This window comes from Convolutriloba macropyga, chromosome 10, assembly GCF_964194025.1.
Source record: "Convolutriloba macropyga chromosome 10, txConMacr16.3, whole genome shotgun sequence".
NCBI classification, from domain to species: domain Eukaryota; kingdom Metazoa; phylum Xenacoelomorpha; order Acoela; family Convolutidae; genus Convolutriloba; species Convolutriloba macropyga.
In genome coordinates, this window is record NC_134477.1 from 21108297 (window position 1) to 21252475 (window position 144179).

Sequence of the window (144179 nt, forward strand, 5' to 3'; positions counted from 1 at the left end):
ACCATGGATGGATAAGCATCCATTACATTTTATTTCACATACCACGTGAGATCTCAGTTTTTGCGTTCTGAATACGATTTGAAAGTCAGATAAATTCAAAAATCTGATTAATAATTAATCTGGTTGCTCACGCATTGTAGAAAAATTGATGGTTTTCATTCCCGGTATGTCTTTTGACCCTTCTTTTGTTGCCTTTTCCACCACTTGTTGATTGCCCTCTTTCGAACGAAAACAAACGACGTCCTGCATATTGATATATTCTTTCTTTTGAAGTTTTCTTGCATTCGGCCAGTTTTTGCATATCTGACATTCTTTTCTTTTATCACGGAAAATCACTCTGCCTTTGCAGTAATTGCAGTTCCCAATTTGATCAGATTTAGTGGGATTTTCACTGAGCTGAGGTTTTTGCCGTGATGCATCAAACGATTGCGACCTGTAGTTTCTGGTAAAACGGTGCCAAAATTTATTCCAATTTTATAACTGCTAACAGGTATCAAACAGGCCAGAGATGTGTATTTTTTGTGTACTTCAGCTAAACTATAAAACTTGGCTGATTGTGAACCGTTTGATCTGAGACTTCAATAGTTTTTGTCAATGATTTTTTCCTGCTTCTTCAACTGTTGCAGATTTTTTTAATCAGTTCTTCAGTTTCATAAAAAATTCTTTATCTACTGGGAAACTTCAAAGCCGTGCCCCATATTACTACGGCATACCAACTTCTTCTGAGCAAAATCTGTACCGAATTGTGTTTTCTTGACCTTAGAGTTTGTCCATGTTGCTATTCATTCAATTTGATTTTAACCCAATTCTAGCGAGGAGCTAATTTGTTCATACAACCCACTTTATCTCAATTCAATCTTCTCACTTGAATCCTAGAAGTTATTTGCTCTCTCAAAAATTTTTCTTTTGAGCCAAGTCAACCAAATACGTGGAAACGTAACGGGTTTCCATATAATTTTATACCCGTTTGGAATCGCAACGGCTTTCCACTTAATTCTAAATTATGATAAATGCAATTCAAACTAGTGATATTGGAATCGCAGCACGATTCCATTGTCTCATAATGCCAGGTAATTGCCTTACAAAAACTCAGTTGCCCCAACTGAGTATCACACACGGCATATTCCAAATATTCAGGAACTCACAAAAAGAAGCGCCACGATTTGTCCTATCGAGTCCGTAATTGTAGTATTCGATTTTTGTCATACATATGTTGGCGCGTCCCAGGTTGAGGTGCCATCCGGAAGTGACCTCTGATCAGACCGTGTCAGACCAAAGTAACCTCTGATCAGACCCTCCCAGACGAAAGTAACCTCTGATCAGACTAATGTGCGCACAAAACACCGTGTGCGCTAAATGTGCGCTCAAAACTGTCTCTGATCGTACCATTCCCATCCGGAAGTGACCTCTGATCAGACTCAAATCAGACCATGGCCAGACGATTGTGCGACCATGGCCCAGACGATTGTGCGCGTCAGATGACCTCTGATCAGACTATCCCCAGACCCAAATGCCACTGATCAGACCATCTTCTGGACATCTTCCGACCCCCTCCAGACCATCGTCCAGACAATTGTTTGCGTCAGATGAGCTCTGATCAGACTATCCCGAAAGTGACCCCTGATCAGACCATTCCCATCCGGAAGCGGCCTCTGATCAGACCTTTCCCATCCGGAAGTGACCTATGATCAGAGTATTCCCATCCGGACCAAAACCCAGACCCTGTAATTATGGTCTGGGAACACACCGTGTGCGTTGGACATCGGATGATCAGAGGTCACTTTCGGATGGCACCTCAACCTGGGGTCGGTTAATTGTTGATTAATTATTCCAATTTAATTATTGAATTTCCAAGTTAATTATTCAAGTAATTTCTTGAAATTTGAAATAATTACGAGCTGCGATAAATATGATGCCATTATCTTCTAACAATACTGCTATAAAAAACTTGTTCTGTGATAACACTCTGCAGGTGGCTTTTATGTATTTACTGGGCGCGGCTGATATACGAATTTGAGGACCGTCCCGTCTGCTATGCTTGGCTAATATTCTGAAACACGGAAATCTTTGCATGTCCACAGTTTTGGTTCCGAAGGTTTGAATCAAGAGTAGGATATCTTGTGTCAAAGCTTTGGAGAGACTTGATTCAAAAAAATGTTCGTGAATCTTCAACATTTCAGAGACCTACGCTTTACCATAGTGACATTCTTTGAAATATTTGTTGATCTATCCTTTTGTTTTGATTCTTCTGTTTGATTTTTTCTGCACTTTTAAGTTCTGCTGTCAATTAGCGTCAGTTCTCCCGTTCAGACAATGTGAGATCTGGTTGCGTGTACACTGATTGCAGAGATTCTGCAGAGATTCTGCTTCTCAATGAAGCCCGTTTTATTCAACCCTTTTCGCACTGAATGCGTCCCGGGTCGAATACTTACGCCCAAAATGATGTAAGAGTGTGGCTGCAATGGGAGGAACTTTTAGGCAAATGCAGCTCCAAACTCTTATGTCTTTTTGGACTGCATTAGGTTTCCAACGGGTGTAAAATGGTGTAGAAGTGAGGGGTAAAAACAAATTATGCCCCAATCTTGCATCTTTATGGTCTGTCAAGGGGGGTTAAATTATGTAAAAGTTCGGGGGTAATTTCTCCGTTACCCCCGAACTCTTACATTTTACCCCCCTTGACAGACCTAAAAGATGTAATAGTGGGAGGTTAACATGTACTTTAACCCCGCACTCTTACACCATTTTACCCCCAATGGAGGCCTTATGCGGCCCAAAAAGACTTGAGTTTTCAGCTGCATTCTCCTTAAAAATCCTTCCCATTGCAGCCCCACTCTTACATCATTTTACCCCTCTGAAAAATTACCCCCTCACTCTTACTCCATTGTGCCCCCTGGGCAGCTCAACTCTTACATCATGTTACCCCCTCAATCTTACTTTGTTTTTGCCCCCATACTTGAAGACTGCCAGTCTTGAACCCACAACCTCTGTACCCTCAGCTGGTTATCTTTAACCTCCAGACCATCAAAGCTTGTCCAATTCGTGACAGTCTATATATATATATATATATATATATATATATATATTATATATATATATATATATATATATATATATATATATGAAAAATACTTGTTAGAATTGCCCCCTCTCAACAAATTACCCCCTCATTCTTACATCATTTTACCCCCTCAGAACAAATTACGGGCGCCCAGCTCTTAGATCATTTCACCCCCTCTGAACAAATAACCCCAACTTTTACACCACTTTACCACCCTTTGGAGCTCAGAAATTGCCTCATTTTAACCCTCTGAAGAAATTACCCCCCCCCATCAATAATCCCCACTCTTACAACAAAATGAGAGGATTTTAGGGAAAACATTCGACCCGGGGTAGCACCTTCTACCTTTCTAGGTTGGTTTCACTGATTTCTTAGCATTCGAATTTTATAAGAACATTAAAGGAATTTGAGACACCAGTAGCTTTTCTCGTGCATCTAATTTGGGAAAACCATGCTCTGTAACAAAGGTTGTTAGTTTTTCAGACAGATTCTACTGCTCTAGTTGTTTGAGATTGTTTTCTTGTGACAGCTTCAACTATACTTAACTTCTATGTTCTAACGGATTGGACCACAGAGGTTGACTGTCCAACTCAGAGAAAAAAGAGTTGTTCAGACGTTTAGACAACTGTCGGCCATTTTTTTAGTTTGATCGTAAATGGTGATAACTTGCACCAGATAATTTTTTGGTAGTTGCCTGAAGTTGATATAATTATACAATTAAGAGATGGAGTGCCGAAGAAATCGCTGTTCAAGCCTAAATTGTTGCGCCTGGCGTCTGTATACTCTTTAAGTTTTTTGTGTTTGATTATGATTATTTTTGTTCTCAATTTCCAGTTTAGTTTTCGTTCCTACGAAAAAACTAAATTTAAAAAGTATTATGAATTAACAAACCCGAGTAGCCTACATCAGATAGCACTGTTGAATTCAATAACGTTTCCGAAGTCTTTGGAGAGCTTTATCTCTAGTATTTTTTATGATTTTGAATCCAAATAAGTTTTTGAAATAGTTTATTCTTACTCTAGCTAGATTCATACAAACGTTTATGATCTAAAATTATGCCAAGGTATTTGCATTTTTCATTTATTTCAATGATAATTACTTTTATAATCTTCTTTAGTTCCAAAGCCGACGCTTTTTCAAATCCCAACAGGCCTGATATGTGATCTGTTTTCTTTCTTCCAGCGTTTAAATTCAGTTCAATTCTTTTCAGAAATGAAATCGCGTTAGAAATATTTTCGCTGAAATCTTTTTTTACTTTCATAATCATAAATAATGGAATTGAAAAAGCTGCCACAATTGCCATATTGTATCAATTTTGTATTAAGATTGAGCAAAATTTTGAGATCGTTATTGTACATATTAAACGGTAGACGACCAAGCAGAGTTCTTTTATCAATTGTAACTAATTAGGGAAAATGGTCGAAAGTTCCGCTTTATTCAAGGCTGAGGGGATAAAACCAACTGTTTTCTCTGTAAAAATTTTTTAATGAGAAATAGAAAGGAAACCTTTAGGAAGGCAGTCTGAACAAATCTTGCGTCTACCTCTTTAAAATTTGATTCCGCAAGCAACAGTAAAGAACCATTAGTTGAAAATGTTTTCCTGAGTCCAAAAGGTTCAAGTCATGATATGTTATGCTCCGAAACATGAGCCGCTATTTGCTTAATTCAGAACATAAGGTTAGTTAATGATGTAGGTCTGTAGTTGATTACATTGAGTGGATCAACTTTTTGAATCTGGGACTGACTATTGAATTTTATTTGGTTGGGGTGTCGTAGGTTTTCATTGAACATTTAATATAGATTGAAAGTAGGAAGATAAATTGCAAATACTGCATCTTTAATTACAAACAACATCAAAAACTCCCATATTGCTCAGAGCATTCACCCACCATCATATTTTTGAAAAGCAAACGCCCGCGAAGTATATAAATCAGAGTTACAATTTTTTTCCGAACAAATTGTTGATGATACATCAATTCAAGATGGCCGAAGCCAGTATTAGAAAAGTTGAAATTCTGCCCACCAAAAAAGGGAACTTGATTTTGTCCGAATAACACGTGTAAAACCGTAACAAAAACCGTCTCCGATAAAAGAGACTGAACATAACTTTATCTTACTGAATTTACAGTACTAGAAACGTGTTCTCTACACATAGAGACACATAGAGTACATAGTTCTTCTGATGATTTTCTGTGCTATTTTTTTTGCAATCCTTCTGATAAACTTTTTTTTCTTGCTCAGAAGCACCTCACTTTTTCCGCCCGCTCTGTTGAATATAATTTGAGTTTATTGATGAAAGTTTGATGGTTGAATTCAAATTTGCAGTTACTGGCATTCTAAAAGATTTACTTTTTGGCGGAATTCTGTCATGATGGTGTTCTATGACAACATGTATTCTATGACAAAGGTACAAAAGTAGTAATTTTTTTACTATACCGAGAAAAAATCAAAATCTAAATTGTGACATTTTTTGGAAAATATAGATTTCAGTAGTCACCTAGATGATCAAACTAGGTCTCAGACGTCGGCTAAGAAGTCCAGTTACCACTTTAAAAAGAATTGACTCAAAAATTTGAATTTTTCTTAGAGTAGCTTGTGAAAAGAAGCAACCTTTAGATGTCTGAAATTTCTGGCAATATTTCAAACTTTAGGACAAAAAATTACTGATTGTTCTGCAAAGGTTCGCTGAAAAAAGAGTTAACAGCCGTTAAAACTCAGGCGCATCAAAAACAAATGTCAAGTGTCGTTTTATCTTGTTAGAAAAGGACACGCTTGCTGACAAAAAAGCTGCAAATTGCAAGTTTTAAGCTGAATCAATAAATTCAATAAGCAAAACAAAAAGGATTATTGCTGCTTCTGCTAAATCATTGAAAAGTGAAAGCTACATGAGCCAGAGTATTTACAAACAACTGATCAGAAAAACAAGCTGGTAAGCAAGATCATTTTGTACGCTCCTTGCAAATTTCCAACTCAGATAGCAAAACCTTGATTAATACTTATGGGAACATAGCTTCTACAAAGCTCATATTTTTCTTTTAATTTGTCCTCTGTCTCAGCAGCTACAGTTGAAGTCACTTTTTCCCTGGTTAAAGACGTTACCAAGTGTATAAAGGAAGTTTTCTTTCCGAATGTCACAGCAGTCACCAACTGGTAAAACTGGTTTCAGACGTCACGTAAAAGAATATGAAGATCGATGATTTAAAAATATTTTCATATGTTACTTTTTAAATAAATATTCTCTAGTTTGGTGTTTAAAACAGCAAAGATAAAAGAAACTGTTCAACAAAAAAGATCTTATTACAAAAAATTTTTTGCAAGCTACCTAATTTGTGTTCAATAGCTCGTGCTGCCTGAACGCATCGCCTTTTTCTAATTACAAATTAGGTGAAACTTTTTTTTTATTCCTTGCCTCAAAAACACAACTGGTTAGGGTATCGTTCACTTGAAGTATCAAAAACTCAGCAATTGAATTGTGAGTAACAAACAAAAGCAAAGTCTTTGGTCTATTGTAACAGTTTTTTAGTCACCGTAAATTATTGGTCAAAACTTCATAAACAAAACTAGCAATTATTTGAGTCTGTTGACAAAAAACGGTTTACGTTCACGCGTTCGAGACGTTTCCTTTTTCTCAAACGATGAATTATAAAAATAGACTTAGTTTTAATAATAAAGTGTAACTGTTTTGGAGATAATTGCTTCGGGTAAAAATAACAAACCAAAAACTCATTAATTGGTCTAATCGTTGAATCGGTGTTGGGCATATCAACGCCCAAACCCGTAAATTTTGCGCCGCGAAGAAATTTTTACCTATCTTTTATTCAGGAAGAACTTGAAAAAGACAGAGAGTTCAAAACAACAAGATGAAAAGGGAAAACAGTCAAAGCTGCCAAATTGCATTGAACATTTTCAGGATGTCAGAATGTAATTTTAAGAATCAAATCAATCTTCTGCACACTGCTATTTTACAGAGAAAGAGTTTTAGAACGCTGACTCTTCTAATCAATAACATCAAAGAAACAAAAGAGGAACTGAGAAAAGCCGCTGAAGAACTTTTCCTCGACAGCGCTCATCCAAGCCCAGTTTCATCCGAAAATTCCCAACCGCCTGGTCCAACAGTTGCAAATTTTAATGATAACAGCAACCCAAACTCTTCTCATTTTGCTCAATTACCGCAATTTTTTCCACCAACAGTACCTTGGCTCACAATGAGATTGAGAAAACCATGTAACTGAGTCATTTTGTACAACCTTACAGCAGCAAAACAATTAAGGATTGTAGTTCTTCATCGAGGATCTAGCTGGGACTGGCAAAGTCAAACAAAAATTGCACAGCTGATCAATTACAATGAAATCAGGGAATTCCCCTGCCACAACAATTTATAACAACAAAAATAACTACCAAATGAGACTTTCCCATTGCGTGGTCCAACTGTTTCGAATTTTCCAACTGTTTCGCAATTTTTTCCACCATCAGTACCTTGGCTCACAATGAGATTGAGAAAACCATGTACCTGAGTCATTTTGTACAACCTTACAGCAGCAAAACAATTAAGGATTGTAGTTCTTCATCGAGGATCTAGCTGGGACTGGCAAAGTCAAACAAAAATTGCACAGCTGATCATTTACAATGAAATCAGGGAATTCCCCTGCCACAACAATTTATCACAACAGAAATAACTACCAAATGAGACTTTCCCATTGCGTGGTCCAACTGTTTCGAATTTTCCAACTGTTTTGCAATTTTTTCCACCATCAGTACCTTGGCTCACAATGAGTTTGAGAAAACCATGTAACTGATTCATTTTGTACAACTTTACAGCAGCAAAACAATTAAGGATTGTAGTTCTTCATCGAAGATCTAGCTGGGACTGGCAAAGTCAAACAAAAATTGCACAAATGATCAATTACAATGAAATCAGGGAATTCCCCTGCCACAACAATTTATAACAACAGAAATAACAACCAAATGAGACCTTCCCATTGCGTGGTCCAACTGTTTCGAATTTTCCAACTGTTTCGCAATTTTTTCCACCATCAGTACCTTGGCTCACAATGAGATTGAGAAAACCATGTAACTGAGTCATTTTGTACAACTTTACAGCAGCAAAACAATTAAGGATTGTAGTTCTTCATCGAAGATCCAGCTGGGACTGGCAAAGTCAAACAAAAATTGCACAGCTGATCAATTACAATGAAATCAGGGAATTCCCCTGCCACAACAATTTATAACAACAGAAATAACTACCAAATGAGACTTTCCCATTGCGTGGTCCAACTGTTTCGAATTTTCCAACTGTTTCGCAATTTTTTCCACCATCAGTACCTTGGCTCACAATGAGATTGAGAAAACCATGTAACTGAGTCATTTTGTACAACTTTACAACAGCAAAACAATTAAGGATTGTAGTTCTTCATCGAAGATCTAGCTGGGACTGGCAAAGTCAAACAAAAATTGCATAAATGATCAATTACAATGAAATCAGGGAATTCCCCTGCCACAACAATTTATAACAACAGAAATAACTACCAAATGAGACTTTCCCATTGCGTGGTCCAACTGTTTCGAATTTTCCAACTGTTTCGCAATTCTTTCCACCATCAGTATCTTGGCTCACAATGAGATTGAGAAAACCATGTAACTGAGTCATTTTGTACAACTTTACAGCAGCAAAACAATTAAGGATTGTAGTTCTTCATCGAAGATCTAGCTGGGACTGGCAAAGTCAAACAAAAATTGCACAAATGATCAATTGCAATGAAATCAGGGAATTCCCCTGCCACAACAATTTATAACAACAGAAATAACAACCAAATGAGACTTTCCCATTGCGTGGTCCAACTGTTTCGAATTTTTATCATAACAATCATATACATTCCAAGCAATTCCAGAAAACTTAGGCAAAAACTAAATTACCAACAACGTTATAAATAACAAGCAATCCATCAAACTTCCACCATTGTCACTGCCGCACTTCAATGGCAACCCTCTGCGATAACATGCATGGATTAACAATTTCTTTCCCATGGTTCATAATAATAATGGTATAACGGACACACACCCGATCACGTATCTCCAAAACTCAGTCTCTGGAAAAGCAAAACAAATAATTGAGTCGTACTCCTGTAACCCAGCGTATTATGAAACAGCTCTAATTGATCTGAAAAACCATTCTGGAACACCAAGTGTTGTAGTAAGTGGCTTTATTAATCAACTCGAGTCATTGCACGCCCCTGATTCAAATGATATAAAATCATTCGTCGCTTTTTCAATTTTTCTAATGTGCTCAGTTCAAACATTTGAATACTTTGGTTTTCAGGCAGACCTTCAGATTGCTTTTTTAAGCAATGCTTTTTTAAGCAATGCTCCACATTGCTTAAAAAAGCGGAAGAGAAAGTGCCTTAAAATATTTGATGAAGTGGATTAAACATAGTCAAAACAAACAACAACACTGTCGCAATGGACAATGTTTTGGTAAAACGAAACCAAATATTCGGAGCAGTAACCCCGATTCTCCTTTCAACAACCAAAGCTTCTGATTAAATCAAAAGATCTCTTCTCCGAGCGATGGGCTTGGAGAACTACAGCTGATGCAGCACAACATCAACTACAACGAATACGTGAATACCCAGAACGAAATGCCATTCTCCAAGATAACATCGCCAATCCTTATCTTTCCATATAAATCATTGAGACAAAGCTTTGAGATATCTCGTGCAAGCAGCACGCCAGAAAAGAACGCCACAGCAGCCAACATAATTGAGTTGAATCAAATATGTGACCCATTTAATAATCTCCGCCATATCCATTTCCCTCAGGTTGCTGGTGGCAAAATTGCCGCCCTCTTAGATGTAAATATCTCTACTTACACTCATCCAATCGAAGTAATACCCAAAAACTTAAATGAACCGTTTGGTGTGAAAACCAAACTCGTATGGACATTTGCTGGGGAGTATGAGACTTCTCTCAAGCCTTCAGAATCTACATTTAACCAGCATGCAACAACAACCAAACCATTTGTTTGTCATGTTTCAATACAGAAGACGGAAGAACAACATTTAACTGTACTAGTTGAGCAATTCTGGAAAATTGAAAGTGAAGGAACCCAAGAAAACAGATCTGTTCTTTCAGATGAAAACAATGATGCCGTAAAAGTTTTCGCAACACTATCGAACATAACTCTGAAAGATATGAAATTGATTTTTACTGGAAAACGCTTTGCCTTTTGGAGAACAATTATTACTGCGCCCTTAATCAGCTGCAGTGTTTGGGGAAAAGACTAGGTAAAAATCCCACGCTGAAAGAGAAACACGGTCAAACGCTTTCAACAGCCTTAAGCAAAAATTACATAAAACCAGTCAAAATGACAGAACCTGAACCTGAAAAAATATGGTAACTGCCTCATCATCCGTTTCAAGAACCAAACCAACCGCGAAAAATTCAACGAGTGGCAAATGCTTTTTCAAAGCATCAAGGACAGTCATTGAACAGCAACCTCCTAACAGGACCAGATCTCTAAAAGAGCTTACTTGGCATACTACTATGTTTTCGTGAACATTCATTCGCAATACTTGCCGATATTGAAAGTATTGCTTTCAAAATTGCTGTCAAACAAGATGATCAATCAGCACTTCGCTTTCTGTGGTCGAAAAACGATTTTATAATGTAATATCAGTTCAATCGCTTGACTTTTGGGGCAACTTGTTTGCCCTCAATGGCCATCTTTGTCCTAGACCAGTGTGCCAAAGATAATGCGGAAAAAATTCCCAAAGCTTTTGCAGCAATAACAAAACAATTTTACATGGACGACTACGTTCATTCGCTGTCCACTATCACTGAAGCCAAAGAGGCAAGTCAAAGAATGCCTCCAACCAGGATGTTTCAGATTGACCAAATTCTTATCAAAATGTCCTGAAGTGCTGAAAAGAATTCCATGTGAAGACTTAGACAAGTCAAAAGATATCACTCGCGTATTAAGACAAAAAAGAAATTTTATTGATAATAAACTTTTCATAAAAACAATGGAAGAATTTCCAAAGAAGGCAGCAAGGTATACCCGAAGAAATCTCTTCAGTCTTGTTGCGTCGATTTTCGACCCAATCGATATTGCGTCACCAGTGACTATAAGCTTCGAGGTTGTAGTGCAACAAATTTGGCAACTTTGCAATCCTTGTAAAAAAACAAATTTGGAGAGTTTAAAATGGGTCACATCGCAACCTTAGAAATTACATAAACCACAGCAAAAAACACTAAACAATTATTTCGGATCATTCCCAATTGAACTGAACACTAGCTAGCAGTCAATTTTCCTGCAAGTCCACAAGAAATCAAACATCAATTGACGTTTTCGTTGATGCGTCTACTTGGGCTATGGCAGCAATAATTTATCTTCGGAGTTATGACAATTATACCAAACAAATAGAAACCACTTTTATAATCAGTAAGTGCAAAGTAACTTGTTTAAAAGCGTTGAGCGCTTCAAAACTTGAGCTTGAAGCCGCCATAAATGGGATAAGACATAACGGTTCAAAGAGAGACAACACTCAATATACACGATACACATTTTTGAACAGACAGTGAAATTGTTCTCGATTGGATTGCCTCTAAGAACAAACAGAAACTGTTTGCCGCCAAACGGCTCCAAGAAAAACACAAATCTTCAAAACCCAGTCAATGGCAATATATAACAACAAATAAAAATCCTGCAGACCATGGCACACGTGGCCTAGAACCAGAAGAATTATCTACTAAATGGCTAAAGGCTCCTAATTTCCTACAGAAACATAACTCGGACTGGAACTCAGCTCGCAACAAATTAGTTTTTTTCACACAACGTGTACATCAAAACCAATTGAACCAGTCATTGACGCAACACTTTTTCGATCTTGGACAAAACTGCTGTTAAGAGTCGCAACTATTTAGAACCTTCTATTAAGAATTAAAAAAGAACGAAATAACAAAGAGCAGTATACTGCAGACAATATCAACCAAGCACACACTCATTTAATCCGAGTTTCACAGGAAAAAAAATTCCATTCAGCTATTCACTCGCTAAGAAGAGGACGTAAACTAGACTCTAAAAGCAAGATTCGATCCTTAAATCCGTACTTAGACAAAAACGGAATACTTAGATCACAATGTCGACTAAAATTTGCTCCTGAAGAGTTACAATTAGCTGAACTCTCAATAATTCCTCATGCCAAAGACTCAATAACACACCTGTATCTTAAGCATGCGCATCGAATATGTGTAAACCAAGGTACGGAAGCAGTCAAAGCTGTTGTTCAACAGCAATACGTTGTTTTCAGCCTCATGAAAACATTGTTGAGCATCCTATTTCGATGTTTTTTGCCGCCGTTTTGTAGCCCAAAATATCGAGCCGTTAATGGCTCCACCAGTGTGCAGGTTTCCCGATACCCAATAGCAATTCACATTCCCTAATACATGAATTGACTTTTTCGGACCTTTTTTTATATCGAAGACACCAAGGACAAACTAACCAAGTACTACGGCCTCATTCACATGCATGGTCACATGTGCCGCATATCTTGAGACATGCCCTGATTTCAACACGGACACTTTCCCACCGACGTTTCGCTTCTTGAAGCTGTCAACCAAAACTTATTCTGAGTGACAACGGCAAAATATTTGCTGGAGAAAACGAAGAATTAAAGTGATGCGTCCGTAGTCTCGACAATCAACGGACTGCCTCTGAACTTCTTTAAAAAAACACATTTTGAAAATTAAGCCCACCGTACGGACCGCATTTTGGCGGTGCGTGGGAACGGTTGATCAAAAATGTTAAACGGATCATTTCAATCATTCTAGGAAGCAAGAGGCTTACATCAGATGTCTTCCACACTATCATGGCTGAGAACGAAAGCATGCTGAACTCTCGATCCCTTAGACATGTGTTTGACGTACCAAACAATGAAGAACCCATCACCCAAAACCAATTTCTGGTGCAGAGACTTTACAATTCACTGCCACCAGGAGACTTTTCATCAAACAGGCTAGCATCCTTCAAGTCGTGGAGAACCGTACAGCAGCTTATGTATCACGTCTGGAGACTCTTAATTAAATAGTACCTTCCCATCTTAGCGAAGCGAAGCAAATCGTCGAAACTGAGTGATTCGTTGAAAATCATTGATCTGGCGTGGATTCGACGTGCGAGCTTTGGCTGATTATTTGTTTTTTGCTCACTCTTTTCTCGGAACGGAAATCTAGGCGATGCCAGCTACCCTCTGGTCTCTTGATTACATCTTTCGCCCCTTCTTTGGTTCAGGTGGTGGGTTTCCTGTCCCCGGAGCCTGTTGATGACACATCAATTCAAGATGGCCGAAGCCAATATTAGAAAATATGAAACGCTTCCCGCCAAAAAAGTTGGAACTCTGTACAAATAACACGTGTAAAACAGTAACTCTCCAATAAAAGACACTGAACATAACTTCCTCATACTGAATTTGTGAACATAACTTCATCATGACTGAATTTGTACAGAACACTACTAGAAACGTGTTCTGTACACACAGAGTGCACAAATGATCTTGTTTTTTTGGAAAAAAAATGGAAAGTATTTCTCCTTTATAATCTAAAGTTTTTCAAAATTATCTAGCAGCCTGGCCGATTTTCTCTTTGTTCAGTATTTTAGAGAAATTTCTTATATCTCATTAACATTAGATCTGGTTTTTATTTGTACAATTGTTTTACCTCCACAGCTGAAATGCATTCAAGTTCAAACCATTTTCTCTGCAAAGTGTGAATTGATTTTTTTTCGTGTTCAGGGTTATTCTTGTATTTATGGGTGCATGCTGTTCAATTGTGAAAGTAATGATATTATTGAAAAAGTGACCTTTATCTGCAACACTCAGATAAGAGTATCAGTACGAAAAGTGCCATTATTGAGAAATTTGTAGTTGATTGAATTACTTGTTCTAGATCTTTTGACAATTGATACCAATTGACCCCAAAGCAATCCATTTGCCAATGTTTCGGGAAGAATGTTGATCAAATTTTTTTAGGTGAATAAGCAGTTTAAAATTAACACTCCTGCTTTCTGTTAAATAATTTCTAACATCCAAACCAAATTGATTCATAAACATCTGAAGCAAACAAATTGCACATCGTTTTTACTTCTTGTGGCAAGATCTTTCGGCATGAAAATTGCAATACTACCTCCATTCGTTTTCTTTTGGTTTGACATACAATCTTTTTTACACCTGCATTACATGTCTCCCATTCAAAACGTTCCGTCCCGCAGAGTTGTTGTTTTTTTTGCTAGTCATGTTTCAGTAAGAGCATAAAATAGGATGGTTCTCTAAGGTTTCGAAAATTAGTAAAGAAATCGCAACAAAAAAGAATAGAAGATCAAACTCACCTGAAAACGTTGAATTCGGATATTAATGCTAACCTAGGCAGGGTGCTAGGAAAATTGGCCGACTGGGCGTTTAGCCGACAAGGAAAAAATGAGAAATTTAGCCGACAGTTTTATCATAATTCGTCATAAAAGTCTCATTGGTCCATAAATTCGTCCATAAAAGTCTCAGTAGTTCGGTTGTGATAGATTCATATCAAGTCACACGGGCCACTGAGGCATGGCCACGGCCCGGGAGGCATGGCCAGATGCGGTAAAATACGGTCCGACCACGGATAGACCTTCGTTACACAAGTTGATGAAAGAACTGCGGTATAATTGTCCGCTTACGAAATAGTGTTTTAAATTGACCAATCACAGCTTTAGAATAAGCTTTATTGCTCATTTTACTTAAATTGTCGGTTAAATTTCTCATTTTTTGGTTGTCGGCTGAACGCCCTGTCGGCCAATACGGCGGCCACCCCTAGGCAGCAGTATGACAGAAATAAGGACAACTTATTTTGAGGTAATGAAGCACGTCAGTGCGGTTGCTGTTGTTAGGTCCCCGTTATGCTGTTTTGTGAATATGATTTCCATGTTACTGATGGGAAAGGAGGTCTCATCACACGTTACTGGAATTGTTTCCACCACTTCTTTTTCTTAAAAAGTTGTCGCAAATTTTTCAACTAAGTAGGATTTAACTAGAAAAAGGATGAGAACGAGAAGGCTGTAACCCAATGAGAACGAACAAGCAGTGGCACCCACATTACAGTGCAGAGGTATACCTAAATCGTCATGGGCAGATATGCCCGATGTGTGTATCTCGTGTTCGTTTTTACTATGTTAATACATTGAAAGTGGTACAATATTGCGGAAAATAGCTACTTTAGCATAAACCGGCAAAATGGAAGGGAATATCGTATCCCGTGTTCGCAAAAGTGTCCTAATTTTAGCCACGGAATACAAGTACAAACTTAATAACCTATTTTTTGCGCGAGTTGTATCACGCATCCGCTCAATTTACGTATCAATTTTTCGCACACAATTATTATTATTATTATTATTAAATTGACTTGGTACCCGCGATGCGGGAATCACTTTGTTAACTAATTAGAAACAGGACCAATTAACAGGATACTGATAGTATTTAAAGTTCAAAGCCTTTAATTTCAACAGCGAGTTCAGCTGTTTCCGAAATAACACTGTTGGACATGTCCAGTCAAAAGTTGAGATGTCATTTCGCTGAGAGAGAACATTTGCATATTTCACAACTCTCAAGACAAAATACTCTTCGAATTTGACTGATTTCGTCCAATTAAAATTGGTCTTCAAAAATTGTTTTGCTGCAGAACGGTCACTGCGTGGTCCCTTGAAAACTTTCCAATAATCATCAAACTTAAGGGCAGTATCACAGTTGTAAATTTTGTTCAGCATAAGAAGATCATTTCGAACCAAAAGAAAACTGATCGGCAACAAATTGTTGTAAATGAGGCTCTGATTGTAGTCACTATCTGTAAAAAATTTCTTATTCAAAGCCCACTTGAGCGCTCGTCTTTGCATCTTTTCGAGTTTTCTGCAATTTGGCCAATTCGAGAACCATACATTTGACGCGTACAGGAGAATTGATAAAATGTAACTTTTGTATAAACTTACTTTTACTTTCGTATTTGTAGAAAAGGGAACGTTTCTCTTCAAGAAAAAAAGCTTTTGTTGTGCCTTTGACAGCCGCTGATTGATATGACTGTCCCATTTCAAGTTATTAGTAATTACTACACCAAGATCATTCACCGAAGATTTGCATGTAATTTCTGTATCGTCTGCATACAAGTGGACACTACACTGATCTAACTTTTTTACATCAAAACATATAGCTTCAAACTTTGCATTGTTGAATTGCATTCTGTTTTCTTTTGACCATTTAATTGCTTTGTTTAAATCATTTTGTAGTGAAAATAAATTCATTTGACTTCCAATAATTTTTGTGTCATCGGCGAAAAGATATGTGCTGTTCTCCATTAGAGATGGAAGGTCATTAATGTACACAGCAAACATAAAAACCGCAAACACTGAACCCTGTGGACCACCACTCGTAACAGCTAACTCTGACGAATAATCATCTTTAACAAACACGCACTGCGTTCTATTTGACAAATAATCTGCAAAAAACTTGAGAAATTGGTTATCAAATCCAAAATGCGTAAGCTTCAACAAAATTGCATTGTGATTAATTGTATCGAACGCTTTTGCAATATCGAGATAAACGCTTAAAGCAGACTCTTTAGCATTCAAACAACGAAAAATTTTTTCACAATACTGGATCATTTGAGTGATAGTAGAATGCTTGGTCCTGAAACCGTGCTGGCGATTGTCTAAATTTTTCCATAAACGATCCCTAAATTTTCTATACAGTAATTTCTCGAAAATTAGGGAAAGCGCGCACAACATTGACACTGGTCTGTAATTTTCTATGTCAATTCTCGACTCTTTTTTATGCAGGGGTTTAATTATTGCTTTCTTCCAGCTCTTTGGAAATTCTTGCTGAATTATAATTTTGTTAAATATCTCAGTAACAACTGGGACAATGGCAGGTGAAAACGTTTTCAATAAGATTGGCTGCAATTTATCGTAGGACTCAGAACCCGAATGACAACTAAAGATCATTGATTTTACTTCACTGTTAGTGAAATATATATCTTCTAGACAAATTGTGGGGTCTGCTGAAGCGAGTGGCACTGAAAGAGGGCTCGTATCCTCTCTGAAAACAGATGCAAAATGTTGATTGAAAGCATTGGCAATTTTCAACGGTCCAGAAATACTGTTTCCAGCAAACTTCATCTTAGTGGGCAGATCAGGAATACGACGAAAGCTCTTAAGATTTTGAAAAACTTCTGTCAGAGTTAAACCTGCGAAAGAGTTCAGATATACTGTCTTATCTAGTTCAAGTGAATCAGCTAAATTCTTTTCAAGCCTATCAATTATGTTCTTATCTTTTTGACGTCGTCGAGCTGTATTTAGAACATTTTCTGCGTGAATGGAATGAGACGAAAAGTAGTAAGGAGCTTCCCTTCGCCTTCTCGTTTTCCGAGGAATAAAAGCCATACAGCAAAAGTTGATTTCATCATAAAAATGTTGAAGTGTGTGGTTTATATCTCCAGCTGAGGCATCAAAGTAACTGAATCTTTCAGCAATTTTGGGAAGATTCGCTTTTCGGAAAGAATAAACTGATTTTGATTTCTCAACCTGGCTGCTAGAAAAATTTACTTCAGCGCTAATCATTGGGTGATCGGAAAACGTTGCATGGATATGAGCAAAAGAAATAGTGTCAGGGAAAACCGCAAGAAAGCAATCATTGTTAACGTTTTTGTCCTCTATGAGAGAGCAAAATCCGTATTTCCGAAAAACCTGGCAAAATGTTTTTTCATAGGCATTATTACTGCTCAGGAGACTCCAATCAATTCCAGGAAGGTTTACATCACCTACTATGAGCACATTGATGAGATCTAAATTGTTTTTAAGAACTTTTTCATGAGCCGAACTAATAATTTCGTGTAAGTAAGTATCAAACAATTTTACTTCTAAGCGATAAGGCGATTCATGAGGTGGATTGTAAACATTTATAACAATTATTGCCTGCTCTAAATTGCAAAAGAGAGCCGAAGTTGCAAAGTCAACAGGAGATTTAGCTTGGATTGTTTCACTGTGAACATTAATTTCTGTTTTCATACCAATAACAACTCCTCCATGGCTACCATTACATCGATCAATTCTACTAACTACGCTATAAAAGTTTGAAATGAAGACACATGTGTCATCAACTCTCGAATCAAACCACGTTTCACTCAGACAGATAATATCGGGTTTATGAACTTTGAGATGAATATCAAGGCTAATTCTTCGATTAATATTCAGCAAGGATCTACAGTTTAAGGACGAGATTTTGATGGCTGGTAGTCAGGACGTATGGACGTTTTGATCTGTAGAGGATTGCATACTATTCGGGTTAAAATTTTCAGCGATAACTTTTCCCTTATAAAATAACTCTTGACCTTTAATGGAGAAACTGTGTTTTTCGTAGCCAAAATTGTTTATCAGATTTGTCTTCCGCTGATATAGTGTTTTTTCCTTTTTGTAGTCCTCAACGGAGAGAAATTTTTTTATGACAAATCCCGAACCTTTTAACTTTGAAACAGATAAGAAGATCGTTCTGAAAGTCCACGCATTATCAATTTTCACTACAACAGGCCTGTTCTTCTCGTTAACGAGTTTCCCTAATCTGAAGCAGTCATGAATTACGACATCTTTCAGTCCCATTATTTGTTCGAAAATAGATACTACTTGTTTTTTGTCTGTATTCATTGCTTCAATTCTCGAAATCTGGTCTTGATTCTCCTGTATTCCAAAAATTATTAATTTGTCGCTCATGTGGTTTTCCGATTGTTGATTATATTGAGGTTTTGGTTGGCTATTTTGCTTCAGAGAACCCACGCTGCTCTTTAAGTCTTTGATTTCATTTTGAAGCTGCTCAATTTTAGCTTCGCAAGAGTTTTGTTTCAATTGGTAAATATCATTTCTGATTTCAGACAATTCTTGTTGAATTTGTGTATTAAGTGAATGAATATTATCCGACAAAGAATCAATATCGGCTTTTGTTACTGGAAGTTGACCTTTTTGCTCGCAATTTTCACAAGACCAACTTATGCCCTTAATTTTTCCCAAAACTGCCAAAATGCTGTTTGGTAAATTTGAGCACGAATCATGAAACCACGTTTTGCAGTTTGAACACTGTACACAAAAGCTATCACAATTTTTCTGAAAGGATCCGCAGGGAAAATCTAATAAACTGATATGCGCATTAGGTTTCGCTTTTTTGTTTTTTGTCATCTTGAGAATTGCATAAAAATGGGCGTCGGGGAATAGTTTCAGTTGTTTTCACAGGCAAACCGCCCCAGAACAATGTAGCTCGATGTAGCTCAATGTAGCTCGATTTCGCATATAATCCGCAATTAAGCCTAATTTAATGCGCTTTGAGCATCAAAGTCATTATTAAAGCTTTAACTACTTTTGTTAAAAAGAACCATTAATTGAGCTGGCGTGTTAAAATAGGTTCGACCAGTGAAAATAGATGTGGCCAATGAAAATAGATTTGACCAGTGAAAATAGATTCGGCCACTCCCACATTGACAAACAAAGCTTTTTTTCAGAGGGATTTTTCGGAAAAAAATCAATTTTTGTGGCACAATTCATCAAACGTTAACACTTAATTAATATTAAAAGTGAATATCAAAAGTGATTATTAAAAGTGAACACCAGTTCAAAAGGTATTCAGTAAAAGTTCAATGGGTTCAAGTGAAAAATTAATGGCATTAATTTTTCACTTAAACCCAGTGAACTTTTACTGAATACCTTTTGAACTGGTATTCACTTTTAATAATCACTTTTGATATTCACTTTTAATATTAATTAAGTGTTAACATTCATTTTTTAAGCCATAATTTTGATGAATTCATTTTTAGCCTTCCTTGAGTTTTTTGCCAAGTTCCGGTAGATAATGATAGAGATAGTTCTTTCATACTGTTCAGTCCAATCACAGCCCAAAAATTCATGATGTTCATAGTATTCGCATAGTTGGACTTCATTATAATGTCCATAAAAAATCAGAATTTTACTATTAATTCTACTATGAAATGTCTATAAAATGCCATGATCAGAACTCTGACCATAGTAAAAATCATAAGGACAATTTTATGATTCAGTACTGAAACATGAGACTCAGGTCCGGGTTAGTCACATTAGTGTTGATGTTTATGGAATGCATCTATTGGTATAAGTGCACGTAGAGCTATGACTTCTTCCGGACTGAATTTATTCAAAACTGTTCATATCAACATTTCGTAGTTGACCTGTAATCTCTTTCAGTTCGAACCCAATTTACAACGTTGACTCTCACGAAAATATACATTTGCTTTACTTTACGTGGCTTTCTATTCGTAGTCCTATCTATTAAAGTTTTGACTGTGTGCCCGCCAAAAACCCTTGCGATGACTTTCTGACGAATCTGTTGGCCAATCGAGTGTTTCGTAATTGGAGTCCCATTGATTATGGCAATAAATTTTCTTTTTTCACGGAGAAAAAGGTGACATGGCCTTGCAAAATTGTCCTTATTTACATTAAAACCTTGGGCATAATGACAGGGGCCATATAAAATTTAGTCCCTTTAATTGCGGCTCATTTGGCTCGTTTCTATTATTTCTCATCTGTATTTCTGAAAATTTTGAATTCGCTCGATGCTCAAATTTGTATAAGGAATTTTGCTTCTGTGTTATAAATTTTTATGCGGTTGGATAAATGATGAAATATTTCAAACCAAAACATGGTATCTCTTGTTCCCACTTATGAAGTTCAATTGATTTGTCGTCTTTCATAGTAAAATAACTCTCTGAGCTCCACAAGCTTCATATTTTTATTGGAACAACAGAGGTCAAAACAACCGGCTGTTTTCTAGACCAATTAATGCTTTCAAATTGAGATCAAATAAGATAGTCTTTTTTAATTCTCTGGTAATAGTGATGGTAATAGTACACAATGCAATATAAGGCAGCATAACCAAAACAAGACCAAAGAAAAAGAAGCAAAAACCCGTAAATTTATTGCTAGAACTGCAACAATAGAAGCAGTCGTGGTTAATTAAAGTAATTGATTTTTTCTTAACTACCATCTTCTAATATATTAAATGTAAGTCCCACTTGAACGCAATGTTTTGCAGCGCTCCTTTGTTCACGTTTTAAAGATCCTTAAACATGCAGACTAAACAACCATGCTTAAGTGCCTGATCTGCAAATGTTTTTTGCTCTTTAAGCATACAGCTTAGCAAAAATTAGCGAGACAAAAAAGTCATTGACCTATTGATAACGCATTTTGATAACAGCAATAGGCGTCGGTAGCGCAGGGGATTAGACCTGTGGCTGTGAAGCGTGGGACAAGGGTTAGTGGACTCCAAAGATACGCGTAGGTAGCCTAAGAGGCAAGAGCTGTGGCTTTTGGACGGGGGGCATATGTTCGAACCCGAGTTGGCACGAAAAAAATACCAAATTCTTTTAAACCTGTTCGGATATGATTTTGAGATGCTTTTGGGGGCTTGCTAGTATATATTAAAAGCATGATAGTTTATAAGGCACCGCGTTTAACGAAAAGCGAAAATGCATGTTAAAGAGGCCTCTGAAAAGCATGTTTACGAGTTATCGAAGAGCATGTTTAAGAGCTCTCGAGTAGCATGTTTAAGAGAGCTGATTGCGAGAAGTCAATGACCAAAAAAATTGCTCTCGTAAAAGTTCAGTGTCCGCGAAAGCGGACACTGCAACAGAGTCATTGACCTAATAGCTGCCAAAAAGTTTACGCGCGCAAAAAAAAACAGGGATGACAGAAAACTCATTCACCAAAACATGTAATTAAAAATAGATGCAAAAAGAGGGTATTGCTATTTTTGGCCATTAATTGATTTCTTTTTATTTCGCTGAAAATATGTTGGTTGAAACATATGAGGTTAAACTACTCTATTTAATTGCTCTCAAACAATTCTCAATTGCACAAGAAGAAATAATATTCTCAAAACCTATGAAATTGATATCGATCTCACATTCAAGACTACGCATTATAAAAGGAGCCACCGCTCTGAATATTTATTGTTGCATTACAAAGAAGCAAAAGCTTCGCACGCCATATGAACATTACGATTTCAATTTTATGTTACTTATATCTATTAACATCTTTCTTTGCTCAAGATAAGATGAAGACCATAGCAGTAAAACTCGGCAATCGCTGACTGTCAGACGGTTGCACTATTGCCAAATTCAAAGTATGGTCATCGAAAATATGATGAATTAAGTACGTATTACTATTGAACTTTGAGATTTTACACTGCAGTCTAAAAACTGAGGCGCTAACATCTTTGGTCTGCTCTGATACCTTTTTGCAAAAACATAGTCTACACCTAAGGAACTATTCGGAAAGAGGACATCACTATTGCCCATTTTCTTTTATCATGGATTGGGGGCCTAAATTCTCTTTTTGCCAAATATACCACGAAATTACGACGCAGAAGTATACCCCAAAATTTCCGCCTTAGTAAAATTGGCTAGAAAATTAGATACATGCAAAGTACGAAATTAGGAGACATCCTTTGTAGCTTAATTTCCGCAAAAGGGGTTCCACAAATTTTGCGAAATGAAAGAACATTCGGAACAAAAAGTAGGTCTTGTAGCATGTTTCCGCTCAATTTAGTTATCTATTATTCGCAAGCATTTTGAGCATGCAATAAGCACTTTAATAAAGATTTAATGAAACTTTCAAAGCTTTGAAGTGATTTAAATACATGCAACCACAAAAACTGATTTTTTTCCGAAAATCAAGGTATGGTCATCGAAAGTATGATGAATTAAGTACGTATTACTATTGAACTTCGAGATTTCAAACTGCAGTCTAAAAACTGAGAAGCTAACATCTTTGGTATGCTCTGATACATTTTTGCAAAAACATAGTCTACATCTCAGGAACTATTCGGAAAAAGACATCACTGTTGCCCATTGTCTTTCATCACGGATTGGGGGCCAAAAATATCTTATTGCCAAATACTCGACGACATTACGACCCAGAGGTATTCCCCAAAATTTCCGCCTGAGTAAAATTGGCTCGAAAATTAGATACATGCAATGAGCGAAATTAGGAGATATCCTTTGTATCTCACTTTCCGCAAAAGGAGTTCCGACAATTTTGCGAAATAAAAGAACATTCGGAACAAAAAGTAGGTTACAAGTCTTGTAGCACGTTTCCGCTCAATTTAGGTATATATTTTTCGCGAGCAATTTGAGCATACAATAAGCACTTTAATAAAGATTTAATTAAAGCTTTCAAAGCTTAAAAGTGCTTTAAGTACCTGCAACCACAAAAACTGATTTTTTTCCAAAAAATCTCTCGCATATCAAGGGGTTTGTATATCAATGTGGGACTGGCCGATTTAAATAAGTAGCTATAAATAGTACTAATAAATAGTAATAAGTTACTATAATTAATAATAAAGTTGTAATAGGTTATAAGTTAGTAGTAATAACTAGTAGTAATAAGTTAGGTTTAATTAAATAAGTAGTGATTAAGTTAGGCTTAGTTGCGGATTATATGCGAAATTCAGCTACATTGCGTGCAAAACATCGATACATAAATGGAGCGGATGCGTGATACAAGCCATGCAAAAAATTATAAAGTTTGTACTTGTATTTCGCGGCTAGGATTAGGACACTTTTGCGAACAAATGTTGCAAATTTCCCTTCCATTTTGCCGATTTGTGCTAAAGTAGCTCTTTTCCGCAATATTGTTCCATTTTCAATGTATTAACATAGTAAAAACAAACACGAGATACACGCATCAGGCATATCTGCCCGTGACGATTTGGGTATAGGCCTGCGTCGTAATGGAGAGACCAAATCGGAAATATAAGCAATAAGAATCAACTCAGATTAAAGGGAAGGCAAACGAAACTCAAACATTTACAATTGACTGCGTAACTCCATCAAAAACCTCACTCTCAAAGGCTCAATAACTGTCAGAGCTGAGCAATGGAGTGTCTCTTGTTAACGAAAACATGGTTTTATATAAATCCAAGAATGAAAAACCAGTAACATAAGGTGGTGTAACTTTCCATGTATATAACATTATTTGCTATCAAAAAAGAACATTCTTCTTTCAACTGACTTCGGGAAAATAAGAACAGAACTACGTAAACAATCCATAACAATTATTTGTTTATACAGTCCGCTTTCTATTGAATGCTTCTGAACGAACTCAAAAATTTTTGAGAAGATTGAATCGACGCTGGAGTACAGTTTTTATAGTAGGTGATAAGAAGACCAATGGTTAGAATACAAAAACAGTAACAGTAATAGTGGTTGTTCCCTTTTAATCAAAAACCCTGATCAATGTTATGGGCAACTCATTTACTACAATTGACAATGTCCTTCATAATGGTTTTATCAAATCATTCGAAGCAGGAGTTATCAAATGTACTATAGCTGTTCTATAACTCATACAATTGCTGTTCAAGCAAACACCTTCATAAAAAGCCAAAAATTTAATTCAAAGGAAAAATGCGGTCAATCGAAAAACGTTTTGACCTAAAGGAATGTCTTATTTAGATGGTGATTGCCAGGCAGTGTTCATCATTTTAAAAAAGTTTTCAGGACGACATCATGTTGCTAAGACAATTAGTGAACCATCTGATTGCCGACGCTAACTGCCAGACACTCAATTAAACTGTCACAAATACGGCCAATTTTGCCAATTTGCGCGTTTATGCAGAATTTTTCGGCACCTATTGAAGAATTGTTTCACTTGAATGGAGTCCTATGTGGTGAAATGAACTAATGTTCAGTAAGAAGTGTTTATAATTCCTGCCATCTGAATAGAATTATTATTAGAACAATAAAAATTATAAACAAAGAACTCCATGGAAGGTACCACTACCACCAGGTGGTTCTTTGGAAATATAGCCGACCAACGTCGGATGACTTGCTCTCGAACGATTAGTGGGAGTTCAAATCTTTTGCAGCCTGCTTAAGTCCGCGGGGAGCAGCACAATTCATTTTGGGGTCTTCAAATGAAATCATTATAGTTTATTACATGCCACCGAAATAACTAAAACAAAAAATTAAAATAGAAAAATTAAACGCATTTAGTCGCACTTTTTAATTGCATTTTTGTAGTAAACTATTACCACTTGAAATCAGCTGCTGGCACTTGTGAACAAGAGAGAAATTTCACGAGTTGCTTTTACTTCCTTTACCTTTTGTTTCCCGCTCCGTGACCAGATATGTCTGATCAAACCTTCACGCTTTGTTGATAAGCACTTTAGTTATAATTTTATTTCATTCAACTCAAATTCAGTTGCTCTTCTTTCTTCCCGAATTTGCGCCGCAAGTTAAGTGAAAAGAACAAGTTCCGATTTTGCACCAAGAAACTCAAGTCTAGTAGAATAATACACACGCGCCTTGCGAGAGCCTATCAAACACAAAAGCGTACGAAATGGCGCAGCCAGCAAACAGACGAACACATCTCGGAATAGATGCATTTTGGGACAAGCCGACACCCGATCCTCCTCTACAATGGGAAAAGTGGAAAATCCGATATAGGCTGGCACAACTCGCAAAAGAGAATATCATTCTTGATACCCTCCTCGGACCGAAACATGAGATGGTGCATCTCCCTTTGGAACCCATCTATGAGGAGACAATTGTTGTTTCGTCGGCACAATCTGAGAGTGAAAGAAATGCCCGCAATGCACAACAGAAAATGATTTGGCAGAACAAATGTCAAGGGTTGATCGAAACTGGCATCATGTGCAGAGATAAGCCGTGGCCACTCGTGGACCGGAAATCGGTCTCTTTACACTACTTGAGCATCGGGGTGGAAGGAAGGATCCTGTATTGCATAAATCCGCATAAAATGATTGATACGTTGTCCACAGCGCAATTCTGGAAAGATTGTAGAGGCTGCCTTCTCCCCCGGAACATCACCTTCGATCGTCATGTTTTCTTGATCACGAAACAACTTTGAGGTGAAACTGTCAACAATTCCTATGGAAAGCTTAATGAATAAGCAGAAAATTGAGATTTTGAAAATAAGGAGAGAGCCTTAATACGTTATAAGATCATCATTACTTTGATTGATCCCGAGATTCAAAAACAACTCTTTAAACAAACAGTCGGGCAGAGACAAGCGTCGGAACTGGTGATAAATAAGAAACTCGGGATTCGAAATCAAATCAAATATAACAACACAATAAGACCTTCATCCCGGCAAACGTGAAAGTAATTCAACTTGCCACCAGTTCGCGATCATTGAATTGATTACTCTCAAACAACTTTCACAAACAAAGTAACCGCCAACCCCTATATTGTTCGAATTGTGGCGGAAACTGGCTCCTAAGTTATTGTGATGAGTGTATCGCTGAGAGCAAAACATATGATAAATGCGGTTTGTTGAATCACTTTGCTAAAGTTAGTCGGAGACAAAAAAAATCGAAGACCCAAAATCCTAGGGAAAGAACTGTAAATACGGTGGACGAAGAATCACACCCCGAAGACTCTGTAAACTTTCTTCAATCCTCAAAACCATATTGCAAAAACAGAACCCCTAAATATGCCTATCAAAATTGGCAATATCTCGACTACTCTTCTTGTGGACTCCGGGAGCGCATGTAGCATTCTCAATCGGTCTCTTGCGTCGCATGCAGTAAGAAGCAGCTCACACGCTTTCTGGATTCACGACAACGCAAATCCTTAACTACTGATCTTTTCTAATGAACCAATTCGCATTGAAGGTAAAGTACAAGCTCCGGCATCGAGCAACGGTTGAACATCACATTCGGCTACGTTCACGATCGTCACCGATGGCCTGAAATCAGTAATCGCTCGAGACTTCTTCGACTAAATAGAACTAGCAGTAACGCAATCATCCTCGTCCCCAGGTAATCGTAATCAAATCAACACTCTTTCACACTCTTCGGAATTAAAAGAATAGATTGCATTAACATTTCCTAACCTGTTTTCCCGTATCGAAAGATCAAAAATTCACGTGGCTAAATCAAAACTTTATAAACACTTACAACCTAGACACCAAAAGGGTAGACGCATACCCTTTAATCTACAGGATAAAGTTAACAATGAACTCAAAAAATTATTAGCTGAAAAACACATTATAAAACTCACTAATTGTCCCGATAAATATTTTATCTCCCCTATTGTAGTCACTGTTGAAAAAGACCAGACAATTAAACTTGCACTGAATTCAAAAAACAAATAAGTAAAACCGTTCACAAAAATAAACACTAAATTCCTAACTTTGGTACGTTTATGGAATCTATATTTCAACATATTAGTGCTCCGCATTGCAGAATACCACTTATTTCTCTACACAAGACCTAAATTACGCGTACAGTCTATTGAATTTAGATCCTAGTACAGCGAACTGCAACTTTAAAATAACCACTACGTCCTCTATTGAAAAATCCATCAAATTTATCTGGACTGATGTGCATGAAAATTGTTTTTCTGAAAGAATGAATCGCATTGCGAATGCCTCTGAAAATAGTCATTACAACCCGCAGCTCAAAACACGCGTAAAATATGGCGCATCTCGCTCTGGTCTTGGGGCGGCACTTGAACAGTTAACAGCTGACGGATGGAAACTAGTTGGGCTTACATCTCGATTTCTAAATTCCAGTGAAGAGAGATATAGTGTTAATGAATCAGAACTTCTTGGGGTAGTTTGGTCTATTGAATTTTCAAAAATTACCTATACGGCAAACATTTTACCATAATTACAGACCACAGAGCTCTCCTTTCTATATTGAAAGAAGACCGTTCAAATAAGTCGTACAATAGTCGTTTAACCCGTCGGATAGATAGACTTCTACCTTTTCAATTTGATATCGAACACATGCCAGGGGCAAAAATGGGATTGGTGGACTACATTTCAAGACACACAAACAAAAAAGCTAAAAAATTCTCGCATGTTTTGAGGAATTTATCGTGGCCAAATTAAAGCTCATCTCTGCATCCGTCAATTCATTAAATTTACAACCTATTCAATTGGAACCTCATTTACACACTCTATTACAAACACATGATCTCGCGCCTCAAATCAAACCTAAAAGTGAACCTACAACAAAAGTAATAAATTTAATTAGGACACTTGCCACTCAAGTACATAAACATGATTCTTATTTATTCCCCGCGCTGCGAAATCAATTTACAAATAGTAGCTGTAATTCAAATAATTTAACATATGCATACCCCGCGTCGCAAATACCAATTAACCCTCCAATCTTTAAGCGAATTTCAACTCAATTCAAACAACTTTTCCAAAATCGGAACCAAAATATTTCGCGAGGTCTGATACTTATTTCTCTGAGCCTGAATTCCCGCCAATTGAGAGATAATCCAAAAAAAATTCTGAAAGTCTTTAACCAAAAACAAAATCAGTGCTTTTTGCCCGAAATCACTCTAGATTTAAGTCGTATAAATTTCAATCTACATCTCCTTCGTATTTTGCGAAAATTCTGACATCAATTACATCAATTCAAATCAAACTAAAATGTCTTCTAAAAAGCGCATACCAGGAGTCCGATTCAATGACCCCTCCCGCACCGTGAATTCACCTTACACTCCCCGATTTAATCTTCCACGGCAAATCAGCCTTCAATTCCCCGAAGCTCTTCGCGCACCGCGAATCCCCCTCCTACTCCAACTACTCCAATTTCTCCAGCATTCTCATCAGGTGTCCGCACTCCCCTAACTCCCAGCCCCATATCCCCTCGTTTGAAAACATTGTAAATAAAATATTTAGCAAATTATTAATCGCAGTACTCACCAGCAAAGACGCAGTCCCTAAAGAGGTACGTAACTGTATTTTGATTAACAACGAAACCCGACTTGACGAAATTAACCCTTACATACACTCTTATTGGACTCCATGTTTGTTCTGGCGGCGTCTGTGTTGATGAGAAAGTAGTCATCCCCAACGTCCTCCGCGAAGCCTTTACATAGCACATTCATGCTAGCCACCCAGGTACCTGGGAAATTTGTACGGCCACGCACTGCTGGTGGCCATACATGAATCGAGACTTAATAGTTAAAGCCACGGAATGCAAACCCTGCACAGCAATTGATAAAAATCTTAAATCTGTTATTCTTTCTAATCAATTCCGACCTCATGTACCTTGCATTGAACCGAACCAGGAATTTCAAATTGACTTTGGAGGACAAATTTTTAATGAAGAGGGGAATGAAGTATATTTTTTTTAGCTGCAATAGATCGCTTTTCTAAATATCCCACCTCATGTATTTATGAAAAAGCAAATGGACCAAATGTGCTAAAATTGTTGGATTTGAATATTGAAAACCATAGAATCCGCCGTTCTATTCGATTGGATCATGCAAAATGTTTGCTTGGAAATCAAGTAAACACCTTCTGCAATAAAAATAACAATATTGTAGCTAAAATTATTGAAGCTTCTGTTAGCGATCATCGGGCTATTGGTTTGGTAGAAAGACTAATTCAAACGATGAAGAAGAGACTGGCATGTATCAAGGAAGAAAAATTGGCTAATAAGACATTCCATGTAAAGCATGCAATAAAGATCATTACTCACCAGCAGCGAATATGTAAAAAGAAAACAACAAAGACTTCGCCCTTCGAACAGCATTTTGGCAGGACACCTAGTACCCCGCTGAACGTAATCTCCACAAAACCCATACTACCTAATCTCTCATATGATAACATTATAAAACAATATTTAAATGAAGACAGTTACTCCTGAGTACATCTTACCAGAGGACAATTGGCTCAACGCTTACAGGAGTGATATCGAGGTTGAAATAGGTATGACTCGTGAAACGCGGGATGAGAATGAACTGGAAGACAGACCACGGATTGGGAGTCCAGATGTCTCCGCTATGGTACCTGCAGGCCAATTCCCCTCACAAAATTGGCCCAAAAAATCCATGGGAAAAGACGCTCTAAAAAGAATTTTGAGGGTCTTTATGAAGTTCTAGTCACAGGCTCAAATATCATTAAAGTGATCCCCACATCATAAACAAAAAAAGAACAAGGAAAGGCCGTATTAACAGTACGGAACACTGACATTGCCAAATGTGGCACACTACAGGAAAGGCACACACCGCTGAAAGTCTATGCAGACCGGCGTGGGACGCACACATGTGAAAAGTTGGTGGACGAACAAAACCAGAGCCACGTGAAACAATTCACCCAGAAACTAAAGTGCTAAAAGATGATGAAACACCGCAGGCGAGAACCCTGTAGCGGAGTTTCATCTTACCGATGTAACATATCACGCGAGATGCGAGGGCGGGTACCCAAAATTCCGAAATCTCCCGCGATACAAAATCAGCGTAACAATGATCAAGCAGTCTCGCGCTGGTATTACCTCAACATTCAGCTTCTTCGTCAGCCCTTCAATAGGTCGCACCCGCAGCCCCTGCTACGCAAGGCAAACGCTCCTCTGATAGAAACCACCGTAGCCCCTCGTACTACAGTTTTGATAATTCCTCATCTGATTCAACAATAGCAGCACCGCCAAAACGACCACGCCGGGCGGGAGAAGTCGCAAATTTTCAACCCCGATCTGTTTCGGTGATTGAAAAAAAATCAAAAACCGCAATTCAGCTACCTGAGGCGACAAACATCTCCCCAGTCATTGGAGAAGCACCCGCGATCCGCATGTTGGGCTTCTAAATGACCAGCAGACTCCGACTCTGGATAAAGACGTCAGGTCAAGGTCAGTATATGAAGCAGAAAATCAGGAAAACTTTGATTGAAACGCATGACTAATCAACAAAACTGTGGAAAAAAAACTCTTTATTTAGTATTGTTCTATTATTAGATATGATAACTAGCACATATATTGGCATTATTTATTTAACCGGTGAACACGTGCTAATTTATAAATATTGTTATCATTGTTATATACAAAAAATTTTTTCCTGTAAGAACAATTTTTCTATTTTGCAACAAGAGGTAGGTGATACCTGAGTATATTCACGTTTGTTTGTTTATTTGGTGCAGTAAAACTTAATGATGTTTTATTTAGTTCAATTCATTTGCCCTTCATTTTTTATTTCATTCTCGTTCAAACTTCTTGTCACGGGTTGCTTTTGTTCATTTACCTTTTATTTGCCGCTCTGTGATCAGACATGTCTTATCGCACGTTAATGCCTTGTTGATAAGCATTTGAGTTATAATTTCATTTCATTCAATTCAAATTCGGTTGCTCTTTTTTTTCTTTGCGAACTTGCGCCGCAATTTAGGTGAAAAGACTAAATTCCGATTTCTCACCGCGAAACTCAAGTCTAGTAGAAAAATACGCACGCACCCTGTGAGAGCCTATCAAAACACAAAAGCGTACGACAATTATGAAAGAAATGGAATTCTTTTGAGAAGAATGAATCGACTTTGCATAAGTTTTTCGTAGTAGGTGATAGGAAGACTGATGGTTAAAATACCTTAACAAAATCACTCTTTGTGGTTTTGCCCATTTACTATAATTGACGGAGTCATTCATAATGTTTCTGTCAAATCATTCAAAGCAGGAGTTATCAAAAGTACAATAACTGTACTATAACTCATACAAATGCTGTTAATACAGACGCCTTCATAAAAAGCCAAAAATTTAATTCAAAGGAAAAAAGCTGTCAATCGAAAAACGTTTTGACCTAAAGGAATGTCTATTTAGATGGTGATTGCCAGGCAGTGTTCATCATTTTAAAAAAGTTTTCAGGACTACATCATGTTGCTAAGACAAATAGTGAACCATCTGATTGCCGACGCACACTGCCAGACAATCCATTAAACTGTCACAAATGCCGCAATTTTTTCCAATTTGCGCGTTTATGAAGATTTTTTGGGCACATATTGAAGAATTATTTGACTTGTATGGTGTCCTATCTGGTGAATTGAACTAATGTTCTGTGATAAGTGTTTATAATTTCTGCCATCTGAATAGTATCAATATTACAACAAAAAAATTATAAACAAAGAACTCATGTGAAGGTACCATTATCGCTAAGTGGGTTTTCGAGTATATAACCAAGTAACGTTACAGGAATTGCTCTTGAACGACTAGTGGGAGTTTGAATCTATTGCAGCCTGCTTAAGTTGGTGGTTAGCGACACAATTAATTTGGAGGCTTCAAATGACCTCATTATAGTTTCTTACATGCCACCATTATAACTAAATCAAAAGAAATAAATTGAAATTTGCTTTAAGTTTTCATTTGCTTTTTTGTATAAACTGTCGCCACTTGAAATCAGCCGCTAAAATTTGTGAATAGGAGATAAATTCAGATCAAAATAGACAAAAAACAGCTGGTAGAATACCGGAAACGATATAAAAAAATTAAATTAGCCCTAGCAGTTTCAGAAATATCTTACGTATGAAGGACGTATACCCAAAGTATAGACAACGAGAGACCAAAATTCGAATTATGAGCAATAAAAAGTTACTCAGCTTAACCAAGAAGGCCAGCGAGTTTCAAATCGTTTTAAATGGCGAGCGACGCATCCCCATTGAAGGCAAGAATGAAGAGCTCATTTACTGTCAGAGCTGAAATCAGAGGAATTTCTTCTGTTAACAAAAACAAAATGTTTTTAAACTTCAACAACAAACAGTAACTGAAGGTGGTGTAGCTTTCCAGTTATATAAACATATTTGCTAACAATAAAAAGGTCCTTTTTTCTTTCAACTGTCTGCGGGACAAGAGGAAAAGAGCTAGGTAAACTATCCATAACAATTATTTGTTTATACAGTCCGCCTTCTATCAAATGTTTCTTGTGGTACCTGAGTATATTCATGTTCATTTATTTAATTGGTGCAGTAAATCTTATATGATGTTTTTGGTTAGTTCTTTTTATTTGCCCGCCATTTCTTATTTAAATCTTGTTCACCATTTACCTTTTGTGTCCCGCTCAGTGATCAGATATATCTGATCACACCTTCACGCTTTGTTGATAAGCACTTGAGTTATATTTTCATTTCATTCAATTAAAATTCAGTGGCTCTTCTTTCTTCGCGAACTTGCGCCGTAAGTCAAGTGAAAGGAATAAGTTCCGATTTCGAAACGCGAAACTCAAATCTAGTAGACTAATACACACGCGCCCTGCGAGAGCCTATCAAACACAAAAGCGTACGACATGGCGCAGCCAGCAAACAGGCGAAGACCACTCGGAATAGATGCATTTTGGGTCAAACCGACACCTCATCCTCCTCTACGATGGGAAAAGTGGAGAATCCAATATAGGCTGGCACTTCTTGCAAAAGAGAATAACATTCTTGATATCCTCCTCGGACCGAAACATGAGATGGTGGATCTCCCTTTGGAACCCATCTATGAGGAGACAATTGTTGTTTCGTCGGCACAATCTGAGAGAGAAAGAAATGCCCGCAATCCACAACAGAAATCGAATTGGCAGAACAAATGTCAACGATTGATCGAAACTGGCATCATAAGCACAGATGAGCCCTGGCCACTTGTGGACTGGAAAACCGTCTCTTTACACTACTTGAGCATCGGGGTGGAAGGAAGGATCCTGTATTGCATAAATCCGCATAAACGGATCGATACGTTGTCCACAGCGGAATTCTGGAAAGATTGTAGCGGCTGCCTTCTCACAACCCCGGAACATCACCTTCGATCGTCATGTTTTCTTGATCACGAAACAACTTTGAGGTGAAAATGTCAAACATTTCTATGAAAAGCTTAAAGGATCAGCGGAAAATTGAGATTTTGAAAATAAGGAGGTAGTCTTGATAAGTTATTTGTTCATCACTAATTTGATTGATCCAGAGGATCGAAAACAACTCCTTAAACAAACAGTGGGCCAAACTGTAACAGTGTTAGTGGTTTGTCCCTTTTAATCAAAAATCCTGATCAATGTTAAGGGCAACTCATTTACTACGATTGACAATGTCCTTCATAATGGTTTTTTCAAATCATTCGAAGCAGCAGTTAAAAGTAATAAAGCTGTTCTATAACTCAAACAAATGCTGTTAAAGCAAAAACCTTCATATAGAGGCACAAATTTAATTCAAAGGAAAAATGCGGTCAATCAAAAAACGTTTTGACCTAAAGGAATGTTTTATTTAGATGGTGATCGCCAGGCAGTGTTCATCATTTTAAAAAAGTGTTCAAGACGCCATCATGTTGCTAAGACAATTAGTGAACCATCTGATTGCCGACGCTCACTGCCAGACACTCCATTAAACTGCCTTAAATACGGCCAATTTTGCCATTTTGCGCGTTTATGCAGAATTTTTCGGCACCTATTGAAGAATTGTTTCACTTGAATGGAGTCCTATCTGGTGAAATGAACTAATTTTCAGTAATAAGTGTTTAAAATTCCTGCCATCTGAATAGAATTATTATTAGAACAATAAAAACCAAAAACAAAGAACTCCATGGAAGGTACCACTACCACCATGTGGGTCATTGCAAATATAGCCGACCAACGTCGGATGACTTGCTCTCGAACGACTAGTGGGAGTTCGAATCTATTGCAGCCTGCTTAAGTCCGCGAGGAGCAGCACAATTCATTTTGGGGGCTTTAAATGACATCATTATAGTTTATTACATGCCACCGAAATAACTAAAACAACAAAAAAATTATTATAGAAAAATTAAAAGCAATTAGGCGCACTTTTCAATTGCATTTTTGTAGTTAACTGTCACCACTTGAAATCAGCTGCTGACACTTGTGAACAGGAGAGAAATTTAGATCAAAATAGAAAAAAACAGCCGGTATAAGTCCGGAAACGGTTTAGCAAAAAGTTTATATAGCCCTAGCAGTTTCAGAAACATCTGACGTATAAATGACCTGTATCTGAAATATATACGGCGAGCGACCAAAATCGTAATCACGCGCAATAAAAATTTTGCTCAGCTTAACCAGGAAAACCAGCGAATTTCAAATCGTTTTATATGGCGAGCGACATAACTCCATCGAAAGCAAGAGTGAAAAACTCATTTACTGTCAGATCTGATATCAGAGGGGTTTTTTTGTAAACAAAAACCAGATTTTTTAAAATCCAACAACAAAATAGTCTTCTAGAGTGGTGTAGGTTTTCAGGTATATAAAACTATTTACTTTAAAACAACTTGCTTTCTCTCAAATGAATGCGAGACAAGAGGAAAAGAGCTACGAAAACTATCCATAACAGTTATTTGTTCATACTGTCCGCCTTCCAATCAATACTTCTGAAAGAAACGAAATTCTTTCGAGAAGAATGAATCGACTCTGCAGATCAGTTTTTCATCGTAGGTGATAGGAAGACTATTGGTTAAAATACGTTATCAATATGAGTGTTTAAGGTTTAGTCAATATAATCGGAATCCGGTCTTTGTTATGGGCAACCCATTTATTATAATTGGCCGATTCTTTCATAATGTTTTCTTTCAAATCATCCGAAGCAGGAATAATAAAAAACCAATATTGGCTGGCACTTCTTGCAAAAGAGAATAAGTTATTTGTTCATTACTAATTTGATTGATCCAGAGGATCGAAAACAACTCCTTAAACAAACAGTCGAGCCAAACTGTAACAGTGTTAGTGGTTTTTCCCTTTTATTCAAAAACCCTGATCAATGTTATGGGCAACTCATTTACTACAATTGACAATGTCCTTCATAATGGTTTTTTCAAATCATTCGAAGCAGGAGTTATCAAAAGTAATATAGCTGTTCTATAACTCATACAAATGCTGTTAAAGCAAGCACCTTCATGAAAAGCCACAAATTTAATTCAAAGGAAAAATTCGGTCAATCGAAAAACGTTTTGACCTAAAGGAATGTCTTATTTAGATGGTGATCGCAAGGCAGTGTTCATCATTTTAAAAAAGTGTTCAAGACGCCATCATGTTGTTAAGACAATTAGTGAACCATCTGATTGCCGACGCTAACTGCCAGACACTCCATTAAACTGTCACAAATACGGCCAATTTTGCCAATTTGCGCGTTTATGCAGAATTTTTCGGCACCTATTGAAGAATTGTTTCACTTGAATGGAGTCCTATGTGGTGAAATGAACTAATGTTCAGTAAGAAGTGTTTATAATTCCTGCCATCTGAATAGAATTATTATTAGAACAATAAAAATTATAAACAAAGAGTTCCATGGAAGGTACCACTACCACCAGGTGGTTATTTGGAAATATAGCCGACCAACGTCGGATGACTTGCTCTCGAACGACTAGTGGGAGTTCGAATCTATTGCAGCCTGCTTAAGTCCGCGAGGAGCAGCACAAATCATTTTAGGGACTTTAAATAACATCATTATAGTTTATTACATGCCACCGAAATAACTAAAACAACAAAAAAATTAACATGGAAAAATTAAACGCATTTAGGCGCACTTTTCAATTGCATTTTTGTAGTTAACTGTCACCACTTGAAAACAGCTGCTGACACTTGTGAACAAGAGAGAAATTTAGATCAAAATAGAAAAAAACAGCCGGTATAAGACCGGAAACGGTTTAGCAAAAAGTTTATATAGCCCTAGCAGTTTCAGAAACATCTGACGTATAGAAAACGTGTATCTGAAGTATATACGGCGAGCGACCAAAATCGTAATCACGTGCAATAAAAATTTTCCTCGGCTTAACCAGGAAAACCAGCGAATTTCAAATCAATTTATATGGCGAGCGACGTAACTCCATCGAAAGCAAGAGTGAAAAACTCATTTACTGTCAGATCTGATATCAGAGGGATTATTTTTGTAAACAAAAACCAGATTTTTTAAAAACCAACAACAAACTAGTATTCTAGAGTGGTGTAGGTTTTCAGGTACATAAAACTATTTACTTTAAAAAAACTTGCTTTCTCTCAGTTGAATGCGAGACAAGAGGAAAAGAGCTACGTAAACTATCCATAACAGTTATTTGTTTATACTGTCCGCCTTCCAATCAATACTTCTGAAAGAAACGAAATTCTTTCGAGAAGAATGAATCGACTCTGCAGATCAGTTTTTCATAGTAGGTGATAGGAAGACTATTGGTTAAAATACGTTATCAATATGAGTGTTTAAGGTTTAGTCAATATAATCGGAACCCGGTCTTTGTTATGGGCAACCCATTTAATATAATTGGCCGATTCTTTCATAATGTTTTCTTTCAAATCATTTTCTTTCACCAATATAACTAAAACAACAAAAAATTAAAACAGAAAAATTAAACGCATTTAGGCGCACTTTTCAATTGCATTTTTGTAGTAATCTGTCGCCACTTGAAATCAGCTGGTGGCACTTGTGAACAAGAGAGAAAATAGATCAAAATAGAAAAAACAGCCGGTAGAAGACCGAAAACGATTTAACAAAAAAGTTTAACTAGCCCTAGCAGTTTCAGAAACATCTTACGTATTAATGACGTATATCTGAAGTATATACGGCGAGAGACCAATATCGGAATAATGAGGAATAAGAATTTACTCTGCTTAACCAGGAAGGCAAGCGAGTTTCAAATTAATTTAAATGGCGAGCGAAGTAACTCTATTGAAAGCCAGAGCGAAGAGCTCAATAACTGTCATAGCTGATAACAGAGGGGTTTCTTTTGTACACAAAAACTAGGTTTTTATAAATCTAACAGCAAATTGGTAAGCTAAGGTGATGTAGCTTTCCAGGTATATAAAACTATTTGCTATTAAAAAAACGTCCTTTCTTTCAACTGATTTCAGGACAAGAGGAGAAGAGCTACGTAAACGATACATAACAGTAATTTGTTTATACTGCCCTCCTTCTATTGAATCCTTCTGAAAGAAATGAGTTTCTTTTGAGAAGATTGAATCGACTCTGCAGAGCAGTTTTTCATAGTAGATGATAGGAAGACTAATGGTTAAAATACATTATCAATATCAGTGTTTGTTGTACTCATTCCTTATGATTGACAGAGTCATGCATGTTTTTTTTCAAATCATTTGAAGCAGGAGTAATAAAAATTACTATAACTGTACTATAACTCATACAAATGCTGTTAATGCAGACACCTTCAAAAAAGCCATATAATTATTTCAAAGGAAAAAATTCAGTCAATGGAAAAACTTTTTGACCTAAAGGAATGCGCTACTTAGATGGCGGTCACCAGGCAGCTTTGATCTTTTTTAAAAATGTTCAGGACGCTATGTTGCTCAGGCAAATATTGAACTATCTGATTGCCAGCGCTCATCGCCAGACAATCCATCAAACTGTAAAAATTACTTCAATTTTGCCAATTTGCGCGTTTATGAAGACTTTTTGGGCGCCCATTGAAGACTTAACCTACTTCTATTGTGCCTTATGCAGTGAATAGAACTAAGGTTCTGCAGTAAGTGTTCATAATTTCTTTCATCTGAATTACATTAATACTAGAACAAAAAAATTAAATAAAGGACACCATAGTATGTAACGCCTCCACCAGGTTGGTTTTTGAGAATACGATTGACTAACGTCAAGGGAACTGCTCTCGAACGACTAGTCGGAGTTCGAATCTTTTGCTGCAGGCTTAAGTCAGCGGTGAGCAACACAATTGACTTAGGGGCTTCAAGTGACGTAATTATAGGTTATTATATACCACTAAAACAACTCACATAAAAACAAATCAAATTGATAGAAATCACACGTGTTCCGGTGCACTTTTAAGTTGATTTTTAGTTGTAAAGTGCCGCCACTTAAGTTCAACTGCGGGCACTTCTTTATGAGAGAGCAATTTAGATCACGATAGAAAATAAAATGCAGCCGGTAGAAAACCGGAAACGACTTAAAAAAGGCCTAACTAGCCCTAGCAAATTCCGAAATATCAAAAAAGAATCAGAAACAGTCAATTATTAGGTTAGGTGTGTATGGGAGGTTAGGCAACAGGAAGTGGTAGGTCGCGGGGAGGGTGGTAAGGTAGTGGGGGGGGGGACTGTAGGCAGTTAGCAGACAGTACAGGGGGTTGGTACGGGTTCGTGCGTAGAGGGAGCGTTACGTAGATGTAGAGGGTTGATGGGGTCGGCTGGTAGATAGAAACAAGGGGTTCTTAGGGGGACAATGTTTAGGCAGGAGGTTTGATAGGTGGATGGTTTTTTTTAGCTCACATAGGCAGGAGGGACTTATAAGGGATGAGAATCCTAAATGATCTTTCAAATTGAGTAATAACAGCGGTTTCTAAAAACATTTTCACAAACAAAGCTACTGTTAAAATCCAATGATCGAAAACAGAAGCTACCTTTAAAAGTAGAGGTAAATTTTCGAAAAGAAGGAAGCCAAAAATCAAGACAGGAACAATCTTGCCTCAATTTAAAAATATAGGACAAGCCCTGAAAAAGAAATCAACGAATTGATTAAAAAACAAAATTGCTCTACCTGTATAGCAGACCATCTGAACAAACAGACAAACATTATTTTACAATCTAAAAGAAAAGCATAGTTAAAAGCTTACAAAGTTTATATAATTTTAAGGTTAGCGTGTTGAATAAAACTGTCTTCGTTGAAAAAATCAAAAGAACCAAAAATTTTGGAATTAGGAAAAACTTGCTTGATATGAGAAGCAATCAGAGACAGGCAAAACAACAAAGGAACTTGAAATTAGAAAAAAGGAAGATCACCCAGAATTTCTGGGTGTCACTATCTCCAAAACCAGAACTGTAGCGCCTAAACGTAAACATAAACGTAGCAAAGAAGATCTTAAAAGAATTTTCTGACGTTTTTTAGCTCCGACATTTGAAACTGACATCACATTCCGAGAACTTGAAAAAAATGAAATTTCTTCGCGAATTTCCAAATTTTACATAATTATGTCTTCAAAACAAAGTTTTTCTTCAAACTCAGCAGAAACTATGAAAATTTTCTCCAGATCTTGGAACTATTGTCCTCAAACACCAATTATTTCCTGTATTTCGGTATAAAATATTGCACAAGCTTTGAAAAAAATTCTTTGCTCCTACAAATAGAAAAATTTAAATAATGACAAAAATTTTCAAAACGATTAAGAAAGTTGCAAATTGTATCAAAAGGGCGCTAAGCCAAAGAGTAAACTTTTAAGAGTTTCATTGCTACCGAGGGATTGATGAACTCAAAAAGACCGTAACTTTGAAAACAACCAGGAAAAATAATAGCAAGTTTTGTTTCAAAATCGCAACAATTCGCATTCTTAATTTCTTGAAGACAACTGCATTTTTTTTTATAGAAAACATGCAGTAACCTATTCGCAAACACTTGACAAGTAAACACAATAAACAAGAAATTAAGTAGGATTTTCATCAGTAGCAAAAGATCTTGATATTTTTTCTAAAAAAATATCATTAGCTCTAAAGCTAACCAGGAATACATCCTCAATTCCGTAAAAAAATTATTAGCCCATAGGGATTGAACAAGTTGAAAACGAAGACCATTATTTTTAATGAAAGTTCTTAAAAAATTGTTTTAGAAAAATGTATTTTGAAATTGTTTCAGATGACGAACAACCAAAAAATGTCAAAAATTGGCTAAGCATTTGCAAGACTACAAATTGCAGCTAAGGTCATCTAACGAAACTAAATGTGCACAGGGCATGAGCTGTCTTTGCCGTTTTGAAAGCTCAAAGCCACGGAGAAAAGTGAAAACAACTGACAAAACAAAAGAGTCAAATTGAGACAAGTCCTGAACTACAATTCAAAGAAATGAACAAAATGATTACAATCAACATATATCCTCAAAATAAACATCTGATGAACATCTGTAAACAAATGTCAAAGCAAAACGTGCACGAAAAAAAGCAGAAAACTACAAATGTCTAAAAAAAACAAGACAACAAAAACGAAGTTAAACAAAAACCAACTAAAATTTGAATATCATAACATCTTTAGGGCTATCTATCAAAAGAAAGCTTGTAATAGCCGCAATGTCCCGACTGTTTTGATTTTGCTCAGCAACCCTGTTTTGGCTGAAATAGGAGAATCTGTTCTGAGAATACCATTAGCTGGCTTCCTTAAATTGAATGCCGTTCGTTTGTAGTTACCGCAAGCAATTAATGACAAACGAGAAATTGAAAAAATTCTTGTGCCAACCTGCAAAAGCTTATTACTCCTAATGCTACCCCATTTTGAGCTGAACTGATTTCAACGTGACTAAACTGGTTTCCTATTCCTAATTCTTAAGCTCCGGTCGAACTGTCAAACTAATGCGTCGCGACAAAAGTCACTCCAGTTTCACCCTTAAGAAATGACCCCTAAAATTGGAAAGTCCGTGGAAACCACAAATGCACAGTCAGGTGGAAGCTGCACTCATATGGGCACCAGTGTATTTGACCGATGCCGCCGTTTGGTTCATTAACCTATGGAGCTGATTTATGTCGCACTTCCTAATATACTTCTTAGTTCGGAGATATTCCTCAAGAATAGGAAATTTCAAGCTTCTATTCTTTTCAATTATTACATTTGTTCTGAAGTAAAGTTATAACAAACTTAAACATCACCAATTACACTAAAAAAATTCACCTTTTTAAGGCATCACAAATTTAATATTAACAAGTCAAAAGTGATGATTGGTGGCAAAAAAAGTGAAAAGCAAAAAATGCATATTTTTTGAAAAGTAGTCGGAGTAATAAAAACCGTAAAACATGAATACAAACCTGTAAATAGCTCCAAATATATCCCATAAGAGAGCCAATGATGCCTATCAAAAATAAGACAAAGTAACAGAGCAAAAAAAAAGAACTATAAAAGATGGAAAAATCTGAATCCCATTTTTTTTATAGTACAAGTCAATTAAGCCTATAGATATAATTGAAATTACTCAATTACGTTGATTTTGCCTTAGTAGAGGACAAATCACACCAGTCAATAATGATACTTAGCAACACAACAAAAAATTAAAAAAAACGGACAAAATCTGAAAAACCAATTATATTTCAAGAAAACAAAAAGCGTCAAATGTTTGAAAAACAATGGTTGCCTTTCGATGCGTTGAAAAATCACAAATATGCATTCTTAGAACACTCATGACGCTTTCTAAAAGTACTCGTTCAGAAAAAACGGGAAAATGGCAAACTGTCAAATTACCGCACGAGAAAAAAACTCGCACTCAAAATCAAAAAATCTGTTTAAGAACAATTTCTCACTTCACTTAAAAAGGAGCTTGTTAACTTCACGCCATAAAAATACTCTTTTTGCTCCTACTACTCCACCGTGTTTAAAATTGCCACACGAATTTGACATCTCATTGACGAGAAAAGGTTGAAAAAAGTGTACAGACCTTAAAAAAGGGCACAAATACAGTTCAAATTATTAGTTAAGTAATTTAATGATTTTATAAATTTACATAATGTTGGATTCTTAACTTTACATTACCTGGTTTACGATTTGCATTTTATTCTTATGTGCATCAGAGGAAATTAACAATGTTTTTGTTAAAATTATTTGAGATGTAATAGAAAGACAGAGGACCAATACTATCCAGTTTGCTGATTTTAAAAAACCTATGTAAAAGCAACACTGCAACTTTTAGGCGGTATCTCGTCTACCTTGAAGTAAACATAAGAACGGTCGTTACTATCAGACAACCGCAATTCGTTGTCTACCGTTATTGCTAGGGGGTTATCTTTTATGATTCGTGGTTCACACTAAAAAAAACACTGGCTGTTTGATTAATAGCTTGTTTTTGATGGCTCAATTGTTAAGTGTTGTTTGACTCCGGACAAGTCGTTTTGAAAAATTGTACTTAAATTTTCTGTGATCAAATTATAAGAGATGGAAAGACAAATTGCTTCGCTTGATTATCAATGATAAGATACTTCGAAAATCTACAATTAAAAGAGGATTACAAACCAAGTTAAATTTAACCACAGCAAAAATTTATTTAAATTATACCTTAAGGGTAAAAGCAACCGACAAACGTCGAGCAAATTGCTCTGAACTGGCTTTGCTTAAAGCTATCTTAAGCTATCAAGGAGGTATTTGGATCACACAAACCTCGAAAATTCGCAAAAGTAAGTCAGTGGAAAAGCCGAACATGGTGGAGCGAAACCTTTCCATACAAAGATTATTGCAACAATTGCTTTCAAATTCGTTCGAGAGCAATTAATAATTCCTTAAAACTCCAAATATTGTAGAAGACGAGTTCGAAAAAAAATAAATTCATAATTATAGTTCATAAATGTTTCTACTACCTGCTACTAAGCTATCAAAACACGCAAATAATGATTCTCAATTTATAATCTAAATGCAGCATTTTTCAAATATAAACAATTGACGTTTAAAACAGTTTATAAAAAAAAGATGGACAATTTTGTATTACAAGTTCAGCGAAGATGCAATTTCTGATTCTAGTTCAAATAGTAGCACCGGTATCGTCTCTTTATAAGTTACTATTGCACCTTTGTAGTTCCCAAATGGCTCCGTATGACCAAACTCCAAAAACGTGAACAAATTTTTCATCAAACCCTGATTGGCTGACCTTTCTTTCAATTTGTTCACTTTGAGGGTAACACATTTCGCCTCTTTTTCTGCCACACTGGGCGAGTTGGTTACCGATTTGCCGCCAATCTGTGAGACTTTCTTGGCCTTGGAAGGTGATACGGATTCTTTCCATTTGAGTTGAAACTTTTCCATATCAGCGTTGTTCATTACGGAAAAAGCGGCGCAATCACTGAATAATGTGGAAAGATAGCTTCTGTAAGCGTCGGCTGATGACACTGTTTCCAAGGGAAAATTCAAACCTAAGATAGTCACAAATAGGGATCTTCAAGACCATCTTCAAGTTTCTATAACGTCGGATATCGCACACTCGAATATAGTCCGCCCTCCCCTCATGCCCTTCACAGCCAATTTTTAAAGTGTAAAAACAGTTTGTGCCCCTATGTTTCGGGGGAATGTAATAGAACTAAAACATAACCGACTACTGTTTCAGTCGGGGGTGGGGGGGGAGGCGATGGGGCAACTAAAATTACTAAAGGGGCTTCAAGGGACGTCATCATATACCATTATAACAAATAAAACTAAGTGAAAAAATGACACCAATTTCGGCGCACTTCTCAGTTGACTTTTAGTTGTAAACTGCCACCACTTGAGTTCAGCTGCTCAAAATTGTGAAGGAGAGAGAATTTTAAATCACGCGAAACGCAAAAAGAAATAATTGCTTCAAACTTCGTCCGACAGCAATTAACAAATGAACAAATTACCTCGTGCGTTGAAGGGATGGAGCAAGATTAACAGTCATACCGGGCAGATTATCAAAAAAATGACCGCTGAAACCCCCTTGAAATTGAAAGAACCGAAAACTGATTGCACAGAAAACTTTTCCATTTTGATTGGATTTCGTAGTTAGATGTAATCCTGTTTCTTAAATAATGGTTAAGTGACTCTGCTTGAAGTCACTGAGAACATCTGGCTTTTATCGAGAACCACGAAGCGGTTCGATATATTAAGTCAGAATTTCGAAGTGATTTCTGCAGAGTCACTTAACCATGCTTAAAACACGCAACGCGCACGTTTTAAAATGACAAAAGTCAACGAAATTCAACTTCTGGCTAAATAGTAACTTAACGTCTGGCATTTTGAATTCTAGCACTGCAGACTTTCGGCATTTTAAAATGTGCACGTGAGAGTTTTAATGATAGGAAACGGATTCGTATTCATACCAAAAAACATTAGACTGCCCCTCTGTGCAACTGCCGTTTAGCAGCAAGCATTTCCAGCAGAAAGAGAACAGTCAAATTGGCCGAAAGAAACCAAAACATCAACCGACAAACGTCGGATGAATTGCTCTCGAACGACAAGGGGCAATTTAATTGAGTGGTGTAGCTTAGACTCGGACAGGATAGCAGTCAGACATCATAACCACAAAGCTACATCGGCTTTCAGAATCAAACGCTCACAATCGATTTCATATTAGCAACAAACTTCATTTCGGAATTCACTCAAAATGAATTACTGAAGCGATAAAAGGTCACTCCAAGAGTCAGGGAATGTTCAAAAACAAAAGCGCAAAAACTATCAAGCAAAAATTTTGCATGAAAAAGACTAAAACGTTTACAATAATTGCTTCAAAGTAAAAACAACATAGCCAGGATTCCGGAAACGACTCCAAGAACAAAAAAGCAATTTTTTTATAGTCAATTAACGAAAAATTTGTCCCCAAAATTTAACTCTATCATTTTATTTCTGTAATAGAACTGCACATATAAAAGAAAAACTTCAAATTCAGATCATAAAAAAGACTCACACAACAATAGGAAAGTACAAATAGTCTGTAACAAATCTGTAACTTTGAAAAAAAGATACAAAAAATGCAAGAAATTAACCAAAAAAACTCCCAATTTCTCACTGTTTCGCCCAATTTTTTAACAGAAATACTTTTACACCTTAAAATGCATGAAACTGATATCTAAAATTCCAGTAGACAAAATGGGCGAAAAATTATACAATTAACCTAAAAAACCGAATCGCAAAATGGCTTAAAAACGCCCAAATTAGCATAAAACCAACATTATTAACCCAAAAACTTGAAAACACTATCAATAAAAAAGTAGCCTATTTAAACCTCGTAACCAGAAAAAAAATTTGCCTGAAAAAACCGTGATGAAAATTTCGTTCACTACATAACTTTTTCCTACATCTATTTCTCGCTCTCTCGAAAACAGCGGTATGAACAAACATACCCGGCAGATTGCCGGAAAATAGCCGCCGTTGATTCCAATAAGCATGACTGGGATTGAAATAACAGAAGATATTGAAAAAAAAAAGATTTTCGTACAAAAACATTTTTTTAAGTCCGATTTATTTTGATGGCATTTCGTAGTTGAACATACTTCTGTTTCTTAGAGAGAGGCTACAGGGGCTACTATCAATAACAATCAGCATTAGAGAGAGGTAACTAATACTTATAGGACCGACGTTCAAATAGCGGGCATCTAAAATTGGGCTTTATGGGTTTATCCCGTTTCTATTTCTGACTTCAATTTTTTATACTGACTGTTCATTTTGAATTGCTTTGCTGAGCAACTGATGTTCAAAATCACTTTTAGCAGAATGAGAGAAGAGAGAAACTAGCCTAGAGAAGTCAAAAAGATTTCACGCAAAATGTTGAAAAGGCGGCAAAATGAGGTAAAGCGAAACATTTTTTTATTCGACGAAGTAAAAAAAAAAAAATAGGAGCGCTATAATAGCCGGCTGAGAAGATGAGGGCGGCTATTAAAAACCACACTATTTGCTTCACTCTCCAGTTCAACGATCAAATCACTCATCAACGATCCAATTTTTTCATGTATTTAATTTCCTGCTCAAAGTTCACTCCAAAAAATTGAAAAAAAAAGACACATATCCAATACTCCTCTTCGAGTCATGAAAAATTAGGAGCTCTATAATAGACGGCTGAGAAGATAAGGGCGGCTATTAATTACCATTAAATATAACGAGTTTCAACAAGAAATTTGTACAAATCTGGTTTATTCTTATTTGCATAAAAGAACTTCTGTTGACGGAAGCCTCCAAAATGGGCAAACTAACCAAAAGGATTCTGTATGACAGATGAATTGAGTCGGTTGTTCACGTACAACATCAACTTAATCGTGTGCAGATCATATGCATCTGGAACCTTTCCAAGAGATACTCTAGACAATCCAGGCACCACCACATAGCTTTCCTCTTTAGGCTTTGTCCACCCCTCATACCATTGTCGGTTAGAGCAACATGACTTGAACGTATCTTTCGTCTTGGTCAAAGTTTCGTATAATTCGCGTGTAAGGACCCAACCATAAAATGGAAATTCGCTAACCCGGATTAGAGAGTTGTTCGGGTAGTTAGTTCCGACGAACGAGTTTGGGTTCCATCCCGATATTGCAATAACATCTGTATTTAAGCTGTACAAAATAGGCGACACCGAAAAAATGTAATGCAAAAAGTCAGGCTCAAGAATAACTTCAGCTCCGACGACAATTGCTTGTTTGTACTGCTTGTTTTCAAAGAGACGCATAAAAGCGTCTCTATATGGAACTTCGAAGCACTGGATTTTGCGATAGTCGAATGTCATCAAGTTGAAGCCAAATATCTCCACAATTTCTGCGAACTCGAGGATAAAGTCATTTTTACACAATGCCACGTACACCATTTCGGGCCTAAAATAAAGAAAATTGGGCCTGCAATCCGAATACTTAAAAAATACTTAAAGATCGAAAAATTGCTTGAAAACCTAGAGTTCATAGATGATCCACAGTGCGCCTTATCTTGTGTTGTTATCTTGGGGCTCAAAAATGGCCTACTCGTTGCGGTACAATTTAGATATGTAAAAATATAAATTGAGTCGCTAAAAGGAACAGCTTTCGAAAACATTTTGGGATCAGTTGTAACAAACAATTCCATGGAACAAGACTGTCTTACAAAGTTTTCAACTGCAATTGGAACCAGGCAAGCAATTGATCAAATATTGTTGCCTATGTGGGTTATGTGACTCGGGCTATGGCAATGGTAGAACTCCTATCTGGAGAGACCCACTTTCATCGAATCTGTTGATGAATTGAAGAGCTTAGCAGTTCGGCAAATATCGCACCATAAAATTCTAGAAGCCCTCGAATGCACTGTTCCTCGATTGTAATCCTTATCAAGGTCATGCAGACTATTGATATGGCCGGGGCAATAACTGGCCGTCACGATAGATGGAGAGACAAGATAATATAAGCATGCACGTCTGCTAATATCTCACTTGTATGCAAACAAAAAAATGCTGCCCGAGAGCAACGATAGATCAGAAGACGTCGATCATGTTTCTGCAGGCCAACAAGCAGCATCGGACGTCACTATTACACTGACATCTAACTGCAATCAAGTTTTGCTCTATCTGCAGCGAAAGACAAAAAAATAAGGCGAACACCTCCTAACTGTACCGAAATCGGTATTCAGTTCACAACCATGACCTTGGAAACTTTCGACGGCCCATCTGTAGCCTTCGATAGACTAGCTCAAGTCGAGTCAATTTGTGCAAGGCTATACCCACTCAACAAAAAGATAGAAAATGAGTATTCGTTATCTCTGAATTAAATGATTGTCTCAGGAACTATGTGAATGAAAGTTTGAAAGAAAGAGTTGCTCTCCATCAACCTTCACTTAGAGGGATTATTTAGATTAACTGCTCTAGAACATTTTTTAAACAGTACTTACTTTAAATGGGGTTGTCTGGCAACTGATTCCAGAGTTCTAAATAGAGAGACATGAGACTCATATTTGGCAAGATCGGGTATCACCAACACTGGACTCGTATCGAAAAATGACTCCCAGGAATCAGGTGGAAGAGAACTCTAAAACATTATATCTACAGCTCTTAGACCTTCTGAGGAACAAATCGGCAGATGAATAGCTCAAAAATCAAGTTGAGTCATGAAACTCAATAGACAGATCACAGGAGATTTCGGGAGGGGGGTTGTTGTTTTGCAGTTATCTTAACTTTAAAAAAGCGGGGTTACAAAATTGGGGGATTTGGATTTTAGTACGAGGTAAAACGGAGTAAAATCTAAATGACGCTTTTCACGCCATGAAGTAATTCTTCCACAGTAGCTTCGGTGGACCGTACACTTAGAGCCTACTAAGACTAACAGACCTACAAATCAACTTCTCAATACCCTCGGGCATTAACACTTTATCCCGTTCCTTTTTTTTGACTAGTCAAATTCCTCAAGCGAGTGAAAAAAATTCTCGAGTAAATAAAGCCGAGGAAACCTTTTGCATCGGAAAAAAAGACACACAAGACAACAATAATTGCTTCAGAGTTCTTTCAAGACCAATTAAAAACGGCTGGCAGATAGCCAGAAAATAGCCGCGATAGCTTCGTGAAGCTTCAAGCCCAAACCTTTTAATACTAACCGCTAATTTGTAATTGAAGTACTGAAAAATAGAACTTAATTGCGCTATTTTATTAATTGCTTGAATTAAAGTCATTATGAAAGTCATTTTTGAGAGTGAGGTATGTTACGAGTGACCAAAAATCACGCCCATAAGAACACAAAAACTCGCTCCACTAAAGAGAGAAAAATATGACTGACTAACGTCGGGCGAATTGCTCTCACACAACCGGCGAGCGGTTGACTTCGTCAGTAGTAGCCAGCTGGGGCTTACGGATGCTAGTATAGGGGGGGGGGCTGGTGGGTGGCAGGGGCTTTGGGGGGAGGAGGGAGGGGACCAAGCGATGGGGGTAGGGTTACGATGAAGGCTAGATTGGGGGGGGGGGGGGTTTGAAATCCACAGGTGGGTGAGGGTTGACAGTGGGAGTGTTGAGGGTAATGGGGGCTGAATGCGGGGGGGGGTGGTAACAGGGTGGTCAAACTTTTAAGATTAAGAACCACACTTCACACAATGAAACTATTTCCTCAAAACAGTTTTCGCGAATCGCATTTTCAGAGTATAGTGACCCTTAGGGCTCTAAGAGAACTTAATGCCTTCCGAGCGCCACCTAGTTATTTCGTTTTTGAGGACGAAAAGTCAAATGGGTCAGACGAAAAATCCGCCAAGTGAATAATCGCATAAAAAAGACTAATATAATTGCTATAAACTTCGTAATAACGTAGACCTAAATCAGTCCCAGTCAGCACCAAAATATTAAACAAGAAGCAGATTTGAAGTGATCGTGGCGTCATAAGAAAATCTTGACGACAAAAACATCCCTGATCTACAATCCAGAAAACTACTGAACTACAATCCAAAGAATCAATAAGTTGAAACATAGCTGTCAGTTTTCATAGAAGAACAACTTCCAATAGTCAACATACCAGATACCAAAACAAACACAAAATTAAACAAAGTAGAGAACTCAATTAACACGTTTTGAAGTTTTCTTATAAAAATGTTGATGCAGTCATTGAAACCTTTAACAAAATAAAACGTATAGATCTACACAAAAAAAATTGGGACAATCACCACCACGTTTTTAGACTAAAAATAAGAGACAAAGTAAAAGGACCAAAGATAGCAACATCGGAGACATTAGAATTGCTCCAAACAACTTGAAAATTGACATAAAATTCATTGCAATACATAACAAAGACATCCAATCTTTAGACAATCAAACAAATACCAATTAAAGACCAAGAAGAAATTTAGAGGTAAAATCAGGGAATCATGTATTAAAACTAACAAATGCCGGCACGAAAAAACTAAAGGAACTGATTACAAAAATGTTTCAGTCCAACAATCAAATGCAAATTGGGACCAAGCACGGTAAAAACTCAACAAATAACTTCTATTTTTAAACGTTATTAAGGGAAGTATAACTATTGTCTACTAAATTAAGTCTTGTGCATTCTGTTTTGTGTTATTCAGAAAGCCTATACACTAAAAAGCAGCACAAAAAAACAACAAGCATGCAAACTAAAATAAATCACAAAACTGTGTAGAGGTGAGTAAGACTGCTACAAATAAAAAAAACTGGAGATAAATGTGCCTCACTATAGAGCAGAGGAGAGCTTTCATTTTTGAGACAAAGTCAGCGGACAACAAAAAACTACAAATACGGCCAAAAACTTTTCAAAAAAAACCTTGGCTATCACAAACCACCTCATCTTTTAATAAAAAAAATAACCCTTATATATGCAATTAAACAATCCCCAAAATATATTTCCGCCAAGGATTTGTCATCAACGAGGCTAAGTCAAAGGACAAAAAACTAATTAAGGATAAAACTAAAAAAATCACTGATATTTTTAAAAACATGTAAACCGAAACAGTTAAAAAAGCTTTAATTGTGCCTCATGAGAGGGTCAGAGAGACCTGCAATTAATGAGACTAAGTGACAGCACAAAAAAGCTGCAAAACTGTGATAATCAAAAAATAACATTTTCAAAAGGAAGTTGTGACAACGAAGGCTTTAGATTTCAATTGAAACTATTACATAGCTTCTATTCCGCCTCAACAGAGAGCCAACTAAACCTGTCTTTATTTAGATTGAGGGAAAACACAATAATGAACAACAAAAACGCGCAACACCCAAAAAGTATTAAAAATGATTTTGAAAAGAGCTAGGGTCAGACTCGTAACACCGTCTGATATGAATTGAACCAATAAACAGTCTAAATTATTCCCCATTGTGGAGCCAGTGACACTTGCCAGCAATGTGCAGCAGCAAAACAAAAAATTAAAAGAAACTGGGTAAAAAAAATCAGAAAACAAAATCAAAATTGGCGTTGTAAATCAAATTTTCTTTCAAATACCTCAATGGGACTAAGAAGTGCAAAAGTGGGCTTCAAATAACTATATTAGAGGTTAAGATATATCACTGATAAGATTTAAAGTGAAAAATGGCACCAGTTTCGGCGCACTTTTCATTTGACTTTTTGTATTAAATTGCCGCCAATTGTGTTCAGCTGCATGAAATTGTGATTGAGAGAGAATTTTAGATGACGCGAAACGCAAAAAGTCAAGGGCGTAAAAGTCACTCGCAAAGTCAAAACCGTCAAACAAAAATATTGCATAAAAAGACACACACGTTTACAATAATTGCTATGAACTTCGTTCAAGAGCAATTAATAATACAAGTAAATATAACGATAGGTTTTCCCCTTGTAGAATTAATAATAATTGCACAAACTATACTGTTGAAGCCTCCTTAGGCGCCAAAACGTCTGAAGAAATTAAGAAAAACTGCAAATATAGACAAAAACATTTTCCTTCTTCTTAATTAAAAAAAAATGCTTTGTACCTGCATAGCTGAAACCATTAGTACTTTTAAAAGCTTATGAGCAATAGTTGTCCATTTAGTTCTGAAAAAAGAAAACATTAGTGGTAGATTGCCGAAAAATAGCCGTCATTGATTCCCATAACCCTAATTAGGTTTGACAAGAACACAAGAAATGGATAGAAATTGATTGATGTACGGAAACATTTTCAAAGTGCGAAATATTTTGAGGTCATTACGTTGTTAGACATACTCCTGTTTCTTGTTGATGTGATACAAGGGCTAGTATCAAAACTAAAAAGCATTAAAGATGGTAACTACGACTTATAAGAACACAGTTCAAGTAGCTGGCATCTAAAATCGGGCTTTATGGTTTTATCCCATTTCTTTTTTGATTTCGTTTTTCAATACTCATTTTGCTCACACTAGATTGCTCCACCGAGCGATTACTGTTTAGAAAACTGCGCAGAAAGAGCGAATAATCTAGCTTAGAGAAGTCAAAAAGATTTCGTGCCAAAAAAGCGACAACATGAGGTAAAGCGAAACACATATTTGTTCGACGAAGTAACAAAAAATAGCAGCTCAAAAATAGTCGGCTGAGAAGATGAGGGCGGTTATTAATAAAAAAATCAGAATTCGCTCACACATTCTTAAAATTCGTAACAAATTAAAAAAAACCTACAAAATAGCTCAAAACTCATTAACATTATCAAAAGATATTCTATCAAAACAACCTGACTGCTACAACCATAGCATATTAAAACTTTTAAAGCAAAAAACCTATTTAAAAAAACGCTTGAAAAATCCGCACGTGAACTAAAAGTTTTGCTAGCTTAGAATAATTTTTTCACAACCTACTTTGTCGCTGTCTCCAAAACATCGGCGTGAAAAAAAATCTTTTCGCTCCACTCTGTTCAACATTCAAACTCTGCTAATTTTTCCACACGTTCCAGTTTCTTATAGAAGACAGCGCACCAATACAAATCAAATTCTTTTAACTGTTAAAAGCAAAAGAAGGACAATAATAGCCCCAGTTATCACTCTGAGGCTATTGAAAAACATAATTTGACTAACATCGGACAAATTGCTCTCGACCGACATGCGGGGCAATAAATTAAATTAAATTAATTTGTTCCTTCAGGCATCAAATGGTACCTGAAGAGGACAGCTGAAGAGCGGGAAAGCTCATCTAGCAGCTGCCCCAAGAAGTATGAAATCAAACAAAGACAAGGAAACAAATAAAGACACGATAAATACAATGAATTGCGGAGTTCAGATTCAATTTAAAACCGTCAAAAAAAATTTAAGTAGATACTACCTTATATAACTTATATATTGGTGCAACCCCCGACGGCATGCAGGGCGCCTCACAGCGCTGCCGACTTGAGAGTCTAAGTACATTCTGAAATGATTAGAATGACTTTCGAGTGCTCAATTAAGGCCACCTCGTGAAGAGAGGTTCAGTTCCACACCTTTGAGCACTGAAAGACACCCCGCACAAGCCAGAGGTTGCACCAACTCAAAAACAAAAGCAATACACTTTATGAGACTGTAGGGTTTATATTAAGGAAGCTACAAAAATTTTAAAACTATTTGAAAACTAAATCCACAAGTTGTGTATCGAAGAGTAGAATATTATCTTTAAAATTATGAACAAAAACGTCTATTTGCGATGTTGTCATAGGCTTATCTACATTTAAGCCAAAAGAGAGCAAAACGTTATACAACTTTCCACCTCTACACTTTAAAGAGTTTTTTTGGAGCGAGTTCTTAGCTCTGAAAGACTTTAAAACACCAGCTGCTGATGCGCGCGTATTTCTGTTTATGCTGCAGCAATTAAAGTAATCCTTAAAAATATATGGACAGTATCCATTTTTAGATCTTAGCACAAATTTAAGTAAATCATAAATATGAAGCTTGAAGAAATCGAGAACGCCTTCTTGGCAAAACAAATCCTCAGCGGAATCAAATTTCCTTTTGAAGTTTATCAGTCTCAAAAACTTCTTTTGCAAAAACTTAATTCTATTAAGTTTAACTTTGCTGCTGCAACCATATACCAGGCAGCCATATTGTATTTTTGGTTTAATATAGTAATCATGAAACTTTAGAAGAACGTGTTTCGGTAGAAAGTATCTCAGTCGGCTGACTAATCCTACTAGTTTTGAAACCTTTTTACATACAACGTCTATATGTTTTTCAAAAGTTAGGCTATTATCAATCTGAACTCCGAGGTATTTAGAACATTTAACTACATTCAACACTTCGCCATTGATACGTAGAGAACCTACTTTACTCTGCCTAAATAGTAACAATTCTGATTTGGAGCTGTTTATGGTTAACTTATTTTTTGCTAGCCAGCTTGAAACTGCATCAAGATCTTCTTGAAGGCAACTAGTTGCGGATGATGTTTCAGCTCGAAAGATATTGATGTATCATCTGCATAATGCAGAACTGAGCTATGCTTGCAAATTGAATGCATATCATTAATGTACAGCAAGAACAACAACGGACCCAAAACGGACCCTTGTGGCACTCCACATTCCAGGGTTTTATAGGATGACATGACACCGGTATGAGAAACACATTGTACTCTTTGACTTAGAAAACTTTCAAGGATCGCTTTAAAAGGACCTCGAATACCAAAAGTTGCAAGCTTTCTAACTAATATTTTGTGATCAACAGTGTCAAACGCTTTTTTAAATCTAGGAAAATACAAGCGAACAACTGCAAGCTGGATGAAGATTTTATATTCTCTGTTAATTCAGCAATAGCATCTACGCAAGAAAACTTAGGTCTAAAACCAAACTGTTTACTGTATAGCAAATCGTTCGTTATTAGATGATCCATTAGCCTAGCATAGATTATTTTCTCAAGCACTTTACTTAGACCAGTTAAAATCGATATCGGACTAAAATTGTCAATTTCGTCCGAACTTCCGCTTTTTGGCAGCGGAACAACTTTAGCTTTTTTCAGTGAGCTTGGAAAAAGACCATTCTTTAAACATCCATTGATCATTATGACTAAACGATCAAGGATAACAGGTAAGACGATTTTTAATGACTTATTATTAATGCCATCACAAACTACACCTTTGGAATCAGATAAACTCATAACGATCTGACTTATTTCTTCAGCATTCGTGGGGCGCAGCCAGGCAGAAAAGGATGGTTCTAAAACAGCATCTTGATCACAGTCACTGAAGTTAGCAGAAAGAGATGGTCCAATGCTCACAAAATACTCATTCAACACTTCAGAAACTTGAAGAGGATCGTCAACAAGCTTCCCATCTTTACAAAGTTTGACAGGATTGGAGGGCTTCACATTTTTACCGAGTAAGCTATTGAAGAGGGGAAATAATTTACTCGGACTATTAAGTGCTTGTGATACTCGTTTGGTGTAGAACTCTTTCTTTTTAGATCTCATTAAAGTAGTCACCTTATTCCTTATCTGGCAGTATTTAGTTCGAAGTTCTTCACTGGGAGACAGAATTAATTTCCTAAAAAACATATCGCGCTTTCGAATAGCATTTCTCAACTCCTTGGAGCGTACCCAGTTCTTTTTCTTTTTTGGCACTGACACCTGGCAGGGAGCGAACCTATCAAGCTGACAGTTGATCATGTTGATGAGGACATCAAAGGAACAATCGAGCGACACGTCTACGGTATTCTCGAGATCACTGTCAAGAGCTGATAGAAAAGTACTTACCACGTTTTGATTGGCAAAACATTTGAAATTCCGGGACATTTTTCTATTATAACTAGCAGCTAGCACAATAGAAAATGAAACGGATATAGGATAATGATCAGTGATTGTGGAATGGAAAATCAACGGGGAATGGTAATCGCAGAAATTGGTGACAATGTGATCCATGCACGACTTTGATGTCTCAGTTACCCGAGTATGTTGGTATATCAGTTGTGAGAACCCATTGGAGGAAATGGCGATAGAAAAAGCAGTTTGAGATGGTCCAGTTTTTAAGAGATCAAGATTGCTGTCACCCATAAGAAGCCACTTTCTGTCTCCCAGCTGCTCCAGCAACAAATCGAACTCGTCCACAAAAGACGGAACGCTAGTTTGAGGTGGTCGGTAGTAGGCACCAAAACCCACCGAAGTGCTCCCTGCCTTGCACTCAACTAGGAGGCATTCGAATGCCTGACTGGTCAAGTCCAGCTTCTTTACAATTGTGAGGTCATTCCTCAAGTATAGGCCTACGCCTCCGCCTCTGCCTTCCCTGTTTTCATTTATTAGCTTATGGTACCCATCAATGGCGAAGTGTTCAGTATCATCAACAACATCAGAGAGCCATGTCTCACTTAGAACAATTGCTAAAGGCGGATATTCACAATTCGTTACAAATAAACAAAGTTCATCATAATGTTTGCGAAGAGATCTTATATTAAAATGGACGGCAAACTCAGTCCTCTTCAATGATTGTCTCGCCTCTGTCAAATGAGTCACTTGTTTCTTCGATCCGAAATGTCTCATGTTCTCTTGACTGGTATTTAGCATTGGGGGTTTCCGATAGCAAACCTTTCACGTAGTCCACTAGCGCATCACTGTCACTTATCCGTGCCTTCATTTCTTGTAGTATGTCTCTAAGTTCTTCCCTTTCTTCAACGGGAGATAGGTTGGTCCGGTTTCTTTTCAGTGGCGGGATTCTCAGTGACAACGGGGTTCCGGGATGTATCAAAGCAGGTTTGACGAGAGAAGGCATTGGTGTTTCAATATCGTTAGTCGCAGTAGCAGGGTGTCGGTTTTGAATTGGGGTATGTGCTGACGGTGGTTTGGGAGCTTTTCTGGACTTCTCCGCAACATCTTTTAGCTCAAGGATATCCTGTGTTGAGTTGATGACTTGACTGACTCGTTTTCCGTCTTGAACAACATAAAGTAAAGGCTGCGAACTGTACGTTGTTACAAAGAGGTTGTGTTGCTCAGCAGCTTGCTTCAGTTCCACATCATACTTAGTCAAGCGTTCGGTAATGAAAACTGGCTTCAAGTTGGAAGGGTTTTGATACGAACGTAGAAGTCTCTTTCTTGCCCAAACCCGGTCTTTTTGACCATTGTAAATGAACTTAGCCACTATTTTCGGAGGATAGCTGCTTGTTCCTTTGCCCAGAGGATGGCAAGCCTTTAGATCTTCTTCGCAAATGTTGACTTGTAGGATGTTTCTCATGAACGCCACAGTATCCGACAGATAGGAGCCATGCTGGCCTATTGGAAGGTTATGAAAAATTAGACAATCTTTGGACTCATAACGCTCAAGCTCATTCACTTTGATGGTTACTCCTGTCATCTGGGACTCAAGCTGCTTTATTCTTTCTCCCTTCCTTTCATTTTCAGTCACGAGATATTGCATCAGGGTTTTGACTGATTCCTCAATATTTTCGGAGGCCATAACACGCTGGAGATGTTCGGGAATATTCATTTTTCGTAGGGGCATCAAGATGATACTGCTGATAAAGCCACCCAGTAAGGCTGTTTTATACACTATACAGAGCTCTGAAAAACTTTGATAAACTTACCAAATAGTGAGTCTATTTAATAAGTTTATCACAACAATTAGGCTTAATTTATTCAAGCCTAATTGTAAAATAAATGATTCAAACTTCGTTCGAGAGCAATTAAACATTCGAATTTCTAGAAGCTGTTTCCAAAACTAATAACTGGTCTAAACTGATAGTAGAAATTCCAAAATCAACTTACTCCCGAAAGGACAAAATGTAGGTAAAGGAAATTACAAAAAACTTTCTTTCCCACAATGTTCACAATTTACAATACCGCTCACAGTTTTTGACATTCCGTGTGTTTCCTCAATTTAAATTCAATAAATGACAGTAGAAGTTATTTCTGATGGGGATAAACCACTGATGGGGTTAACACGGTTAGTAGTCGAGTGTTGAAAACTTTGATTGAATGTCTGTTATAACCTTAATTCCAAGCACTACTGAAATTCAAGTAATAAAGCTCTATAGTTAATTTACTCAAATTGAATTTAAAAATGAAAGCAGTTCATTTTTGTCTTTAAGTGAGTCATTTATGATAAATGTTCTCTCACAATTAACCTCAAAGCCAGGAGTAAAAATGACATCAGGCACGACGTTTCGTTGCTGAAGGGTAGACTGTACGAAAAAAAGTTAATGTTTGTCTTCGTGATTTGTGCTCAAAAATGGTCGCAAAATTTTAGGCAGACAAATTTAACAAAAAAAACTACGATGAGACCAGTATTAGCATCAGCTATTCCCTGGAGTCTGTTAATAATGCTGCTACTTTGTATAACAATGAAATACACGATACATTTCCAAAATAGATCAGTGAACTAGATTTATGTGCCATAAACTAAACATAGATAACAGGTATTGAACTGAATTGAAGTGAGGCAAGCGTATGTAAAAAAACATAGCTGGGAGATTGCCAGAAAATAGCCGCAATAGCTTCGTAGATCTGCAGTCTCCAAAAAACAGTAAAAGAGACAGACCAAAAAATTAGCCTTTTCATTGAAGGCTGATATGTTATATTTTGATTTAAAATCTGTATAAGTTTTTGCCGCCTCTATTAGCTGCTCTCAAATAGCCTTCATTTAGGGTGACACATCCATTTGACCTTATCTCTTTGAATTAAAGTAAATAAAAGTCAATTTCAAAGTGAGGAAGTCATTTTTGTGAGTGAGGTAAGTCAAGTGTGACCAAAAATTTAATCACGCGAATGAACAAAAAACTCGCTCCACTAAGAGCAAAAAACGACGTCACACACGCACTTCAGTTGAAATTGCATGAACGAATGAACAAAAAGCAGATTTGAAGTGGTTGTGACGTCATATGGTCGTAACAAAAATCGCGACGACGAAATAAAAAAACATAGCCGGAAGAATTCCGGAAGCGACTCGAAGCCGCAAAACCTCACAAATAAAACCCTAATTGCAGCTGAAGCAATTACCATTTGAATTCAACCATTAACTCATTACCTCCCCTGGTCTGATCTAAAAATTGGTGAAACTTAAACCACTGTCACCAAGAAAAAAATGCAGCAAAACTTTATATTGTTGAAAATGTTTGATAACGTTAAAAAATCCGGAAAAGATAAGCAGGTCAAAATACTGATGGCCTAAAACAGCTGAAAGGGCTATCAATTGCCCTCAAATAATTCATGATTCTAATCTCAAAAAGATCACAAAAGCAAACGGCAGATAACAATCTTAGAAACTAAGTTAAATCTTTTTTAAAAAAAAAGAATACTCAAATTTAAGAATCAGAAAACCACTATAATTACAGTTCTAATCACTGCGATTAAAACAAAAAACGGCACATACTTCTCCCTTGTTCTGCATATGCTAGACAACATGATTTAAAACTAATTCAAAAATTAAAATAATCATAGAAAAGACAAGCGGCAGAAAAATGTTCAAAGGCAAAAAATCGTTTAAATTAACACCAAGGCCGGAAGGAAGTTGCAGTAGATAATATTAAGTAGAGCTTTTGGAAAAAGCTGGCTAGCAAACTCTCAGTACTGCCTTGTGTTGAATGAAACCAATTGCAAACAAAGAAATGACGAAAATCTAAGAAAATGCTGAAATCATTCAATTTTTTAACAACTGAAACAACCAAAAATAAATGTGCCATAAAAAGCTGCCAAGACAAAACTAAAATGATACTAACTAGAATGATAAGAACAAGGACAAAATATGAGGAACACCGTAATAAAAACACATTCTTGATTCTTAAAAGTCAAAAATAAAAAAAAACAAAATTCAAGAAAAACGAATACATTTCATTGTTCAGCATTAGAGACATAGAAAAGATAACTAGTCGTCCAATATAAAGATCTATCCTCCTGAAGTGAACAAAAAAATAAGAAAAACCAGATATCAAACATACGAAACATTAAATATTTTACAGAAAAAGGTCAAAAAACTTTTAATACTGCTTTCATGAAAAATGGAAGCTGAAAAAATCAATACACCAAAAATAAAAATAGGTGCCAGGACAAAGCTAGAATGATACTAACTAGAATTTTAAGAATATGGGCACAATGTAAGGAAGACCGTAACAAAAAGGCATTCTTGTTTTTTAAAAAGTTAAAAATCCAATTAAAAAATCAAGAAAAACAAATACAGTCCACTGCTCAACATTCGAGACCTAGAAAAGATAACTAGTCATCCGATTCAAAAATCTATCCTCCTGAAGAGAACAAAAAAATAGGAAAAAGCAGAACTCAAAAATATAAAACATTGAAACATTTTGCAAAAAAAAATTATCAAAAAACTTTTAAGACTGCTTTTACGAAAAAGCTTCAACTGTTTTTCAAAAACTGAACTCCAAAAAATGATTGAATTTTTATTAAAACGCAATTAAGGTCCCTCATGTTGCACAAAAAGACTATTTCTAGTAATTACAATAAAAATACAAACAAAAAACTGACAAAAATCGGGAGAAAACTACCAAAATCGGATTAGCATATGTACAATTTTATAAAACAAAAATAGACCGAGGTAGAGAGAGGCGTTAAGTATATGAACTATCAGAGAGAAGTTGCCAAATGAACTGATTTTTGACAAAAAGACGGTTAAAAGATCTAAGAATGAAGAAATTATTAGAAAAAAGTCAAAAATTAACTAAAAAATCAAAAAATATGTGCCAATTTTCAAATTGAAACCCATATTCGGGCTGTGCAAAACACTGTGGCATCAATCTCCGATGTTGGCATTTCAATATAGTATCGAATAAAAATTATTTTTACAAAAAACCAAATTACAAGCAAAAAAAATTGGCCACTTAGACGAAAAAATGGCTAAAAACGGTTATCTATATATGCCATTCAGTCAAAAACTACTTTTCAAAGTCAAAAAGTCATTAACTAAACGCAGCGCATGATCAAAAAACTTCTCTCGCTTAGCGAAAATTTGTTCACCAAGACAGCTTTTCTCACTTTCGCTTTTAGGTCAAAATGCCGCGTGAACAAATCTACTTCCTGTAAAAAAAAAACCGAGAGAAAACCAATACTCCTCTTCGAGTCGTAAAAACCAAGATAATAGCCCCAGCTATCGCTGTGCGGCTATTAATTATTAAACTACTGATCAAAAACACTGAATGCAGCAGAAAATGTGTGGATAAAAACTCAGCTGCTGAGTGGTGGAGGTCACCGCAAGACTCCTTGTTTTAAGATCAATTAGCTATACCAAAAAACGAAGAAGACGACGAATAGAAAATAGCACAAGTCCTGAATAACAATTCGAACTTTCATTGATAAAACCCATCAATTTGACTTCTCAATGAAACGGGATGGACTTTGTAAACATAAACCGACTAACTTCAGACAAATTACTCTCGAACGACAGTTGGGGCAATTTAATTCAGAGGGGCTGTATCATAGATAAATTCTAATTCTAATTTCCAAATAGTGAGGAGTTCGAGCGCGCGACCTCCGCTCTGCTAGAGTAAATGATTAACCACTAGGCTAGCAGGGCCTTGTAATGTCATATCTTACGATCACGTTGGTTTTAGCAACAGATTTATATTCCGATAAAAAAAGAGCAACACGCATGGATCACGCATGAACCAAGAAGAACTTCGTTTGAGAGCAAATAACCACCACTCAAACTTGACTTCAAAATCATTGAAATTACTGAATAGATCAGCTCCCAAAACTATAAACCAACTAACGTTGGACGAATTGATCTCAAACGACAGGCGTGGCAATTTAATTCAGAGGGGGATTGTATCCTAGATAACTTTTATGGGTGGAAAAATGACACGGGAGGGTTCGACCCCGTTACATCCAGGATGGTAATCTAAGATCATATCTATTAAGCCATACCTGCTCCGCTATTACCAAGCTTAAAATCGCCTTTATGTTAGCAATAGACTCAATTTCGGAATGAGCGCAATTTATATCACTCTAAAATCAAAACTCAAGAATGAAAAAGTCACTCGAGAGCAAAATAATGTTCCAGAACAAAAACCGCTCACCCAAAAAATTTTGCATAAAAAGACACGCCTTTACAGTAACTGCTACAAACTTTGAGACAGCGTCCCAACGCATTTCAAATTCTTTGACTTGCAATAAAAACGCTTAGACCAATGAAAGCCTCGTTATCACTTCTCGGCTATTAATCGTGCAAGTGAGCGAAACAAATGAGCGAAACATCACAAATGAGCGAAACAAAATACCACACAAACATAAAACCAGTCAAGTGCGGTATGAACATGTGATCAAAACCGACCTTTTGAACTCCGTGGCTTAAAAATGAAAAGTATGCTTCCTATTTTTCCTCTTCTCACCTTTGACTCGACAGGGAAAGTCATGTTGTGAGCGCACACTGACTCGTAACCCATCACCTGTTGCTCACAGAAGAGAGCCAAGTTGTCATTCAGAGTGTCCACCCACGCCTTCACTGGCAACACTTTTGGAACACATGTTTGGATTGCAGCCGACATGGCATAGGACTGGGTCAGTTTTTTGGGCACCAATTGTTCGAAGAGAGACTTGCCTTTCAAACCCTTCTGACCAATGAACACCCAACTGTCCCTACAGTAGAGATAAAGTGATTCCCAAACCAGATAAAGTTGAAGTTCTGATAGACAATACAAAAAAGTATTAGTTAGAAATTCACCATCGATGATTGAGAACAGAAGTTTTACTGGGTTGATCATACAGTCTCGTCTCTCACTTGAAACGCTCACTCGGACCGATTCGATTAACATATCACAAATTTGCTTTATTGACAGACAATGTCATCAACTTTGAGGCATCTAAAAGTCACAAGTGATAGTTCTTTTAGGTTAAGGTAACATCATAATCAATAATGCATCACACAATTTATCTTCCATGTTTCAATCTTTTTACATTGCTTAAGAAACCTTACCGATTTCTTTCTTGGTAATATTAAGTACTTCTATTACAAATATTAAGTAGATATTTTTGTATGGGGAGAGAAAACAGGCGGAAATCAAATACAGTTTAAATTAGGGAAAGTTTAAATTTGCAGAGAAATGAACCACATCCGTGTTATAAAATACAGAGAAACTGACTCCACCCGTTGCTTCCGAACCACCAATAATAACGTGTAATTTAGCAACTGTAGCTTGGCTGCTCCTTTTTCAAGCAAAATTCACTGACATGTTTCCTTTTCTCACTGTAATTTATATCTACCAACCTCTTACTAATTGCCATTTTCCAAACTTCATACCTTTTAGACAAAACGAACAATTTATATTCGAAGCCGTGAAATGGGGACAGTAGATCGAACATTCATTTAAATTCTAACTGGCTTTAATTTAACATTATTTGCGAGCTTGCACGAGATTAACGCAGCTGGCCATACCTCGCGAGCCATGGACATGTCTTAGCGGCCCTTGGGACTTGATAATCTATCAATACCGAACAAAATATCACGTTCGAACATACTATACGCCATATTATAAGAGTGCTTAAATCTGATTGGCCTATATGCAACTTTAGTAATTTCATTTCCAATCTATTCGCACAATTTTGCATTCGATCTTCTCTGTCTTTCGATCTACTGTCCTAGCACCACTAATATTTTCATGCATGCCTACGAAAAAAAAGTTTGTCAACGAAGAAAAGGAAACAGATCCAAATTGAGCTTCAATTGGCAAACCTTTAGATTGGTGGCGACGATGATGATGATGAACGTGATTATCTTCAACACAGAGGACATACTTCACCCCACATAACTTCACTCAAAAATATGATATAAGAGAGTTTTATCAATCACAGACATCTACAAAATATTGTGCTTTCAAGAGTCTCGTTGAAAAAATATGATTCTGCCGCAAAGTCGGGATACATCGCGAGCAACAAGGTTAATTATGATTATAAATTGTAACAATATAATTTGCGATGATGTATAACTGATATGAAAAATTTAATTGCTCGCAACTTCCCTAAAAGCAACAGACCCGTGTCATTTATTCTGTCGGATGAGAACAGACGCTGATCAAAGACTGACACGTTATCTAACGAAAGAGAAAAGAGGGATAAATAGTTTGGCACACAACTTGCCTGCTATCAATCGAAGCTCTGAATAAACAAAATTCAAATGAACTTACAACAATTAGGCTAACAAACATATAACATTCAAAGAACTATCTCCATCTACATAAAACTGGCGGTCTAGGGTCAAATCAGTCAGGCAAAAAATGAGTACCAGGCCAACCGTCTCAAATAGCAGCCATATCATTTATGAAAAACCTCCTCTTTATCTTATTATATATTAAAGAGCCATGGGGTGGGGTGGATATGGGCTAAGATATTACAAAACTCAATTATCGATTACCTTTCTAATAAAAGTTTTCAATGCGATGTTCGCTAAGTGCTATTCCCAGCGCAAGTCGGGTAAAAATATTTTGTTTTTTTTTCAAATCTCAAACATATAAATTCGAATAACCACAAGGTTAAAGTTACATGTTGTAATATTATAAATCAAACATACTACATTTTTCCTTTGAATAACTAAATATATTAAAAAACTAAAAATATTAAAAAAAACTAAATATTTTTAAAAAAACTAAAAAAAATTAAATATTAAAAAACCTAATAATATTTAAAAAACCAATATTAAAAAAACAAAATAATATTAAACTAAATTTTTTCCAACTATTTTTTGTGCAATAATTTTTCAAATTATTGCATTGTGAACGAACAATTTTAATAACCATTTTTTGAAGCAGCTGAGCTGCAGTGACCAGCGATAATAAGTTAACAATATACACCAGAAACATGAATTTTTCGACCAATTGACATTCATGGTCGTCAAATCATTTTCTCAACAGCACAAAAAATTTTGCACAGTAAAAAAACTCTTTGGTACACAAAACCGATAATTTTTCCAAAACAGCCCAAGATATCGTTTTAAATCTACCAATGTTAAATGAATAAACCAATAACAACTCATAAATCAGATAACGGTGGAAATAGCAAGAAGGCTCGGTAAGGTGCGTTCGCAGATAATAAAGGTCCGGTCCCGCTCATCCAAATTTTGACTTAATTGTCTACCAAACGAGCAAGAGATCGAAAACATTAAAAATTACACTGTTCGAACACAATTGGTGTAAAAAAGATTAGAAACTCAAAACACTAATTAAACACGAAAAAAACAACACATTAACTATGGACAAAATAAGCATTGAAAAAGCCATATGTAACAAAATCATAATAGTATTAGACAAAACCTAAAGTAAACAAATTAAATTGTAAAGTAAATGGGACCTGCCCTTAACATCACTGGGTACCAAGTCGACAAGAACAAAAAAGTGAAGTTCAAAGATCCACTGAAAATCTTGATACCAAAGAAATTCAGACGTCAAAACAACCATCAGCTTTCTATTTATGCAAATGCTTGAAAAACCAATATCACCTGTCTTTAGTCACACTAAGTCGTAGACTTTAAAACAATAAAAACGGCAAGGCTTAAAAAATCACAAATTACGAATACACCAAATTTTGAAGCCATTAAAAGCACAAATTAATAACAGACAAAAATCTGTGTGCCCCCCTTGGTCCTCATATAAACGACTGTCCAATTCGTAAAATACTTTGCTCTGTCCAATTCATAAAAGATCCTGTCCAATTCATAATATAGGATTGAAACACAAAACCAGCATACAAAAGTTTTTACTTCACAAGAGACAAGGACGTGACTCATCATGAATGAGACTATGTTGCAAGCTGACAAAAAAAAGAAACTTAACAGATCAAAATCAAATTACAATGATAGTTTTCAAAACAAATAAATTCAGACATTAAAACCATGAGAATTAACAAATTCAAATAAACTCATTCTATCAAATAAAATCATTCAATAGGAAGCCATTGAGACCCGTTAAGACTCAGAATATGCCAAATATCGAAAAAAAATGAGGCAGATATACAAAACCCGTGAAAAAAAATTCACATCAAAACTCTTAGTGTCAAAGTCATCAAAACCATTAGTTAAAAAATAAAACCACTAAGTGGTTTAAATTGATTAATACAAACGGTGAGACCAGCCATTAATAAGACTAAGATAAAAGATGACAGAAATAAGGCTAAATAGGTGGCAAATTCCAAAAATCACATTTTTTTCAAACAATTAAATTCAAAGTCTTAGGAGTTACTATTTTAAACAAAACCACAATTCAGCTTACTTTTTTTACTAGAAAGAACATTGGAACATTCACTAATGCGAAGAAGTTACATTTTGACGGAAATATGTTATAAATATGGTAAAGATAAAAAAAATCAATTTTTTGAAAAAGATATATTCAGACAAAAGCGTCATTACATATCAATTAAAAACATTGGATTGTTTTACTGGTAACTCATTAGATAGCGCAATGGACCTTTGATCAATGAAATTAAGTCATAAGACAGTAAAAAAAACAAAAATCACTGGCAAAACTCAAGAACAACGAAAAAACTTTCTTAGGAGCCATAAAACTATGACCACACTGCAAACAATAATATGTTCAAGGGGCATAATTGTATCGAAAATGAGCTCTCTTATTAGATGAACTTATATGGAAACAGACTAGTCTGTAATTGCCAAGGTTTTGACAAGGACAGCGGCCGAATGATAGCAAAAATCACGATGAGACGAAAACTGGATTTTTTTTGTCTTTTAACAGCCGCGCAGAGATAGAAAAGCCAGTTTTCGTCTCATAGTCGATTTTTGCAATCAAAAAACATTCGTATTACACTCGGCCGCTGTCCTTGTTAAAATATTGATAATTACAGACTAGTCTGTTTCCATATAATTTCATCTAATAAGAGAGCTCATTTTCGTAACAAATTATTAGGCCCCATGCACAAATAGTATTGTTTGCAGAGTAAAACTCATTGTTTTAAGGCTCCCAAGAAAATTTTTCGCTGTTCTTTAATTTTGCCAGCGATTTTTGTTCTTTTTGCTGTCTTATGACTGCATCTTATTGATCAAAGGTCCATTTCGCTATCTAAAGAGTTACCAGTAAAACCATCCAATGTTTTTAATTGATATGTATTGACTCTTTTGTCTCAATATCTCTTTTTCAAAAAAATATCATTGATATTTATCTTTACCATCTTTATAACATATTCCCGTCAAAATGTACCTTCTTATGTTCCAAAAATTTGCGCAATAAACATTTCAAATATCGAGATAAATTAGTCAAATTGTTAGTTCCACAACACTTTCCTAAGAACCCCAAATAAAAAAGCCCTCATCTGAATAAACAAAGATTCCCGAGTTTTTTGTCTGTACTCCCGATAAATTTGGACAACGTGGGCTAAACAAGAACATCTGATGAAATCTTTCATAAAATGAAAAAAAAACTGAATTTTCAAAATTTTGATCAAAAGAGTTGGTTCAAACAACTTAAATTTAAAAACTTTCCGTTTCTTTAAAGGTAAAATCAACTAACAAACAATTTTTGCATGACATTTTTAGCAATACTGTCAAAATTTGGGTAAAATTATGGAACATGAGAAAAAACAACGAAAATAAATCCATCCTGGAAAAAAAAGCGAAATTCAAAAAATATTTTTATATTTTACGATTGACAAGCTTTCCATTGCTACCCCCCCCCCCCCTCCACTCAATGTATGATGAATATATCGATCGGCGAAAATTTGCTGCACAAAAACCCGTTGAGAATATAGTTGCTCCCCCCCACTGAGGCGGGGTCGCAACAATAAGACACGCAAAGCAGCGGGCAGTCTAACTCATTAACTCAAAATTTCATGAAAAATCACATTAAAGACAACAAAAGTTGCTTGTTGCACGAATAAAATTTTATCATCATCTCTATTTACCGAAATTTTGAAATCTCTGTGAACCTGTAGCCTCAAAAAAGAAATAAAATTAACAAGGCCTCAAGGATGTAATGCCATGGAACTATTAACTTCAACATCAACTGCGATTAAAATGTGTGCAGTTGTGCGTTATTGTAAATATGTGCTCATATTATTTTTGTGTTTTTCGTTTCAATCACTTTTTGATGAATACTCTCTAGCACCGAGTATTAAAAGCCTAACTTTGAACAATTGACTACTTGAGTTTGACTTCCGTTCTTGTCAGCGTTCAGTCATTAAGTTTTTCCGATGATACATAGACTTTGAAGCACTGCAATACAGCTACACGCTAAAGAATTTTAAGCCAATGGCAGTATTCTTTTTAACTTCACAAAGGGCTAACTTCCATCAACCAGAGTAATGTTGAATAAGAGTGTGATATCCTTATTTGACACAAATACCACATTTGTCACGCTCATTGAAAATTTCACTTCAATAAGAATGAAAAATGACGTCCAGCGCACAGCTCGAAAAATTGATTCAATGAAATTTAAAAAAAAAATGTCAAACTTTCTTTCAAGCTTTGAAGCGAAAAAATGGACAAATATATATCTTTGCCTCGCAAAAAAAAAAACAACTCATAGCATGCTTCTGGCCTTGTGCTCCAAACTGGGTACTAGTTTCGTTTGGCCCTCAGATTAATGCTCAAACATCTACTATTGAGCATTAATTAGTTAAAATTGAGAAAGGAAAGTTTATTTAGTTAAATGTGTGTCCAAAGCTACTGCCATAACCCCTCTAAACCACGAGTTCATGCCCTCAATTTATCTGAACACTTAGAGATTAGCAAAGCTCTAAGAGCATTAAGAAGAAGCTACTTAAAGCCATCGGGAATTACGAAATTATTCTGTAAACAATCAAATGATAAATTGCATAAAAAAGACCAACAGGACCCTAATCGATAAAAACTTCGTTAACGACTCGTGTCTGTATGCTTTCTGAGATACAATAAATGGTTAACGCTGAAATTCTTGGATAGAAGCATCTCGCATCAAAACTTGCAGAAACAATCATTTCTAACTTTTCTACTGTTGGAACATGCTGGTTGAGATGCCCACATGACTCCCTCAAGTATTTAAAAGCGTTTAACAGTGAAGTCTGAACTTAGCCGCATTTACCCAACTTTCAACTAAACGATGAAGAAACTTTACTGGATTGTACTCTAAAGAAGAAGAATATTTTACCCCCCCCCCCCCCCCCCCCCCCCCACCCCTACTCTTAACAATCAAGGATAGGTCTGATCAAGGATACGGCACTAAGTCTCTCATACAATTAAGATATGTTCGAATCTTTCTATAGCTGTACGACAGCCCTTCAGACGAGACAACAAAACTAATTGTTTCAAATTATGTTTTAGAGCAAAAATAGGTGATATCTACCTGTACTTCATCCTAGCAACAGCAGCACTTCCCAATCTGAACAGGATGCCCTTGACATTCTCGCTCAGTTTGTTGGAAGCCTCGTCGTGAGTGGCCAGCATGAGGATACTGCCGGGCACAACAGACATCAAGGCCTTGTAAAGATGCTCTGAGTCGGATTTGCGCTCGTAAGTGTCATACACGTCGTATCTAAGCAATGGCTCTTAATCCTTTTTCTTCAATTGCTTTCACCTTTTCAAAAATGGTCGTTTTCAATTGGTTCAATAGGCTCAAATCTTAATCTTCTTGAAGAAAATGGGTTGCAACTTTGCATATTGCACAAAAGCATACCACCACACATGTCCGTTGGCAGTAATAAAAGACGTACATTTCATATCTGTTATAGTTTTATACAGATATTAAACCATTGACTGACACCTCGCTTTTAAAACTAAATCCAAACCGGTTTATAAAATGAGAAGACTATAGTTTTCCATACACTAAGTTCTCTTCTACTAAGTTATCTCGTGCCTTCTCTTCTAATAAGAATCGTGCCTTTAAAGCATCATAATGGAACTTAGCTGCGAAATCGAACTAACTTTATGAACTTCCAGTTGCTATTGAAAACCAATAAATGGAGTCCTCTGCTAATTTTCTTGTGTCCTCCGTTATAGGATATCAACTGTCCATCCACACAATATGTCGGGAAATTATCACCACTTGATGTTGAGAATAGATTGACTGGAACATGGTTAATATCACACTCGATTGTCTTTTCCAGATTACTTTCAGAGCCCAACACTTCGCATTTCCTAGATGACCCTGAGATCAAATTTTGTTCTTTCTTCTGAATCGGTGCAGGTTGCTCATTTATCTGCTTTTTAGGCAAAATTGACAAATCAGGGTGGGTTTTGGTGTAGTTTTCAAGACAGTATGTTCTGTGAAGTCTATCCAGGATATTGGTTGATTGTTCATAAACTAGAATTTTGGAAAGTTTGTCGAACAGACCAAAGTACAAATTTCCAGGTTTCAGTTTGGAGAAAATCTTGGATCCAAACAGTCGGTCGACTTCATCTGAAACGAATGAAGTACAGTTTGTGAAGAGAAAAACATTTCTTTATATCCGTTTAATACAAACAGATAAACGGATAGACTTGAAACGTGCATTTGTTCATAATATTCCGACCCCTCTCATCCAAAAATTTTTGAAGCCAACAAAAATTTGACGCAAACAGCGAATGGGCGACATTGATGAAAATTTTCATAACAAGCGCTCAGAAATGTTTTATCAACTTCTTCAAATAAACATGTTGTTTTAAAACGCCGAAGACTGCAATGCCAGAAGTTCCTTTATAAATAGCCAGAAGTTGACTTCCATCAACGTTCGGTCTTTTAAAAACAGCGAGTAGCGTGTTTTAAGCAAGGTTACCTGACTCAGTGGAAAACATTAAAATCGTGGCTTAGATTTCCCCACACTTCAGCATATACAATCCAATTTTGGCGCAGCTCTTCACAGACCGTCATGTCACAAATTTCTTGTAAGACGAACGACTCTAAGAGCCCTCAGTGCCTTCCAGGCGCTACCTGACTTTTTCTCGAAAAGACCTGACGAAAAGACAAAAGGGTCAGACGAAAAATCCGTCAAGCAAAAAATCGCGTAAAAATGACAGCAGGACTAATATAATTTCTCAAAAAAATTGAAGCTTACGGTTTTTCAGAGAGTGCAGTTGAATTATTTGCTTCATTTCTTAAAAACAGACAGCAGTGTGTTAAGATAAATGATGTTTACTCAGAATGGTTGGAAACAAATCATGGTGTTCCACAGGGAACGGTTTTAGGGCCACTAGTTTTTCTTCTCTATATTAATGATTTTCGAGAAAAGGTACAAGGAAACTTCGACATAATTCAATTTGCTGATGACACAAGTTTCCATTTTAGCAGAAACTATGTCAGCGAACTGGAAAAATGTGTTTCTGAAATACTGGAGAAAACAGATAATTATCTAAAGCAAAACAAATTAACCATGAATACCGGTAAAACTGAACTTCTTTGCGTCTCGAAGGAACATGAAAATTTTGATCCAATAGTTTTTCGGGGACAAGAAATTAAACCACAAAGTCACTGCAGATACTTGGGTATAATAATTGATTCTAAAATTTTCATGTACAACTCAACAAAGTCCTATCAAATATGGCCACAGCGATTAGACCCATATACCTTTTACGTTATCCGTTACCTCTGGAAGCACGATTGATGCTAATCCCTAGTCCTTTCTCATTTAACATTCAGTGCTCTATTTTTTCAAAACTTGAATTTCTCTGCAATGCAGCGAATTAACCGACAAATCAGTTGGGGTATTAAAGTTTGCTTTATGAGAAAAAAGTTTGAGAGATCTACAGATCTCTTAGTAAAATCTGACATTTTGCCTGCAGAACTTTTAATAAGCCAGATGAGTGTTTCAAAACTTAGGAATGATATTTCATTATTGAAAACACACGGCACTGAGAGTTTTTTTCTAAGTGGTAATGTCTTAGTAAGAAAAAACAACAGAACTGAACAGCTAATTCTCTTAAGGTCGAGCAGTCGATCAATACAAAAAAGAAGCATCCAAAAATGGAATAAACTTCCGCGTGAAGTCCGGACTATCAGATCACGCTCAAAGTTTAAACGCATGTTAAAACAGCATCTGCTCCAACAATTCAAACTTGTACCGTTGGAAAGGAACGTTGGTGGCTTCAAAAGTTATTTTTACCTTTAGAAAACGGAACCACTAATTTTGATGTTTAATATTGTACTAATTTTGTTTATATAATTTTAAACTTGTAATATTTAACCCCTGAGTTATATTTTCAATTTACTTGTTTAATCTATCTCTATCTCCAGGGATCAAAAGGTTTATTTCAACGTAATAGCTTTTTCGCTCGTATCTTTCAGCAAGTTCATATTAATTCCTGGTGACTTTTCGACGTTTTACATCTATTTTAAGGTTTTTCTTTCCCAACCAGCAACTGACTCTTGGTGCCAACTAATTGGTGAAACATTTTTTTTCTAATATAGTCTTTCCAAGTTTAGTTTTATTACTCATTAAAGCTCGGTTTCTGCCGAATGAAGTTTAACACGTTTACAATAATTGCTTCATACTTGATTCGGCAGCAATTGCTCATCGTACAAGTAATTCAGACTGGAATTTAATGAGTAAAAAACTAAACTTGAAGACTATATTAGAAAAAAATTGTTTCGCCAATTAGTTTGCACCGAGACAGTTGCTGGCTGGAAAAGAAAAACTTTAATATAGATGCAAAACGTCAAAAAGTCAACAGGAAACATTATGAAGAACCTGCTGAAAGATACGAGCGAAAAAGCTATTACGTTGAAATAAAGCTTTTGATCTCTGGAGACAGAATTTAATCAAAAATACTTGATTAAAATTGGTTTAGAAAAACATATTGCCAATTGGGGTAACAATGTCTTTAAAATAAAAACGTATTACTTCGAACTTTCATTTCTAATACCCAAACAGAAAAAACATGTAACGATCAGGGAGCAAACATTTCTTATTCTCCTCGAAGAGCCAATCAATCACAGAACAGAAAAGTGATATCAACAGCTCTATTCTTAATAATTCGAGAACTCCAGAGCAAAGGTTACCAAACATAGCCGGCAGAATAGCTGCTAATAAACCTACTGGCTTGAGAAAATCTATATAGCAACAAATACATAATTGAGTTGCTAGCGCTGCTGGTGCAACACAAAATACATATTAAACAGTAAAAATGTTTTTTTAACTTTTCCCGGAAAAACTCCAGATGCTTACATTTTGTCGTCATTGAACCTGAAAGCGTTTAGTGTAACCTTAACTGACTTAAATACAATTTTGTGTTATTTTCTCTCTGAAATCAGTTTAGTATTATATCTGCAAGACCTGAAAAATATTCATTGGCCCTTGAAGATCGATTAACTCAGAAAATGACAGAAAAATTCAAAAAATTGAAATCAATTGCAAATTTTAATGAAATGTTGCTGAAGATAGTGACATTATTATCTTCATAACCATTTCTCCGTCTGAAGAGGATATCCAGTAACCCAATTCCAAGCCTTAAAAAATCATTGGCTGAAAGACAAATAAACTTAAAAGAAATAACTTTCAGAAAAAAATTTCTAAATTTTATCAAAAAACTTCATTCTATTAAAACGTTGAAAACCATTCCATTTACCGTAATAACTATGTAATAACATACTATCAAACCCTGGAGGAGGTTACCTGGCTACCGAGGCAAGAAAAAACTGAAAATAAATGTTCTAAAAATTAAAAAAATTGTTTTATCAAAAAATTTCTAAAATTCGAAGAGTTGAAATTATTGGAAACATTTCTATTGACACTAACAACCATGCAGCAATTTTTTTTATCAGACCGTGCAATAGGTTTTCTGGCCCTTGAGGCTGGACAAAAATCAAAATGCCAAAAAAATTCAGGGAACTTTGAAATTTGCAAATTTAATTTAAAAAATGCTAAAATTCGAGACATTAAAATGTTTAAAAAAATGCCATAATTACTAAAAACTATGCAGTGCCCTATTATCAAACCCTAAAGGAGATTCCCTGACCCGGAGCCAGGAAAAAACCTGGACAAATTTGTGTTTGTAGTACCAAAACATATAGCTCATAAAATGGTCATAACAAGTAATTTCGTCTTGCAAAAGACCTTCATCGACTTTTAAAAAGTTCAACCTAAGACTAACCAAAAAACGTGAAAAAAATCAAAAACATGAAAAATTGCACTATTTCGAGCTCCAAAACTCCTAAAAATGTTCTTTTAACCACAAATTAGGGCCATCGAAGCAGCTGCACCACTCTAAGCACTTGAAGGACTACTAAAGCCAACTTTGGTCCTCTAATGAATCTTAATGCCAGCTGGGCTTTACCTGTTTATCCCGTTTTGAAATATCAAAGTCATTAAAAAAATGTGTGAAGACATCTTTAAAAAAGAAAGCGCTCCAATACAACTCAAATTCTTTGAATTGTAATAAAAAACCACGACGTCCTCAATAATAGCCGCTATTGCTTCGCGGCTATTAAACAGAACAATTCTCCCATTCAAATTTAAGCCCAAACAGTAGTTGTCGAAAAAGCGTTGTTGATTTGTAAAAAATCACGCGATTTATAATAGCCTAGGCTAAAGCTTCGAAGCTGTTAAACAAACTTGAAACGCGCTATGTGATGTCGATCAACGATATCGTATCTAACTGCGCCCCGTATGTTCACGAGAAAAATTAAATGTCTAACTTCTTCTAAATCAACAAGCGCAACTTACGGCTTAGCTCAGTGGCTGGTAACTCTATCCCTGTGTAGGCTAACACCACCAGATAGCTCGATTCTGGCACAGAGTCCAAGAAGTCAGATAGCTAAAAAAAATTTAAAAAATAGTTGCAGCCTAAGAATCGTACATTATTGCCCAATTGAGAACTAAATAACTCATAATTTCAGAACATAATTCGATCAGCTTTCAAAATAAACTCAGTCATTCCACATCAGCAATGTAACAATCCTTGACATAATTTAATCCATAATTGACAACCTTGAACAAGTTGTCAGCTCCGTAGCTCTTAATGAATGTTTTGAGACTGAGGAACTGTTCCTCCTTGTCAGAGTGTCTCGTCTGATCCACCAAATTGGACGAAGGGATCTCAATCACGTGCAGCAACGTCGACAGGTTCGGTATACTCACTACGCCAATGTTGTGTCCTGGCAACATTAAGAATTCATTAGGCTATCAGTAAGTTTAGGAAGCCAATTTACCTTAATAGGTACCATTTAATTACATGTTGTTGTTGTTGTAGCTGTCGCACAGAGCTGCAAGATGATCATTTAATTACATAAATCATAAAGTCGGCTTCTTACATTTTCAGTTTTACGGATATATTCATTTAAGCCCTCTCAACGTCTTGCGTGCCTATGCGATTGCTAATTTTGAAGTTTGAAGAAAATCTGACTGATCGATATCACCCCATTAGGCCCATAGATTTAGCAATTGCCAGAATAATGTTTAGACATTTTTCTCGCCAACCCCGGTATCTCAAAATGTTTGTTCTCATACTCAACAAGGGGCATGACCTACTGTTCCAATTCTTGGATGAGTAACATTTAAAATGTTGAAACGTACCGTCGGAGCAGAGTACAACAGACTTTGATGCGAACTCGCCCACAATGCCCAGACTAATCTGACTGCCCTTGTAGCACCAGTGGTCTACTTTATAACACTGTACAAAACCTACAACAATCAATTCCATTCAATCAACACCTGCAATCTCAACACCTGCAAATCTAAGTAACTTTTAGAACAGATTTTTTCCCCGGTTACTACAAACTTTAAAGTACTTCAGAAACTTTAATAAATTTTATTACTGTAAACTTAGATGACGTGAAGAGGATAAACTAGAGAACCTATATATCACTGCTGTGCTGTGGCTTAGTTCCCGAGTTTAACTTTGAAATTATTTTCCAAACTTAAAGCTGCTGATTTCGCGTAGACTATATAACCAAAAGTTGCAGAAAATCTTTCACTCAGTAAGAAACTTGAAATCTTACAAAACAAAATGTTCAATGCTAAAAATCCAAAAATGCCCTATTTAAATTTATAGCTCTAATTAACAGAGTCTACATAGATCAATTATAACCCAGCGTTTTGATCCCCTTTTTTCAGCTAGAAATGACCACCACACGTTTCCGCCCATGGGACGTGATATAACAGATCACAAAATCGCATTAACCACTCAAATAAGAAATATGCTTGTAATACAATCTGGTAGTTTATTGCTTTACTGTAGTAGTAGTAGTTGCTTCACAGATCTGTGATCAATTGTCAATGGTAACCCAGCTTACATTTTTTAAAATTAATAACAGGATATTTATTAGCAGCGTGATTGCATATTTACGAACTTCTTGTGACGAAACAACCTTTCCGCATCTACGACGAGGTGGAATGTCGCAATAAAAGACAGAACGGGTCAAGAGAGGCAGATTTCTCTGCAGTGCGGTCGTTCTGGACTGATGGTAACATTTAAACCAGTTAACCTCTGGTCATTTCTACCAAAGGCCAGTTTTGATGAGACCCCTTAATGTATTCGCATTATGAGGCATCTCTTCGCATTTTGACATCAGCCTTCAACATTTTTACAAATACGACTCAAAGTAGAGGTTTAGCAGGGGCAGTATACTGTTCCCAGTTGTGAAAATCGAATTCATGCAATACATGGCCAAGTAATTTCTTCCTCTGAAACTCTTGCTGTAGATGTATTGAGTCTTTTGCCGTCCTTAGTCACTCGCATGCCTACTGTATTGCTGCACATTCAAAGCACATCTGTGTATTCTTTCATGTTAATTCTTTCACTATTTTTTATGTATTTTCTTTTTCCTGGAAGCTCTAATTGCGTTCAGTCGATGTGACGGGAACTGGTCAACAAATTGGTTTCATGCTCTAGCAACTGATGCTCTAACAATTCAGTGTGAGGTTTGTCACGCAGCATTTCCGTTCATTGTACAACTCGCTGCTGTCAGACATTTTCAAAAGGCTAATTATGGTGCACACTAAAGCTAATAATGGAGAGGTGTTTCACTGTTTGAAGATGGCTGCAGTTCGCATTGCTGATTATAGGGGACGAATTGTGTGGACATTTTTAAAGACTCAGTGGCCGCTCACTTCGTAGTTCTCATGCTAGTTTGTAATCTGACTATTCAACGTTCAAAGGAAGTTAAATTGCGTTTTATGGCATTGGGTATTTTGTCATTGGGTAAATGCCATTTATTTATTTTCAAACAGGCCAATCAAAGATTCAACTAAGACTGGCTCAAAAGTTTCGGCAGAACAATAAAAATATAGCCGGCAGATTTCCGGAAAATAGCCGCGATAGATGCTTGTGGCCTTCCATGAATTGAAACAAATAAAGAAATAAGATAGACAGATTGCCCACCAATCCTTTAATAGACGACTAGACTTTTTGGTTAGATTCGAACTGTCATTTTTATGACACACACGCTCTATAAGGAAAAAGCCATATGGAACTTTTTCAAGACTAATATTCGAAATCCAAAAATCAAGACTTCAAATATCAAGAATTAGAGCATATGCTTTTGGCACTACTATGATGCACACTATTGATCTTTAACAAGTAAATGTTCATAAAATTTGAAGTTCATTAAACAAAACAAGAAGTCATTTTTTAGCGAGGTAAGTCACGCAATTGACCTAAAAGTAGAAGAAATGACGTTGTTACGCACACAACTTTTAACTGCAAAGCAGTAGAAATCACTGAAATTGAAAAGTCAATGCAAGGAGTCAGGTAGCAGGAATCATCGCTGGAGACGACGAATTAAAAAAACATAGCCGGACAGGTCCTGAAATACAATCCAAAGAATTGAATGAATAAATTAGAAGTACACTACTTGTGCAGCTGAACAATGCCAGCCAGAGCACGAATAAAATCATCTCACAAAATTGAGAAACTAAAACTATCAGACAAAATAAACAAAAATATACTCATTGCTAAAACTCTTGAAGCTTTTACCCCGAAGTCATAATTTGATCCCTTTAAATATGCTCAAAACCAATTTTTGTCTCCGAAATCGGTTCAGTATTATATCTGCAAGACCTGAAAATTCATTGACTCTTGAAGATTGATTAACCCAGAATATGACAAAAAAAATCAAAAAAACTGAGATAAACTAAAATTTTAAAGAAATACTGCTGAAAATTGTGAAATTAATATCCTCAGAACCATTTCTATGTCTCTAGAGGCTATCCAGTAACCTAATTCCAAGCCTTCAAAAATTAATTGGCTCAAAGATCGATAGCATAACTTCAAAAAATAGAAATTCATTCTACTAAAATGTTGAATACCAAATCATTGCCCCTAGCAACACTGTAATAACACACTATCAAACCCTGGAGGAGACTACTTGGTTACTGAGGCAAAAAAAACTGCATAAAAGATATACGTTTTCCAAAATTGAAAAAAAATACAAACCTTATCAAAAAATTTCTAAAAGCCGAAATGTTATATTGTTGGAAACAATTACATTGAGACTAACAACCATGCAGTAACTTTTTATCAGACCGTGGAATAGGTTTTCAGGCCCTTGAGGCAGGACAAAATCAAAAATAGACAAAAGTTTTAGGAAAACTTGAAATGCCGATTTTATCAAAAAAAAAGCTTAAATTCGAGACATAAAATGTTGAAATGCATTCTATTGTTACTAGAAACTATGCAGTGCCCTATTATCAAATCTTGAAGGAGATTCCCTGGCCCCGGAGCCTGGAAAAAAATCTGGACAGACTTGTGTTTGTAGTACCAAAACACATAACTCATAAAATGGTCATAACAAGTAATTGTCTCTCGCAAAAGACCATCATCATTTTTTTTTAACTTCAACATAAGACTAATCAAACAAACAATTCGAAATAATAAAAATCGCACCATTTTGAGTTCAAAAACTTTCAAAAATGACATTCTAACCTTAAATTAAGGCCACCCCAGCAGCTGCACCACTCTAAGCACTTGAAGGACTACCAAAGCCCACTTTGAGCCTCTAATGAAATTTAATGCCCGTTGTGCTTTACCTGTTTATCCCATTTTGAAAGATCAAATTCATTGAAAAATGTGTGAAAATATCTTGAAAAAAACAGCGCGTCAATACAATCGAATTTCTTGGGATTGTAAAAAAACCACGATGTCCCCAATGATAGCCGCTATCGCTTCGCGGCTATTAATTAGACCAATTGAATTCAAGTTTTCTTACCAAATTTCTCATTATTTACATCTACAATTAAGTTTAGAAAAAAATCGACAAAATTTTTAAGACATTGATAGAGATGGCATAATCCTAATTGAGCTGGAGAGTGATATCAAAAAGCTATAGCTTCAGAGTAATAGAAAGTTCAAGAACAAATTACCATGCTTTGCAGACTGCGCTCAGGGACAATTAATTTATTCAAAAAGCTTTAAATTAGTAAACGCCGTTGATCAATGATGAATTGAAATCAAGATTTGAAGCAATTAATTACCTTTGTTATCTCTGACATAAGTGCCCTTCTCAGTCTCGTTATGGGTGACTTCTATGTTCCTCTTCAGCACAACAGAGAGATACACGAAGAGTGCAAAGATGAGCAGAACCACAATTGATTTGCGTCTCAGTTTGATTAACATTTTGATATTAAGCAACTACATATACACATATATTCACACCACTGACGAAAGAGTGCCTTTCAATTTGGTTGCTAGTAGTTTTAGCTTAGAGCTCCAAGTTGTCGAGTTTCACCATCCTGTACTCTATGAATAAACAGTAATCACTAATCTATCTATCATTATTATCTGAAATACAGCACAATTTTGAACCCTTCACCACTAGTGTCATCGCAAACACAAAAACAATTGAACACAGGTGCCAACGAGGATTCATCTCCAAGTCTACCAAATTGGATCTAAACTCCCGTTTACAATAAATGTACTAGATCTTTTATTTGCTGTAAATTTCAGCGCTATATGTCAATAAAATTATCAACACAAGCTATACTTTCTTGTGATCAAATGTATATTAATTACATTAGCTACTTTTACAAACTATCATTCTTAAAACACTAGAGAATAGTAGGAAAACTTTCGAAAAATTAAGTAAATAGCAGAGTTAATCTACTTGATTGGAGCAAGTTGTTTGTAAAGTCACTAAAAACTCTTAGTTAACAAAAACTCGCAAAACTCACAATCAAGAAATCTCTTCTTCACTAGTCAATAAGAATCTCTCTAAGTCTTTAGTCTTTTTGTTGGTTTCTCTACTATTTTACATCAATCGACGCATATTCATGAGAAGTTAAGATATTAATACAGAAAAACTGACAAGCCTACTTACATAAAAAATCCCGATAGAAGTTGGCCAGTTTTTTGTAAGCAGCAGTGAGCTGAATTCCCCTGAAATCTGTTCAACGTGATCAGTAAGTTGTTGACTTCACAACGCAAATTTTGCTTGAACTGATGGAGGCATGATCATGTTGAACAGATTTTACGTGGAACTCAACTCACTGCTGCTTAGAAAACTGGCCAACTTCTGTCTGTATTCTTTCCGTAAGTAGTCTTGTCATGTTTTCCGAATTGAGATCTACTATACTTCTAATGAACATGCGTAGATTGATATAAATTAAAAGAAACCACAAAAATTATGTTGACTAAAATTGACTTGAAAACAGGCAGTTTTACAATGTAAAAAAGCATTTTGTGCGTTTTGTCAGCGAGTATAAACCAAACGGAAAAACTCACTCTTATACTCTTATTTCACAGATTCCCACATTGATAAGAAAAAGGAACGAGGAGGCTCGGTAATGTGCGTTCGCACAAAGTTCCGTCCCCATTCATCCACATTTTTGGAAAAATTGTCCACCAAATGAAGAATGAACAAAAAAAATCGCCTCAAACGCAAATAATTCAGTGGAGTAAAAAAATCCGCATTATTTTGAAGTGATCTGTCATTATTAAGAAAGCGAGGTAAAATGAATAACAAAATGAAATAACAACAACAAACATTAATTACATCCAAAACTTTATGTAATTTTTTTTAAAAAAAATTAATAACAAAGTCAAGATAGCGTCAGATAAAACTGAAAAAAATAACTTGTACTTTACTACAAAAGCTATGGGACCAGTCCATAATAAGGCTCGGTTACAATTAGACAAAAAAGAACCAAAACAGCAATGTTAATAAACTCGCTGATATTTTTAAAAACATTTAATTTCAATGTAAAGGAAACCATTAGATATCAACTGAAAACATCCAAATGTTTAATTATCACCACTGCCAAATATAGGATGGCATTAAGACCTGTCTTTATTCAATTTCTTACGCGGTTACAAAAAGAACAACAAATAGAGATAACAAACAAAAATTCAATTGAAACTTGCGAGAAAACGTTGTCGAAGCCGTAAAGCCATATTTAGCCCATGAAAACATGTTCAATCGCCCCTTCTGCGAATGCCAATAATGTATTATGTGACCTATCATAAGTGAAATTAGGTGAAAATTTGACAAAAAAATGAAAATGTGTAAGATTAAGAAAAACTTTTGCATTTTTCGAAAACAATTATTTTCAACGCCATGAAAGCCATTAGCTACAAAAAGAAAATAAGGTTCGTTTATTCAACCAAAAGAAGTCTTTGAGAACTGTAAGAGTTCAGACAACCTTCATTCTCCAAGAACTTTTATATGACTAAAAGACAAAGTGAAAACGACAGCTAAAGATAGTAAAAAAAACTCAATTAAATTCTTCGAGGAAGTGGAGTCGAAGCCGTTAAAACAATAATCTGTACGTTTGAAGATTTTGATATGTTCAATTGTACAATTTTTTGAACGCCAGTAATGTGTTATGTGGACTGCCAGTAATATAAAAAAACGAGAAAGCCAGAAAATGGGCAAATGCCTAAAACTAAAAAAAATGTGAAAACTGGTAGTATCAAAGCCAGAAAACCCTAGCTTGACGCGTAAAATCGCAATAAAAATTAAATTATAATTCAGTAGAAAGAAGAATTCTTTCTTTACTGACACTAAGCTACCAGTTGACCAAATTAAAAGAAAAATTGTGGCAAAGCTCAAAAAGCCATTGTTTATTTAAAAATCAAATAGTTTCCAAAGTCAAAACGACCACAAGCTTTCGATTAAAAAATTAGATACATTAATTTGTAATTCCTTAGTGAGCCAATTATACATGTAATCAGTGAGCTTTGATTTGAATTGTTCTGTTCTTTAATTAACATAAATGATCGAATTTTTCTTTAAGAAAGACCGACTGATTACAATCCGAACTATTTTTGGATTGTAACAGTCCAAATTTAGACCAAAACCAGCCTTGCTATTGCTGTTCTTCCATTAAGAACACATAATTGTTTCGAATGTTATGAATGTTATGGATATAGCTAATTTGTTCGTAAAAAATCAAAAATAAATGCTTCGTTTTTGATAATCATTGAGAAAGTTAGCAAAAACAGCAGAACTTTAATTCCAGAGCACTCTTAATGGAAGTGGACCAAGGACTTACCCCCTTTGGCGTTTACAAAGAGTGTGGTGGTGGTGTTTGGGTGTGTAATTCCAGCAAACTTAATCAAAGTGGACCAAAGATGATAATTTCGTGCAATTTTTGATGAAAAAAGCCTATTTTTGAAATATTAAGGCAAAATTTTAGCCAAAAAAGTAAATCAAAATAGTCAACAACAATTTTTGTCTTTGAAAATCAAATCACTAACACTATTGTAAACAAGTTTAACATATTTTAGCAAAATTGACTAAATTTCAGGCAAAACGTCTGGAAAATGTGAATAAAAATAATGCAAATCAGTGTCAATATTCAGAACAATTTAAAACCTTGATAACTCGCTCTAGAGAACGAAATTTAAAAAACCTTTTAATTCCATATTCTACATTGGATGGGTTTTTAATCATACCACTCACAATATATATCGATGAATATATCGATCGGTCAAAATTGACTGAGCACAAAAACCATTTGATTATATAGTTCTTCCCCCCTCAAGAGGGGTCGGAACAAATAGAAAAGGATAAAAAGCTTTTTCACCGACTCAGTACCAATACTCTGTGAGTTGCGATCTGGGCTACAAAGCACATCTGAATTGCGAAGGGCCTATCTGATTTGAGTATTAACAGGCTATCTGGCTACAATATACAAGGTGAAATAGACAATTGAGAGCATGCGAGAGTCTTAAATATTTCCCTTTTAACAAAGAGAAGGTATTCAAACACTTAATTATATTAATCCAGTAATATCGTTAAGTTTTTATCTTTCCAAAAATTAATTAAAAATGGAGTGTGTAGAAGTCATTTTTTCTAAGTTACGGATGATCGAAAACGCTATTGAACTACAAGCTTATGACAATTTCAAAAGGAAAGACATCAAGCGTACAAATTCATTGATGGAGTTGATGAACTAAAAACAGCCGAAAGATTCTGGAATTGACTAGAAGTTAAATTTGTCTTAGAGGAGAGACAGCTATCAACGTAAATAAACTATTTAATTCATTATACTGCTCATTTAATAAAAAGGAGGAAAATAAATTTGGAACAATAAAGCTATAACTGTACATTTTCATCAGACCTTGGAATGCCGTTTTTCAGCTTAATGACAGACAAAATAACAAAAAAAGGCATACCCAGAAAAAGAACTAATAACAGAAAATTCAAAACTTAATCAATTTTCTCTAGAACTTTCTACAAGCTGAGATGCTCCTGTTCGCTTAGTAATTATCCACTAGAAAACTGACACATGAAACACCAACAAAAACTGAAGGGTCAGCAGACCAAAGAAAAACTAGATTTCCATTAGATAAATCATGTCACCAAAAATAACCCACTAACGACGGGCAAATTGCTAGCAAGTGGTCAGGAAAAATGTGTATTTGATTTTTAAATATTGTGTCACATTGCCTATCTCTCAGACATTGTTAATTTGTATATTTTTGTTTTCGAATTATAGTGATTGTTATTTTATTTATACTCAACTCTGGGGCAGGCTGAAAAGTGCGTGTCTATAACAACGTTGTCTGTCCCCTCCAATGCAATATAATATTGTGCAGTATTTTGTAACTTTTTTATTGAAATTAACTTTCTTTCTCTTCTTTAGCTAGTTGCGGATAATAGAGCCCAGCTCAAGCTTAATTAAAAAAAACTATGAGACAAAAAGTGGGTCGTACAAAAAATTGCATGACCAGCAGGCCTAAGATAATTGCTACAAACTGCCTTTGAGAGCAATTAAAAAACTTTTCCGAAAAGCAGTGTGAAGAAAACACAAACACTGGGTTCTGGAAACACCTCAATAGTCTTGAATTATTGAATCATTTAGGCCAATTCAAATATAAAAGATAATTACGTCGCGTGATAAATTGAGTAGCGACCACTTAATATTTTTACACGCACGAGCACATAGCTGATAAAGGCAAAATAAATGCTGTCAAATAACCGCTGGATTTGATGATACAAGTTTAAATAAAAGACCAATACGTTTACAATAATTGCTACCAACTTCGTTCGAGAGCAATTAATACGGCTCAGAGGGGCAACTTCTAGATGCGGTTTTGAATAGCATTTAGGCCAGTTAGAACATAACCAACTAGAAAGAACTTAGAACATAACCAACGGACTGAATGAACAAAAGCAACAAATAAAAACTGCATTACAAGAGCATTTGACAATCGATAACACTTATCAACACATATAAACAAAAGTTGAAGAAAGAGCACTTTACCTTGAAAATTAAAATCTCAAATAAGAAAAATGCCGACAAAAGCTAAACTAAAAAATTCAATAACATCCCTCAAAAATTGGCGGCGATTTTGTTTGAAGAGATTAGCTTTACATCAAAATCATGAAAACAATTAAGCTGAAAAACAGTAATAAAAACTTGTCATTAGCAAGCATTCTAGGCCTACTAATAAGGCGATTAAAGGAAAAAAATGACAAAGGTTAACAACTACGATTAAAACTCAAAAATCCACTAGTATTATTTGATACACAAATGTTGTTGGAGTCATTCAAAAGATCAATTATCAACGAGAATAAGCTGCTAGATAAAAATTTACACCAAAAAGCACTGTATACCTTTCTTTAAAAGGAAATGAGGTTTGAGTACCGAAGAAAGAATGTAGAGATAAAAATCTTCAATTGAATTTCTCAATACACAATAGAATACGAACAACTAAAAAACTAATGAGCACTCTTAACAATGCTATGAAGGAATGGAGTCACAAATAAGAATTATTGCAGGCAATGCTCAAAAAGTCAACGCCATTATTGAAAAATAATGTGGTCAGTCATAAAGGCATAGACTCTATACAACATTCCCCCAAGAGATTGAACTACGTCTCATTAGAATACCACTGAGACCCCACATTAATGGGACTTGGTGACAAGGCAATAAAAAGCGTTAGGCACCTTCAAAACTCAAAAAGTCACAATTTTCTTTCCGTTAAAAACATTTTCTGCCGGTAAGCAACGCCACGAAAATAAATTATGAACGAATATCGCCTTTTGATAGCAGTCTTGAAATATCAAGCAAGAACGAACGTGAAAACAGGGGTCAAGTTGGTGTTCGCGATTAACACATTCGAAAACCAAAAACTCTATTTTAGGCTTCAGATTTGACAGCGCAGTCTCGTTTGCGCTCCTTTTGATGCTTCTTTGTGTCCGAAATAACCATTCGAATTTGATTTTAAATTGACTTCAAAAACAATCAAAACGTATAACCACATTTTGCGAAAAAGGCAGCGCACCAATATAATTCAGATATTTCTCATTCTTTCTAATTATATTTTTGAATAGTTTAAAAAATGGGGCCAATTGAGTTCAGCTGCTTGAAATTGTGAGTGAGAGACCATTTTGGATCAAGCAAAACTCTCAAGTCAATTGACAGGTTAGAAACGCTCAAGACACACGACAACAGTACTTGCTGCAAATTTTATTCGAAAGCAATTAATAAAAAAAGGAAACACTGAATTGCCTGGGTGCTTTCAGTCTTATATGTAGTTCCAGGCAGTGTATTTTACTAGTTTTAAAGAAGCAGAATAAATAACACAATTATTTCGAAAGGAGACATTGCACGTTCACAACCGTGAATGATAAAACAGACATTAAAACATTAATTATAATTATTACAATGAGTAAACAAACCAAATTTATTTATTGGGTCCATGGAAACTCATGAAAACTCGAAGTCACGCCATGAGAACTTGGCGTTCATGCCATTAAATATTCGACTTTTTTTTGCTTAATACTGTAAACTGCTGTCAAATAACGAGCAAGTTACTGCGGACGGGGCCATTAATACCACGAGAACATCAATATACAAAGTAACTCAATGAGAAGTCCATTGGATCGGACAACATTTACCCGAAAAAGACCGACATGGCCAATGTCAGTTCTACCTATTTGTTTGAGGCATTTAAAAAAATGGGTGAACAATATGGGGACTTAAAAATGTCCTAGCTATATAGCAAGTGCGCAACAGGCACCTGAACCCGAAAATAATGCCAAATTTGTTAAATGCAACCTGCATCAGCGATTTTTGATTAATTGAAACGTCAGGTTAAATTATTTGCCAGAAAAAATTAGAATACAGAAGTATATAGAAATACAAATTGATACACTTCATAGTTTTGATAAAATTTATAAATTTCAGTTATTGTGGAATTCGAATAAACGTAGGAAAATGGCCAACTTTGGCATCACAATAACCGAAGTAACCAACGACGTCACAAAATTCACTCCATTGTTGCTCAGTATCGGCATTCCCGAAATATGTACTGTATGTAAACTCGGCTGATTTTCAACTTTCATGGTACGTTGGTCGATACCGCTGTACTGGAACAGTGCACCCATAGCAGAGTCAATAGCTGATCCCAAAAATCCTGAGAGAGTAGAGAATATGATTATGTCCAGGGCTGTCGGAAAGTTCCAGAAAGAGGGTCCAAGGGTTATCAAGGCACAGATTCCAACAAAAAGTCCGCCAAGAGCTGAGCCCAACTGAAATTAACAAAAACATTTAATTAACTATAAGAAATGCCTCATAGAAAATGCCCATGACCCTCTTCTATTAGTAACTGCATGGTGCAAATTCTTAGAATTTAAAATGCCACGAGAAGCTTCGAAAAGATCAGAAGACTTATCCGTCACCTGCATAAAATTATTAAGCGTTAATTGTTCACAAGTTTGATTCTGTTGTACGCGCTTTTTAGTAATCAAAGGGTTCATTTCTTACCCACAAAGCACAATCACTATTTCAGCCCAAAGCTACCCAAAATTTAAAAGAAAAAGAAACCGTACTTTGAGGAATTTCATTCCACCATGTTCGATAAAATAATGCTACAATAATAATTTTGCTGTTAAAATTATATTGGATAATACCCTTGAATGTATTTTTCTTCCCACTTAAAATTTTTGAAATGATTGGAAAGTGTAAAAATCAGTCGTTCGAATAAAAAAAACTTAGTTAGCAACCAACTTAGTTAGCGCCATTAGCTAGCAACCATAGCTGTTTTTCCTATCATATCAAATACTTTGTTTTCAAACAAGGGCAATTTGAAAGAGAAGGTCCATAAAGCTCGCTATCTATCGCTATTGTATCATTGTCAGTCGAGCAACTAAGTAAATTCTTTCTGTCTTTTTTTACACCAAAATAGTTAATTTACCAGTCCCACGATAGACACTGCCCCATTTGTCCCAGCCGGTACTCTCTTCAGATTGATAATAAGTCTGGGTGTTTCGCTACCCACAGCCGTGCCCACCTCAGATGCCCAGGTATCTCCACAAGAACAGCAGATGGCAGCCAATCCCATCAAGTAGAACATCGTGCAGCTAAAAGAAGCTTTATAATCTACATTTTCTAGGAGGCCGAAAGGCCACAAAAAGTGAGCCCAGTTTGTTATGTTTTCCGGTTCCTCATTTGACTTCTTCTTCATTATATTTCATAAGAAAGCCGTTAAAAATAATATTATGTTAGATTTTATTATCCTTATCCTCAATTGTTATAGCGGAGGTTTTCTTTGTTTTTAAGTATAACATCCTTATCCTCAAATGTTATAGCTGAGGTTTTCTTTGTTTTTAAGTATAATATGTAAACAAATGGCTCAAATTTTTATTGGCTCGAACATAAATATAGTTTGCCCCGATGTCGAAAAAAGCCCCAACACTAAGGTACAGATAAAATTGGTCTGTTTCCAATTCGGGAACTTTTCGTTCCTCCCTATTTGCGTGAAAACTGTTAAGTCACGGTGTTGCGAAAAAGATTTATCAAAATTTTGTAGAGTATAGCGCTGTTAACCTTAAGAGCAGTTATAATGCAGTCAGCTTACCTTCAATATGCTTGTTCCGTAATTTTAATTTTCTTGAAACCAACAACGCAAATTCATTAAAAATTTATGCAAATAAGTTTAGCAAATGACCTCTAAACTTTAGCACCGCGTTTAAATTCACCTATGAATCAAAGAACAGAGCCACCTGAGAACCCAAAGAACTCAAAACCAAAGAACAGAGCCACCTGTAAAAGGCACTTAGGTATCACTGGGTAAACTTATATTAGAAAATTTACAAAAAATTGCAAATTTTGCACTTTTATCATGCAAAATTTGATATTTTTTGTATTACTTTTGACTGTGCTTATACTTCATTCCGATTGGAACATCTCTTTATTGCCGAGGAATTTTCAGGGGAAAATCATTTTTAACTTGACGAAAACGGGGTTAACAATAAACCAATTTTTTTGCTTCACGCTTAGAAAAAGCAGATTAAAACAAAGTGGGACCTAACTTTGAACAGTCATGTCAAAGCGTTTAATGTCATTTTAGCTTAAAAATTCATTAAGCATCTGTCCGTTGATGCATTTTTTTTCATCTTTCTCTATTTAGATCGTACGATCTACGTGGAAAAAAACTAAGCAAAACACATTTTGGTTTCAGAAGCCATTATTTTAATACAGACGCACTTCTTTATACTGTTGAAAACATTAGTTTACAGACAGATAAAAAATAATTTTGTTGCATCTTTTGTTCCTAAATTTATCGAAAGCTTTATCGAAACCGATTTTTTGCTTTTCGGCCGAACCCTATACCCCCTAACTTGTCATAAAGAATTTGTTTGCTGTTGGAGGCAAGTTAAGGGGTATAGGGTTCGGCCGAAAAGCAAAAAATCGGTTCGGGGTATAGGGTTCGGCCGATTATTGTTCGTCAAACAATAAAAATTGAGTCAGCGAGTACGTCGTAATTCATTTGAAACAAGACTGGATTCATTTGAAACAAGGGGTACCTCAGGGCACAAAACTTGGACCATTACAATCTCTAATCTACGCTAATGATGCCCAGCTTTACATTCGAGAGAATTGCAGAATAGTTCAGCATGCAGTAGACTTTTATTTTTGGCAGCAGTTCTAATTTAGACGTAGCCAAGAACAACTTAGGATCAGCAGCGAAAATTTTGGAAAAGTTTTTTTGGTCAAATTAAACTGAACTAAATGTCACCAAAACTGAAATCATGATCTTTTGTAAACCATCTCAAAGAAAAATTTTATCAAACCAACAAATAACTGTTGGCAACACAGCTCTCAAGGAGGCAACAGCCGTTAAAAACCTAGGTGTTAAATTTGATAGAATCTTCAAAGTTCAAGAGGAAGTCAAAAACATTCTTGATAAAATGACAGATGCTATTAGAACACTTTCAGTCATTGCTCAAAAGCTACCTCTTATGACTAGATCGACATTGCTGGAATGCATTGTCATTTCATATCTAAACCATTCAGCTTCTCTTTTTACATGACTGAGCGAAAAAAAGTATTCAATTCTCGAAAAACAACTTAATTGGGGATAACGAACTTGCATACGAATTGACGACCGATCATTTATAAACTGAAGCACAAGATATAACCAGTAAAGCTAAGACTCAGAAAGTTGGGCTTAAAATAGCTGAAAAAATTTTCTAAATAAGCAGCTGCCTGCCTTTCGCTCTTCAGCACTCACACACTTGAAGATTGGGCTCGATAAAAGAACACAAACTCTCAATTGGTCTGAATGTACAAATCACGTGTTGTGTTTGTTTTTAAAGATTTTGTGGCGTGATAGCCGAGAGGTATAGTGTGTGATTGACACACCAGTTATCGATAATTCCATCCCCTGCTTCGGTGAAACTCTGTGTGAAGATGAACTCTGACTTAACCATGGTTTTAGGTAGACCATTGCCTGCAATGATGGTACCACGACAAGTTGCAGACGCAGAGGTGGCCAATGTCACCAAAAAAGCATTCATGCTCATAAAATGAACAGTCTGAAATGTAGGCAATAATAGAAAAGAGCAGCTGAGAAAACGCTACTAATGATTCAATGCAGAATAAAAACCTATAAGCCATTCTTTGATCTTTTTAATCTTTAGAAACACAAACAAAAAGAAGGAAAAACTTTCAAGATCTGTCATAATTGATTAACTGTTCATGATATTGAGAATCAAGAAAATTCTGAAAATTGAGTTTTAAAAACAAATAAAACTTTGATGTTTCGAACATGAAAACACAAAAATGAACAGCATGACAGAAAGGCAAAATTGACCGCAAAGCTTCCAAAAATAAAACAATGCTTGTTTCTGAAACAACTTGTTTTGCAACATCGATTTGAGAAAGTCAGATAAAAAAGTTTTTCAGTTTAATTATTTAAAACATTGGCTTGTTTATGTTCAACTTTAAACTTTGTTGAAGCCACAGTTCAAGACTGTGTTGAGACGCATTATCCACACAAATGGCTAACATAAAGCTCGGAATTTTATAATTGAAAGAATATGGATGTTATTTGAACGTCGTCTTTTTGAAGATCTGATCACACATTTTTATTTTTGTTTAGAAATTAGAAGTTAAAATTAATCTTTTAGCGTGAACTTAGTCCAGCGGCTGCAAAATAGGTACCAAGAAACGAGTAACTTTATGACATCAAAAGCTACTCTCACTTGAGAAAAAAACAATTTTCCCATGATTTTTTTGCTAGGTTTGGTATTTTCAAATGTTTTGTTTTCTGTCTGGTTTCATCACGACTGTGATCACAAATGCAAATGCATGTCGTCAATTCGTAACTAAAATGCGTTAGTCAATTAATGCAATTATAATAGTAATTTTGACACTGACTCACTTTGATTCGGTAGAAGATTTTTTGAGTGTGCCCTTATTAATGGTTCTTTCTGGTGTTCGGTCTGAGCATTATTATTATTATTGAACTATTTTATCTGATTTTCACAAAAACCTAGTTTCAACAATTTATGGATTTCAATGAAAAACATCAATATCTTAGACACCACTGGCTCATCAAAAAAATTGTTCAATTTCAGAATTTCTTGCGGATCTGTTGTTTCCTATTTTAAAGTTACGTTGTCACATTTTTGCAAAATGTGTTATGTAAGAATGATGCAATATTTCAATCAGTTGACGCAACAGTTTTGCATCTCCTTTATACTGCCAACAACATTCGATCAAAAACCGAGCTATCATAATTTTCTCAAAAGCCATGAATTTCAAAAGTTCTCAGCTCTTGTATTGTTTTGCATTTCATCTTGAAGCGGGATATTTGACATACTTCTACTGATCTCTCTTAAAAGTACAATCTGATGTTGAAACTTTTTTGTTATATCAATACCGGTTTTGGCAACTTTATTACACATTTACCTGAATTTTTTTGAAATGAAACTTTTGATTATGGCAGCGCAGCATATTCTATTCTTTTTTGTCACTTAGTCCCAAAATAGATTAATTACTGGAAATTTTAGCATTCAAATTGTATATCTTATATTCTGTTGAATGAACTTAAGATAGCGATTGTCTTCTTAAAAAGTCTGAAATCTTTCTACAAAAATCTCATTGGGCTTGCTATTTTCCCCTCATTTCTTGATATAACAATTAATTTTTCTTTACCTATTTTACTAGCAACTAACGCGCACTTTCTTAGAGCAGCTTTGATTGATCGTTCTTCTAACACTCTTTACGTTCAAAATTAAAAATGAAAATCAAAAGTTTCTTGGCAATCAAGTCAGTCACAAAAACCGGCCTCCGAATCGCTCATTTCAATTCGTTAGAGTTCAGGTCTTGTGCCGGTGTTTTTGCCTCAAACACTTTTTTCTTTTGAATTGTGCCTCTTCAACAACTGGAATCAGTTTCACTTTACCAGCTACTTTTTCTTTAACTGTAAACAATGCAATTAAAAACAGCAAAACTGACCAAAAACGAAAGTGAAGAGTTTTGACATTTCCTTTTTGAGGAGGTAAGTCTCGCGAAAGATTGCAGTAATTAAGACAGAAGTAATAGTTTAATTAAGACAGAGGTACCACGACAAGTTGCAGACGCAGAGGTGGCCAATGTCACCAAAAAAGCATTCATGCTCATAAAATGAACAGTCTGAAATGTAGGCAATAATAAAAAAGAGCAGCTGAGAAAACGCTACTGTTGATTCAATGCAGAATAAAAACCTAGTGCTGCGACTACGCAGAAACAAATTTACTGTTCACACTTTTGAATACTGTTGCAAGCCCCACTTTTTGATCAGACAAAATTCAGAAGGACAACAGTTGTTTTGCCTGACAGTGTCACTATCTACAATTGAAACTATAAAACAAGGTGCTTTTTGTGAATAAATTTTTGAGAAAACTGGGCTATTTTACTAGCAACTAACGCGCACTTTCTTAGAGCAACTTTGATTGATCGTTCTTCTAACACTCTTTACGTTCAAAATTAAAAATGAAAATCAAAAGTTTCTTGGCAGCAGGTCAGTCACAAAAACCGGCCTCCGGATCGCTCATTTCAATTCGTTAGAGTTCAGGTCTTGTGCCGGTATTTTTGCCTCAAACACTTTTTTTCTTTTGAATTGTGCCTCTTCAACAACTGGAATCAGTTTCACTTTACCAGCTACTTTTTCCTTAACTGTAATCAATGCAATTAAAAAAGCAAAACTGACCAAAAACAAAAGTGAAGAGTTTTGGCATTTCCTTTTTGAGGAGGTAAGTCTCGCGAAAGATTGCAGTAATTAAGACAGAAGTAATAGTTTCGGTGTACAATAATGCTGCTGCTTGGAAAATTATAGATTCAATTAGGCTATAGTGGAAAATTTTTGCATAATGCAAAACAAAAGCCTGCACTTCTTTTTTCTTTTCTTGGGTTTTGGTATGCTCATGAAGTGAAAGTTTGAAAAATAAAAAATACTTAAATTATTGGAACTGGTATCCAAAATTGCGATTGTTTTCAAATAAAATGTTTTGAAAAAAAAATTCAAACAACATTGTCAAAATGGTTCAAACAAGATTGTCAAAAATTTTTAGCATTAAAACAGGAGTGAATCTCAGTCTCAACTTTTGACTCTTTTGAATTGCCTGCATCAATTTCTAGGTCACTATCAATTTCCCTTTATTCAGAAAACAATAATTGTTCTTTTTTTCTACAAAGGCACTTAGTTCTGCGAATTTTAAGCTCCTTTGTTGTTTTTATTTCGTCTTGCAGCCAGTTGCTTAACAAATCACTAGTGGCCTCTATGAAATCTATTTATCTGTGTCTGTGTCATCTTCTGTTTAAACTTTTATGGTATGTAGCTAGCGTCCCTAATAACTTTGGTACATATTTAATCAGAATATAATAAAAACTCTTCAGTTTTTTAGTTCTTTTGAAAAATTTTTGTCATAATTGTTACTCTGTCAAAACGAGATTAGTTGTGAATTTTTGCTGTATATGTCTTTAAATTTTCGTGTTGAATGGTATGAAAATGTAGTTGTCTTTTATATAGTTTTGAGGATTTTTTTCAAAAATCTTGCTGTGCTTCCCACATGTCAAGTTCCCAGAGTCACTTGGTCTTTACCTGTTCTATAAGCTTCTATTGAATACCTTTTTAGGTTGGTTACCTTTATCTTTTTCGAAACAAAATTTTCAATGAATTTGAAAACGCCGGAGCTGCATTAGGCAATGTTTTTCTCTAAAAATTTTAATGCAATGTACGTGCAATGTACCGTTTTTCTCTAAAAACTTTAATGTTCTTTGTCAACAATTTTCTCAGTAATCGAATCCACCTGACCACCGATTCTATATTTTGGCAGTTCCTTGCAATGTAATTCAGGACTTGTGCTGCTATTTTCTTTTACCCAACTCTTGCAGTTCCATCAGTAATTTGCATAGATATTAGTTCAATTTTTACCGGACAGTTTTCCCCTCATTCACACATTTAAAAATTTTGTGCTCAAAAAAACAATTGCAATTTAGTAACTTTTTTAGGGCCCAAAAATCTCAACCGAAAAAGTTAAGACGTATGAAGTAATTTCTCCAGTTATTATTGTCTAAGAGAAAGCATGAAAATATTACATTTTTCCCTTGAACTTTGGGATCTACAGCCAAACATGCTAATGTTTTTGGCCAAAATTAACTGCGTGTCGACAGCAGAGAATGCCAAAAACCATTAGCAAAAAATCGGGAGTCAATATGAATTTACAAGATTTGGTACCATTTTTTTACGGAGGTTATCTTTAAATGTACAAACAAAAAGCAGATTTGAAGTGAAAGTGGCGTGTTATGGTCAAAACAAAACTCTTGACAAATTAAAAAATATAGCTGTAGATTGCCACAAAATTGCCGCAACAGCTTTGTAGATCTGCAGTAGCTGAGATGTTAAATTAACTTCTGTTTAACTCAATACTGCTTCTATTAGCTACCCTCAAATACCCACCCCAAGTAACACACTCCTTTGACCTTAGCTCTTTGAATCGAAGTAAAGAACAGTGAAATCCAGAGTGAGGAAGTCATTTTTGAAAGTGAAGTAAGTGACGGGTGACCACAAATTTTATCACGCGAATGAACAAAACTCTTCACTTAGAGTGAAAAATGACATCACGTACGCAATTCAGTTGAAGTTGAGTGAACGATTGAAAAAAAAGCAGATTTGACGTGATCATGACGTCAACAAAAATCCTGTAGACGAAATAAAAAACCAAAGAGGGCCAAAAATAGCTCGCTACCTTAGCAAATAAAAAACTCCTTCAGAGTTGTAGGTTAATCAATCACTTGTTTCATTTATACTCAGAAACCCTTTCCATGCTGCTTTTTTTTAAAACATCAGCTAAAAACGGTTGCCATTTTGTGCTGAGGTAAAACTTTCTGCTATAAAATTTAAGATATGGTGACATGATGCCCTTTCATGCTAAGAAATCCTCTCCATGCCCTTTCTATCTTCAGATATGCCCTTTCTATACTCAGAAACCCTTTCCATGCTGCTTTTTTAAAACATCAGCTAAAAACGGTTGCCATTTAGTGCAGGACAAAATTTAAGATATAGCGACATGCTGTAGTATAGTTTCGTATGCAAATCTATCAAATGCGAATGTGGGAACATTCTGTGCTACGCACAGAAACATGCGAGCCTTCGTGTTGATATTTTCTATTTACTGGCCGTTGAAGTCAGCTTCTGGAAGCTGAATTGTTCAGCAACATCATTGAGAAGTCCATATACTAGTAGCAGAATTTCAGGTTCTAACTGCAAAGATTATTGCAAGAACGTCAAATTATTTTTTTTCAAGATAGTTTGAAATGCCTCTTTCTGCTTTAAAGAGCTGCCTATTGGTTCAGCAAAAAATCCTTTGTAAAATTGGAAAAATTGATCGAAAATAATCTGGGAAACAGCAAAAAAATCATGTCGAGTTTCAAAGTTAGCTTCTGTGAAGGGTGTTAATACTCTTTTCCCAGATTTTGACTGGTCGGCGTTTCTGATTTTCCACATGTGAAGTTTCCAACAAACAAAAGAGAACTCAGGCGAACAAGTGGAAATATTCCTGAGTGTACTGGATTAATGACAACTTATCGTTCATACGTTCTGCAAAATCGGGAAACTTTCTAGATCATATTTCATAAAATTATGATTTTGCCCAAAAGGATGAGCGAGCTGTAAGAAAGCATCTGTCTTTCGATTTAAAAGTCTTTCGTAACTAAAGTCTTTATTTCTCATTTGGTAGAAGCTTCCACATTTCCGGTGCATGCAAGCCTTAAGGAGACAACAATGACAAATGGATGGAGACGAAACATGGAGACGGTTAAAAGACTAACATGGCGACGGTTAAAAGACAATCTGCATTTGAGAGCAAGTGTACAGAATTGTTCAGCTATTATGAAGGTCAACATATATGCAACGCCTAAGAATTGACAACCTCGTCTAAGGAAAAGCCAAAAGTGGCGGTAAAAGAATTTTGCACCTACTTGTACTGAGAAAGAACGCTCAATTCACGAAGTTGCATTCGACACTCGTACGCTGAAACAAGCATCTCATCGTGTAAAACATTACAGATGTTAGCCAAAATAATAATTTAAGAAACTAAACTAAGCTAAGGTTAAACATGGCACACTGCAATTGTAGGATTTTGAAAATTCCCAATAATGTACATGAGATTTCTCTATCTATTTTAACTTAAACAAATTATTCCGAAAACCAATTTGAAATACAAAATTAAGAAAGTCCCCTTCCCAACACTGGGTGAATAATAGCTGGTCCGGGGCACTCCCAGCACCATGTCTTCATAAAACATTTCGCCTTGTTCAAATCTATAATTAAACTGAAAATATTACACACAAACATCAGTTGAGAAAAATGTAAACAAAAGATAGACAACTCTTGAAAACAAAGAACTGATTCTTGTCCTTATATGCTAAATATGAAAAATATAGTGAGACCTATTTTATCAAGCAAGAAACCGTCAAATGATGTCGGAAGAAACCGTTAATTGATGTCGAACATTATATTGTGATTGAAGCTAAATGTGTTATTCTACTTTATGGAAAAATAATGAGTTGTTTACCAAATAGGAGGCAAGATATGTGAACAATAGCACCATTGCATAGCACCTGATAACTGTCACGGCAGCCGCTCAAGGAGTAGTCCGCCAGCTGCTTGGCCTGAAATATAACTAACAACACAATCGAATTCGGAAGTTAGACCATTTGAAGCCTGTAGTCAGGCCACAATTTTTGTCTACTTGCTCAGTAAAGTTGCTCAAATTAAACTCTGATTTAAAATGAACCCTCATAGCGTTAGGTCTTTGATTTTCATTTTGAAATTAAAATTAGAGCTGGAATCGTTGTTTACCTTTCTTTGGCTTTTCCATTTAGTAAATAAATTGCTGGAATAAAAGAATGCCATCAAAGCGCAAAATAAAGAAAAACTGGTTAGAAATGTGGTAAACCCGATGAAATAAGCAAATGAAGCGCCAAGGAAATCCAACTTGTTCTTTCTGAAAGATCGCCACGCAATAAGTAGTGGGATTGTTGATGCACCGAATAGATGAAATGGATGAATAATGAGAGATCCGTGCTCAGGTCCCATTATTATCAGATGCGATAGCCAGGTCATGCTGAGCACGAAAAGAAACAAGATGACAAAAATCAACATAACTAGCTCTATCTGAAACATAACAGTCACTCAAAGAAATTGTTTCAGGAAGCTTTGAGAAGCTCACGCTGGTTACTAATTATAAAGATAGGCAGCATAAAACAATTAACAGCTACCGAAAACTGCACTTTTCAATTATAAAGATTGATGACCGGCAATACTTAATTAACAGGTGTCACATATATGTACACATTTATACAAAGTAAATACAATTCAGCGATATGTTGAAAAAATAGTCCGTGTAAATGCTTCGCTTCAAAACCAATGTATTCAAAACAATACAAATTGAACGTTATAACAGTAAAAACAAATGCATAGAGATTGTTAAACTGAAGTTAAATTTCAAGCGCATGGACCACTAAGCGTAAAAATTACGTCACTTTAACAAAGCTAGTGAATAATAGCCGTTCGGTCATGCATGTAGTCATTCAGTCTGCACATGCAATAATATGGAATGTGGCAAGTTAGGTTTCTCGAATTTCATCGCGTGTTGGCGCCCTTCAATTGCTATTTTGAAGCCTCCAGAGGAGCTGATTATTAATCTCTGCAATCCAAATGCATATGGAAAAAAAACAGGAAATCAAGTCCATTGATTGATTTCAGACATCAATTAAATGAAACAAATGATGACTGAAACAATTTGATGCTACTGAGCCTATAATATGTTTCATCTCTGTGAACTTTTGAGACCAAAAACCTTGAAGTGTACCGATTGTTGTTGTGTTCTAGAATGCTAGTTCCCATGCTGCTAAATTTTCGTACCAAAACTCGAATATAACCTGGTCGATAATTCTTAGGATTCAGATGAAAATGTTAAATGTAAAAGAAAAAGAAACCAATTTGTGTAAATATTAAAGTCGAACAACACGAGAGATATGAGCTTTCGTATGACGCGGAAGATAATTCCAAGTTTCATAAAAGCTAGGAAACCAGCGAATTGGAATAATTGATTGCAATTAAATTGGCTGCAAAAAGGAAAGCAAACAATTTTTTTTTCGTTTTGGTCTTCTTCACCCTAATAAAAAAAGGAAAATGGGGTATGGTCCACCCAAAGAATCAATTAAAATTGTGTTTCGAAACAATTAATTAATTGGCAGAATGCCAACTCTTTAAGGCAACAATAAACCTTATTTTAGAGTACAAAACGTACTATAGTTTAAGTTTCATGAATCCATTCTCGCTTCTTCGTGATCCAGGGAAAAAGCAAATTAACCGAGATAATGTTGAGCCTACTTCATTTCTTTAAAATAATAACAAAAGGCCAATTAAAAGAATGCACCTCCATTTATAGGATAGTCAATTAACTCGGGGCGGCAAGTTGACTCCTATAAATAATTATAAATTCTGACAGTAGTCAACATCTATTTAGCATTGACTTTAGCTCAAAAGAAGAAAAAGCGAGTAGAAAAATCATAAATATACTCGTTGACTGAATTAAAAAGCACCACAGGTGCAAAGCTCTGCGCTCCTATAATAGAAGTCTCCCCTCATTAACAATTGCTCCAATCGAAGCGTCAACGGTCTTGCATGACCTGAACGTGCAAGATCCGCGGATGCAAATGATGAGCTCTACAATACAGCGATGCATAACCTCGTCAGTTTGTATGTGATGTCCGGGCAGAACTCCTCCATTTTCGCGCTTAGCTTCCCTGCTGTTTTAAAACATATCTCTAGTCTAATCATTTGTTAATTTGTTAAAAGAGCACGTCTAAGTTTCACATTGTTGGACAAAAGAGTCAAGTTTTTGTTGCAATTTTGGCGGTTTTTGAATCATCTTGAAAGTTGCAATAACATTGGCAACATGCTGCAAGGGCACAAAGGGGGCATCAAGGGTTTTCGGAGGCATCAATTGATTGAAGTCTTTTCTCACCTTCTTTGAAATTGGCTCTGAAACTGTAGGCTGAAATGTTGTCAATATGGTCAGTACATCAATTTGTGGGAAAGGGGTAACTCACGTTGCCTAAAACCGGAGCGAGAAAAATCTAAAAAAAACTACGGAGAAAAAACGCGTGCGAGACCGTAAACGGGGCGAACGAACGTGCCGTAAGCCGTTTTTACCTTTACGACTCGTGTTTCTACATCTCGTCCTGGCGTTGTCTCCATGACTCTTCCCAGTGGCCAAATGCCTCTTGGTGTTTGGTCTTTCAACACCCAAACGATGTCGTCCACTTTGAGAGGTCGATCGTTGCTGTTTGACCATTTCGACCGTCGGCTAAGCGTTGGCAGATACTCTTTCACTAAGCGTCGCCATATATGGTTCATCAGCTTCTGCGTGTTTTTCCATGTCTTCAAGCTTGCAGGTTGCTGGTCTCCAAATTGTCCTGGTGGCAAGCTATTGAAGGGACGCTGGATAAGAAAGTGGTTTGGAGTCAAAGGTTCCTCGTTGTCAGGCTGCTCAGCAACGTTAGTCAGTGGTCTGGAGTTGAGGATTGATTCGGTTTCCACCATAATTGTTAGGAAAGTGTCAAAAGAGAGTCTTCTGGATCCTAGAATGAGGAGGACCGTTCTTTTGGCGCTCTGGATCAAACGCTCCCAGACACCGCCAAAATGAGGGCCGTATGGGGGATTGAATTTCCACGTTGTATTGGCTACTGCTAAAGCTTTGTAGATTCTGTCATTGTCCAAGGCTTTAACAGTTTTCTTCAGTTCTTCAGAAGTGCCAACGAAAGTTTTCCCGTTGTCGCTGTAGAGAAGTTGGAGCTGGCAACGACGACTGCAAAATCTTCTGAAGGCATTGAGAAACGTATCTGTATTGAGGTCTGGACACGTTTCTAAGTGAACTGCTCGCGTCACCATGCATGTAAAAATTAGACCATAATTTTTTTCTAAAATGCCTTTGGAATCTTCGATGTAGAAGGGTCCAAAGAAATCTACACCAGAATTAGCAAAGGTGAACTGTGTTTTTGCTGTTGGAAAACGGAAACTAGGTAATGGTGCCATAATTGGTTGAATGTTTTTCGTGTCAAAGCGTCGACATAAGAAACAATGAAACCGTACGCTTGCTAATGCTTTCCGAAGGCCGATCACATGTTAACGTTGTTGAATGAATGCTTTTGTTGGTTCTGTGGACTGGTGAATACATATTTGATGGTCATGTTCCAAGTACAAACGAACGATTTTGTCCTTGGCGTTGAAAATTATTGGACGTTTTTCAAAATCCAGTTGTGTTGGTGCATACTGCAATCGACCACAAGATCTGAGTAATCCGTCCTCATCCAACAGCGGGTTTAAGGATCGTATTTTGCACTTAGAATCTAGTTTGATTCCACGTTGTAAGGAATTAACGGTCGATTGGAAAAAACTGTCCTGAGATAATTTCAAGGGATAATTTCTTGATAAATGAATGTCTTCAGTTGTGTAATGGTGATTGTTCGTTCGCATTTTCTTTGCACGATTAATTAGGTTGAAAACTGTTGCAATTGTCAGAAGAAGTTTGTTCCATGTTGAGAATTTACTCGGATCGAATATAGGTTTAATTGTCTTGGGACTTCTCGTGACTGCCGCACATGTTGCGCATGGTTTGTTTATTTCATTCCAGGTCGACTCGCTTTGGCAAAGAAATTGGGGTGGATCTAACCACTTCTGCTGAATTTCGTTTGTCTCAAGTCCGCGAGTTCCGTGATCGGCGGGATTGAGATAAGTTGAGATGTGATGCCATTGCTGGGGTGAAGAACTTTTATGAATTTCTCGCAATCTGTTTGACACAAAAACGTTTTGCTTCTTCTTTGAGGCTATCCAGTCCAAAACTGATTGACTGTCGGACCAGAGAACAATTTGGTCGAATGTCAGTGTCATTTCTCTTTGGATCAGTTGTAGAAGGCGCACTCCTATAACAGCGGCTTCTAGTTCCATTTTTAGCACACTTATTTGTTTAATGGGAGCAACTTTGCATTTTCCCATGAGAAAGCATGCTTGTGGCGGAGTAGTTTGACTATTGGTTGTACGGAGGTAAGCAACGGCTGCCATAGCTGCCATTGAGGCATCCACAAATATATGAAGTTGGCTGCTTGTGATTTTACTGAAATTGTGAACAGTTCTTGGTATTCGGATTTCGGGCATGGCAAAGTAGCTGTTTAGAACTTTCTGGAGATAATGGTGTAGTTCATGTGGTATCAAATCATCCCATTTTCTTCCAAGTTACCAAATCTGCTGCAAAACCATTTTGATTTTAATTGTCAGGGGAGACAACAGACCGAAGGGATCGAAGATTGAAGATACCAAACTGAATATTTTCATTTGTGTGTACACTGTTGCATCTTTAGGAAATTGTTGTAGGGGAAACGTGACAAAATTGTCAGTTGTTATCCTCCATTTTTGACCAAGGACTCTTATGATCTCTTTTGTTTCGTCTTTGTTGTTAGAAAAGATTTCAGCGAGTACATCTGGTTCGTTCGAAACAAATTTTGTCAACCTGAAGCCACCATTTTTCAGGCATCTTTTTGTCTGTGATATGACTTCTTTGGATTCTGAAATTGTTGGTAGTGACTGGATGTAGTCATCCATATAATAGTGATGTTCAATAGCGTTCAAGGCGTTCAAGGTGGAAATTCACTTTTGTTGTCTTCTGCACATTTATTGAGCACATAAATTGCGCAAAATGGTGAACATGTTGCGCCAAAGATTAATCTAGTGAATTGGAATTGTTGAATGGAGTTGTCTATCATCCAAAGGAAACGAAGAGCAGACTGGTCTTCTTGTCTCACGGCAATCTGCATAAACATTCCGTCGATGTATGACAAAACAGCAACCGGGTGTTCTCTGAATCTCAACAGCACTCCAACTAAGTTACTTAGCAAATCAGGACCAGTTAGAAGATTTGAGTTCAGTGATTCACCGCGGAATTTTGATGCTGCGTTGGCAACTCTTCTCATTTTTACGGGTTTGTTTGGATTAGTGACTGGTTGATGAGGTAAGTACCATATTGACTCTGGGGTTGGTGCTTGCATTTCGACTGGCTTGACAAAATTTTTATCCAAGTCTGTTTGGAGTGTCTGATTGTGCTTCTGATTGAGACCGGGATCGTTTTGTAGTCGTTTTTGTAGACTTTTTAGTTGACTGACTGCTGAGAAATAGTTATTCTGGAGTTTCTTTACAGGTTTCCAAGGAAGGCCAATCTGATATCTTTCACCGTTGTGACAGATTGAGTTTTCCATTGTTTGCACTGCTAATTGGTCTAGTGAGCTGCCTTCATTCTGTTCGGGTAATGTACCTTCAGCTTCTATTTTCCAGATTCTTTGAACCAATTCGTCCAATGGTTCTTCTTCGATGTCTTTCCGGCTGACATGGTCAATGAATGGTTGGCGAGGGGGCTTGTTTGCGTTCATTGTTTTAGGAGATAGCTCGTACTCTCCAGCGAGAGTCCAACCAAGCTTTGTTTTCACGCCGAATGGACGCTTTTTGCTACCTTGGATTACGTCGACTGGATATGTGAAGGCAAATGTATTGACACCAAGAAGGGCGCCTATTGCACAGTTGGCTATGTCAGGGAAATAATTGTGAATAAGTTTCTTAAAGGTGTCGCATAATTGATTGAGTTCAAGAACGTTAGCGGGTGATACATTGAGACATGGCGTGCTATAGGCTCTTGCAATGCTGAAGTGTTGATTGATTTTGTCATAAGGCGTTACTGTCACTCTTTCACTAATTTTGGACAGTGGCATTTCATGTTCAGTGTTTAGGTACTGCAGAGTTGTTGATGCTTGTGTTTCGCAGGGAAGCTCAAGAAAGCTAGTAACTTTATCCAGCAGGAAGGTGAATTGGCTTCCGGGGTCAGTCAAGGCGTAGGTATCAAACACTTTACTTCCGTTTACAAATGAAACTGGTATTATTTGTAGTTGTTCATACCATTCAGTAGGAGGAATTGTATTTCGGTTGATACAGAAGTTTTGGGTCGGATTCGAAGCATTCAAACGGGCGCGTTGAATATTTTGTTGCTGTGCATTGAATATATTGTCTTTTACCAGAATACGATTGACCGTATCTTGTCTGCTGGCTCTTTGTACTGCTGACAGTGTCAGTACTTTTGTTTTGATTTTGTTGTTGAAAGGATGGCTGTGTTTGGGGGCTTGCTAGATTTTGTGTCGGCTGATTGGGATTGCTTGTTGAGAAGGCAGCGGTGGGCCGCTTAACTTGTTTCGAAGGATCATGCAAATTTGTGTGGTGAAATCCTTTACATGTTTGGCATCGTTTTGTGGACGGACATGACTGCTTAAAATGTTGCTTAAACAGTTCGAGCAAAAATTGTTCTTTTTCACAATGTCATACCTTTGGTCTGGCGCACATTTCTGGTATTCAGGGCATGTTGCGAGTATGTGACTTCCTTTGCATTTCTCGCAAGACCTGTCTGACTGGTCAGCACCTTTACAAGGAGGAAAGAGTGGTTGACCATGCTGGTTTCCAGGGCGACTTGAGTGCAATGAATTCGGTTTCCAATTGTTTTGTGAAATATTAGAAAAGTGATTCATAGCATTGCTGTTCCTATTATCATTGTTGTTGTTAATTCTGCTAATGCTATTACTGTTTTGACCGAAACTGTTCCAATTATTAAACGGCTTATGAACATTTTCTCTGTTGATTTTGTCGTATACTTGGGCCTGTACTTCAAGCCACTTCTGAAAATAAGAGACGGTTGGTTGATTTCCAATTGATGTTAATGTATACCATGTCCATTTTTATCAGAATATTATGGGGAATTTTTTCTTTTGCCTTTTTCATCAATGTTGAACTTTGCAAGTCGGCTTTGAAGCCTAAATATTCAAAAGCTTGCACTAATCGTTTGAGAAAAGAAGCAAAAGATGCGAAACTCTGTTTGTTGTAGTCATTGTTCGAACGCCAGGCGTCCAGTTGATTGATGAAAGCATTCACAACAATGCTGGGATCTCCAAAGTGATCCATGAGCTCTTTCAAAGCAATCGCGTAGTAAGCTGGGTCACACAAGTAGGCTTGAATTTTTTCTTTGGCTTTTCCTACGACCGAGTTCTGTAAGTGTGTTATACGGCGTGTATCCGTAAGGCTAGTATTATTGTGAACTAGGTTGAAAAAAGTGTTTATCCACTCATGGTATTTCAGTGGGTTACCATTGAAATTTGATATTGTTATTGGTGGAAGTTTAATGGAATTTTTGTTTGTGGTTTGTAAATTAAAATTATTTTCAAACGAAATTGTTTCTGTTTGTAATTCAGTTCGTGATTGAAACAGTTGCTTTGCGGACCAATTTGGAATTTGTTTCGATTTTCCTGAAATGTTTGGTTGGCTAATATGTTGAGTAAAGGGGGGAAGAATGGCTGTTTGGTAGTTTGTAAAGGGATTTTCCGGAGTAAGCGGACAATTAGGTGGCTGAGATGATGTACAGCAAACAAGTTTGGTACCTTGGTTGTTGAGTGTTGTATTGGAGGGGAAAACAATTGCATTGTTTGGTTCTTCCGTTTGATTTCCATTGCTAAAATGAACTCCAGTTGGGTAAAAAGGGTTCTTAAATTGTTGGGAAACGTTTGTGTGCGCTACTGTTGGTAACGACATTGCTGACGCCAATTTTCCGCTGTTCTGGTTTTCACTTATTGGAACAGCTGAAAATTGAGTGTTTGAAACAGTTTGAGCAGTTGCACTTTGATTGTTGTCAAAATGTAGGGGATTGTGACGACTGTCTTCGTAACAATATGGATTTGGCGTGGTCTTATTTGTCACTCTATTTGTTCCTTTTTCTTAATGAAAATGACGCTGAAGCATTTGCTCATTCATATTGCATGAATTTGATGTTTGGTATGTATTGGTTTTGTTAACTGAGCAGTTATGTTGAAGCGAGTTTTGTAAATCTAATGCAAGAAGTTGTATGCTTTGATCTTCTTTTTTGTTATTTAAGGGAACAGAAGACTTTTCTTTTGGTCTAAATGTGGCATTTGCTGGTTGATTCATTGGCATTTTGGGCAATGTGATCAGTTTTCAACTAGAGAACTGGTTCAATTCTCCAATTGATGAGTGAATTAATTCCGGCTGGTTATCAATAGATTCAACAGGAAATAAGACTGCAGTTTGATTCATTGGAGTGGAGGGTTGTTGAATTGAAGCAAACTGGTTGAAAGTGTTCTCTTGCTCTCTGAAAAGAGTTTGGTTCTGGGGATTGAGGATTACTCAAGACAAAATTGTCCTGAATGTTTGCTCTTGATAATAGGGTTGATGCTGGTGTTGGGGCTGCTAACAACGACATTGATTGATTTATGTGTTCAGCCGTCGTAAAATTTTTTTACTGGTTCTTCAGTCAATTCTCTAGTATCCTGCGCCAATTGGCTGTTGTATTGAAGGAATTTGGAGAGAATGTTGGGTTTATTGTTTTATTTTCTCCTTGCGGAAGGAAAAACGATGGTTTCGCCGGTCTTGGGGGCACTGGAGGGGAAACATCGCTGGCAGGGTTCTTTACTGTCGTGTTGTTTTGCTCTGACTTTTGAGAATCCGATCTATGCAACTCGAGTTGTCTTCTTGAGGACTGTGAGATGCAGCTGATGTCATCGCGCACTCGAGTTGATGATTGACTCAATTGACCATCATCGTCGAGACTGTTGACTTCTAGTTCCAACTTTTCTAGACGAGAGATCAAGTTCGATTGACGTTTCATGACTGAACTTATGCTACTGGAGCTTACTTTTTCCATCATGATGCTGTCAAGGTTTGTCTTCAGCTCTTCAACGCTCTCTTCGATTTTGTTGATCAACAAAGAAAGAGTGCGGAAGCTTTTTCTCTGCTCAACGGATGTCTGTAAGAGATCAAGCAGATTTTTCATGTTGAGCTCAGTCATTTTGAACTTGTTCAATGCGTATTGTAACTTCTGGCTGTTTTCTTATGTCGTCTTGATGAACCGGCTGTAGTCAACTCGTAATGGTTCTGTCGTATTTAAAGTAAAGATAAAAAACGGCTCGAAATTTACGGAGCGACAACTTTTTTGGTAAATTAAAAACCTCTTAAGTTTATGTAGGCTAATCAGCCTAGCTCTTTTCGTTCAAAAGTAGCGACGCAACTTTTCATAAAAACAGGAATCCTAATGGTGTTTTTTTGGTGCTAAATCTAGCTAAATATTTGCTTAAAAAAAGGAAAAACTAAGCGTTCGCTTGTGTGTACCGTTGATTTGTTGAACAGGACCAAATAATTGCTTTCAATTTTTTCTTACATATATGACTTCGCAACGATTCTCCTGTAAACTTTAGTTCTCCTTTAATAACAATCAAAGTACCAGAAAAAATTTTACTGAAGTGTTTTCTTTTTTTGTGTGTGTGGAGTTTTAGGAACAAATAAAACCTATAACCAAACAATCTAAATCTATATTGATACTTCTTCAAAATAAGTTAACTTGTTTTAGACTTTAAAATGCGGTGTGACTTGGCAACATGAGCTACAGACAAGCAGAGAAAACTGGTTGCTTAAAAGCTGGGTCTGCTTTGAAGCTCTTTTCCAAGAAATTCTGTTTTGCGATTCTTATGAAGTTGAGGACAACTGCTACCTTTAAACTGCTTGTATTTGTTTCTAGATATTATCTGCCACCTATGTATTGCTAATCGTTACTTTGGTGACCACTGCGACCCAACGGAAACACACTCCTCTTCAGTTGGTGACTACTGAGACCAAAGGGGGAAAGGGGACTTCTTTCGGCAACTTCCGAGACCGCGGACAAAAAAGAAGAGATGTTTGAGTTTTCCAACTTAAAGGGACTATATGCGTGAATGAATTTGAGTGGGGAATTATTCGAGAGCTTTTGATTTACTTCTTTTTGAGAAAAAAGGAAAACAGATCTTATCTTCTCTTTTTATTTCTCTTGAGAAGGTATTTTCAGTGTATACTACTCAATTAACTAGATGCGCGGCTAGTAGTATGCAAAATGAAAACAAAATAAGTGTAATTGTTGGGTTTTCTTAGGAAAGCATACTACCTCATTAACTAAGCTCGCGGCTAGTAGTATGCAATTAAGATCAAAGAAAACACAAACCTCTTTGAAGGTTTTTTTTGTCAGAAGCTTTTCATTAATTTTCTGTCTGTTCTCTTCGGTTTTGCAGAATGCTTATATAGTTTTTCGGCTTGTTTTGTAATGAACTGCGGAGGTATATAAAATAGCTCTTTTTTGAAAATTGATTGATTTTTTCTTTAATAAGAAAAAAAACGTTAGAAAAAAAGTTTTTTAATTTTTATATAACAGAGAAACAATTTTGCCACTTTTCTGTTGCTTCTTTGCAGTTTTGCAAGGGGATGAAATAAATTTTCAGATTGTTTTGAAACAAACAGAAGGAACTATTTCGAACGCCTTCCTGTTATCTACTGAAAATTTCCAATAAATATTAGAAAAATGTTTTTTCAGTTTTTTAAGTAAAAGAAGCAAATTTGCAAATTTCAAGTTGCCTCTTTATAAGTTGGTATATTCAATCAACTGATTTTGAAGCTTGTTTTCCAACAAAACAAGGAGGGCTAATCAATGGGTTTCAGTGGAACTATTAAATGTTTTGTTCAAAACGTTAGGAAAACGTTTTTTGAATTTTTTGATTCAAAGAAGCAATTTTTGTCAAAATTGAGTTGCTTCTTTACAAAATTGTGAAATCGATAAACTGATTTTGAAGCTTATTTTCCAACAAACCCAGTGGGCTAATCATTGGGTGTTTTGGATTTATTTAAAGGTTTTCCCTAAAACGTGAGAAAAACGTTTTATGATTTTTTGTAGTCAAGGAAGCAAATTTTGTCAAAATTGAGTTGCTTCTTTACAAAATTGCAAAATCGATAAATTGATTTGGAAGCTTCTTTTCCAACGAACCCAGGGGGGCTAATCAATGGGTCTTTGGATTTAATAAAAAGTTTTCATTAAAACGTTAGAAAAACGTTTTTTGATTTTTGACGCTCAAAAAAGCACTTTTGCGACTTTCTCATCTTTTGAGCAAAAAATTTACATAAGGTGTTCAACCAAAATAAAGTTGATTTTAAGTCCTGAAGTGTTCTATTCAAATAAAAATTTTACTTTCATGTAGATTTTTTGCGACAAATTGAGAAAGTTGTTTTAGAGTTTTTCCGATGCAAACCAATCATAACCTCGATTCCCTGCTTTTAGGTGTTTGATCTTCTTCGCGTGTTGTAAAAAGTAGAAAATTTAAGAATTCTTTTAAAAGTAGTTGAACCTTAAAAAATAATGACTAACGCTATTTAGCAGGCACGGCTAGGATAAAATTGTTTAAGACACATTCGACCAAAGCTCTTTCGCACAAAACCCTGATCCCAATGGGATTCTAACCCAATAAGGGCGGGGTTTTGGTCGAAATGGGTTTGGTCGAACGTGTCCAAAAGTGTGCGACAGACCCTCCTTTTATCACTACTGCATGTCAAAAATCTTGTCAATCAAAATTAAAATTAGTAGAAAAATATTTTAAAGAAATGTTTTTCAAAAATGACCTGTTCTCAAACACCAAAAATTCTATTACCAAAAGTTTGTGCAAAATATTTATCAACTTATTAATGTTTTGCTTCTCTTTTGCTCTACTCAGTATCATCACGGCCAATGATTTTGAAAGAAACAGGGAAAATAATGAATATTAAAAATCACTCATCAATAGCTTTAATGTCAAACTGGTAGAAAAAACGCGCGAAACGTTAGAGAAGCTAGAGTAAAGCTACGTTTTTTCTGATAAGATAATGGTTATGGTAGATTGAATACACCATAATAGCAAGCTATGGCCACAAAAGTAGTACTTCATATTCATCTGTGCATTACTCTGCATAAAATTTTCGAAACGAATTTTAACTGATCAGCTGTCAGGTAGGTTTTATGCTTTCTTGGTCAAAAAAGTAATTGGAAGCCGGACTATTTTTGAAGAAAAAGACCTTCGAAAGAATTTGATCAAGTAAACGTTTGATAGAAGTGAGACTTTAGTAGCTTTATTTCAAGTTGTTTTACAGGCAAAAGCCCATCTTAAGCTCATTCTGATACAAGTTGATTTCATAAAGCACCATGAACAAAATTTTGATGGTAATTTTGGGGGTAAACACATCAATTCCCCTTTACTCCCTTTCCCTTATCTTACATCGTCTTACCCCCTAAAATTACCCCTAATCTTACCTCTTTTTGAATTGTAATTTAGGCGTAAAATCTAACAATCCCCCTTACTCCCCGTTATCCCTTTATCTTACATCGTTGTACACCCGAAAATTACACCCCCTGCTCTTACATCTTTTTTGATGGTAATTTTGGGGGATAAAATCAAACAATTCCCCCTAACTCCCCATACATTACATCGTTTTACCCCCTAAAATTACCCACTGTTCTTACATCCTTTTTCACGGGGGGTAAAATCTAACAATCCCCCTTACTCCCTTTATCTTACATCGTTTTACCCCCTCAAATTACCCTCTGTTCTTACATTTTTCTGGTAATTTCGGGGTGGGGTAAAATCTAACAATTCCACCATTATTCCCCATTACCTCCCTTATCTTATATCTTTTTACCGCCCTATAATTAACATTAAGCTTACATCTTTTTGTTGGGGAAGGGGGGGGTAACTTTTGGGAGTACAGTCGAAAAATTCCCTCGCTGACTCCCCAAAACCTCCTTTATCTAACAACGTCTTACTACCCTAAAATTAACCTTAAGCTTACATCTTTTTGGGGGCAATTTTTAGCGGTAAAGTCTAGAAAAACCCTCCCTTTATCTCCCCTTAATCTTACATCGTTTTATCCCTCAACTACAAGGAAGAACTGAAATTCAAATCCTGGAAAAGTTTCAAAAAAGGTAGTCAAATGTATAACGGGAAATAAAGATACAGAATACAAAAACCAGCTTCGACTATTAAACCTATTGCCATTACCAATGTTTATCCAGCTTAACGATCTATTGCTGGTTTCAAAAGCTTTGAATGAAGAGAATAGCGGCCTCGAGCTACCAGAAGTACATACGAAAGAAACAAGGAACAACGAAATTTTTCAAAATGACGAAAACTCGAACAGAGAAAGCGCGCAGCGAATTCACCTTTAAAACCAGTCGAATTGCAAACCGCCTAGAAAATTTAATAAACTTAAGGGAACCATCTGGACTGAAAAACCGAATATTACGTACAATGTGGAATTTTTTTGAAAAATTTTCTGAGCGAAATATTTGCACTTGGCAATTGTTCTGCGATTGTCAAAACTGTAGAAACTATTGGACATTATTTTAATTTGATGACTGGGACTTTAGACCCTTCAGCACAGCTGTAAATCCCCAACAACAACAACAACCCTCCTACTCTTATATCATTTTTGGGGGTAATCAAGGGGGTGGCAATTTCAAAACGGAAACAAATGATGAGCTAGGGACTTATAGGACGCAGAGTTGGTTTTAATATTTTATGTGCACTGTTACTCTTCATATTTTTGAAAACGATTAACTACTGCATTTGGCAGCTGTACAGCACTCTCAACGCTCAGTTAGTTGACGTTAGCTGTTTTACCCATTTTTCTTCCCCATTCTTGCGGCATATTTGTGCTCATTTTTTTCATTGAGAGAGAAGTGTCATTAAAAACACCTAAAACAATTTTTCAAGTGGTTTTTGCGTACATAATTCTTATTGCTAATCAATATACGCTTTATAGTTGATTTTGTTGGAACTTTGTAATAAGTTTGTCAGCTATATTAGTGCTAAAGTGAACTGGCTCTAGTTTTTTTTTGGTACTGTTCACTGCCAACCACTTGTAACAAATTTTAAATCTGGAATATGGGTGTTCGTTTATTTATCAAGACAACAAATTGTTTATATAAACACAGATAAAAAATAGAAGAACAAAACTTAAATATGAGAATAATCATACCGCTTAAAAGAGTTAAAGATCGATATAAAATCGTTAAATTACTCGATCGCTTTCGCAATAACTTGCATCGACAGGAATTAAAAACTTGTTGAGTTAAATTTTTACAAACATGCATACTTACAGTAACGTGTCTTGATTATCTGTTTACACTTTTGTTGCTTCTATGATCATATAGAATCAATGCACGTGCAATTATCCTTTTTTAGGTTTATTTTCAGTTTGCTCAATAAGACAGTCATTGAAGGTATAAATTCCTATGAAATCACCTTAGAAATTTTTTCTTGTTTAGAGGAGCATTTGTTCAATTGTGTTTTTTGTGCAGGATACTGAAACAGGCAAAAAAAATTTGGATGGAAGGTGTAATTTTTCCAATTATGCAATTAACACTCCTACATTAATGTTCCGAGCTACTGGTTGCGGACGAACTATATAGAGAAACGTGTTTTTTTAGTTCAGTCAATTTAGGCTGATCGATATACTCATCGTAGAGCGATGTGAGTGGTAAAATTAGAAAACCCGTCCAGCGTAGAAAATGCAACTACAATGATCTCTTTAATTTCCTTCAGAGTTATCGAGATATTTCAATAGAGTTATCGAGGTTTGAAACTTTGTGAACATTTAACTGATTTTAGATCGTATTGTTTATGTTTTCCGTAATTTTTACGAATTTTTTTGATCTGTGCTATAATTCATCGCAGAAGTCCTCCTTTCTTGCGCTTAGCTTCCTTGCAATCGTTCCTGATTTTGGAAACAGAATAACCTGCTCCTCCACGGCAGTTTTACACTTAATCGAAGCATTACAAGAAAACTATGATAACTTAAAAATTTCAGTTGCTGTTTTTATTGATCTAGCTAAAGCATTTAATTCAATATCGCACGAAATTTTTTTCAAAAAAATTGAAGCTTACGGTTTTTCAGAGAGTGCAGTTGAATTATTTGCTTCATTTCTTAAAAACAGACAGCAGTGTGTTAAGATAAATGATGTTTACTCAGAATGGTTGGAAACAAATCATTGTGTTCAACAGGGAACGGTTTTAGGGCCACTAGTTTTTCTTCTCTATATTAATGATTTTCGAGAAAAGGTACAAGGAAACTTCGACATAATTCAATTAGCTGATGACACAAGTTTCCATTTTAGCAGAAACAATGTAAGCGAACTGAAAAAATGTGTTTCTGAAATACTGGAGAAAACAGATAATTATCTAAAGCAATACAAATTAACTTTGAATACCGGTAAAACTGAACTTCTTTGCGTCTCGAAGGAACATGAAAATTTTGATCCAATAGTTTTTCGGGGACAAGAAATTAAACCACAAATTCACTGCAGATACTTGGGTATAATAATTGATTCTAAACTAAATTTTCATGTACAACTCAACAATGTCCTATCAAATATGGCCACAGCGATTAGATCCATGTACTTTTTACGTTATCAGTTACCTCTGGAAGCACAATTGATGCTATTCAAATCCCTAGTCCTTTCTCATTTAACATTCAGTGCTCTATTTTTTCAGAACTTGAATTTCTCTGCAATGCAGCGAATTAACCGACAAATCAGTTGGGGTATTAAAGTTTGCTTTATGAGAAAAAAGTTTGAGAGATCTACAGATCTCTTAGTAAAATCTGACATTTTGCCTGCAGAAATTTTAGTAAGCCAGATGAGTGTTTCAAAACTTAGAAATGATATTTCATTATTGAAAACACACGGCACTGGGAGTTTTTGTCTAAGTGGTAATGTCTTAGTAAGAAAAAACAACAGAACTGAACAGCTAATTTTCTTAAGGTCGAGCAGTCGGTCAATACAAAAAAGAAGCATCCAAAAGTGGAATAAACTTCCGCTTGATGTCCGGACTATCAGAGCAAAATCAAAGTTTAAACGCATGTTAAAACAGCATCTGCACCAACAATTCGAACTTGTACCGTTGGAAAGGAACGTTGGTGGCTTCAAAAGTTATTTTTACCTTAGAAAATGGAACCACTAATTTTGATTTTTAACATTGTACTGATTTTGTTTATATAATTTTAAACTTGTAATATTTAACCCCTGGGTTATATTTTCAATTTACTTGTTTAAAAAAAAGGTGGCCTTCTCGACATCTGATTTAATGTGCATACTTTAGTTTCTGGATTTGCTTGATACTTGTAGGTCTCTTCAATTGATATTAGACAACTCCTTCTCTAGGAGAATCTGTTTTCCGATAGGCCGTTTGCTCTGATATCTAGTCTTGCATCGTCTTCAGTTGTGCTTTCATTTGCGAAGGTTTCCTCCTGCAAAGTCTGAACACATGGTCCAATCTGTACTTCATTGCATACTTTGTCAAGCATGTTGGCCAGGTAATCGCAAATTTGCTTGTATTTAAAATAAATGCTTCCCGGGTCGAGGTGTCACCGCCATTCAACGCAAAATTATGTAAGATAAGCGGTTAATGCGGAAATTTTTGTAAGATAAGCGGTGAATGTGGTGAAATTACATAAATCAGGCGGTGATTGTGGTGAAAAAAACTTTATCGCCTGGTAGCGCTGAAATTACATAATTTCACCGCTGAATTTAGCGGTGAATTTTTATAAATTCACCGCTTCGAAAAAAGTGTCCAAATTATGTAAGATGAGCGGTGAATGCGGTGAAATTACATAAATTCACCGCTCAACTTAGTGGTGAGCTTACATAAATTCACCGCTTAGAAAAAATTGTTAAAGATGTTTGAGATCAGCAAAGAATGCGGTGAAATTAATGGTCAGTTTGGGAGGAATTGTTAGATTTGCCTTCCCACTAAAACTATCCCTTAATCTTACATCTTTTTGACACTTTTTTCCAAGCGGTGAATTTATGTAATTTCACCACTAGGGTAAGCGGTGAACTTCATTTCACCACATTTCACCGCTAAAATATGTAATTTCAGCGCTAAAAATTGCAAATCTTATAAAAATTTACCGCGCATGTTTTGACGAAAATAGAGTGAATTCGATTTATACTCAAACAAAAAATAGTAGAATTAAGTGAGAGATGGAGCAGTGGAAGAAGAAGTGGATGACATGCAGGAGGTGAGAGGTTCGGACCCTTGTAAGGGCGGTGAAATTCCATATTTTAGCGCTGAATTGTGGTGAATTTTTGTAAGATCACCGCTTAGTCTAGCGGTGAACTTACATAACTTCACCGCATTCACCGCATTTTACCGCAAAATTATGTACGAAATTTGCGGTGAAAAAACTAACTTTTCACCGCTTATCTTACATATTTTTGCATTTTTTTCTCGACCCGGGTTCCAACCTTTGGGCAATATAAAGCATAGACAAATGTGAACCCCTCTCCATGCCCACAGATACTGAGTAGGGTCACGAGATTCTGATTTGGTCAAGTCAAAGTTGTAGTTCTTTGAAGGGAGAGCACTTAGCTATCACGAGGCTCCTTTTTCCGTAGCTGTGTCTATTGCATATGCCTCCAATTTCCTGAAGTTTCTTTCGCGGCGATTTCTGCTTTTTAGTTTTTGTTCTTCGCGTGTTATAAAAAGTATTTTTGAGACTTTTTTTAAAGTAGTTAATCTTTAAAGTTATATAAGGGGGGTCTTAATCAGTGATAAAAGGGGGGTCTGTCGCCCACTTTTGGACACGTTCGACCAAAACCCTGATCCCAACGAGATTTGAAACCGGTGACGAGGGGTTTTGGTGAAAATGGGTTAGGTCAAAGGTTCCTAAAAGTGTGCGACAGAGCTCCCCACTCTTATCGCTACTGACATTTCCAAAATCTTGTCTAATCCTATCATTAGATGTAAAAAGTTTATACACCAACGTTCCCGTAAAGGAAGCCATTAACATTGCCCTGCGATCGCTTTATGCTAGGGACGATAAACCAGAGATACCTAGAACAACAATGAAACGTCTGCTTGAATTAGCCGTGACCAACGTCCATTTCAAATGCAATGAAAGTTGGTACTGTCAGAAAGACGGGTTGGCAATGGGTGCGTCCTTGGCGGTGGTTTTGGCAAACCTTTGGATGAAATCGTGGGAGCCACAACTGAAATTACAGACACCTAATTGTAAAACCAGCACACAATCTAGAACTTGTCGCAATTGTGAACACCGTGTGACAGCGCGTTCCAGGGGTGTTGAGTGTGAAGTTTGTAATAGATGGTTCCACGCAAAATGTCAGCAAATCATTAACACAGAATATGATAGCATGGAAAACCAGTTCTGGATGTGCTCATTCTGTCGTGAAAATGATCAGACTGACATTAACCATTCGTCCGAAACTATGTCCGAAACTATGTCCGAAACGTCCGAAGGTATGTCGACGATATTGTGAGAACAGTTAGAGGTGACACAAAAGAGCTGTTAGATGCGATCAATAACCTTCATCCAAATCTCCAATTTACATTAGAAACAACAGATGATAAAAACAGTTTGCCATTTCTGGACATGTCAATCAACGTACAACCGGAGGGGAACATTTTTTGCACATGGTACCAAAAACCATCAGATACTGGAACAACTCTGAACTATCGTAGCTGTGCACCTCTACAACATAAGAAAAGCATATTACAGGGAACAATACACCGCCTGTTCCGAGCCACCAGCAATTGGGAAGCGTTCCATGAAGCTTTGACAAAAAATGAAGAAATTTGGGAACGTAATCAATATCCTAGGCATTGGGTAGGGAATATCCTCAAGGATACAATTAAACAGCTGCGAATGAAAGAACAAAGAAAAGGACATAGAAATAACTTGGGTGTAGCCGTAAAACAACAGGAAAATACTGAGAAACAACAATTTGTCTTACAGTACAGAGGCAACATCTCTAATGAATTTGTAAAGAAGTTGAACAAAATTCATCCTGTACAGACGATTTTTACCACTCGGAAACTTAAAAGCTGTTTACCTAGCCTCAGGTCTAGCTTTGATGAGGATCTCAAATCCCACGTGGTTTATGAACTCACTTGTAATGGATGCAAATCCATCTATGTTGGACAGACATGCCGAGATATTACCACAAGGGTTGCAGAGCAGGCCAAGGCGGACTCACCGAAGGGATTAAATGCAATCGAGTGCAACAGTGATAAAAACAGCTTTTCAGTGGAAGATATTAGACCAATGCGGCAACCAATCTAAGTTAATGACACTAGAGGCGCTCTATATAAGAACATTGAAACCAGCCATCAACACGCGCGACGAATACAGAACACGAGAATTGACACTGATAGCTTAGTTTGGAAATGAAAATCCAACTTGAAAGACACGTTAAGAAACGAAAATTTCAACTTTACAGTGAAACAAAACCAATGTAAGTTTAAAGCAATATAAGTAGATTTTTTAATAAAAACATGTCGATATGCATCTGCTACATCAAATCGAAAATGTATTTTCACTCAGATGTAATTTTTTTGTAGATACGATTCTAGATATGTACAAATTCGTTTTAAACTTCCTTGAATGATTGATTTTAGTGATTTGCATTTTATTTTCTGGCTTTTCATTTTAGCCATTTGTATTCTTTATAACCTGACGATGAACTCAGTGTTCAAAAACGTTTGTAAGAAAGTTTTATATTGACAATCCTTTTTTAAATCTTGTCAATAAAAATTAGTAGAAACAAAATTATTAGAAACAAAAACATTAGAAGAACATTTTTTAAATGTTTTTCAAAACTGACCTATTTTCAAACACCACAAAGTCTATTACCACAAATTTGCAACAATTGAGTAGCTAAACTGAACCTGCAGCACGACCAGCGTTTAAAATTACATATTTGCTGGACATTTTTCTACTGACACGGAACTAAACTACATTTGGAAGCTGCACAGCACTCTCAACGCTCTTTTAGTTGGCGTTCGCTGTTTTACCCAGGTGTCGTCTTCCATTCTTGGGGCACATTATTTCTGAATTTTTTTCAGCAAGAGAGAACGCACCACTGTCACTAAAATAACTATAAAAATTTGCAAGTAATTTCTGCGCACATATTACAAATAAATAATCAATCTACACTATATAGTTCATTTTATTGGAACTTTGTAATAAATTTGTCAGCTATATTATTGCTAAAGTGAACTGGCTCCTTGATATAGTTGATACTGTTCACTGCCAACCAGTTGTAACCAAATTTTCATCTGAAATATGGGCGTTCGATTCTTTATCTAGACAACTATTTGTTTATATAGACATAGATAAATATATAATACTTCTTTAGAAGAACAAATCTAAAAATTGAGAAAGATCATATAGCTTAAAAGAGTTAAAAGTCGATAAAAATTAAATTACTCGATCATTTTCGCAATAACTTCATCGTCAGAAATTAAAAACGTGTTAAATTTTTTTAAGCATGCATACATACAGTAACGTGTCTGGATTATCCATTTACATTTTTGCTGCGTCTATGATCATATAAAATCAATGCACGTGCATTTATCCATTTTTATGTTTAATTTCAGTTTGCTCAGTAAGACAGTCACTGAAGTTATAAATTCCTATTAAACGACATCATAATTTTTTTCTTGTTTAGAAGAGCATTTTTTTCAATTGTGTTTTTGACAAAGCTCTGAAGGAAAATGAAAGTATTTGGCTTACAAAATCAACACCCTGAAGGTTGGACTTCCAAGATAACCAACGATGCTTTACAGAAAAATATAAATAAACCTCAATAGAGAAATGTAGGCGAGAAGGTACAACCGAGGAGACAAAAACCGCCAGCGAAAGATGTTGCGCTTTGCGACGTTTTTCCTTTTTTGGCCAAGAAGTAAATTAAGCTAAAAAAATGTATTTTTAATGAGAAAAAATTTAATGCCTACTGCGGTTTTACGTGTTAAGCAATGGTTTTTCCTAATGAAACAAAATTTAATACATTTACACCTTTTCATTGGTTTGATTTTTTGATTTTAAGACCTCATGAGATCATTGAGGTTGTTTCTCAATCCCTGTAAGTTTTTGGATAGGTCAGTTATCACATCGGTGTCATCGAAGAGCAGTTCTAACGATAGACTATGCTTTAAAATTTAAAAACTTAAAAAAAATTATTTTCGTTGTTTGGCGTCCATATGTAGTTGTTTGAGATATTCTGGATAATTGTAGTTCTTAGCCGTTTTCTGTGGACCAAAAGGGGAACCTATGTGCTGGTGTTGATTGATAGATGAAACTTTTCATGACTTTGAGATCAAACGTTTTAAATAAATTTGTTGAGCTGATTTTTTTTCAATTAGCACATTGATTTTCCTTTTGTCTACTTCACACCTATTATAAATTCAGGTTGCATATTAACTTATTGTCCCCTATGAAGAGAACAATTGAAAATATCAAAGGTTTTCATTGTTTTAACAGCCTCGATTTCGGTGTTTCGCAAAAATCCCAAAGCGTCATTCTAACTTTTGATTTTCGTCTTTGTTTAACGTCTTTTTTTGTAGTGGAATGATAAACTTTGAATAATTGAAGATTTTGATTGCTTCCTATTGAGGATCAAAGGAGCCAATTTACTGATATCGTACCGCAGATAAAATTTTTATTTGATATTGGAATCAAATTCTTAAAAAATATAGAGATTTATTTTCCATAATTGCATTTTGCTGTTATTTTTCTCACTTTGTTATCTAGTCTCATTAACTACAGGGCGCTTACCAAATTGTTGGTGTTGCAAAAAAGCACTGAACATATCTAAAGTTTTTAATGCACTGTCTTTTGTATTAACATTTTAATACTGGTTTTTTGCTAAAAGTTTTTGATTTTTGTGTGTTAATTGTTCTTTTTGAAGCCGTATGACAGATTCCGAGGAAAGACAGATATTGATTGTTTTTTGTCGGAAAAAATTAAACGCATTTAATGATTTTTGTTTTTAGCCAAGGTTTTTTCCTTGAAATTAATTCTTTAACTTTTCACCTTTCGTTTGTTTATTCTAAAAGAATGTTACCTGTTCTCTTTATTCAGAGGTCGCATATCGCAAAACTGTTGTTCACACAAGATACAGTTAATCAGATTTTAGATTTCTTGGAAATGATTATGATATTAACGACCTTCATTTTTTTCCTTGTATTGTTTTTTTTAACACTTCAATGCCGGTTATTGGGGAAATATTCTATGAATTTGTGATTTTTGTGTGTTTATGTTTCTTTTACAGACGTATGACACATTGTGAGTAAGGACAGATAATAATGGTGTTTTCTCAGAATTAATTTAACCCATTTGTTGATTTCTGTTTCTAGCTAATGTATTTTTTCATTGAATTTAATTCTTTAACTTTTTTTCGTTACTATTCTGGTTACTCTCTTGTTACCTATTCTTTTTATTCAGTGTTTGCATATCGCCTAACTGGTTTTCAGGCAAAGTGCAGTTCATTACAATATGTTGTTCAGTTTTGTAGATGTACACCTATCCTTGATAATGACAGGTCTCAAATTACTCCAATTGACGGTCTAATAAACAGAAATCTATTTATAGACTACAACTATTATCTAGTGAAATTATTATCATTTGAAATTATTAAGTTTTTCTTAAGTTTGTCTTTTTTGTTCTCATAAAGTACTGGTCTCGAGTTTTTTCTAGTGACGAAGTTTGTTTAGTTTAGATTTTGTTTGACACTATATTGACTTTGTTGTTATGTATTTTTTCGAAAAAAAAACAGATAATTAGCTCTAAATGTTTCTTGTTATTTGATTTTTTCGCTTGTCTTGTCTCGTCGTCTTAATAATGACAAGTCCCGTCGGCCCACTAATATGGCATTATTTACTTTAATAAATGATTTGAATTTTCTTTTTTAATAGCAGACTGTCATATTGTAACAATTATAAATTAAATTGTCGTTGACCAAATATAAGGAAAATCAAAAATTGGATTTGGTTTGATCAAAAACTGCCAATGATCCAACTAACCATTAGTTCTTCTGGTTTCACAAAACAATTCTATGCTTAACTTTGCTAAGCAGTTCCTAACAAATAATTCATTCTCAGTTCTAATGGTCATCTAATTCCTTTAGCTGATTACTCTACTGTCGAGGATTTCTTAAAGCTCAATCTGTTAATGCCCAGTATTAATTTCTCCGTTAATTCTTGTAAAGTGCCTGCCCTGTTTTGTTGATTCTGAGTCACTTTGTAATGTTATAAGGTTTTGAAAGCTCATGTAAAAGGAAAATGAGTTGTAACTTTTGATGACATGAAACCAAACAAGTAAACCAAACAATTGAAACTTACAATAATGGGAATAAAAGAGACATGATACGACAAGGAAGGAAGGATCGACAACGTCGTGATCATATTGGCACTTCGATGAATTCCACCAACAAATGGAGCAAGTTTACCTCAAGGAGATGAGAAAACAAGGACGTGGTCCTTCATCAATGTGTAATAGGAGTGCTGCAACTGTTGGTAACGGTTCAATTTTTTTGGCCAACGTCAACTCTGTGAGTACAAAACATTGAAAATAACAGTCGGGAAGTAGTCAAATAGTTTGTTCATATTCAAGGTCAGGAGGAAGCATCATTGTGAGAGTTGAAAGTGTATGAGCCGTTTTTTACCGTGAATTATAAATTAAGCTTCGGGGCCTAATGTAAGTTGGTAATGGGTTAAAAAAACGAATTGACTGATAGCCTATTCGAATATTGGGTTGAGGAACTATATGCCAAATTGAACACCGTTTTTTAATTGAAATTTTCGAGAAAAGCTAGGCCATAAAAAGAAAGTCTTATTGGTGACATAATTTTTTAGTTGTCATTTAAAAAAAATAAGTTTGAATTTTTCGGGTCCTGTGAATTTTTTCAAAGACTACAATACCAAGACGAGCATGATGTTTCTTTGGAACCAGCCATGCAACGCACCCCCTCGCCCCAGCTGCCACCGTCAGCTCCAGTAGGTGCCTCCTACTGTCTTCATTGACACTTAGTTGTGTCATAGCTCCACCTGCCGTTCGCTAACGCACTCCCACACCCCAGATGCCGTCGCCAGCTCCAGAAGGCGCCTCGTACTGACTTCATTGAAACTTAATCCTGTCACAGCTCCATCAGCCGTGCGTCAATGCACTCCATCACCCCATCTGCCATCACCAGCTCCAGTAGGCGCCTCCTACTGACTTCATTGACACTTAGTCGTGTCATTGCTCCATCAGCCGTGCGCCAACGCACTCTATCACCCCAGCTGCCATCGCCAGCTCCAGTAGGCGCCTGCTACAGACTTCATTGACACTTAGTCAAGTCATAGCTCCATCAGCCGTGCGCCAACGCACTCCATCACTCCAGCTGCCATCGCCAGCTTCAGTAGGCGCCTCCTATTGATTTCTTTCACACTAAGTTGTGTCATAGCTCCCCCAGCCGTGCCCCAGCCCATTCCCACATTACGGCTGCCATCGCCAGCTCCATTAGAGCCTTCTACTGACTTCATTTACACTTAGTCGTTTAATGGCTTCATCAGCCGTGCGCGAATGCACTCCATCACCACAGCTGCCATCGCCAGCTCCAGTAGGCGCCTCCTACTGACTTCATTGAAAATTAGTCGTGTCATAGCTCCATCAGCCGTGCGCCAACGCACTGCATCACTCCAGCTACCATCGCCAGCTCCAGTAGGCGCCTTCTACTGACCTCATTGACACTTAATTCTGTCATAGCTCCATCAGCTGTGCGCCAACGCACTCCAACACCCCAGCTGCCATCGCCAGCTCCAGTAGGTGCCTCCTGCTGTTTTCATTGACACTTAATCCTGTCACAGCTCCACCAGCCGTGCCCCAACGCACTCCCACACCCCAGCTGCCATCGCCAGCTCCAGTAGTTGCCTCCTACTGACTTCAATGACACTTAGTCATGCCAGAGCTCCATCAGCCGTGCGTCAATGCACTCCATCACCCCAGCTGCCATCACCAGCTCCAGTAGGCGCCTCCTACTGACTTCATTGACACTTAGTCGTGGCATAACTCCATCAGCCGTGCCCCAGCCCACTCCCACACTACAGCTGCCATCGCCAGCTCCAGTAGGCGCCTCCTACTGTCTTCATTTACTCTTAGTCGTGTCATAGCTCCATTAGCCGAGCGCCAACGCACTGCATCACTCCAGCTGCCATCACCAGCTCCAGTAGGCGCCTCCTACTGACTTCATTGACACTTAGTCGTGCCAAAGCTCCAGTAGGTGCCTCCTACTGACTTCATTGACACTAAGTCGTGTCATAGCTCCACCAGCCGTGCCCCAGCCCACTCCCACACTACAGCTGCCATCGCCAGCTCCAGTAGGCGCCTCCTACTGACTTCATTTACACTTAGTCGTGTCATAGCTCCATCAGCCGTGCGCCAACGCACTTCATTACCCCGGCTGCCGTCGCCAGCTCCAGTAGGTGCCTCCTACAGACTTCATTGACACTTAGTCGTGCCAAAGCTCCATCAGCCGTGCGCCATTGCACTCCCACGCCCCAGTTGCCGTCGCCAGCTCCAGTAGGCGCCTCCTACTGACTTCATTGACACTTAGTCGTGTAATAGCTCCATCGGCCGTGCGCCAATGCACTCCATCACCCCAGCTGCCATCGCCAGCTCCAGTAGGCACCTCCTACTGACTTTATTGACAATTAGTCGTGCCATAGCTCCATCAGCCGTGCGTCAATGCGCTCCATCACCCCAGCTGCCATCACCAGCTCCAGTAGGCGCCTCCTACTGTCTTCATTTACTCTTAGTCGTGTCATAGCTCCATTAGCCGAGCGCCAACGCACTGCATCACTCCAGCTGCCATCGCCAGCTCCAGTAGGCGCCTCCTACTGACTTCATTGACACTTAGTCGTGCCAAAGCTCCAGTAGGTGCCTCCTACTGTCTTCATTTACTCTTAGTCGTGTCATAGCTCCATCAGCCGTGCGCCAACGCAGTTCATTACCCCGGCTGCCGTCGCCAGCTCCAGTAGGCGCCTCCTACTGACTTCATTGACACTTAGTCGTGTAATAGCTCCATCGGCCGTGCGCCAATGCACTCCATCACTCCAGCTGCCATCGCCAGCTCCAGTAGGCGCCTCATACTGACTTCATTGACACTTAGTCGTGTCATAGCTCCACCAGCCCTGCCTCAGCGCACTCCCACACCACAGCTGCCATCGCCAGCTCCAGTAAACGCCTCCTACTGAATTCATGTACACTTAGTCGTGTCATAGCTCCTCCAGCCGTGCCCCAGCGCACTCCCACACCACAGCTGCCATCGCCAGCTCCAATAGGCGCCTCCTATTGATTTCATATACACTTAGTCGTGTCATAGCTCCATTAGCCGTGCGCCAACGCACTCCATCACCCCAGTTGCCATCGCCAGCTCCAATAGGCGCCTCCTACTGACTTCGTTGACACTTAGTTGTGCCATAGCTCCATCAGCCGTGCGCCAACGCACTCCCACATCCCAGCTGCCATTGCGTGCTCCAGTAGGTGCCTCCTACTGATTTCATTGACACTTAGTCTTCTAATAGCTCCATCAGCCGTGCGCCAACGCACTCTATCACCCCAGTTGCCATCGCCAGCTCCAGTAGGCAATTCCTACTGACTTCATTGACACTTAGTCGTGTAATAGCTTCATCAGCCGTGCGCCAATGCATTCCATCACCACAGCTGCCATCGCCAGCTCCAGTAGGCGCCTCCTACTGACTTCATTGACAATTAGTCGTGTCATAGTTCCATCAGCCGTGCGCCAACGCGCTCCATCACTCCAGCTATCGTCGCCAGCTCCAGTAGGCAATTCCTACTGACTTCATTGACACTTAGTCGTGTAATAGCTTCATCAGCCGTGCGCCAATGCATTCCATCACCACAGCTGCCATCGCCAGCTCCAGTAGGCGCCTCCTACTGACTTCATTGACAATTAGTCGTGTCATAGCTCCATCAGCCGTGCGCCAACGCACTGCATCACTCCAGCTTTCATCGCCAGCTCCAGTAGGCGCCTCCTACTGACTTCATTGACAATTAATCGTGTCATAGCTCCATCAGCCGTGCGCCAACGCACTGCATCACTCCAGCTACCATCGCCAGCTCCAGTAGGCGCCTCCTACTGACTTCATTGACAGTTAGTCATGTCATAGCTCCATCAGCCGTGCGCCAACGCAATACATCACTCCAGCTGCCATCGCCAGCTCCAGTCCAGCTCCAGTAGGCGCCTTCTACTGACTTCATTGACACTTAGTCGTGTAATAGCTTCATCAGCCGTGCGCCAATGCACTCCATCACCACAGCTGCCATCACCAGCTCCAGTAGGCGCCTCCTACTAACTTCATTGACAATTAGTCGTGTCATAGCTCCATCAGCCGTGCGCCAACGCACTGCATCACTCCAGCTACCATCGCCAGCTCCAGTAGGCGCCTCCTACTGACTTCATTGAAAACTAGTCGTGTCATAGCTCCATCAGCCGTGCGCCAACGCACTGCATCACTCCAGCTACCATCGTAAGCTCCAATAGGCGCCTCCTACTGACTTCATTGACACTTAGTGGTGTAATAGCTTCATCAGCCGTGCGCCAACGCACTGCATCACTCCAGCTACCATCGCCAGCTCCAGTAGGCGCCTCCTACTGACTTCATTGACAGGTAGTCATGTCATAGCTCCATCAGTCGTGCGCCAACGCAATACATCACTCCAGCTGCCATCGCCAGCTCCAGTCCAGCTCCAGTACGCGCCTTCTACTGACTTCATTGACACTTAGTCGTGTAATAGCTTCATCAGCCGTGCGCCAATGCACTCCATCACCACAGCTGCCATCGCCAGCTCCAGTAGGCGCCTCCTACTGACTTCATTGATAATTAGTCGTGTCATAGCTCCATCAGCCGTGCACCAACGCACGGCATCACTCCAGCAACCATCGCCAGCTCCAGTAGGCGCCTCCTACTGACTTCATTGACAATTAGTCGTGTCATAGCTCCATCAGCCGTGCGTCAACGCACTGCATCACTTCAGCTACCATCGTAAGCTCCAGTAGGCGCCTCCTACTGACTTCATTGACACTTAGTCGTGTAATAGCTCCATCAGCCGTGCGCCAACGCACTGCACCATTCCAGCTACCATCGCCAGCTCCAGTAGGCGCCTCCTACTGACTTCATTGACAGTTAGTCATGTCATAGCTCCAGCAGCCGAACGCCAACGCAATACATCACTCCAGTTGCCATCGCCAGCTCCAGTCCAGCTCCAGTAGGTGCCTCCTACTGACTTCATTGACACTAAGTCGTGTCATAGCTCCACCAGCCGTGCGCCAACGCACTCCCACACACCAGTTGCCATCGCCAGCTCCAGTAGGCGCCTGCTACTGACTTCATTGACACTTAGTCGTGTCATAGCTCAATCAGCCGTGCGCCAACGCACTTCATTACCCCGGCTGCCGTCGCCAGCTCCAGTAGGTGCCTCCTACAGACTCCATTGACACTTAGTCGTGCCAAAGCTCCATCAGCCGTGCGCCATTGCACTCCCACGCCCCAGTTGCCATCGCCAGCTCCAGTAGGCGCCTCCTACTGACTTCATAGACACTTAGTCGTGTAATAGCTCCATCGGCCGTGCGCCAATGCACTCCATCAGCCCAGCTGCCATCGCCAGCTCCAGTATGCACCTCCTACTGACTTTGTTGACAGTTAGTCGTGCCATAGCTCCATCAGCCGTGCGCCAACGCACTCCATCACTTCAGCTGCCATCGCCAGCTCCAGTAGGCGCCTCCTACTGATTTCATGGACACTTAGTCGTGTCATAGCTCCACCAGCCGTGCCTCAGCGCACTCCCACACCACAGCTGCCATCGCCAGCTCCAGTAAACGCCTCATACTGACTTCATGTACACTTAGTCGTGTCAATGCTTCACCAGCCGTGCCCCAGCGCACTCCCACACCACAGCTGCCATCACCAGCTCCAATAGGCGCCTCCTACTGACTTCATAGACACTTAGTCGTGTAATAGCTCCATCGGCCGTGCGCCAATGCACTCCATCAGCCCAGCTGCCATCGCCAGCTCCAGTAGGCACCTCCTACTGACTTCATTGACACTTAGTCGTGTAATAGCTCCATCGGCCGTGCGCCAACGCACTCCATCACTCCAGCTGCCATCGCCAGCTCCAGTAGGCGCCTCCTGCTGACTTCATTGACACTTAGTCGTGTCATAGCTCCACCAGCCGTGCCTCAGCGCACTCCCACACCACAGCTGCCATCGCCAGCTCCAGTAAACGCCTCCTACTGACTTCATGTACACTTAGTCGTGTCAATGCTCCACCAGCCGTGCCCCAGCGCACTCCCACACCACAGCTGCCATCACCAGCTCCAATAGCCGCCTCCTACTGACTTTATTGACAATTAGTCGTGCCATAGCTCCATCAGCCGTGCGCCAACGCACTCCATCACTCCAGCTGCCATCGCCAGCTCCAGTAGCCGCCTCCTACTGACTTCATTGACACTTAGTCGTGTCACAGCTCCACCAGCCGTGCCTCAGCGCACTCCCACACCACAGCTGCCATCGCCAGCTCCAGTAAACGCCTCCTACTGACTTCATGTACACTTAGTCGTGTCAATGCTCCACCAGCCGTGCCCCAGCGCACTCCCACACAACAGCTGCCATCACCAGCTGCAATAGGCGCCTCCTATTGATTTCATGTACACTTAGTCGTGTCATAGCTCCATTAGCTGTGCGCCAACGCACTCCATCACCCCAGTTGCCATCGCCAGCTCCAGTAGGTGCCTCCTACTGACTTCATTGACACTTAGTAGTGTCATAGCTCCATCAGCCGTGCGCCAACGCACACCAGCTGCTATCGCCAGCTCCAGTAGGCGCCTCGTACTGACTTCATTGACACTTAGTCGTGTCATAGCTCCATCAGTCGTGCGCCAACGCACTCCCACACCCCAGTTGCCATCGCCAGCTCCAGTAGGCGCCTCCTACTGACTTCGTTGACACTTAGTCGTGTATTAGCTCCATCGGCCGTGCGCCAATGCACTCCATCACCCCAGCTGCCATCGCCAGCTCCAGTAGGCGCCTCGTACTGACTTCATTGACACTTAGTCGTGTCATAGCTCCATCAGTCGTGCGCCAACGCACTCCCACACCCCAGTTGCCATCGCCAGCTCCAGTAGGCGCCTCCTACTGACTTCGTTGACACTTAGTCGTGTATTAGCTCCATCGGCCGTGCGCCAACGCACTCCATCACCCCAGTTGCCATCGCCAGCTCCAGTAGGTGCCTCCTACTGACTTCATTGACACTTAGTAGTGTCCTAGCTCCATCAGCCGTGCGCCAACGCACACCAGCTGCTATCACCAGCTCCAGTAGGCGCCTCGTACTGACTTCATTGACACTTAGTCGTGTCATAGCTCCACCAGCCGTGCCTCAGCGCACTCCCACACCACAGCTGCCATCGCCAGCTCCAGTAAACGTCTCCTACTGACTTCATGTACACTTAGTCGTGTCAATGCTCCACCAGCCGTGCCCCAGCGCACTCCCACACCACAGCTGCCATCACCAGCTCCAATAGGCGCCTCCTATTGATTTCATATACACTCAGTCGTGTCATAGCTCCATTAGCCGTACGCCAACGCACTCCATCACCCCAGTTGCCATCGCCAGCTCCAGTAGGTGCCTCCTACTGACTTCATTGACACTTAGTAGTGTCATAGCTCCATCAGCCGTGCGCCAACGCACACCAGCTGCTATCGCCAGCTCCAGTAGGCGCCTCGTACTGACTTCGCCACGTACTGACTTCAGTTGCCATCGCCAGCTCCAGTAGGCGCCTCCTGCTGACTTCATTGACACTTAGTCGTGTAATAGCTCCATCGGCCGTGCGCCAACGCGCTCCATCACTCCAGCTGCCATCGCCAGCTCCAGTAGGCGCCTCCTGCTGACTTCATTGACACTTAGTCGTGTCATAGCTCCACCAGCCGTGCCTCAGCGCACTCCCACACCACAGCTGCCATCGCCAGCTCCAGTAAACGCCTTCTACTGACTTCATGTACACTTAGTCGTGTCAATGCTCCACCAGCCGTGCCCCAGCGCACTCCCACACCACAGCTACCATCACCAGCTCCAATAGGCGCCTCCTACTGACTTTATCGACAATTAGTCGTGCCATAGCTCCATCAGCCGTGCGCCAACGCACTCCATCACTCCAGCTGCCATCGCCAGCTCCAGTCGGCGCCTCCTACTGACTTCATTGACACTTAGTCGTGTCATAGCTCCACCAGCCGTGCCTCAGCGCACTCCCACACCACAGCTGCCATCGCCAGCTCCAGTAAACGCCTCCTACTGACTTCATGTACACTTAGTCGTGTCAATGCTCCACCAGCCGTGCCCCAGCGCACTCCCACACCACAGCTGCCATCACCAGCTGCAATAGGTGCCTCCTATTGATTTCATATACACTTAGTCGTGTCATAGCTCCATTAGCTGTGCGCCAACGCACTCCATCACCCCAGTTGCCATCGCCAGCTCCAGTAGGTGCCTCCTACTGACTTCATTGACACTTAGTAGTGTCATAGCTCCATCAGCCGTGCGCCAACGCATACCAGCTGCTATCGCCAGCTCCAGTAGGCGCCTCGTACTGACTTCGCCTCGTACTGACTTCAGTTGCCATCGCCAGCTCCAGTAGGCGCCTCCTGCTGACTTCATTGACACTTAGTCGTGTAATAGCTCCATCGGCCGTGCGCCAACGCACTCCATCACTCCAGCTGCCATCGCCAGCTCCAGTAGGCGCCTCCTGCTGACTTCATTGACACTTAGTCGTGTCATAGCTCCACCAGCCGTGCCTCAGCGCACTCCCACACCACAGCTGCCATCGCCAGCTCCAGTAAACGCCTTCTACTGACTTCATGTACACTTAGTCGTGTCAATGCTCCACCAGCCGTGCCCCAGCGCACTCCCACACCACAGCTGCCATCACCAGCTCCAATAGGCGCCTCCTACTGACTTTATTGACAATTAGTCGTGCCATAGCTCCATCAGCCGTGCGCCAACGCACTCCATCACTCCAGCTGCCATCGCCAGCTCCAGTAGGCGCCTCCTACTGACTTCATTGACACTTAGTCGTGTCATAGCTCCACCAGCCGTGCCTCAGCGCACTCCCACACCACAGCTGCCATCGCCAGCTCCAGTAAACGCCTCCTACTGACTTCATGTACACTTAGTCGTGTCAATGCTCCACCAGCCGTGCCCCAGCGCACTCCCACACCACAGCTGCCATCACCAGCTGCAATAGGCGCCTCCTATTGATTTCATATACACTTAGTCGTGTCATAGCTCCATTAGCTGTGCGCCAACGCACTCCATCACCCCAGTTGCCATCGCCAGCTCCAGTAGGTGCCTCCTACTGACTTCATTGACACTTAGTAGTGTCATAGCTCCATCAGCCGTGCGCCAACGCACACCAGCTGCTATCGCCAGCTCCAGTAGGCGCCTCGTACTGACTTCATTGACACTTAGTCGTGTCATAGCTCCATCAGTCGTGCGCCAACGCACTCCCACACCCCAGTTGCCATCGCCAGCTCCAGTAGGCGCCTCCTACTGACTTGGTTGACACTTAGTCGTGTATTAGCTCCATCGGCCGTGCGCCAATGCACTCCATCACCCCAGCTGCCATCGCCAGCTCCAGTAGGCACCTCCTACTGACTTTATTGACAATTAGTCGTGCCATAGCTCCATCAGCCCTGCGCCAACGCTCTCCATCACTCCAGCTGCCATCGCCAGCTCCAGTAGGCGCCTCCTACTGACTTCATTGACACTTAGTCGTGTCATAGCTCCACCAGCCGTGCCTCAGCGCACTCCCACACCACAGCTGCCATCGCCAGCTCCAGTAAACGCCTCCTAATGACTTCATGTACGCTTAGTCGTGTTATAGCTCCACCAGCCGTGCCCCAGCGCACTCCCACACCACAGCTGTCATCGCCAGCTATAATAGGCGCCTCCTATTGATTCCACATACACTTAGTCGTGTCATAGCTCCATTAGCCGTGCGCCAACCCACTCCATCAGCCCAGTTGCCATCGCCAGCTCCAGTAGGTGCCTCCTACTGACTTCATTGACACTTAGTAGTGTCATAGCTCCATCAGCCGTGCGCCAACGCACACCAGCTGCTATCGCCAGCTCCAGTAGGCGCCTCGTACTGACTTCATTGACACTTAGTCGTGTCATAGCTCCATCAGCCGTGCGCCAACGCACTCCCACACCCCAGTTGCCATCGCCAGCTCCAGTAGGCGCCTCCTACTGACTTCGTTGACACTTAGTCGTGTCATAGCTCCATCAGCCGTGCGCCAACGCACTCCATCACTCCAGCTAGCACCGCCAGCTCCAGTAGGCGCCTCCTACTGACTTCATTGACAATTAGTCGTGTCATAGCTCCATCAGCCGTGCGCCAACGCACTGCATCACTCCAGCTACCATCGCCAGCTCCAGTAAGCGACTCCTACTGACTTCATTGACAATTAATCGTGTCATAGCTCCATCAGCCGTGCGCCAACGCACTGCATCACTCCAGCTACCATCGCCAGCTCCAGTAGGCGCCTCCTACTGACTTCATTGACAGTTAGTCTTGTCATAGCTCCATCAGCCGTGCGCCAACGCAAAACATCACTCCAGCTGCCATCGTCAGCTCCAGTCCAGCTCCAGTAGGCGCCTTCTACTGATTCATTGACAGTTAGTCATGTCATAGCTCCATCAGCCGTGCGCCAACGCACTGCATCACTCCAGCTACCATCGCCAGCTCCAGTAGGCGCCTCCTACTGACTTCTTTGACAATTAGTCGTGTCATAGCTCCATCAGCCGTGCGCCAACGCACTGCATCACTCCAGCTAGCATCGTAAGCTCCAATAGGCGCCTCCTACTGACTTAATTGACACTTAGTCGTGTAATAGCTTCATCAGCCGTGCGCCAACGCACTCCATCACCACAGCTGCCATCGCCAGCTCCGGTAGGCGCCTCCTACTGACTTCATTGATAATTAGTCGTGTCATAGCTCCATCAGCCGTGCGCCAACGCACTGCATCACTCCAGCTACCATCGCCAGCTCCAGTAGGCGCCTCCTACTGACTTCATTGACAATTAGTCGTGTCATAGCTCCATCAGCCGTGCGCCAATACACTGCATCACTCCAGCTACCATCGTAAGCTCCAGTAGGCGCCTCCTACTGACTTCATTGACAATTAGTCGTGTAATAGCTTCATCAGCCGTGCGCCAACGCACTGCATCACTCCAGCTACCATCGCCAGCTCCAGTAGGCGCCTCCTACTGACTTCATTGACAATTAGTCGTGTCATACCTGCATCAGCCGTGCGCCAACGCACTGCATCACTCCAGCTACCATCGCCAGCTCCAGTGGGCGCCTCCTACTGACTTCATTGAAAACTAGTCGTGTCATAGCTCCATCAGCCGTGCGCCAACGCACTGCATCACTCCAGCTAGCATCGTAAGCTCCAATAGGCGCCTCCTACTGACTTCATTGACACTTAGTCGTGTAATAGCTTCATCAGCCGTGCGCCAACGCACTGCATCACTCCAGCTACCATCGCCAGCTCCAGTAGGCGCCTCCAACTGACTTCATTGACAGTTAGTCATGTCACAGCTCCATCAGCCGTGCGCCAACGCAATACATCACTCCAGCTGCCATCGCCAGCTCCAGTCCAGCTCCAGTAGGCGCCTTCTACTGACTTCATTGACACTTAGTCGTGTAATAGCTCCATCAGCCATGCGCCAATGCACTCCATCATCACAGCTGCCATCGCCAGCTCCAGTAGGCGCCTCCTACTGACTTTATTGATAATTAGTCGTGTCATAGCTCCATCAGCCGTGCGCCAAAGCACTGCATCACTCCAGCTACCATCGCCAGCTCCAGTAGGCGCCTCCTACTGACTTCATTGACAATTAGTCGGGTCATAGCTCCATCAGCCGTGCGCCAATACACTGCATCACTCCAGCTACCATCGTAAGCTCCAGTAGGCGCCTCCTACTGACTTCATTGACACTTAGTCGTGTAATAGCTTCATCAGCCGTGCGCCAACGCACTGCATCACTCCAGCTACCATCGCCAGCTCCAGTAGGCGCCTCCTACTGACTTCATTGACCGTTAGTCATGTCATAGCTCCAGCAGCCCTTGGCCAACGCAATACATCACTCCAGTTGCCATCGCCAGCTCCAGTCCAGCTCCAGTAGGCGCCTTCTACTGACTTCATTGACACTTAGTCGTGTAATAGCTTCATCAGCCGTGCGCCAATGCACTTCATCACCACAGCTGCCATCTCCAGCTCCAGTAGGCGCCTCCTACTGACTTCATTGACAATTAGTCGTGTCATAGCTCCATCAGCCGTGCCCCAACGCACTGCATCACTCCAGCTACCATCGCCAGCTCCAGAAGGCGCCTCTTACTGAATTCATTGACAATTAGTCGTGTCATAGCTCCATCAGCCGTGCGCCAACGCACTGCATCACTCCACTCCAGCTATCATCGCCAGCTCCAGTAGGCGCCTCCTACTGACCTCATTGACACTTAGTTGTGTAATAGCTTCATCAGCCGAGCGCCAATGCACTCCATCACCACAGCTGCCATCGCCAGCTCCAGTAGGCGCCTCCTACTGACTTCATTGACATTGAGTCGTGTCATAGCTCCATCAGCCGTGCGCCAACGCACTGCATCACTCCAGCTACCATCGCCAGCTCCAGTAGGCGCCTCCTACTGACTTCATTGACAATTAGTCGTGTCATAGCTCCATCAGCCGCGCGCCAACGCACTGCATCACTCCAGCTACCATCGCCAGCTCCTTTAGGCGCCTCCTACTGATCTCATTGACAATTAGTCATGTCATAGCTCCATCAGCCGTGCGCCAACGCAATACATCGCTCCAGCTGCCATCGCCAGCTCCAGTCCAGCTCCAGTAGGCGCCTTCTACTGACTTCATTGACACTTTGTCGTGTCATAGCTCTCCCAGCCGTGCCCCAGCGCAATCCTACACCACAGCTGCCTTCTCCAGTTCCAGTAGGCGCCTCCTATTGACTTCATGTACACTTAGTCGTGTCATAGCTCCATTAGCCGTGCGCCAACAAACTCCATCACCGCAGCTGCCATCGCCAGCTCCAGTAGAGGCCTCCTACTGACTTCATTGACACTTAGTAGTGTCATAGCTCCATCAGCCGTGCACCAACGCACACCAGCTGCTATCGCCAGCTCCAGTAGGCGCCTCCTACTGTTTTCGTTGACACTTAGTCGTGCCATAGCTCCATCAGCCGTGCGACAACGCACTCCCACATCCCAGCTTCCATCGCGTGCTCCAGTAGGTGCCTCCTACTGATTTCATTGACACTTAGTCGTGTCATAGCTCCATCAGCCGTGCGCCAACGCACTCCCACACACCAGTTGCCATCACCAGCTCCAGTAGGCGCCTGCTACTGACTTCATTGACACTTAGTCGTGCCATAGCTCCATCAGCCGTGCGCCAACGCACTCCCACATCCCAGCTGCCCTCGCGTGCTCCAGTAGGTGCCTACTACTGATTTCATTGACACTTAGTCGTGTCATAGCTCCATCAGCCGTGCGCCAACGCACTCCCACACACCAGTTGCCATCGCCAGCTCCAGTAGGCGCCTGCTACGGACTTCATTGACACTTAGTCGTGTAATAGCTTCATTAGCCGTGCGCCTATGCACTTCATCACCACAGCTGCCATCGCCAGCTCCAGTAGGCACCTCCTACTGACTTCATTGACACTTAGTCTTGTAATAGCTCGATCAGCCGTGCGCTAACGCACTCCATCACCCCAGTTGCCATCGCCAGCTCCAGTAGGCGCCTGATAATGACTTCATTGACAGTTAGTCGTGTCATAGCTCCATCAGCCGTGCGCCAAGGCATTCCATAACTCCAGCTACCATCACCAGCTCCAGTAGGCGCCTCCTACTGACTTCATTGACACTTAGTCTTGTCATAGCTCCAGCAGCCGTTCGCCAACGCAATACATCACTCCAGTTGCCATCGCCAGCTCCAGTCCAGCTCCAGTAGGCGCCTTCTACTGACTTCATTGACAACTAGTCTTGTCATAGCTCCATCAGCCGTGCGCCAACTAGGCGCCTCCTACTGACTTCATTGAAAATTAGTCGTGTCGTAGCTCCATCAGCCGTGCGCCAACGCACTGCATCACTCCAGCTACCATCGTAAGCTCCAGTAGGCGCCTCCTACTGACTTCATTGACACTTAGTCGTGTAATAGCTTCATCAGCCGTGCGCCAGCGCACTGCATCACTCCAGCTACCATCGCCAGCTCCAGTAGGCGCCTCCTACTGACTTCATTGACCGTTAGTCATGTCATAGCTCCAGCAGCCCTTGGCCAACGCAATACATCACTCCAGTTGCCATCGCCAGCTCCAGTCCAGCTCCAGTAGGCGCCTTCTACTGACTTCATTGACACTTAGTCGTGCCATTGCTCCATCAGCCGTGCGCCAACGCACTCCCACATCCCAGCTGCCCTCGCGTGCTCCAGTAGGTGCCTACTACTGATTTCATTGACACTTAGTCGTGTCATAGCTCCATCAGCCGTGCGCCAACGCACTCCCACACACCAGTTGCCATCGCCAGCTCCAGTAGGTGCCCGATACTGACTTCATTGACACTTAGTCGTGCCATAGCTCCATCAGCCGTGCGCCAACGCACTCCCACATCCCAGCTGCCCTCGCGTGCTCCAGTAGGTGCCTACTACTGATTTCATTGACACTTAGTCGTGTCATAGCTCCATCAGCCGTGCGCCAACGCACTCCCACACACCAGTTGCCATCGCCAGCTCCAGTAGGCGCCTGCTACTGACTTCATTGACACTTAGTCGTGTAATAGCTTCATCAGCCGTGCGCCTATGCACTTCATCACCACAGCTGCCATCGCCAGCTCCAGTAGGCGCCTCCTACTGACTTCATTGACACCTAGTCTTGTAATAGCTCGATCAGCCGTGCGCCAACGCACTCCATCACCCCAGTTGCCATCGCCAGCTCCAGTAGGCGCCTGATAATGACTTTATTGACAGTTAGTCGTGTCATAGCTCCATCAGCCGTGCGCCAACGCATTCCATAACTCCAGCTACCATCACCAGCTCCAGTGGGCGCCTCCTACTGACTTCATTGACACTTAGTCTTGTCATAGCTCCAGCAGCCGTTCGCCAACGCAATACATCACTCCAGTTGCCATCGCCAGCTCCAGTCCAGCTCCAGTAGGCGCCTTCTACTGACTTCATTGACAATTAGTCTTGTCATAGCTCCATCAGCCGTGTGCCAACTAGGCGCCTCCTACTGACTTCATTGACAATTAGTCGTGTCATAGCTCCATCAGCCGTGCGCCAACGCACTGCATCACTCCAGCTACCATCGTAAGCTCCAGTAGGCGCCTCCTACTGACTTCATTGACACTTAGTCGTGTAATAGCTTCATCAGCCGTGCGCCAACGCACTGCATCACTCCAGCTACCATCGCCAGCTCCAGTAGGCGCCTCCTACTGACTTCATTGACCGTTAGTCATGTCATAGCTCCAGCAGCCCTTGGCCAACGCAATACATCACTCCAGTTGCCATCGCCAGCTCCAGTCCAGCTCCAGTAGGCGCCTTCTTCTGACTTCATTGACACTTAGTCGTGTAATAGCTACATCAGCCGTGCGCCAATGCACTCCATCACCACAGCTGCCATCGCCAGCTCCAGTAGGCGCCTCCTACTGACTTCATTGACAATTAGTCTTGTCTTAGCTCCATCAGCCGTGCCCCAACGCACTGCATCACTCCAGCTACCATCGCCAGCTCCAGAAGGCGCCTCCTACTGAATTCATTGACAATTAGTCGTGTCATAGCTCCATCAGCCGTGCGCCAACGCACTGCATCACTCCACTCCAGCTATCATCGCCAGCTCCAGTAGGCGCCTCCTACTGACCTCATTGACACTTAGTGGTGTAATAGCTTCATCAGCCGAGCGCCAATGCACTCCATCACCACAGCTGCCATCGCCAGCTCCAGTAGGCGCCTCCTACTGACTTCATTGACAATGAGTCGTGTCATAGCTCCATCAGCCGTGCGCCAACGCACTGCATCACTCCAGCTACCATCGCCAGCTCCAGTAGGCGCCTCCTTCTGACTTCATTGACAATTAGTCGTGTCTTAGCTCCATCAGCCGTGCGCCAACGCACTGCATCACTCCAGCTACCATCGCCAGCTCCAGTAGGCGCATCCTACTGACCTCATTGACAATTAGTCATGTCATAGCTCCATCAGCCAAGCGCCAACGCAATACATCGCTCCAGCTGCCATCGCCAGCTCCAGTCCAGCTCCAGTAGGCGCCTCGTACTGACTTCATTGACATTTAGTTGTGTCATAGCTCCATCAGCCGTGCGCCAACGCACTCCCACACACCAGTTGCCATCGCCAGCTCCAGTAGGCGCCTGCTACTGACTTCATTGACACTTTGTCGTGCCATAGCTCCATCAGCCGTGCGCCAACGCACTCCCACATCCCAGCTGCCCTCGCGTGCTCCAGTAGGTGCCTCCTACTGATTTCATTGACACTTCGTCGTGTCATAGCTCCATCAGCCGTGCGCCAACGCACTCCCACACACCAGTTGCCATCGCCAGCTCCAGTAGGCGCCTCCTACTAATTTCGTTGACACTTAGTCGTGCAATAGCTCCATCAGCCGTGCGCCAACGCACTCCCACATCCCAGCTGCCATCGCGTGCTCCAGTAGGTACCTCCTACTGATTTCATTGACACTTAGTCGTGTCATAGCTCCATCAGCCGTGCGCCAACGCACTCCCACACACCAGTTGCCATCGCCAGCTCCAGTAGGCGCCTGCTACTGACTTCATTGACACTTAGTCGTGCCATAGCTCCATCAGCCGTGCGCCAACGCACTCCCACATCCCAGCTGCCCTCGCGTGCTCCAGTAGGTGCCTCCTACTGATTTCATTGATACTTAGTCGTGTCATAGCTCCATCAGCCGTGCGCCAACGCACTCCCACACACCAGTTGCCAACGCCAGCTCCAGTAGGCGCCTGCTACTGACTTCATTGACACTTAGTCGTGTAATAGCTTCATCAGCCGTGCGCCTATGCACTTCATCACCACAGCTGCCATCGCCAGCTCCAGTAGGCGCCTCCTACTGACTTCATTGACACTTAGTCTTGTAATAGCTCGATCAGCCGTGCGCCAACGCACTCCATCACCCCAATTGCCTTCGCCAGCTCCAGTAGGCGCCTGATAATGACTTCATTGACAGTTAGTCGTGTCATAGCTCCATCAGCCGTGCGCCAAAGCATTCCATAACTCCAGCTACCATCACCAGCTCCAGTAGGCGCCTCCTACTGACTTCATTGACACTTAGTCTTGTCATAGCTCCAGCAGCCGTTCGCCAACGCAATACATCACTCCAGTTGCCATCGCCAGCTCCAGTCCAGCTCCAGTAGGCGCCTTCTACTGACTTCATTGACACTTAGTCGTGTAATAGCTTCATCAGCCGTGCGCCAATGCACTCCATCACCACAGCTGCCATCGCCAGCTCTAGTAGGCGCCTCCTACTGACTTCATTGACAATTAGTCGTGTCATAGCTCCATCAGCCGTGCCCCAACGCACTGCATCACTCCAGCTACCATCGCCAGCTCCAGTAGACGCCTCCTACTGACTTCATTGACAATTAGTCGTGTCATAGCTCCATCAGCCGTGCGCCAACGCACTGCATCACTCCACTCCAGCTACCATCGCCAGCTCCAGTAGGCGCCTCCTACTGACCTCATTGACACTTAGTCGTGTAATAGCTTCATCAGCCGAGCGCCAATGCACTCCATCACCACAGCTGCCATCGCCAGCTCCAGTAGGCGCCTCCTACTGACTTCATTGACAATTAGTCGTGTCATAGCTCCATCAGCCGTGCGACAACGCACTGCATCACTCCAGCTACCATCGCCAGCTCCAGTAGGCGCCTCCTACTGACTTCATTGACAATTAGACGTGTCATAGCTCCATCAGCCGTGCGCCAACGCACTGCATCACTCCAGCTACCATCGCCAGCTCCAGTAGGTGCCTCCTACTGACCTCATTGACCGTTAGTCATGTCATAGCTCCATCAGCCGTGCGCCAACGCAATACATCGCTCCAGCTGCCATCGCCAGCTCCAGTCCAGCTCCAGTAGGCGCCTTCTACTGACTTCATTGACACTTAGTCGTGTCATAGCTCCCCCAGCCGTGCCCCAGCGCAATCCTACACCACAGCTGCCATCGCCAGCTCCATTAGGCGCCTCCTACTGACTTCATGTACACTTAGTCGTGTCATAGCTCCATTAGCCGTGCGCCAACAAACTCCATCACCGCAGCTGCCATCGCCAGCTCCAGTAGAGGCCTCCTACTGACTTCATTGACACTTAGTAGTGTCATAGCTCCATCAGCCGTGCGCCAACGCACACCAGCTGCTATCGCCAGCTCCAGTAGGCGCCTCGTACTGACTTCATTGACATTTAGTCGTGTCATAGCTCCATCAGCCGTGCGCCAACGCACTCCCACACCCCAGTTGCCATCGCCAGCTCCAGTAGGTGCCTCCTACTGATTTCATTGACACTTAGTCGTGTCATAGCTCCATCAGCCGTGCGCCAACGCACTCCCACACCCCAGTTGCCATCGCCAGCTCCATTAGGTGCATCCTACTGATTTCATTGACACTTAGTCGTGTCATAGCTCCATCAGCCGTGCGCCAACGCACACCAGCTGCTATCGCCAGCTCCAGTAGGCGCCTCGTACTGACTTCATTGACATTTAGTCGTGTCATAGCTCCATCAGCCGTGCGCCAACGCACTCCCACACCCCAGTTGCCATTGCCAGCTCCAGTAGGCGCCTCCTACTAATTTTGATGACACTTAGTCGTGCCATAGCTCCATCAGCCGTGCGCCAACGCACTCCCACATCCCAGCTGCCATCGCGTGCTCCAGTAGGTGCCTCCTACTGATTTCATTGACACTTAGTCGTGTCATAGCTCCATCAGCTGTGCGCCAACGCACTCCCACACACCAGTTGCCATCGCCAGCTCCAGTAGGCGCCTGCTACTGACTTCATTGACACTTAGTCGTGCCATAGCTCCATCAGCCGTGCGCCAACGCACTCCCACATCCCAGCTGCCCTCGCGTGCTCCAGTAGGTGCCTCCTACTGATTTCATTGACACTTAGTCGTGTCATAGCTCCATCAGCCGTGCGCCAACGCACTCCCACACACCAGTTGCCATCGCCAGCTCCAGTAGGCGCCTGCTACTGACTTCATTGACACTTAATCGTGTAATAGCTTCATCAGCCGTGCGCCTATGCACTTCATCACCACAGCTGCCATCGCCAGCTCCAGTAGGCGCCTCCTACTGACTTCATTGACACTTAGTCTTGTAATAGCTCGATCAGCCGTGCGCCAACGCACTCCATCACCCAAGTTGCCATCGCCAGCTCCAGTAGGCGCCTGATACTGACTTCATTGACAGTTAGTCGTGTCATAGCTCCATCAACCGTGCGCCAACGCATTCCATAACTCCAGCTACCATCGCCAGCTCCAGTAGGCGCCTCCTACTGACTTCATTGACACTTAGTCTTGTAATAGCTTCATCATCCGTGCGCCAATGCACTCCATCACCACAGCTGCCATCGCCAGCGCCAGTAGGCGCCTCTTACTGACTTCATTGACACTTAGTCTTGTAATAGCTCCATCAGCCATGCGCCAACGCACTCCAACACCCCAGGTGCCATCGCCAGCTCCAGTAGGCGCCTCCTACTGACTTCGTTGACACTTAGTCGTGCCATAGCTCCATCAACCGTGCGCCAACGCACTCCCAAATCCCAGCTGCCATCGCGTGCTCCAGTAGGTGCCTCCTACTGATTTCATTGACACTTAGTCGTGTCGAAGCTCCATCAGCCGTGCGCCAACGCACTTCCACACACCAGTTGCCATCGCCAGCTCCAGTAGACGCCTGCTACTGACTTCATTGACAATTAGTCGTGTCGTAGCTCCATCAGCCGTGCGCCAACGCATTCCATCACTCCAGCTGCCATCGCCAGCTCCATTAGGCGCCTCCTACTGACTTCATTGAAAATTAGTCGTGTCATAGCTCCATCAGCCGTGCGCCAACGCATTCCATCACTCCAGCTACCATCGCCAGCTCCAGTAGGCGCCTCCTGATGACTTCATTGACACTTAGTCGTGTAATAGCTTCATCAGCCGTGCACCAATGCACTCCATCACCACAGCTGCCATCGCCAGCTCCAGTAGGCGCCTCCTACTGACTTCATTGACAATTAGTCGTGTCATAGCTCCATCAGCCGTGCGCTAACGCACTGCATCACTCCAGCTACCATCGCCAGCTCTAGTAAGCGCCTCCTACTGACTTCATTGACACTTAGTCGTGTCTTAGCTCCAACAGCCGCACCCCAGCGCACTCCCACACCACAGCTGCCATCGCCAGCTCCAGTAGGGCGCCTCCTTTTGACTTCATTGACACTTAGTCGTGTCATAGTTCCACCAGCCGTGCCCCAGCGCACTCCCACACCACAGTTGCCATCGCCAGCTCCAGTAGGCGCCTCCTACTGACTTCGTGTACACTTAGTCGTGTCATAGCTCCATCGGCCGTGCGCCAACGCACTCCATTAACCCGGTTGCCATCGCCAGCTCCAGTAGGTGCCTCCTACTGATTTCATTGACACTTAGTCGTGTCATAGCTCCATCAGCCGTGCGCTAACGCACTCCATCATCACAGCTGCCATCGCCAGCTCCAGTAGACGCCTGCTACTGACTTCATTGACACTTAGTCGTGCCCTATCTTCATCAGCCTTGCGCCAACGCACTTCCACATCCCAGCTGCCATCGCCAGCTCCAGTAGGTGCCTCCTACTGATTTCATTGACACTTAGTCGTGTCGTAGCTCCATCAGCCGTGCGCTAACGCACTCCATCACCACAGCTGCCATCGCCAGCTCCAGTAGACGCCTGCTACTGACTTCATTGACAATTAGTCGTGTCGTAGCTCCATCAGCCGTGCGCCAACGCATTCCATCACTCCAGCTGCCATCGCCAGCTACAGTAGGCGCCTCCTACTGACTTCATTGAAAATTAGTCGTGTCATAACTCCATCAGCCGTGCGCCAACGCATTCCATCACTCCAGCTACCATCGCCAGCTCCAGTAGGCGCCTCCTGCTGACTTCATTGACACTTAGTCGTGTAATAGCTTCATCAGCCGTGCACCAATGCACTCCATCACCACAGCTGCCATCGCCAGCTCCAGTAGGCGCCTCCTACTGACTTCATTGACAATTAGTCGTGTCATAGCTCCATCAGCCGTGCGCTAACGCACTGCATCACTCCAGCTACCATCGCCAGCTCTAGTAAGCGCCTCCTACTGACTTCATTGACACTTAGTCGTGTCATAGCTCCAACAGCCGCGCCCCAGCGCACTCCCACACCACAGCTGCCATCGCCAGCTCCAGTAGGCGCCTCCTACTGACTTCATGCACACTTAGTCGTGTCATAGCTCCATCGGCCGTGCGCCAACGCACTCCATTAACCCGGTTGCCATCGCCAGCTCCAGTAGGTGCCTCATTCAGACTTCATTGACACTTAGTCGTGCCCTAGCTTCATCAGCCTTGCGCCAACGCACTTCCACATCCCAGCTGCCATCGCCAGCTCCACTAGGTGCCTCCTACTGATTTCATTGACACTTAGTCGTGTCATAGCTCCATCAGCCGTGCGCTAACGCACTCCATCACCACAGCTGCCATCGCCAGCTCCAGTAAGCGCCTCCTACTGACTTCATTGACAATTAGTATCATTGCTCCATCAGCCGTGCGCCAAAGCACTCCATCGCTCCAGCTACCATCGCCAGCTCCAGTAGGCGCCTCCTACTGACTTCATTGACACTTAGTCTTGTCATAGCTCCACCAGCCGTGCCCAAGCGCACTCCCACACCACAGCTGCCTCCGCCAGCTCCAGTAGGCGCCTCCTACTGACTTCATGTACACTTAGTCGTGTCATAGCTCCATTAGCCGTGCGCCAACGCACTTCATCACCCCAGCTGCCATCGCCAGCTCCAGTAGGTGCCTCCTACTGACTTCATTGACACTTAGTAGTGTCATGGCTCCATCAGCCGTGCGACAACGCACACCAGCTGCTATCGCCAGCTCCAGTAGGCGCCTCGTACTGAATTCATTGACACTTAGTCGGGTCATAGCTCCATCAGCCGTGCGCCAACGCACTCCATTACCCCAGCTGCAATAGCCTGCTGCAGTAGGCGCCTCCTACTGACTTCATTGACAGTTAGTCATGTCATAGCTCCATCAGCCGTGCGCCAACGCAATCTATCACTCCAGCTGGCATCGCCAGCTCCAGTAGGCGCCTTCTACTGACTTCATTGACACTTAGTCGTGTCATACCTCCCCCAGCCGTGACCCAGCGCAATCCTACACCATAGCTGCCATCGCCTGCTCCAGTAGGCCCCTCCTACTGACTTCATTTACTCTTAGTCGTGTCATAGCTCCATTAGCCGTGCGCCAACGCACTCCATCACCCCAGCTGCCAACGCCAGCTACAGTAGGTGCTTCCTACTGACTTCAATGACACTTAGTTGTGTCATAATTCCATCAGCCGTGCGCCAACGCACTCCCTCACCCCAGCTGCCATCGCCAGCTCCAGTAATGGCCTCCTACTGACTTCATTGACACTTTGTAGTGTCAAAACTCCTTCAGCCGTGCGCCAACGCACTCTCACACCCCAGCTACCATCGCCAGCTCCAATAAGCGCCTCCTACTAACTTCATTGACACTTAGTCGTGTCATAGCTCCATCAGCCGTGCGCCAACGCATACCAGCTGCTATCGCCAGCTCCAGTAGGCGCCTCGTACTGACTTCATTGACACTTGGTCGTGTCATAGCTCCATCAGCCGTGCGCCAGCGCACACCAGCTGCCATATCCAGCTCCAGTAGGTGCCTCCTACTGATTTCATTGACACCTAGTATTGTCATAGCTCCATCAGCCGTGCGCCAACACATTCCATCACTCAAGCTACCATCGCCAGCTCCAGTAGGCGCCACCTGCTGACTTCATTGACACTTAGTCTTGTCATAGCTCCATCAGTCGTCCGCCATCGCACTGCATCACTCCAGCTGCCATAGCCAGCGCCAGTAGGTGCCTCCTACTGATTTCATTGACACCTAGTATTGTCATAGCTCCATCAGCCGTGCGCCAACGCACTCCATCACTCCAGCTGCCATCGCCTGCTCCAGTAGGCGCCACCTGCTGACTTCATTGACACTTAGTCTTGTCATAGCTCCATCAGTCGTGCGCCATCGCACTCCCACACCCCAGCTGCCATGGTCAGCTGCAGTAGGTGACTCCTACTGACTTCATTAACACTTAGTCCTGTCTTAGCTCCATCAGCCGTGCGCCAACACATTCCATCACTCAAGCTGCCATCGCCAGCTCCAGTAGGCGCCTCCTATTGACTTCATTGACACTTAGACATGTCATAGCTCCATCAGCCGTGCGCCAACGCACTCCATCACCCCAGCTGCTATCGCCAGCTCCAGCAGGTGCCTCTTGCTGACTTCATTGACACTTAATCCTGTGACAGCTCCATCAACCGTGCGCCAACGGACTCCCACACCCCAAATGCTATCGCCAGCTCCAGTAGGCGCCTCCTACTGACCTCATTGACACTTAGTCGTGTCATAGCTCCATCAGCCGTGCGCCAACGCACTCCCACAACCCAGCTGCAATTGCCAGCTCCAGTAGGTGCCTCCTGCTGACTTCATTGACACTTAGTCCTGTCATACCTCCATCAGCCGTGCGCCAACGCACTCCCACACTCCAGCTGCCATCGCCAGCTCCAGTAGGTGCCTCCTGCTGTTTTCATTGACACTTAATTCTGTCATAGCTCCATCAGCCGTGCGCCAACGCACTCCCACACCCCAGCTACCATCGCCAGCTCCATTAACCCCCTCCTATTGACTTAATTGACACTTAGTCCTGCCATAGCTCCATTAGCCGTGCGCCAACGCACTCCATCACTCCAGCTGCTATCGCCAGCTCCAGTAGGCGCCTCGTACAGACTTCATTGACACTTAGTCATGTCAAAGCTCCACCAGCCGTGCGCCAGCGCACTCCCAAGCCCCAGCTGCTATCGCCAGCTCCAGTAGGCGCTTCTTACTGACTTCATTGACACTTAGTCGTGTCATAGCTCCATCAGGCCTGCGCCAACGCACTCCCACAACCCAGATGCTATCGCCAGCTCCAGTAGATGCCTCTTGCTGACTTCATTGACAGTTAATCCTGTGACAGCTCCATCAGCCGTGCGCCAAAGGACTCCCACACCCCAAATGCCATCTCCAGCTCCAGTAGGCACCTCCTACTGACCTCATTGACACTTAGTCGTGTCATAGCTCCATCAGCCGTGCGCCAACGCACACCAGCTGCCATCGCCAGCTCCAGTAGGCCCCTCCTACTGTTTTCATTGACACTTAGTCGTGTCATAGCTCCATCAGCCGTGCGACAACGCACTCCATCACCCCAGCTGCCATCACCAGCTCCAGTAGGCGCCTTCTACTGACTTCATTCACACTTAGTCGTGTCATAGCTCCATCAGCCGTGCGCCAACGCACTCCCACAACCAAACTGCAATTGCCAGCTCCAGTAGGTGCCTCCTGCTGACTTCATTGACACTTAGTCGTGTCATAGCTCCATCAGCCGTGCGTCAACGCACTCCCACAACCCA

General features: G+C 39.2%; 3 protein-coding genes across 4 annotated transcripts; all 3 read right to left on the reverse strand.

The window, feature by feature from the left end:
- Nucleotides 1–43064: 43064 nt before the first annotated feature.
- Nucleotides 43065–79140, reverse strand: LOC142348819 (uncharacterized). 2 transcript variants are annotated; one of them, XM_075400342.1, is made up of 11 exons: nt 78837–79140; nt 74940–75047; nt 74355–74521; nt 74091–74181; nt 69379–69853; nt 68801–68989; nt 63618–63635; nt 61874–62120; nt 48098–48234; nt 46451–47058; nt 43065–43662 (listed from the first exon to the last, which is right to left on the reverse strand). In XM_075400342.1, the coding sequence occupies exons 1-11, from the start codon at nt 78976–78978 to the stop codon at nt 43238–43240; spliced, it is 2607 nt and encodes an 868-aa protein (XP_075256457.1). In that variant the 5' UTR covers nt 78979–79140; the 3' UTR covers nt 43065–43237. The 2 variants fall into 2 exon arrangements, with proteins under 2 accessions (XP_075256457.1, XP_075256458.1); XM_075400343.1 differs by lacking the exon at nt 63618–63635.
- A 6740-nt stretch (nt 79141–85880) lies between these two features.
- Nucleotides 85881–97676, reverse strand: LOC142348820 (transmembrane protein 19-like). Its single transcript, XM_075400344.1, has 5 exons — nt 96442–97676; nt 96155–96251; nt 95559–95610; nt 87007–87172; nt 85881–86341 (listed from the first exon to the last, which is right to left on the reverse strand). Exons 1-5 carry the CDS (start codon nt 96763–96765, stop codon nt 85994–85996), a joined length of 987 nt encoding a protein of 328 aa, XP_075256459.1. The 5' UTR covers nt 96766–97676; the 3' UTR covers nt 85881–85993.
- A 3603-nt stretch (nt 97677–101279) lies between these two features.
- LOC142347956 (uncharacterized) lies at nt 101280–103132 on the reverse strand. Its single transcript, XM_075399122.1, has 2 exons — nt 103009–103132; nt 101280–102562 (listed from the first exon to the last, which is right to left on the reverse strand). The coding sequence occupies exons 1-2, from the start codon at nt 103130–103132 to the stop codon at nt 101280–101282; spliced, it is 1407 nt and encodes a 468-aa protein (XP_075255237.1).
- Nucleotides 103133–144179: the final 41047 nt, after the last annotated feature.

What these genes read in the sequence shown, in the direction of transcription:
- LOC142348819 (XM_075400342.1), bottom strand. Translation starts at nt 78,978, where the DNA reads ATGTTAATCAAACTGAGACGCAAATCAATTGTGGTTCTGCTCATCTTT. An exon ending in CTTTCCCTGTCGAGTCAAAG is followed by an intron (nt 48,235 to 61,873) that starts GTGAGAAGAGGA and finishes ATAATGTTTTAG; the next exon opens with AGTTCTCTTCCACCTGATTC. An exon ending in TGTCATACAGAATCCTTTTG is followed by an intron (nt 43,663 to 46,450) that starts GTTAGTTTGCCC and finishes TGACTATCTTAG; the next exon opens with GTTTGAATTTTCCCTTGGAA.
- LOC142348820 (XM_075400344.1), bottom strand. Translation starts at nt 96,765, where the DNA reads ATGTTTCAGATAGAGCTAGTTATGTTGATTTTTGTCATCTTGTTTCTT. An exon ending in CATATCTTGCCTCCTATTTG is followed by an intron (nt 95,611 to 96,154) that starts GTAAACAACTCA and finishes TGCTTGTTTCAG; the next exon opens with CGTACGAGTGTCGAATGCAA. An exon ending in AGCGTTCTTTCTCAGTACAA is followed by an intron (nt 87,173 to 95,558) that starts GTAGGTGCAAAA and finishes AGCTTCTTTTAG; the next exon opens with CTGCACGATGTTCTACTTGA.
- LOC142347956 (XM_075399122.1), bottom strand. Translation starts at nt 103,132, where the DNA reads ATGGTCAACCACTCTTTCCTCCTTGTAAAGGTGCTGACCAGTCAGACA. An exon ending in AAATGTGCGCCAGACCAAAG is followed by an intron (nt 102,563 to 103,008) that starts GTATGACATTGT and finishes AAATAATACCAG; the next exon opens with TTTCATTTGTAAACGGAAGT.